This window comes from Coloeus monedula, assembly GCF_965178545.1.
Source record: "Coloeus monedula genome assembly, chromosome: 2".
Taxonomy (NCBI): Eukaryota; Metazoa; Chordata; class Aves; order Passeriformes; family Corvidae; genus Coloeus; species Coloeus monedula.
In genome coordinates this window covers 25089730-25231914 of record NC_138782.1, presented here as the reverse complement: position 1 = coordinate 25231914, position 142185 = coordinate 25089730, and the positions used below count along the sequence as shown (strand labels likewise).

The 142185-nt window shown below is 44.8% G+C and overlaps 6 protein-coding genes across 15 annotated transcripts; 3 read left to right on the top strand and 3 right to left on the bottom strand.

Moving 5' to 3' along the window:
- Positions 1-25130: 25130 nt before the first annotated feature.
- BATF3 (basic leucine zipper ATF-like transcription factor 3) lies at positions 25131-28554 on the bottom strand (the record flags this gene model as incomplete). The annotated part of the gene is made up of 3 exons (XM_082302333.1): positions 25131-25316; positions 27741-27845; positions 28477-28554. The coding sequence occupies 3 exons, from the start codon at positions 28552-28554 to the stop codon at positions 25131-25133; spliced, it is 369 nt and encodes a 122-aa protein (XP_082158459.1).
- Positions 28555-32683: 4129 nt separating this feature from the next.
- NSL1 (NSL1 component of MIS12 kinetochore complex) lies at positions 32684-42384 on the bottom strand (the record flags this gene model as incomplete). Its single annotated transcript, XM_082302373.1, has 6 exons — positions 32684-34159; positions 34748-34815; positions 37458-37512; positions 39922-40052; positions 41790-41874; positions 42073-42384. 6 exons carry the CDS (start codon positions 42382-42384, stop codon positions 33881-33883), a joined length of 930 nt encoding a protein of 309 aa, XP_082158499.1. The 3' UTR covers positions 32684-33880.
- On the top strand, positions 42383-47837 carry TATDN3 (TatD DNase domain containing 3; the record flags this gene model as incomplete). Its single annotated transcript, XM_082302374.1, has 10 exons — positions 42383-42436; positions 42516-42548; positions 42638-42711; positions 42912-42996; positions 44508-44570; positions 45606-45715; positions 46117-46172; positions 46383-46495; positions 47261-47341; positions 47612-47837. The coding sequence occupies 10 exons, from the start codon at positions 42383-42385 to the stop codon at positions 47753-47755; spliced, it is 813 nt and encodes a 270-aa protein (XP_082158500.1). The 3' UTR covers positions 47756-47837.
- A 16492-nt stretch (positions 47838-64329) lies between these two features.
- On the top strand, positions 64330-81567 carry FLVCR1 (FLVCR choline and heme transporter 1). 5 transcript variants are annotated; one of them, XR_014227360.1, is made up of 12 exons: positions 64330-65044; positions 68093-68237; positions 68801-68941; positions 69246-69313; positions 69557-69660; positions 70822-70932; positions 71999-72104; positions 72323-72434; positions 72949-73016; positions 74409-80191; positions 80938-81007; positions 81397-81567. XR_014227360.1 is itself a non-coding variant. In XM_082303084.1 (10 exons), the coding sequence occupies exons 1-10, from the start codon at positions 64385-64387 to the stop codon at positions 74466-74468; spliced, it is 1575 nt and encodes a 524-aa protein (XP_082159210.1). In that variant the 5' UTR covers positions 64330-64384; the 3' UTR covers positions 74469-81567. The 5 variants fall into 5 exon arrangements, 1 of the variants encoding a protein (XP_082159210.1); XR_014227361.1 differs by having other exon boundaries at positions 81394-81567; XR_014227362.1 differs by having other exon boundaries at positions 80938-81567.
- An 8475-nt stretch (positions 81568-90042) lies between these two features.
- VASH2 (vasohibin 2) lies at positions 90043-122046 on the top strand (the record flags this gene model as incomplete). Of its 2 annotated transcripts, XM_082303057.1 has the most annotated exons (7): positions 90043-90345; positions 95491-95579; positions 97931-97987; positions 106487-106561; positions 114912-115293; positions 117169-117284; positions 121907-122046. In XM_082303057.1, the coding sequence occupies 7 exons, from the start codon at positions 90043-90045 to the stop codon at positions 121974-121976; spliced, it is 1092 nt and encodes a 363-aa protein (XP_082159183.1). In that variant the 3' UTR covers positions 121977-122046. The 2 variants fall into 2 exon arrangements, with proteins under 2 accessions (XP_082159183.1, XP_082159184.1); XM_082303058.1 differs by lacking the exons at positions 97931-97987; positions 106487-106561 and having other exon boundaries at positions 90250-90345.
- Positions 122047-124482: 2436 nt separating this feature from the next.
- On the bottom strand, positions 124483-141954 carry ANGEL2 (angel homolog 2). Of its 5 annotated transcripts, XM_082302520.1 has the most exons (10): positions 141043-141177; positions 138971-139407; positions 136823-137076; positions 135524-135593; positions 133345-133766; positions 132252-132378; positions 131520-131580; positions 129498-129661; positions 126257-126434; positions 124483-124773 (listed from the first exon to the last, which is right to left on the bottom strand). In XM_082302520.1, exons 2-9 carry the CDS (start codon positions 139398-139400, stop codon positions 126280-126282), a joined length of 1683 nt encoding a protein of 560 aa, XP_082158646.1. In that variant the 5' UTR covers positions 139401-139407; positions 141043-141177; the 3' UTR covers positions 124483-124773; positions 126257-126279. The 5 variants fall into 5 exon arrangements, with proteins under 5 accessions (XP_082158646.1, XP_082158645.1, XP_082158644.1 ...); XM_082302519.1 differs by lacking the exon at positions 141043-141177 and adding an exon at positions 141930-141954 and having other exon boundaries at positions 124483-126434; XM_082302518.1 differs by lacking the exon at positions 141043-141177 and adding an exon at positions 141178-141282 and having other exon boundaries at positions 124483-126434.
- Between the last annotated feature and the right edge of the window lie 231 nt (positions 141955-142185).

Here is a 142185-nt window from a genome sequence, read left to right as displayed (position 1 = left end):
TCTCTATTTATTCAGTTTCTTCAAATAATTATTTGTTGAAGGAATTTACTGAAATCTCTTTAGAGGTGTCATAAAATACACTTACTGAATCTCCCTGATCCACACATCTGTCAGCCCCTTCCAAGAACTCCAGATGTGTCTGTTAGCTGGAATTTAATTTTTAAAAATGCATTCTGACTCTCTTCAAGAAGACTGTGTTTATCTAGGTACTTACTGATTGATAGTTCCTTTATCTTAATTTCCATTAACTTGCCTGTTCAGATTACAGGCCTGTAGCTCCTTGGATTCTCCTGGAACCTTTCATAAAGTTTGGTGACACATATGCCACACTCCAGTGCTCAGATTCCAAGAAAGATTAAGCCAGAGTGACAGTGAGAGAGTTACGCATCATTTTTAGTATTTCAGCAGTTTTCTTTTTCCATTTTGTTTGAGCCTTTTACTGGAAACTCGCTTGCTTAGTGCTGATTCTTCTCTAAAACTCGACCCATAGTCACTTCAGTTTCAGAGAGATCCTCTGCTCGTTTGCTTCGCTTTGCCCTGTCCTGGAAAGGGTTCTGGCTGGGGAATGAGCTCTGTTTCTTCAGCTTCTCAGCCCTCTGAGTGTTCCCTTTGTACCCTGATCATCAATGATACCTTTTCCTGCTCTTAAAATCAAGAGTCAAACACGGTTAGAAGGGAAAAAGGGATTTTACCTTGGTATTTGTTTTAGGGATCCTTAGGTGCACACGTCCAGGTGGAATGCACCACAGTGCGCACACACAATAGATCTGGCATAACATTATAGGTTTTACTAATTACCATATCTATCAAAAATTTCCCAATGAGAGGCTCGAGTGAGCCCCCCCTCCCCATGGAGCCTTCTCCTGGATGGTTCTATCTTGGTTTACAGAATGTGTTCTGGAGAGGACCTTGGGGTCTGGGGCACACTGATCTCTAGCTACGAAGCTTCTAAAATGTTTCGTCTCCTAGCTGAACAAACAAGTCCAAGAGTGTAGGCAAAATGCACTAAGAATATAGAAGTTGCAAAAAGGTATAACAGGGGTATAAAAGAAAAGGCAAAAAATCTTCATGGCATCAGCAGTTCTCACTAGACATTCTAACAGGTTAGTTATTAATACACCTGAAGGGTGATTTAGTATTCTTTTCAGTTCCTTTAGCTACTTTATTCCCCCAGCTTCCCTCTGACAGGCTCCTGCCCTAAGTGCCATCTCCTGAATGTCCCCTGCAATAGGGTCTTCATCATCCTCAACCACATTTGAGGCTTTTAGAGTCTGTCAGCTACTCCAAGATTTTCTGTGGCATTAAAGAGTCATTACACATCTAATTATCAGATTTTAATTCCTGCCATGCGGTGTGACTTAAATACACAAACTACCCAATGCCTCAATTCCTCCATCTGAAAGACAATGATTATAACCAGTACCATCCTTTCTGCCCTTCTTTCATCCCAAGAAATATAAAATCCCTTACTTTTGAAGACTGGGTCTTTTGAACAAGACTTATGAAGATTCACAAATTGTGTTAAGTCATTAGAAAGCTCCTGAACAGAAGAGTGAATTTTATTGCCATGTGATTACCACTTGCAGCCAAGTGAAATCATCCAAAACACCAGTAATTAATGGTACTCCACTCAAGCCCAAGAAAACCTACAGTGTTTTGGGGTCTTTTTGGTTAGATTTGGTTGTTATTGTTATTGTTATTATTAGTTTAAGTTTGGAGCTTTGGGTGCAGGTGCTTTTTTGTGTTTTACACTTTTTATCTCTAGCAGTGATATTGACACTACAAGTGTAAATAATCTATGAATCAAATACGGATTAAAAGATAAAAGAATCCTCTGTATAAAACAAATAGAACATCAGTTACCCAGGTTACAGTACAGTTACAGGCAATTTTGTAACCTAATTGGAATATGTGCATTTGGCCAATTTTCCTGCCTCCAAAGGATTTATTTTACCTGCAGAATTGCCCACGTGTAGAACTAAAAGAGTTCAGTCAGAGTTCTCCTGAACACCCAGAAGACAGTTTTCTGTGAGGGAAGAGCACTGTGCCTTGGATGCTGTTATCCAAACCACTGCCACAGTCCAAACTCTCAATCCATTGACAATTGCTTGGTTGAGATGAGGTGTGAGAACAGGATAAATTGGTTGGGAAAAAGTAACTATACAATAATCCCTCTGCTGAATGAAGCACAACTACCTTTCACTGGCTAAAACCAGGGATCCTTTCTCACCTGGCTTGGAGAAGCACAGCCCTCTGATGCTGGTATGGTGAGAACTTCCCCTCTTATTTTGCTACAACCACTGAAACTGGATCACACAGGGCTTGTAACTCCCACATTTGTAGCTAACCCTCATGGGTTTATCACACATTCTCCAAGCCCCAGATCTGATGATGTGGGATCCTCATTCCTCATGACTGTCAAAAAAGACTTAGAAAAATTACTTGTGTATACTAATTTCGGAAACCAATAGAAAATAGAATAAATTTCGTGTATTAGACTGTTCGCATTTCATGTTTAGAAACAAATGTTCTGCTTTTTTTGTGTGGGTGTGTGTGGGGTGTCTTTGTTTGAATGTCTGGGTTTGGCCATACCACATTTCCCTGTTGGCAGTAAAACTGTCTATGGACAGAGGAAAGGGTGGTTAGAGAAACCAGTTATCTATGCTAATTCTGAAGAGTTTACCAATACTGGGTTCAAAGAAAAAAATCCTTAAAATTAGAAACAAAAGAAAGGAGAGATTAATTTTTAAAAATTTACCCACCTTTCAATTAATACCATGCTTCTCTACATCTAGCCAAAAACACCAAGAAGCACTCTATTTCACATTTATCTGCTGTTACTTTTATCCAAGTTACTTCAAAGCATTCTTGACCCTCCTCAGATGAACAGAATGTTATAGAACTGGTTTATAGCACACAGCAAAATAGTTCCCTTAAAGAGAAGGGTAACTATTCTATAGGAAGCTAAAGCAAATATTGCACAAACACTTATTCAAAAGGAGGAAATGCCACCAAAACCTGGCCACACAAACCTAGTACACTGTCCATGGACAGCAATAAGCGCATCAGAGAAGGACATAGAATATAGACAGAGGACCATTTTCTATCTCTTCCCAAAAATCTAGTGCCATTTAAAGGCATTCAGAAATCAGTGGGGTTTTTTTCAAGCACTTTAAGATGCATTTAATTGTCTCATTATCCAAATTGCTTGCATGGTGCCCCACCAGCATTCACAATTGTTGGGGAAGTTGTTTAACAATTTCCTAAAGTACAGGAAAGATCATTCTGGGCACTAATAGCTCAGAAACAGTAACGCAAATATTATATCCTGGGAAATGGATTCCCTCTGGAAGCCGACCTGTCACAAGCAAAAGTGGACAAAATTAAATTATTGCACAACTGACCCCTTCACTCAGAATATTCACAGCCACTGAATGCCCTGTAGGGTCCTATTCTCTTTGCCAAGCCTCTAGTTCTGCTGCTCACAGACATTTAATCAGTGTCGTAGCTGCTGAGAGGCTATCCAGTTATGTCTGGCATTCCAGACTGCTCCTTAAGTAGTAAAGCATTAGTGTACTACTCCTGTGCACGCAAATGAAAGAAGGATATGAATGCAAGGGCTGGACAAGACATCCTACCAAAAAAAAACCTGCCAGAGTTGATAAAGAACCTTGAGTTTTAAAGAGAGATTCAGCATGCACAGCCCCCACACTACCACCATCTTACGTAGTCATTGTGGAAAAACTATTGGAGTGGGAATTTTTTAAGCAAGCCTTCTAAATAAACACAGAGCTCCCATGGCATCGCTCCATGCCCCTCCCTGGAAGCATTCAAGGCCAGGCTGGCTGAGTCCTTCAGCAACCTGAAGTGGAACGTATCCCTGTCCATGACAGGGGGACTGAAACTAGGTGGTCTTTAAGGCCCCTTCCAATCCAAACCATTCTATGGTTCTGTGAAATATGTGTGTGGTCAAAATAAAAGGCAAGTTAGATCCTGGTGGTCAGACAGGAAGGCAGATTCCCACTCACAGCACATGACTAGAGCTATGGGTGTGTGCAACCACACAGAATGAAAATGCAAGAGATGAATCCTGATGTTTGTGCATGGGCAGAAACAGAACAGAAATTTGGGGTTAGGCAGCAGGGAGTTGGAATTATGGCTTAAGTCCTTCTGGGGATTTAAGTGCCACCAAGGTGCTTTAGTGCTTAGACTAAAATTCAAGAACTAAAGAGTATTTCTAAGTATGGATAAGCATATGCATTAGTAAGGGAACAGAAGTTAATGCCCAGTTTCCTTTAAAATGAATTCTGTGTAAAACACTTGGTTAATGTTTTTACATCACCCTAGTAACGTGATCAACATTACCATAGAAGCATCTTATATGGAAAGACAGATCACTCTAACCTCATGAAAAGGTAATTCTACTTCTATGACTCATGGCCATAAATCCACACTTGTGGAGTGAAATGGAGAGACACCAACCATCCTGAGCTCCCAATGATGTCAGGTTAGCTGGCTATTCAGTATATGTAAATTTAGAAAAAAAACCCAAAAACAAACCCACAGTACACGTCATACATAAATTTATAACCCTCCAAAGTTCAGCCTGTTCTGAGCAATTAACACAAAATTACTGCCAGAGCTGTGATATATTAGAATAAATAAGTCTTTAAAGAGGTACAGATGTTAAATGTGTATGTGCCTTGGAGAGTCATGTTAAACAACTAAAAATAACCTCAGTGATTATTGGTATGTTTAGATTTTATAAGATCTACGACTGGCAGAGGACTCTGTATTTCTTGTTCCGTACCACACCACATGTGTGATCTGGATTAAATTTCAGAGGGAGGTCTCTTTTTGTCCCTTCCAGGCTTTTACTTAGTAAGAGTGCGGTGAGCTAAATTCAGAAGCAGGGTGGGCATATGCATCTCCAAAAACTGTGTGGGTCAAATTTAACAGTGACTAAATATTGGTACAAACTACAAGGCTGGTGTCCAAGAGACGTAAATCATCAACTTCAGTGGTTACTCTTCAGAGTATATAAGATGGGAATCAACATAAGGTAACAAACTGTTCACAGATAGGTGCTGAGCAGAGTGACCTGCATGAATTTAGCATGTACAGGCTTATAAAATGAATACAGTATTATCTGCCTGATGGCAAAGAGCAACAATATCCATGGCAATAGCAGCCTCCATAACAAGCATTGTGACAGTGGGCTGCAAGTTTTTTCTTTCACACTCTTTATTGTATATCTCTACCTTCCTCAGCAGGTAAACTACAGTTCTAAGCTGAAAAACAAATTCTCTCTCATCCCAACAGTGTCACAAAAACTGTTCTGGCAGAGAAAGATGAAGGCCAAGAGGGAAATAAAACATTTCTTTTGCATTCTGTCTTCCTGGATAAGCAGAACGTGGAAGTATTAGAGTAAAGGGTGAGAGAAATTAGAAAACGACTCTTTTACAGCTAGGGCTCTTTTTCAGCCCTAGCTTTACTCCCCTCCTACTCTGGGCCCCTATCCCCCTACTCAAAACACAAACCACCTGCACATCTATCAACCAGCTCTTTCCTGCAGCTCCCAAGACTCTCAGCTCAGCATAGTGTGTAACCAGTTCCTCCAAACCCAGGCACATTTCCCAGTGGTGCTGCCCTCAGCACGTGCTCCATAGGTTCTGCAGGAAGGCTGAGTGCATGGTTACCAGCAATTATTCCAAAAGCACCTAACATCTGGCATGTGGTGACGTGGATAACTAACAGAAGAGTTTAAGATGTAACAGTTCTCCCCAAAAAGATAGGTTATCTTCCCTCACTTCTTCCTCTTAAGCATCTCCAATACACTTGTTTGCATGCTTCCTGAGGGCTGAATTAGCTGCAGTTATTGCATTTTATCACATGTTTCTCTTTTAGGAATAATTTACACACAATGAGAAACTTACACCATGATATAAGTCATTGTTAAGCTTGTCTCAGTCTTCATTGTAATAAGCACTGCTTGGAAACCACACATAAATTTGTGGCTTTCTTATGCCACCAAACAGCAGACAAATACAAAGTAATGGGCCATTCTTTGAAGTGCTAAAATCCTGTCAAGAAAAAAACAGACATGGTACAAAGAGTTGCTTCAATTCCCAATCTATGAGTGAGGACCAAGGAGTTCAATCACAAGGTAGTTTTCCCATCTTAAATGGACAGGAAGCCCAGCCCATGAAGCTTGTTGGGAGATCTATAGTATTCCACACAGTCTCATTCAGTGGAACATTTCATAACTAAGAGTGAAAACTGTTTTGTTTTTAAATAGAAAAAAAAAAACCTTTAAAAAAAGTAATTAGTAAGAGAGTCTGTTTCAAACTTCTGGCACTAAAAACCTATTGCTATTGTTTCACAACACCAGTTTTAGTTTTCAGTAAACTGCAACTGCCACATAACTGTTCCCACTGGACATGGGTGAACAAATCCCTGTGATGTAAGGCTTCACCAGGAGCAAGCAGCCCATTGAGCTCGAGCTCAGTTTCTTAAACCTTGGAAAAGACAGAAAGCTTCCTATTACCTCATCTTTCATCAATCTGTTAAGAAACAAACCAAAGCAAAGTTGTGCCATTCAGCCTTTCAAATTCTGACCAATCCCGGCTTTAATTGGAGCATTTGTGGTTTAGTTCATCTCCCAGAAGAAGGTGTCATTCTCTTGCTAATGTGTATCAGAACCTTTCTCTTGGCTCTAAGTTTTTAGATGGTTACACGCAGCTAGAGAGCCCAAATTACAGCTTTTGATCACTAAACAGTTGCTTCATAGAACCATTGAATGGCTTGGGTTGGAAGGGACCTTAAAGACCATCTCATTCTAAACCCCCTGCCATGGGCAGAGACACTTCCCACTAGACCAGGCTGCTCAGAGCCCCATCCAGCCTGGCCTCGAACACTTCCAGGGATGGGGGGGGCATCCACAGCTTCTCTGGGCAATCTATTCCAGTGCATCACCACCCCCACAGCAAAGAGCTTCCTTCTAATGTCTCATCTAATGCTATCTTCCTTCATGGAATCATAAACTCGTCAAGGGTGAAAGAGACTTTCAAGGTCATCCAGTCCACCCCGCACCACCACTGTAACCAGTAAACCACAGTGCCAGATCCAGACACCTCCTGAACACTTCCAGGCATGGTGACTCCTGCACCTCCCTGGGAAACCTATTCCAGTGCCTGACCACCCTAACAGTGAAATTTTTTTCTAATATTTAATATGAATCTCCCATTTTTTAAGTTTAAGGCCACTCCCTCTTGTCCTCTCAGTGTAGGTACAGCAGAAGAGGCCAATCCCCACCTCAGCATACCCTCCTTTACTGAACACCGTACTCGAGTTTAAAGCCATTGCCCCATGTCCTTTCACTACCAGCCCCAGTACAACATCCCTTTCCAGCTGTCTTGTAGCACCTCTTTAGGTACTGGAATGTAAGAGGCAGGGCCTTCTCTTCTCCAGGCTGAACAGCCCCACCTCTCTCAGCCTGTCTGCATAGCAGAGGATCCCAGATTTGCCAGGCACTATTTGCCCTTAGTGAAGCCATGCTGGCTGTTGCAAATCACCTTATTTTCCATGTGCTCTAGCACAGCTTCCAGGAGGATCTGCTCCATCTTATTGTCAGGCACAGAGGTCAGACAGACCAGCCTGTAGTCCCCTGGATATTCCCTTTTATAAATCAGGGTTATGTTTCCCCTTTTCCAGCCAGTGGGAACTTGACTGGACTGCCATGATTTCTCAAGTATGATGGATAGTGCTTAAGCACTTCCTTCAGGATGTGCAGATGCATCTCATCAGCTCCCCTGGACTTGTGCACCTTCAGGTTCCTGAGATGGTCTTGAACCAGAACTTCTCCAAGAGCAGGCAGTTCCTCATTCTCCCAGTACCTGAAAACCTGGATTAGTTTTCCATAAAAAGTTCAGAGGTAGACATTTCTTCATAAAGAAAGGCAAGAGGATTCTCTCTGACTCTATTCTTGTGAATCTCCATTCACCTAATACAGCAAACCAAAGAACATTCTTTTACCAGAATAAAAACCAAGACAAATGATGGCAAACACCCCCTGCAGAGACATGCCAGAAATACTTACTAGATTGAATGATTCAAGAAACTGAAGTTTGGCTCTGGGGTTTATATCCTACAGTCCTAAGATGGTGAAGATGGGAAATTGTGCCAAAAAGCTATAAGACTATTTAAGGCAGAAGAAAATACATTCATCTGTTTTTTAAATAGGAACAGACATAAATGGCCATGTAATCAGCCAGCAGAAATATGAGAGAAAAGTATTAAAAGAGAAAAATTATTACAGGCCCCCCTCAGAAATTAACATTCCCAGAAGATGATTCTGTAATACTTCCATGAAATACCCTCATTTCTGATAAATCACAGATCAGAATATACAGTCTGTAGAAGAAGACAGTTTCTTGCATCTCCTTTGACTTTTTTAAGGAAAACAGTCACCATCCACAGGAATGAAGATAGTGAAAATATGTATTAGGGACTGTGGGCAATTAAAGGGAAAGAAGATAATGTGGAATCACTTCTTTTCATAGGCAACGAGTGATGAAGACAGATTTCATAAATGACACTGATGCCTGATTTCAAGAGATACAACAAAAGGCAAAATTCAGTTCTTGCAATCTAGTCTTCTACTAATCCTCTAACAGGTGGCTTGGTTCTGGTACATGATTTGGTCACCCAAACCCAGAAATGCCTGGTTCATGTGAAGGCCTTTTAACTCACATGTACACATAGCACTTCCACCGCTTCAACACAAGCTGCGAGCATGCAGTGAGCAGCACAACACTGAGTCATGAAGACGTGGGCTATTTCATTTCTAGTAAGGAGAGTGAGACCCAAACGTAAGGTTTCTCTCACAGTCTCCTTCTATGAAATGTGGTATTTCCAGCATGTGTTTCTCAATCAAACCATTGGCGGATCAGCTCGCGTGAACAGCTCAAGGACAGTAATCAGATACTAGCTGGTTGCATAGTAGGCAACACCAAGCAGAAGCGAAACAAGCTTTCAAATGCACTTTACTCACAGCAGCCCCATTCCTTCTCCCCCACTGACTAAAGATAGGACAGCACATTAGCACTTAATATCCCAGTGTAAGTAGCCTTTCTGTTTCCTCTCCCATCCTCCAAACAAGCACAATTCTTTGAAACGTTACGTGTTTTGCTTCTTAGATGAACTCAGCCCCGTGTCAGCAAATGACAAGTACAAGTGCTGGCGCCAAAAAGATGCAGTTATTATGTACGGCTTGTGCAGGACCTTTACATGTTTCTGGCACTAAAATATAAGTCTGTTTTGCGTCAGCTGGATGTGATTCTAGTATTTTAGCTAATTTGAAACAGCATTGCATGCAGTACGCTGCACAGAGTTTGGCTCTTTAATGGTAAGCCAACATTAAGCAGATACTCAGTCTACCCACACCAAGGCTGCTGGAATTTCTATTGGAATGAGGATTATTCTCTTGTAACAGTGCTGGTTTTGGCTGCTTGCAGCAGGCTGGGCAGAATCATTAGAAGCAGATCATTAAAGCTCAACACATTCCCAAAAGTCAGACTGAATTGGCTGAGCTGGAAGGCAGTTTACACATTTTCTATTTTTATCCAATAATAAAAACTTGGTTATTTTGGCCCGAATCCCACAGCAGGTTTCCTTACAGCAGCTGAGGGATGTGCCAACCTCTCCCATTGCCAGGGACACCCTCTGCCGGTAAGCTGGGGTGGGCCAGGGCTTGGCCCAAGCTTTCCCTTGGTGCTTCACCAGGAAGAGGCACTTGGATCATAGAATCATGGAATGGTTTGGGCTGGAAGGGACCTTAAAGATCATCTCATTCCAACCCTCTGCCATGGACAGGGACACCTTCCACCAGACAGGTTGCTCAAAGCCCCATCCAACCTGGCCTTGGACACTTCCAGGGATGGGGCATCCACAACTGCTCTGGGCAACCTGTTCCAGTGCCTCAGCACTCTCGCAGCAAAGAACTTCCTCCTGATATCTAATCTAAACCTACTGCCTTTTAGTTTGAATCCATTCCCCCTTGTTTTAGTTCAAAACCACTGCCCCTTGTCCTGTCACTGCATGCTCTTGTAAAAAGTCCTTCTCCATCTTTCTTGTAGTTTCCCTTCAGGTACCAGAAGGCTGCAATTAGGTTACCCCGCAGCCGCTTTTTTCCTAGGCTGAACAATCCCAATGCTCTCAGCCTTTCCTCATAAAAGAGGTGCTCCATCCCTCTAATCCGCTTGCTGGCCTCCACTGGACTCGCTCCCACAGGTCCGTGTTCTCCCTGTGCTGGGGACTCCAGAGCTGGATGCAGCACTGCAGGAGGGGTCCAGGTGGAGCAGACAGAGGGGCAGAATCTCCTCTCTCGCCCCGCTGCCCTCACGGCTTTGGATGCAGCCCGGCATCGGTGTCGAGTGCCTCACCGTGGTCCCGAAACTCCCTCCGTGCACCGAAAGCCTTTCGCTTTCCGCTGCCGCGGGGCCGGGCGGGCGCGCCGCCGCCAGGGGACACTGCGGGCACGGCTTGGGGACACTGCGGGCACGGCCAGGGGACACTGCGGGCACGGCTTGGGGACACTGCGGGCACGGCCAGGGGACACTGAGGGCACGGCCTGGGGACACTGAGGGCACGGCTTGGGGACACTGAGGGCACGGCCTGGGGACACTGAGGGCACGGCCTGGGGACACTGAGGGCACGGCCAGGGGACACTGCGGGCACGGCTTGGGGACACTGAGGGCACGGCTTGGGGACACTGCGGGCACGGCCTGGGGACACTGCGGGACCGCGGCCGAACGCGGGGCCGAGTGCCCGGGCCGGCCCCACACAGCCCCGGCAGCCCGGGGAAAGGGGCTGCAGCCCCTCCATCGGCCCGAGGGGAGAGCGGGCGCGGGAGCCGCTGCTGCCGGCCCCGCTCGCCTCCTGCCCCGGGACACCCTGTCCGGTCACCCGGCAGCGCTCGGCTGTGCCTCCCCGGGGACTCTGGCCGGGGGTCCGGAGGCTGGTGTGCAGATCCTGCCCGGGGAACACCCGTGCGAGCGGGGCGGGAGCGCACGGGCTGCACGTCCCAGCGTGTGACTTCCAGGCATGTCAAACCTGCGCCGCTCTATGGCACGCACGGGGACTTCCCCTCATCTCACCGAGCCCGGATCCAGTAAATGAAAATTCTGACCGTGCTAGTTATCTGGATGGAGAGTCCCTGACGGCAATTTATAGACTGTGTTTTGTGACTAACGATCACCGGGTCACTGGGATTTTCTGAAAGCTTTCAGGTATTGCCCAGCAAGCTGCCTTAACTAGAGTGGAGCATGAAGATGACAGCGGTGACAGGCAGCAAAACCCTCTATGTGCATGGAGCCCATTCCACTGCACGGATAAGATACCAAAACGACTCGTGAGATACCAAGCATCTCCAGTGATAGCTGCACAGCCACTGCTGTGTGCCCACACTGAACAGAAGCTGTGGATCAGAATTACAGACTAACTGCTAATCCTGAGCCAACAGCTTTAACAGGTGTCCTCAGAGCACACACAGAAGCAGTAGCTCAAATCCCCCGAGTGGGATGGCCATCAGAGCAAACACGGACTTTTGTAGCACAAGAATTGCTACACATCGATCTTGCCAAAGTCACAAAACTGAAAACACTTCACAGTTGTGCAGTTTCCCCACCAGCACTGTTCCAGTGGAGTCCTGAATAATAAAAAAACCTTTATTATTGGCTCTGCTGCTCAGCAAGGCTAACTATCCCATCCTGTCAATTCATCTGCATTGCTTCCCACGCAGAGGTTTTTCATTTATTGCACACTGAGCTGTGCCACACACACTTGATCTTGGGTTTATAGGTGCACTCGGAGAGCAAGCATGCACAGTGATTCTGTAAGCAACTCAGAAGACAGTATGTGTAACAAATCAGATCATCTCTTGGTAGCCACTTTTAGTACAAGGATTGGGAGGCAGCTCAAGGAATAGTTTGATCATTATTAAACAATAATCTGGTCTGCTGATTCTGCTATAGAACTGGAAACTTCTGGCGAGAAGGGAGCAACAAATTTCTCTAAGGTCATCTTGACAGGAGTGGCCCCCTACAACTTAAGCCACATTGTTTTTGAAATGATGACCAAAGGAATATGTAACTGCTCCTTAAAAGCAAGCATGTAAACTCAGTAACAAAATGGTTAAATGGAAAAACATTACCCGCAGTCATTCTCTCTCATTTGGGAGCAGAATGTATTTCCTATCAAGTGCAATTTCTCTTTTTAACAGCTTTATCTTAATGCTTTTATAGAATTTTACTTGTACAGCTACTTGTACAATCTGCAGCCAACATTTCATTCACTCCTTTCAGTCAACACTTGGAGCTCCCTTAGAGAGACACATAAATCCAGGAGTGCACTGATCATGCCTACTCAGCAAGAATAACACACACTCAGGGGCTAAAACACTGTCCCCCAAGGCAGCAAGCTTGGTGTAAACTCTGGAAGGATTCCCTAGGCATTGCTTTTCAAATGATTGTTTCAGACCCTTACACAATATTATAGAGGACAAGTCATAAAGGAATTTATACTGCCAATTGGTTTATTTTGTATATGAATATCCCTGAAAAAAATCAGAAAGAACTGAAATATGGGATATTTAGGGGAAAGTACACATGATTCTGTAAAAACACTAAGTATTCTGAGTGCCTTTTTGGGAGCTAAACATCACATGAGAAATCTGTTAATGTTTTGCAGCTCCTAAGGGAATAGTGTGGAACATATTCCTGCACGTCATAGACTCATGTCTCACCTGGGAGCCCTGACTCATTGCTTGGGTACACTGTTCTGTACATCAGATGCTGTGTAAGACATGATTTTTCCACTGTACATTATGCAACTTCTTCTGCAATAAAAACTGCATGAGGAAACTACAAGAAGCTCTCATTTCCAAATGAGCTTATTCCATTTTATTGGTGCTGGCAAACCTTTCTGCAGAGTGGCATATGGATGGACTGCCTATCCTGCTTGATTCATGGGATTCAGATGCAGTGTGTAAATTGTGATCACACTACTGCAAAGGCTACTGTAGGGTTTTGAAATGCTGAGAACAATTATGAAGGGTAATCTCTTACTGAGTATTATGATAGTACTGCTTTAGCAAGCATTAAGATAGAGGTGAAAAGTGTTTATCACTTAATGCCTTCTCTTGAAGGCACAAATTTCTTTGAAAATAAAGCCATGTGTGACATCCAGAGGTCCACAACATACCCAAGAAGATGTGACCATAAAAAATATCTCCATGTATGAAATAAAGCAGTCACCATTCTAATCAGAGGGAAACTTTCAAATCACTCATTAATTCTTCCAAGGATTTCTCCACCTGGCTTATTCCCAAAGGAAAGTGGAGAAGGAAAGGAATTTTTTCAGGTTATTACATCTGAATCACAAAAACTCCAGAGGAACATGGACCATTAAGGACATCGCTCTGAGTAACCAGCTAGTTCAGCCTGGAGGAGAGGAGACTGAGGGGAGAGCCCATCGTGGTCTTCAACATCCTCATGAGGGGAAGTGGAGGGGCAGGCATCGATCCCTTCACTCTCGTGACCAGTGACAGGACTCAAGAAAACATATCTGGGGCGGTTTAGTTTGGGTATCAGGACAAGGTTTTTCACCCGAAGGTGGTCAGGTGCTGGAACAGGCTCCCCAGGGAGGTGGTCACAACACCAAGCCTGGCAGAGCTCAGGGAGTGTTTGGACAATGCTCTCAGACACATGGTGTGACTCCTGGGGATGTCCTGTGCAGGGCCAGGGATTGGACTTGCTGATCCTGATGGGTCCCTTCCAGCTCAGGATATTCTGTTATTCTGTGATCTGTGTCAAAGTGGTCAGTTCAGGAGATCAGTGACAGCACCACCACCACCCACAAGCATCCAAGAGTCCAGCTATTACCAAAGCACGTTAACAAGCCAGCTGAGATATTTATGCAGCTATCAAATGACAGATGATCTGTCCAGTTTATGCATACAAATGTTGGATGCCAAATGAGGGTGAAGGGGTTCATAACACAATGTGCTCAGTAGCAAGCATGACCTCCTAATTCAAGGCATTCCCCAGCCTTTACTTCTGTCTCTCTGACATAGCTACCTCCCCTCCTTCAGCTGTGCCATTTCTGCTGTTTGCCAAGTCATTCCAAACAGTATCAGGCAACTGTTGCTCAAAAACAACCTCTTTTTTCACACAAAATTTCTTTTCAGCCATCTACAGTTCAATGGCTGAGTTTCTTACACAGCCTATAAACATTGTGCTGCCAACAGAGGGAGAGCAGCAATACGGGAGAAGGGTGGGAGCAAGAGGTTAAAACCTGCTTTAGCTGGTGTTGCCACCTAGAAAACTGTGTGTGCACCTCCTCTCTCATGAAAAGGATTGAAATTCTAGCCTAGGTAGTTTTCAGAGACAACCAAAGGTCATTTTTTCCTCTGGATGGCTGAAGTCTCTGCCCTTTCCCTTTCTCTCTCCCCATTGAGTAGGAGCAGAGCACCTTGGTTGAAACCCTGGCAGAAAGGCATTCCCTGATGACAAATACCACTGGCCTGAAGGGTGGAGAGGAGCAGGTTTCACGCTGGCTCTTCTCACAAGATTAAAACCAAAACTTCTCGCTCTTTGACTCCACCAGAAATAAACCACAAGTAAGCATACTTGATGTCTTACCTTAAAGCCTCAGTGGCCTTTCAAAGAACCAAGACATCTGAGTGAGAACTGAAGTGGGTTAAGCAGAGGTATGTCCCTTTCTGTCAGTTCTGGTAAGCAATGGGCAGAGGAGCAGAGTGACATCCATGCAGTCAAAACTGTGGCTGCTACATTTACCAGAAGCTATTTATCTGTGCTCTTACTCAGCTGGAATGTACCCACATAAACACCCCTACTGAGATCAATTTGTAAACTAGCTGTCATCCACACCCATTTTAAAACTCCTTTGTACTGCCAAGATGGCGTAAAGGTGGGGTATAGGGAAAGAAGCAGGTTTGATGTTTTCTTTTATTAGTTAGGTTGGTAGGACCACAATTTTGAGAAAAGCAAGGTGAATCATCCAAGCACTTAACAACATACACAGCTGTTTGCAATTTTCCCTAAGATTTTGAGAAAATCTAGACTGCAATGTGCAGCTTCACAGCCTGGATATGGATCTGTGCATGCAAAACTCTTTTGCCCTCACAGGGAGTATCAGCACACAATTAAATTAAAATATTTAAATTTGCTAACTGCAGTGCTGTAATGCAGATCTTTTTTTGCAATCTAAGGAAGTCCACTTTCAGGCCAAATACATATGAATTAAACTTGCCTCATACAATTCCCTGTGTGGACTGATGGTTGACAAGAAGTCTGCTCCACTAAACTCGAGAGAATAACCCCAGAGAATTAACTCTGGGTCGCTAATTGCATGACATCAGAAAGCAGACATCAGCTGTGTCCTGCCAATTTCCTAGATGCTGGAGAGCTTTGTCAAGAGTTGCATTAAATGATCTGTCATCAACTGAATATTAATCTCTCAGTATTTTATTACTCAGACCTAAACAGGGCCTTCTGGAGGGCATGAATTATTGGCAATGGGAGGCAGTAATTACACAGTGAGGTATAGTGTAGAAAACATGACGAGCGAGTTTAAACGGTGTCTGGGGACCGTTTAATATCGTGCTGGCAAACATTGCATGCAATAAAACCATTTTAGAGAGAACAGATATAATGCAGGAATCCAGCCTCTAAACAACAAAAAAGGAGCCCCAAAGCAGAAAATTACATTTTTTTGTTTCTCACATTAAGGCATAGTCCTCCAGGCTCTGCTCCTACAACAGAGCAGTAGGTTCTGCCAATATCTTATGGATGCGCCGAGTTTCTTGAATGTGCTGCAGGAATGGACACATTTTTTAACACACAGTAATATCTATAAATGAGATGCCATATTCCATGGCCTGCCTTTTGGGTGCCATGTGGCTGATGAGAGTCTTGCTGAATGCAGTGGTGAAGGGGATCCAAGCAAGGGCAGAGGTTATTTGAGGAAGTTTGCACTATTTGAGCATAACATGGATGTGATTCTGTTGTAGCTAAGAAAATATCTCAGTGCAGTGAAAATGAAATCCCAATGAATTATTATGGTTGATATATCACAATCTGAGCCAAGCACAAACAGACACTACGTATTCTTAAGGGATGGTAAGGAAAAACAAATCAAAGCACACTCATATAAGGGATCAGCTGTCATAGGCAGGGCATATGGCTGATAAAAAGACAGGAAGCTTTGGAAAGCATCACTGAACTATTAGGAAGCCTCAGTCCATGAAACACAGAACCAAACATTCCAGGTTACATGACACAGCCTGATGTTCCCACAGCCATCGTTATTGCATGAGAAAGCATAAGTAAGAGCAGAGGAGTTTTGTTCAGGTGTATCAGGGCATGGAAAGACCAGGAAAGTACTGGAACATTTCCCTGAATTGCTACTCAGTGCAACAAATCTCCTGCCTTGAAGAACTTGTATTAGTAGGTAAAATACACACAAAAAAATATAGGCAGATGGTGCTGGGAAGATATATATTTAACCTGATAAATGACAAACAGAAATGTACCTTGCAAAGCACGATGGAGCTAAATGAAGAACATTTGCTCATTAAACAGGAGTTGAAAATGCATAGCATAGAAGAAAAAAAAAGTCAGTAATGTTAGGGAAATTGGAATGTTCCTAAGCACAAAAAGTAGAGGCTCTGCATATTGACTTGGGATAGATTTTTGCTTTCTCACTCACTGGTATTTTCAATTTACATTCAGTAACTGAATCATTGCTCTTGAAATGTTAATCACATAAAACACTGTTTCGGTATAAAACAAGCAGCAGACATGTAATTAGATTTGTATTAAGAAATATTATGTATTAATAATTAACAAATCCTAATTTATTAATGCAACAGTTTAATATCCTTGTGTTATCATTTGTAATAGTATATTCCTCAAGTTTTTGAGAGCAACCCAGGAAAATGACAGCCAAGAGTCTCTGCATATGCATCTGATGTCAGATATTGAGATAAAAGTGAAATTGAAAACTCATCATCTGGCTTTTCTTTTGAATGTATACAGCTGGTACTTGAAAAGTAAAATAATTTAATTTTCCCTATTTTAATTTTCCTGAACATTTTAAAATGTATAACTTAGTATCAAAGTAATTCTCTACAAATACGTGTTTCGTGAATTTGGACATGTACAGAAAAAAGAAAAGATGGAAAACCAATTAATTAAAACTGTGGGAATTGTTTTTCATGTGAATTAAATACAGTATTTTGAGCTTTGCAAAATATCAATCAAAATTATGTAAAAAGCTGATAATCTAATAATTTATGGAGAAAATGTTTTGATTACACAGCCTCTTAACACGATGGTAAAAATACAGGTGAGTTCACATGTAAGTCTCATTTAGCATTTCTCATGAAAAGCCTGACTGGTTATGTAACTTTATATTACAGCCCTCAGTCACCCACATTCCCATTTCTGCTCCTCTATTGAATTGTGTCCACAGGAAGATCCTGTCCTTGCTGCAAGCTGCTCTGCGTGGGCCGACTTCACTGCCTCTTTGATCTGAAACTCCAGACGGAAGAAGCGTGGAAGTACCAGCAGGACAAAGGTTCAAACACAGGAAGGCTCCCTCAACATTTTATTCACCTGGAAAACAGGACTTCTGTTCTTATACAAACAATACCTAAGTTGTGGTCAGTAATTTCCTCACCTGTATGATCAAAAAGATTCTTTCATATTTGATTGCTCTTGGCTATTAATCAAGTCCTTAAAGAGAGCTGATGAACCACCTACCCCTAGAAAGGCATGATCGAGGGTGCATAACCTCTGAGTGCACTGACAGAAGAGGTCCTGAGTCCACACTGGGACTTAGCAAACAAATGGGATGACCAGAATTTACAAGGGAAATTTCTAGCTTGTGTACTATTGTCATTTACAGTAAGAAAGAAAGAAAAAATATTCATCTCTAGAGATTATTTACCTCACAACCCAATAGTGCACTTGGAAATTACTGTACCCTAAAACAGCTCTGATAAGCAAAGATGAAACTCAAATAGCTAAAAGGGAACTAAAAGAGCTCTTGCTTAGTATCAAATCCTGTTTTAAAACTTTCTGCTCTTAAAGACATCCTGTTTATATATTTAATCAATGAACTGATGTAAGACAAACAAAAATGGCCTGCAATCTTCTGTGAAATGCATATTTGCAAAGTTGGAGTAACTCAGCTTTTAAAGTAAACAGCTAAACAGCTTGGAAAATTCCCCAAATTCCTGTTAGATTTTGTTTCTGTTTCTCTGTGAACAGTGTTCTGATTTTTTTTCTGGGAACATACCATGGTTAAATGCTAGGCATTTAGAAAAGAAAACTCCCTTTCTTTTCTGCTCATTCCTTACACGGATCAAATCAAATGATTCAATTTGATAAGAGACTCCTGCCTCAGACAAAATCTGACATCTGATCTCCTATCAAAACAAGTTTCCGGATAATGAAATCTCAGGGGATTGCTTTGTTTGTTTTAAGATCTGCTTTCTTTCAATTGCAAGCCTTCTCCAAAGAGAATAAGGACATTGGGACAGGAGGAAATATTTTGGATCACCAATGTATTCAATTTGTCCCACGTGAAATACACGACCTTCATCCCAAAACTAAGTGGGTTGCACGCACACATGCCAACCTACAAAATTGCTCATATGCATAATTTCTGCTGGAAGCCTTTCTGATGTCTTTCTTCTGACAGATAGAAACTTCTTCACATTTATAGCTTAAAAACAAGTACAAATGATACCTATTTATTATTCTTCTACTAACACTACTACTTCTCTATGACAGCTCTTTCCCTAACATGATCTTTACTCTGATGTTGTTACATAGACAATGATCCCACCACTTTTCAGACTTTGTCTCTGAAGTCTCAAAAAAAACCCCCAACCAAACAAAAAAAAAAACGAAAAAAGATTCTTATTCTCCCTAACCTTCCCAGTAGCCCTTCTATGTACCTGTACTAGTTTTGGTTCACCTTTCCTTATCATGGTTGAGGAGAAATGTATGCAGCATTTCAGATGAGGTTTGGCCAGGCTCTTGCATAATTACATTGATATTTCTCTCTTTAAGAACACAAATAAAGAAATAAGCCCATCGCTATGCATCTGAGTGCCTGTTTGTCTTCCTTTTTGCCCCTCTGCATTGGCACCTCAGCATCAGTTGCTAACATGCTTTTCCTCATTCATTCCATTGGCATTTCTGACTCAGGAATCTCCACCTTATGACAGAAATTCTTGTGAATTGTTCTTCAAGTTTGTGACTGTACACTTTGCATCGTGGCAGGACGCTAGATAATCTCATCTGGGTTCCCTTGTTCCCAACATGCTGGAGCAGATGATCTTTCAGGGTTCCTTCCAACATGGGCTGTCCCATGACTCCACGATTCTATGAACAATGGCATTTGTATTCTCATCTGCAAGGCCAGGCAGTCTCTTTTGCAGGATATTTCAGTCTTCTTCTGTAGTAATGGTCCCTTTGTATCCAAAGTCTTTACCAAAGATACTGAACAAGAGAGGTCTGTGATCAGTCCTCGAGAACCTCCACTTATAAACAATTTATTAGCCTGATAACTCCCTTTTCAAAAATAACTTGCCATTTTCCTTCAGCTAATTCTACAGCTTCAATAGCCAGTTCTATTTTCCAGTTCTTGCACATCTCCAGCTGAAGCAATTGTATCTTGTATGGCATTGTATCAAATATTTAAGCAGAGTCTTGTTGCTTATTCCTTATTGTCAATTATTTACCTAAGATAGATAATAAATTATTACTCTCAAGATTTAGTTTAGACAAATTTTAATAATCTGCTTATCTCAGGAGAGACTACTTACAACCCTTGCTTAGAATTTCAAGAGCTTCAATATTTTAATAATTTAGAATAATGAAAACATGACAACAAGCTCATTATGAGACAGTTGAAGGAGAAAGTTCTCCACCTGACTGGAGACATCTATCCACACTGTGCTCTGAGGGGAATGGTCTGGGGCAGGTTTAATTAGACTGCACCCAGATGGGTGTAGCAAGCTCTACTGGCACTCTGTAGAACCTACTGAACACATACAATAAAAGCTCTCCTACTGCAGACTTAAAGCAAACACATCTTTTACAGATGTCATTTTCTCTTTGGCTACATGAGGAAGCTGCTTCACATGAGATAAGCTGTAACACTGAAGCATGGTAGCCATTCAGTACTAACTCCACGAATAAATGTTTTCATTCTGCACCAAGACCTTTGTGGTTTAGCTTTTCCTCTTCTAAGGAGAACAGTAATGATTCCCTTACAGCAGACCAAACACAAAATTAGCAGGAAACAGGTTTTTGCAAAAGCTACGCCAGCTATTTTCACAATAAATTTGATGTCATGATTTCAAAATTCTGCAGTGAAAAAAAATTCCTACTCTATCATTACGGTTTTTTTCCATAGGAGCTGTGTAGGAAAAAAATACCTGAATGAATGCCAGAAACGGAGCATGCAATCCCAGGGATGATTGTTACTATGGTTTCTTTAGTAAGAATTACCCACTTCCAGTGAGCTTGTGGCTGTTCTTGAGTTAAATATTACCCAAGTGAGTAAGTAAAGTACTGCGTGTCCTCTGAGGCAGCTGTAGGACTGTTTCAACTTCCAGTGAATCAATGTAAGTCCCACGTTTCCGCAAAGAAAGAATCCAAATTCTTTCACTCCCTTATGGATGTGTGCCCACGCCACATGCTGTATGTACATGTAAGATGTTTCTCCAGTGACCACTTGACAGTAACCCAGCATTTACAAACAGAAAATTCCTACCCTCCTATAAGGAGAATAACATTTAGTCTTTGTGACAGTAAATAAGCCCACCACTTCTCCTGCTTATCAGACATGCTTCCTTCCTGTAACAGGAATTATATCACTGATGGGAAGAAGAGAAAAGGGATTTTTTTTAATGGTTGTTTTATCTATCACTTTCACTGAGACAGAAATTCTAGACTGATTCACAGATGGAAACCTCAAATGCCATGCAGCAAAGCATTCATCTATGGACAGGAAACAGTATGGGTTTGATAGGCTACAGTAAAGGTTATGCCACTTTTCAGTACATTTAAAAAGATTGCACAGATACCTTCCCTAATACTCGAGTGACAAAACAAGGCACACATCCAAGCCTTTAATCATATACAGAGTATACCAGTGAAGTGCAATTCCTAGATGGCCCTGCAGATTAGCCTTGATCCTCCAATACTGACTCCATTAAGTGATGTCAGCAAGCTGTGTAGAAACAGAAGGAAACAGGAAGAAGAAAAAAGAAGTGGCATTTGAAATAATGAGAATACAAAGGCTGGTGCAAGTACCAAATGCAGATGAGCTCAAGAGGCACTACAGAAGGAGCACTAAATTACAGTAACTGGTACCAGGGCAAAGAACAGAAAGTGTATAGAATAGGCTGGTTTAAATTTGTTTTTTAAAAGATGTACTTTTAGCAAGAGTCTGCATGAGTACATGAAGACACTTAAAAAATGTTCACAGGCATGAATGTAAAATATCAGCAGGAAAGACCAAGACTTTCTAATAAGCTCTCTGGAGGTATAACAATTGATCTCTGTTCTGGGAAGCTTGACTTTGCCTCTCTGTTGATTTTTTTAGCTTTGGAGGCTAAAATTAACTTTTAAAAATATAATCATTTTAAATCTGACCTAACAAAACCCAAAATAAATTAATAGATAAATAGCTGAATTGGACCCAGTCTATTCCTGGAATGAATACTTTTGTGTGTGGGTAAGTATGCAGTAAGCACTTTGCTTCTTCATTAGACTCACAGAAAATGCAAAAAAAGGAATCCACGCTAACTTGGATCCAGACAAACCATAACCTTCATTGTGAACCTAAGAGGCAAAATCCAGTTTTGTTAGCAGCCCTCATCTACATGACACATCCACAAATAAGACTGCAATTTACAGTGTGCCTCACATGAACCATAATCTGAATATAGAAAAGATCTTCCCTATATACCTGCATCTGAAAATCATGTGGATGTAATACAGACCACATTTTTGTGGGGAACGAGTCAAACCAACTGGAAGCTTTTTGAAGCTACAGTACATCAAGTGGGATTTTAGCCACATATAGATGTGAAACCTTTTTTGTGATGGTGTAACACTGCTGCAAAAGAGGTTTGGATCTGAAAAAGGATTTTCTGCTGCTTCCTTAACAAATGGGCTTTTTCCTTTCTGTTCTCCTTTCTGGTTCCCTATTCATGTGAAAATTATCCCAGGCTCCAGAACATACTTTCTGTTTTGAAGGTTCCTGTAAATCAATACCCTTACGAACAGCTCCTGCAAGAAGCGTAATCGCTGCGTGTGTAGAGATACATAAGCCTGGGCTTTAACAGTTCACTGTCCTCGTCGACCCCTGATTCAGCCATGACATTAATTCTATAAACATATCAGAATGTTGGACTTACTTGGCTTGGGATATTGATTTTGCTCACTCCTTTTACTTGAGGCTCCCAGCTGCCTTTGAATATTAGTCACACAATATACTGATTGGTGAGGTGCCTTAGTTTACCTATCAAGTAGAAGAATGATGAAAGAGGCCCTTGGGAAATATTCCTGGGAAAAAAAGTGGTGCAAGAGATGGAGGAAGACGCAGCCTGTGCCCTACTGTTACTAAGGGACATGATGCACAGGCTGGAGCTACACCCTGAGGTGCTGGGATAAAGGTGGGGACAGTGAGGGCTCCCACAGGGTTCCCAGCCCTTCCAAGGAACAGCTACATATCCTTGGGCTTAGATTGTTGTCTCCATCACACAACATTGCTGAGAATTCAGCTGTCTTCCCCTGTACACTCTGCAGAGACATTATACAATTAATAAAGCAATAAACTCCAATGCAGAAACCACGGAATAAATCTTTTACTGCAGAACAAGAACATCGTTTGCTGATGGGGAGTGTGCCACAGAACTTGGATATTACACCAAGTGATAAGCTGAAGTCAGTTTCTAGACAGATGTTTAGAAGAATAAATGTGTAAGGAGGAGAATTTTACCCAGGGAACTGTATCTCTATTTCTAGAAGAGAGCATCTGTGGAACAAAATTCTTTAGAAGGATTCTGCTGGGATGGACTGTCTTGGACTAGATGGTTGATCTTACCTCCCATTTTTGAAGGTCCACAGGGCTCCATATGTGAGACCAGCTTTTGTAACACTCCTGACCTCAGTTAGATACTTTCCAGTCAGCTGCACATACCTAGTTATGAGATATGAAACATTCCCTCTCTCCCTTCATCCTAAACCATGACAGATTCTCCCAGAGGGAATGTTGTTCATTTTCCACCATGCTACCCCTTCTCCATTACATCTCTACTCTGCCCAAACTATACAGTGGCATTCAGTGCCTGAGGGAATGTGGGTGTGTGGATGGATATACAGGGTGCCACACAGAATAGTACCAAGGACATTATCCAAAATGTGCATCTTGAACTGTACTGAGACTTTTGTTTCCCTAGGCAGCGACTGAAGCAGATTCTCTTTGTAGAGTGACTCAGTTCTTAAGGGACCATGAGGAACTTTGAAGACAGCATTTAGGCTGCAGATGCAAATTCTGGAAATTCTCTTGGTAACAGCCTAACAAATAATTTAAGGGAGCCAACAGCTCATCTGGAGTTTCTAGCCTAAGACATCGGTACAAGAGGGCCCTTTAGAAGGCAGAGTTGACTACATGGTTTCCCCAGTTCTGTCTTGGCAGTGATCAGCAGTGCACCATTCTACTAAAGATGCTAAAAAAAAGTTTAAAAAAAATTAAAATTCAGACATTTCACATCATATTCTGATGATAAATACTGAGATCCTGGTGAGGGGAGAAAGTAAACCCATGAGTTTAACTGAAAAAAATCCAAATGCTGAATTGAGAGAGTTGGCAAAGAGGTGGAGATTTTTATTACCCAAAGGTGCTCTTTGACTGGGAAATACTGTGAGAAAAAGACTCTTTGCTGGATCCCGAGCTACAGCATCCACATTTCTAAAGGTTGACACTACTAGGAATCTTCAGAGAAAGTAAACACATTTTTCTGTGTATTTCTTAGTAGCACTGCAATCATACTTCCTTCTTGTAACTAAAAAGTTAAAGAAAACAGAATGTTTTTCTTTCGAGCAATTATCAAACACCTTTGGTGTGGACATAGAACAGAATGCTTAGCAAAACTCAATCCACAGACACAATCTTCTAAGAGGCAATAAGCAAGATGAGGAAAGGATGAAGACATTTGTTCATTTCCAGTGGGTGCGTTAAGAGTAAATTTCAAAATCTGCTTTTTAAAACAATGCGTAAAACCATCTGTTTGCTTTTCTTCCACACAGAGCAATCATCATTAGAAACTGGCGAAGCCGTATTTTAGGATATAAAACACTCCAAGGACTAATGCCAGCTGGGCTGATGATTTGGAATACTGAAGACTAAGAAAACTCTTTTGTTACACACACCTCAAAAGAGGAACCAATGAAGAGGTGATAAGTAAATAATAGAACAGCTGATGGGAAGATTAGCATTAGACTTTGGCACTGACCAGCAAATAAAAAGCAGAGATGCTATAAAGACATTGGTTATTGAAGAAGGTGGAGAACATCATAAAGATGAGACATTGCTTTTATTAACCAAACCTGTTTAGAGAGATAAAACCCAGCAGCCAGATCATGACATACATGGGTGACAAGTGACAAAGCGTTACTGGCAGTGGACGTGTGGGAGGAAGGCATCCCAGTCCGAGGTCGGTACTTTTCCCTGTCTACATTCCATCGCTCCACAGTGGGCTGCATGGCACTTTGACATTTCCAAAGGCAAAACCATGGCTTGACGAGTCTACCAAGTAAGAAGCTGCTGTTCAAATTGTCTTTTTTTTCCATACTGGTGTTTTCCTGAGATTCAGAAGACTATAACACTTTAACGTGGAGAAGAGCTGAGCGGTCAAGCCCAGCCCTCTTCGATGGAAGATCTGCACCCTAAGTAGGCCATTCTTCAACCTCCTGTTAATGGCACTTTTGCACATCACAGTTAGAGGTGACTGAGGAGAGCACTCATCTTGGTAGGCAGCTGGCAAGTGCATCAGGCCTTGGTATGGTCACAAAGTTCATGGCGCAGTGCAAGAGTGGACAGATCTTTTCATGATCCTTCAACACCTCACTCAAGTGTTTCATTTCATCTGTTAGCTTTCCGATTTCTCTTTTCAGGGAGGTATTTTCTTGCTCAAGAGACTCATATTCCTGGAAGGAGGGGAGAGAAAAAAAAAAAACCAACTTACAGTCAAAACATTCCTTTCAGTGCTTCCACCTTGAGTACATTCACATAACTGTAGAAAAACAGTGTGGTTTCTTACTACAACTTACAAAGTGCTGAGGAAAGACAGACACAGCCTGGGTGCTGGAACAGGGCAAGTGCTTTATGACCTGTGCCCCGACCACACTGTGACTCCTTTCACAGCCCTGAAGACCAGGAGGTGCCAATGGCCCTCAGGAGTCCCCCAGGAGCCCAGAGCTGCAGGCATGGATGGCTGTGTTCCCATGGTGGCCTCTTGCACCCTGGGCTGCCTCTGCTGGGAAGGGCCAAAATGGACTCTGCACTGTGAGATCAGAGAAAATGAAAGCACTGACTACCGAGAGGTGCTGGGAAAACCCGGTGCCTGGCACTGCTGGTGAGAGAAGGGCAGCCCCTGCTCCAGGGCAGCGCAGGGAAAAGCCATTTATCCAGGCTAGCACAGCGTGGCCACTGTTCTCCTCCAGGCCTGCCAGAGCTTGTAGCCATCTGCTCAGAAGCCCAAGAACTCAGTAGGAGGGAAGCACCATGCCAGCTTGATGCCAGACTCATTTTGTCATCAGAAGGCCAATCACTGCCTTGGTTATCCCTGACCTGGCTGCTTTTGAGCTAAGGCTTCTCTGGCAACAAATAAGCTGCTGTTAACTGCAGGGGAGTTATGAGTTGCTCTGCAGCATACACATGATGGATGCAAGACTCCTGTGTCACATTTTTTGATTTTTTGTGTCTCAAGTGTCCCTGCTTCTAAGCCTTTTCATCCCAAAGAGAAGAGAGCTCAGAGCCAGCCCACTGAAAACCTGCAGATGTCTCGCTGCTGGCCCAAGGCTCAACATCCACCTACTCAATCTCACCTCCCTGGGAAAACTTCAGAACAAACTTCAAAGCCTACATGTGCCTTAAAAGGCAGCAGGGAGAACCTCTCATGCAATGTTCTTCTGGGCAGCCTGGCACTGCCTCTGCCCCCCTTTGCTGCAGAACTTTGGGTTCCTTGCCCTCCCTCCCACCCTTGTGCCACCTCTCACAGAGTAAAACAGGCACAGTCCTCCTAACACAGTTTTGGAGCCAAACTCCAGCCAAGTTGTCCGACCCTGATTGTCGTTCTGCTCGTCTCTCGTTGCCCCAAACCCCATGGTCCTGGGTTTTGGAAGAAGTGTTTCTGTCCCATTTCTCCGTCCCATTTTCAGGGGTGAGACTGTCACATTGTTCTTGCTAAGAACAACATCTATTCAACCAGATCTGCCTATACCTGGAAAAACCTGTGTGCCTCAGAATGAAGATTCCCAGCACAAGGAAGATCCTCAAGTTCAGGAGGAACATCAGAGGCTGCAGGATGGCACAGGGCCCAAAAATGATTCCAAAAAGTCATGGGTTACCCCTTTTCAGAAGTACCCTGCACCTGGCTTTCTCAGGCGCTGACTCAGAGGAGATCTGGGAAAAACCAAGCCCAAAACTCCCCACATTGTCCCTCTTAGTCTCTGCTAACTGTTGGCAGATGCTTCCACAGTGAGAAAGAAAAAAGCCTGTGATGAACCTTCAGAGCTGAACAACTGACTCAGCCACAACGGCAGCAGCAAACCTGACACTTACCCAAAAGCTGACTCCTGGCTACAAGGGCACTGCTGTGTGAGGTAACATCTAAAACCAGAGAAAAGGGATCCCTGTCTTCCAGTGTTTGCACGGGGGACAAAAGAAAACTGCACCACATCGTGATATTAAGAGCTTCTGGAAGAATCAGTTACTTTCATTTCACTTGTTTCTAACAAGCACTGTTACTTATCAAAGCATACAAGTGTAACAGCTAGCCAAGCCAAGCTCTCACGCTTGCAGGTTCTCAAGTTCCTAAGAAGCCTTTTCAACTGGGTATGTCTGGGGACCCCATTGCTGAGTGGCAGTGCTGACACCACAGTTTTAGAACTGATTTAAGCCAGCATTGCCACTGCACGGTCCCCTCCTCTTCCATCACCTTCTACCTTGTAAGACAGCAAGGATTCATCCTCTGCCATAGCAAATGTGACAAGATTAACACTAATACAGAAGAAAATGGTTTTGGTTTAGCCCAAAGGAGCCCTGTGATCCCATTCTTTGGGTGGTCACAGGAAGAGCAAAAGAGGGAGGATGAGGCAAGGGCTGGACCATGTCTCTCTCTTCCTAGCAGTGTCACCAAAGGCAGAGATGCACTGTCCAACAGCAGCATCAGTGTCTGGGAGTTCCCGACCAGGCATCCTACAGCATGCCTTCCTCTGCCTCACACCCCCAGCTCTCTGAGAGGGATTAGTGGGAAGACAGGCCCACACCTGCTTAAGAATTTCTGTTTATTGTAAAGTCCCGCACTTGGTACCCAAGCTGTGCCTGCAAAACACCAAGTACCCATTCACCTCATGAAGTTTATCTGCCTTCTGAGTTTGCTTCTTCCGGCTCCTCTGGGCAGCAACTCGATTTTTTTCTCTCCTCCTTACTTTCCTGTCATCTTCTTCATGACTCTGGAAGACATCAGCCAGAAACACTTCTTTAGTTCGCAAGGTGCACACAGAGATGCCCGAAGTCGGGTGTGCAACTTTCTGAGAAAGAACACTTCCAATTTCACAGCGCTGATCCCCAGCCTGCCAGAGACCGCATGGTCCCTGCAAAGGGCAGAGCATCCTTCTGCCCCACCGCACGGGAGGACGCGAGGCGGAGGGGCGGATGCCGGCACGCTGCCCGAGGGATGCCGCCGAGCCCCGCGGGCAGTGGTACTGCCGCTGATGGGGAAAGCTGGGGAACGGAGGAGGGGACCGGCGCTCCCGCTCTGCCCACGGGCAGCACTTTACACCTGCCCGGCCCCAGCGCGGCCGACCGGGCGGAGGTGCGAGCAGCGGGGAGAAAAGCCCTGCTCCCTTCCCGGCTGCCTGCGGCTGGGGAAAAGCCGCTGACCGCGCCGTGCCGCGGCAGCTTTCCGCGCACCGCCGGCGGCTCGCCCGCCCTCCCACCTGGAAGAGCCGGCACGGCGGCGGCCTTTCCTTCCCGGGAAAAGAAGGGCCGATGCCCAGGAGCAGCGGGCGCCCCCGACGCGGCGCTGCCCGGCGTGACTCAGCCCCATGTGCCCGCCCGCAGCGCCGACCCCCCGGTCCCTACCTGCTGGCCGCCCTCGGCCGCCGCGCCCCGGGGCAGCGCGCTGGCCTCCGCCGGGGCCGGCGGGACGGCGCACGACATCGCAGCGCCGCCGAGCCGCCCGCAGGGCTCCCCCGGCCCGCGGGGGCTGCGAGTGCAAGGGAGCGGAGGGAAGGGAGGGCAAGGGCAGGGCGGGCCGGGGCGGGCCGGGGCAGGGGACGCACCGCCCCGGGCCGGGGGTGCCGCTGCCAGGTGCCGGGGCGGCCCGGGGCGGAGCCGCCGCCCACATGGCCGTCACATGGCGCCCGCCGCCGCCGCGCCCGGCATCGGGAGCCCGGGACCACCGGGCCGCCCCGTCCCGCACCGCTTCCCCGCGGTGCCCGCCCTCCGGGAGCGCCGGCTCTAGTCAGCCGCCGGGAGCCGGGGGAAAGCCCGGGTCACGGCGCTGCCGGGCAGGAGCTGCCTGAAAATTCCCCCGGAGAGCCCCAGCCCCGGGGGCCGGCTGGGCTCGACGCCCCTCCGGGAGGCCCGACTCGCTCTTTCGCCTGCAGAAATAAACTGCCTGAGGTTTCTCTCCTCCCCAGGCTGCCCCCGGGAGCCGGCCGTGTCCCCTTCGGTCTCCCGCCCCTCACCTCCGGGCGCTCCTGCTCGCCGCGCTCCTGCGACATGGGCTCTCTGAAGCGGCGGCAGCTCCACATAGGGGACAGCCAGCTCAGCCCGGGGCCATGGGTGTGAGGACACGGCATCCGTGCTGGAATAAAGCGATTTTCACTTTCGCTACTCACCCTGTTCCTTTAAATAATAAGGAAATGCGACAGACTTCTTGTAAAGCCAAAGCCAGACAAGGACTGCTGGAAACAGTTGCTGCAGACAAAAATTTCGCTGTTCCACTATTCTGTCGAGAGTATTTTAACAGACTGAACACTGTTTCTTTTACCTCCTGGAACACCTTCCTTGCATTTTAACTGCACAGTTACCTTGGCCTTATGCTCTGAAAGGGAGTCTTTGCACCGACAGCTACTTCAACATCGTTGCTCTACTGCAGAAGGATTTGTATCACCGAGGCAAATACATGACCATGAGAGGAGGGTACATGCCCCCAAACTGCAGGGCAGCCAGTCATAAAGCCCCAGCTATCTCAATAAATCAGATACTTCCCTATTTTTCTGGTTTCCTCAGCAGCTTGAGTCATCCAATTAAGATGAAGTTAAAGAGTCGGCAAACTGAGTAAATATAGACTGTCCTTCCAGGAAGATCGGGTTAACAGTCCATGCTAAAGGTGAGAGAACCATGCTCCCTGGGAGTCCAAGAGTCAAACCAAAGTCTGTGCTCTGCCACAGGCTTCCTGATAGGGAACCATGACTGAAAGACTTGAGCATGACTTCCTTGGTTTGAAGTGCTTCTTCCCAGCTGTTCCACCTCAAAGCAGCTTGTGTCTCCACCCTCCAGGCTATCCATGCATTTATTTGCTTTTGCACTTTTCAGAGAGCTTCTCCAACCCTGGAGGACCGAGTCCCTGTGAGTCTTCCCACCCTAACAGCCATGGGGACCACAACTGGGATGCACATCCTTGCCAATATACCCTGACCTAACCTGCATCCCCAGACTGTGCTGGGTCTCCCAAGCATCTTACAGGGCATTCCCTGGTTTCTTTAAAGCAGTCTTGCTTCTTTCTCCCTGTCATCTAATGTGCCAAGAGCAGGATGTTCAGCAAGAGCTGCTCATTGAGGCAGCAGAAGGTGTGGGTTCAGTGCCACTCTCCAGCTGAGGGGATCCAAACCAGCATCTCCTGGAAAGCAGCCCTGGCCACCAGGCAGAGAGGTGTTAGAGGGTGAATTGCTCTCAACTGCTCCTTTGAAACAGCCTAATCTTGCATTGACTACACCTCATGCAGTTAAAGGAAAGCAGTAGTCGTGTGGGCAAAAGCAGGGACTTAGTTGGGACAGGTGCTTAAAAAGAGAGCACTGGGCTCTTGCTGCCTTTGCAGCTTAAGCCCAGTTGAAATAAACAGGACTAGAAGCCAGTATTTTCACAAGCTCGGTGAACAGGTATGTTCCCTTGCAATAAACCCTATGAACCATGTGGACGAAACACCTCAACAGCCCTCCAGAGTGATCTGTGGGAAAGAAAGTCCCTTTCCACAGAGGGACTTTGAACTCCACGCTCCAGGAGCAATGCTGCCGCAAATGGCACCTGCACAAGATACCTGACAGCATCAAATCATGAGCAGCTCACCAAGAATTTATTAGTCCTGAATAAATATCTACTTCACTGAGTAATTCCCAGCAGCTGCAGAATAAGGTTTCCAGGATAACATAAGCATGGGACAAGCCAGGAGACAGTCCCTGTGAGCCTGAATAGTCTGTTCTTGTTCAGAACAAATGACAAAGGAAATGACAAGCCAAAATTTGCTTGTGGGAACAAGTTTCTACTTAGTATTAAAGCTATCTCTGGTACATCTGTAGAAATGCCTACACAGTAATTCCAGGTAGTGCAGCAGTAAAGGCAGAGCGTTTCTGTGCAGGAGAGAAAACCAGCCCAGAAAGCAGCCTAGTCAGCTGAGCTTACATTTTATAATGGCAGTTTATCAGTGATTTTGGTCTGCACTGAAGCAGCCTACACACATGCAGACTGGAGTCTCTGATCACAGCACGGCTCTTCTGGGGAATGGCACGTCAGAACCGGGTCTCAGAGTGCCCAGCCTTCCAAACAGATGTCAGGGTCCATGTGAAGATTTCTGGAAGAGAAGCTTCCCCTTTACAGTTTGTAATCCCCTTTGTTCAGAAAGTACACACAGCAAAAGCATGTGTGGATGCTGCTGCAATCTGCAAGTTTTTCTTGGCTGGGGACAGCCCAGCCTCACGAGCAATAAGCACATTGCACAGTGCACACTAACAAACAGCAAGATGTTCCGTCTCGCCCCTGAAAGCCAAGAAATTCAAACTCAGTTTGCAAATGAACCCAAGCATCCATCACTGTTGAGCTGTCTTACAAAATTCAAAGACTATATAAAGAAAAACTACCAGACATTTCTTGATGCAATACCAATTCGCCCCAAGTTAAAAATAAGAAGTTTGGCTGTTGTAACATTTCAGTAGAAGCCTGATTAGACATGTCTTGCACAACACTGCCAATTCCTATGAAAAGTTAACTGAAGGACAAAAGGCTACAGGAATGGGGGAAAATGAAGTGTTTATATATTCCTGCCAATGGGAAGAACAGCTAGTTGCAGGTATCAGAGGCTGTAGACTTTTTAAATAACCATTTGAAAAACTGCTGAACATTCCAGTGTTGAGTTTAGCTCATCACAGAACTTGCATTTAAAGGGAGGTTGTCTGATACCTTCCAGTGCTGCTCGGCCAAAAGTAGCCATCAGAGATTTTTAAATTCCTAGTTTGTATGCTGCACTTGGAATCCTGATTGCTTTATCTTTTTCTTTACACAATCCATTTGGCCAGCATCTCCAGGCACATTTTTCTTTTTCCACCCAGTTGCAGTTGAAACAAGGGCCATGAAACAAAGACCAACTTGCTCTAACTCAGGGCATCCATTCCCACTCGCTTTAAATCCTGTGCAGGCCAACTATCCCTCAGTCTCTACATAGAAACATGCACTGTAGTGGGAATGTATTAATTTATTTATTAAGTCTTAAATCACAGTGCTTGCCCTTCTTATTTACTTATGGCATTTGTCCTACCCCAGACATTTTTGACAGGACTTCTTCAAAGAGACCCAACTATTCCTAGCTGTTTTCTGTACTTGCCTATCATTTGCAGAGAAGAGCAGAGAATCTTCCTATTAACAGAGGAAATGGCCAAATACTGTAATAGTTGCCATGCCAAATCTTGCAGGGCTCACCTTAGCCTAGCAACACCCAGGATCTCTGTGAAGAAACCTGTAGCGGGGATTTTTAACTCGCACCAAGCATGGGCACTCAAAATAGCAAGTGGCTGTGTGAGAAGCTGTCTCAGCCACACGTTCCACAGCTCTGCAGCTCCAGTCCCTCTCACATCCTGTCCTCTCTTACACGAGAAGCTTTGTAGCCCTGAGATTAATAACAGTTGTGAGTTCAAAGGCAGTAAATGGAACTACTTCAGTTACTCAAACCAGAATTTAACACAGATGTCTTCTGAAGTACGCTTACTGCTCAGCCACCATCTATTCCAGGATTAGGACTGACACTATTATCCGAAGCTTTGATCTTCCTTAATTGATTTAATTTACTTCATATAAAAACACACATTTATATATACAAGGACAGGAAAAATATTTACATATGATTACATATACAAAGTCTCAGTACAGATGCTCACTTTTACAAAATAAATGATGCTAAAATCTGTTTTCTTGAGAATTTTCAGTCTCTTAGACATTAGGTTGGACCTGTCTTCTTAGCACCAAACATGTCATTAATAAGGCTTCTAAAACCTCCCTCCATTTACTGTGTAAGAACTACGTTACAGACTAGACATGAGTATTTACTGCAGGCACATGCAAGCATAAGCTACCAAAAATTATCAATGGTTAAGGCACAATGCTCAGTATAATACTATTGTGCAATCCTCTAGGTACTAGTGAGTAAAGAAAACAAACGTAAGCTAGCTCAAGTGAATACCATTTACCGGTAGCCTGTATTGATCTTTAAAGTTTAGTCAACACAAATGCAAACACAACCCAAGTCAAGATCCTGTCATGTGTAGAAATATTGTCCAGGAAAACCCCAGGCTGCATAATTGGATTACATGAAACGAAATATCGGACTCTAAGGTGTTGACGGTTCAATTCCTATTCAGAAGAGCACACTGCAAGTAAATACATACAATTACTAAAAATCCAAGTTTCAACAAACATGGCTATAAATAAGCCTAGATGACCTACATTCAGGAAAGGTAGAACAGCAGGGACCAATGTCACATCTGCACATGGACTTCCTTAAAACTCCAACATTGCATCAAATCTGGTGATTTCAATATGCTGCAGTGTCACTAATTCATTAAAATAAAAGCCACCTGCCTCAGTAATTAAGGAAGGTGAGAGGCATTAGGAGAACTAGACATCCTCCAGCCTCTTTAGAGACATGCTGAATGTAAATGAGCAGTTAGTGGTTTCCCAAAAGACTGCCCACATACGTAAAGCATGCACACCAACTCTGAGAAGCACAAGGACTCAAGCTAAAAACTGCAATTTAAGAGCAGGAAATGAGTTAAATGGCAAATACACTTGCTGGATATTGGATGCTACTGGTATGTGTAGGCTTTCATATACCATCAGTGTGACAGTAAAAACAGAAATATTTTAAAGGATCAAAGAATAATTAAGGAAGCTCCCATGCGTAGCAGTGAGGGGAGATGAGTTTTAAGAAAAAAGATGGAACACATGGGACAAAAGTACAACTGAGATTCCAATGTGAAAACACAAAAGGAGAAATTCATGTGCTGAGAGTGATCTTCCTCCGCCGCAGTGGGTAGCGCCTTCTCTCTGGGGAATCTGCAGCTCTTCTTCTTTTTAGCAAAACATAAGGATTTTTACTGGAAACAGTTTCTGTTGGTGTGACTTCTCCTGGTGGTACTAAATTTTGGACATTGTTTTCCTCCTTCGCCTTGCAATCAGAAAAGACTTCTTGCCGCAGCTTGCAGAGTTCCAAGGTTGGTTGCCAAGTTAATGCAAGGGAAAAACCTTCTGCTTTTTCTATGAGTGCTGGAATAGACTGCAAAAACAAACCCAAGTATCTCAAGTTACATGAGAAAAGCAATGGTTACAAGGCATGCAATATGCTAATTAGATTCTGACAGGCACAAAAGCTTCCGTGTCTGCAGAGATGATGCTCAGGATGGTGGGTGAGGGTTGGGAATGCAGAGCTGCCACCCCAATAGTGAGGTGTCTGCACTCAGAAGCCATGCAAAGAGTATGCCAAGTTGAAGTGTTCCCTCATGACATCTCTAAGCTGAGGAAGTATCACAGGAACACCACAGCTGAAGCCTAAGCAGATACTGAAGTAATAAATGTCATACTCCAGATGAAGTCATATAGGTCTTCAAAAGATGTTCTATTTTTCAGATGCTGCAGGTTCCAAAATCTCAGTAAAAGTACTTCCTACAGCCACAGGGTAATCTTCCTTACTACCATGTGAGGGGGAATGCTTTACAAACACAATGCTTTACCTGCTTCAAAAGTATACACGGAGGCTTTTTTTCTACCAAACTATAAGGAAGATGAGTTAGAACTCTTGTTTTGTGACATATTACCAGATCAAGAAGATAAAAACATATTCTCTTGGAGCACATAGAGGTCTCACCTGTATTGCTTTGCTGATCTGTTTGGATGCCACTTCTGTTGCCTGCTTCAGATCTGTGATGTAAGCATCTACAGACAAACACAGAGCCCAAATCAACTTCTGAAACATAACTCCCCCACTTCTCACTATCAGAAATCAGAGAGAAAACCAGTGAAGTCCCTGTATAAAACCCAAACCTGCAGCACACATCCCTTTCACTGCAACACTGATGATGACAGCTGGCATGGTTTATCTTACTAGCATTATTCTTTATCACTCAAATTGCAGTAGAGGGTAGCAGTCTCAACTATAGAAAGCCCCAAAGTTCTTACCTAGAAAATACAAAGCCAGTACTTGACATAAAAGAACAGTTGTAAAGAAATGATTACACAAAAATATTTGTTTTCAAAACTTTTAAGCTCATATTACATTTGATAAAAACCACAGAGAACACACACCACTGTAGAGAACATGAGATGAAGAAAACCCATTTTAAGGAGGGCAAATAAATCATCCTATGTCTCCAACAAGTTGGCTTTTACAGTAAAGGCTACTATTTTTTTCTTCTGGCTTAACTCACCGAGCATTAACACCAAAAAGAGCCAAGCATAAGTAACATGAACTGCATTAATTCTGCTGTGCTAGTAAGGAAAGAAAAAACCCCAGCTTTCAGGAACATTGAAGCAGGCAGCAGGTGCAGAACACCAGGGGGAATACAGCATACATTCAACAGTAGCAGCAATACGGCAAGATCATCAATACTTTAATTCTGTATTCTGTATTCAAGAGTTAAACTCTAGGCTATTATGAAACTGGTTTGCATGTTCTCCATCCACAAAACTTAAAATGAGCAGACTAGCATGGTTCTGGGAAGTAAGGAGCGTCACCTCCACTAATATTAGTTTTCTGTAGGGTTTTACCAGAGCCTGCAGTGCACACATCCCTAAATCCTGTCAGGGTTAAATACAGCATTCTGTTTTAAGCCAATCTTATTAGTGCTGCTGTAGGTAACCAAAGTCAGTCACTGCATTCTAGCACAGGGCTACAGTGATTCCCTGCTGAAATGTAGTAGCCACCAAAAGATGGCGTTTGTTAAATTGTCCATGTGTCCAGTGCACTGGTCAGACCTGGTTTAGGAACACATGATCCCTATGTGAACATGGACCCTAAAATGCACCATCATTCAGTTTGAAGAATAAACAGTCCAGCAGCAGCCTCTTTAAACACATCACAGAGCCCTACGGACGGGCATTCTCTAAAAGAAGGGTATGCCCATAATGAAGCATTTCTACAGTAGAGTATTGGGATGAGAAGATTGGTGACCTTAGGAAACAGCAAGGAAGAAGTTAAGTAGAAATAATTATTTAGATTATTATACAGAAAGACTGACACACAGTTAAATGAAATTTGCCTGCAGGAGTTCAGCTTCACATAGATGGCATTATATTCTTCAGTGTTCAAGGCTTTCCAAAACATAGGGAAATGAAACAAGGAAATGAAAGGTATTGAGTAATCTAAACATTTTTGGTTTCTAGCCACTGTACTTGCTAAACTGGGATACATAAACTTCCCAAAGACTACATAATACTAAAATTCTGCACAAACTCCATGGTATTTTTGCTACAGCTTTGCTGTTACCAAACCCAAAAGCACCATACTATAGTGCAAGCTGCTACTAACTTGCGAGCAGCTGACTGACATCAGAAAAGCCTGGATTTGGACACTAGAAACCAAAAGGAACCCAGCTATGAAGCGTCACTCTGTACTGCTCCTACTAGCTGCCTTGCTGCACACAGGCTGGCACTGCTGGAAGCAATGCCTCCCATTTACAAAGAGGAAATGATGCTTAGAATGAAGTCAGATCTGCAGGGTGAGAACTGGAAGATTCAGCTCAGCTCCTCAAACTCTGAGCACCACTGCTTGTTACACCAGCTTTACATCCTGTGCAGTAATTCATAGTGAGGGTTCTCACTTTTCAAATTAGAACTGCATGCTAAAGTCTGTCATTTTTCAATACTTTCAATACTGTTGTTACAGGCAACACAAAACTTCCCATTTCTTAAGGCCAGCCTCAATCACCTACAGCAAAATCCACCACCTTGTTCCAAGGAGTCTTTCCAAAGGCATCTTTCGAAAGCATGCAGCAAACCTACAATGTTGTTTACAGCTCTGTTCCTTCATCAACCCTTACAAGTGGCATGGGCAGGACAAAACCTGTGTCCTACTTGGCAGGCTAGGAGAGTCAACACTGCCATCACTGAGTCCTACTCAACAGCTTTCAATTCCCTGAAGGAACTGACTGCTAAGGAAGGGAGGTTGAAGCATTTCTAGTACTCATGTAAAAGGAACACAAGAACAAACAAAGTAGAATGTCAGTGATCCATCCAGTTCCCCATCTGGCCTCCACCAGTGATGAAGGAAAGAAGAAAGGAAGCCTCCTGGGGGTAGCTGTATGACAGTTTCTCTCCAATACACACACAGAATGGCCAGCTTCTGCCTTTAAGTACAGTGCCTAACTGCAGGCAGCACTCAGAACAAGAGAAATGGACACAGCAAAACTCAGGCAGCAACACATTCACTTATGACAAACTTCTAGCTTTCTAGTTTATTATTTAAAGAGCCAGTAATTTTAAACAAGCTTAAAGAAAGAAAGTTTCTTAAACATTTTCAGCCAGCCAGCCAGCGAGGCAGTGTTTCCTCAGTACAGCTGCCCTCCCCACAAAATCTTTACCTTGACAAGGCTGAGGTCTTATCTCTGCTGGTTTTACCACAGGCTGGTAGAGCTTCTGCATATTCAAAAGAAAAAAAAAAAAGAAAGAAAGAAAAATTATGGAATACCCTCTTGGTTTAATAGATATCTAATATACATATAGCAGCCAGAACAATGGAGATGGTGGTGAAATTATTTAGATCAAGAATGTATTAGAGATACAGTTTATAGATACTTAGTTACTGAAAACAGTATTCTGGTTAACACAGTTACATTCTCTGCAAACACATCTCCAGAATCTGCTTTAGTTTGCAGAAATCTAATTATTAAAGCATGAGAACTGACATCCAGGCATTTTGGAAGAAGCATTGCCACCTGCTGCACGACTGAGGAAAAAGAGCTGCTCTAGCTCCTCAGGAGCCATTCACAGAACCAGCATGCTTTCACAGAGCCACGAACTCCAACAAAGGGAGTTTAAGACAAAAAAACTAAGCAAAAGAAAAGTACTTAAACAACTACACTCTAGCCCTGCAATTACTTATGCAGAAGTAAGAACACTGCTTCACAAACTGTGAATCTTGTGACCTCACATCAGTTAACTGAGACATGAAGTAAACTAATAGTAAATGGACACAACCCATACTCAGCTATATTGAAGATAGAATTAGAAGCAACTAACAGGGAAGAAGGAAACAAGGCAAGGCCATGGGAACACAAGTTATATCAACTGCAGGTTAGTGTTCTCCACTTCAGGAGCTGTCCCCCAACCTTCCTCAAGCAAAAGCTAATCATTCCTCGCTGTAGTTCTGTCAGAGAATTTTTTCACAGTTCACAGAACTTCTTAGCAAGTTTGCAGTAACAGCTCCAAGCAGAAGAACAAACATTGCTTGCATTAGCCTCAAGCTCTACAGAACACATCGACTGAAAACCCACAGGATGATCTATCTCTTGCTTTGGCAATTACAGCGAGATCACCACAATAAATAAGTGGTGCTCTCCAGATATATCACATCTTCATGGCTGCTCTTTATGCCTCAGAATGCATTACCAGGATTAGCTATGGCTGTGAAAGAACACAAGAAATCTTCAACCAAAAGCAGAGAAACCACTGGTACCTTTGCAGAAGTAGCTGAGAGACGAAAAAAAGAGACCATTTACAGAGATAAAATAAGCTTTCTATATTTCTTTCATATATTTCTACATATTCTTACAGGGATAAACTTTTGCAGACAATTTTAATTAAAATAATCATCTAGTTGTGGTGGTGTAAACTTTGAAGAATCAGCAAGAGAAAAAAGGTAGCATGAGAGGTATTCTAAATAACTAATCCAAGTGGGACTTGGGTAGCAGAAAGATTAAAAGATCTTGTTAAACCTTGGTGTTATGCAATAGTGTATTTTATTTTAGTTGATTCTGTTTGTTTGTTTGATGTACTTGATACACTGACAAAACAGAGAGGCAAAAAGGCAATATATGTTAGAGAATACCTCAGATGTAAGACAAATGTGTACCCAAGTACTTTTCCTTACTGCAAATCATCCCTGCCTGGCTAACCTAGAGAGTTAACATTTGTCAATTTTAGTCCTCAGAAATGCAATGCAGGCTTTTACACAACTGTCTAAAAAACCCTGTCTTCTTCAGTATAGAACAGCTGAAGTTGGAAAGGACCTTTGAACACCCTCCTGAAAGTTGGGCCAGCTAGGGCAGGTTGCTCAGAGCTTCATCCAGTAAACTTCTGAGTATTTCCATGAATCTCTCCAAGGATGAAGACTCCACAGTTTCACTGGGCAAGTTATCCCAGTGTTTGACTCTGCCTCAGCCTCTTGTTTTTTGCCAAGGGAATCCTAATTAATCAGGAGATAAGCAAAAGGGAGGCCTAACATAACTTCAGGGAAGATCTCTGGCAACCAAGGACATGACTGGGTTGTTTAATGCCAGTAATTACTTTATACTGTGTGTCAAAAATCCCACAGAATTTACTGCACTGATTCACTAATCCACACTGCCTTTTTTTTCATGCTTTACTGAAAGACATTACTTGACACAATTACTAGCTCCAAAAAATTGCATAGGAAGCCACTGACATTTCTTTTAAGTCATACACTACACGATACTATCTATCTGTATGTAGTGTAGCATTTAGTACCTCAACCAGCCCTTGGGCAAGGACTTCAGGAACTCAGATGTGACAAGATAAATAGGTGCCTACTGGTTTGTAAATCATGAGTCACCAGGTTGAAGCAATCTGCTCAAGTTTCTTTGTGCCACAGACCCAATTCAGGCATAGGCACAATGCTTTGTAGCAACCCTTAGCTTACTGCACAACCAGTTAACAAAAAAAAAGCTATTTAATTTTACTATAAAGAATCAAAAGCAACCATGGGAAGGAGCTTAAAGGTCAGCACTGTATGATTAATTTCTTCAAGTTATACGTGGTCAGCAGCTGCAACGTGCAAAGGTTTTCTGAAAGTCTTAGGTTACTCACCAACATCTCTTGCTCTGCTTTCATGGTTTGGATAGCATGCACTAGGATCTTTTTAGGCCACTGTTTACGCCTAGTTGCTGTCTCTACTATTAATTCATCAAATTGATCCTCCAGAATTTTAATGTTGGAACCTGAAAGTGACAAACACAAAGTTACTGTGGAATTCTCAGACCTTTTTTTTTTTTTGAGACAAACTTATCAGGAAAAAGCAGCTTTAGATTTCAAATAAAAATGTCATGCATGATTATCAACATAAAGATAAATGTATGTCTTGAATCTCCTTGCTAAGGCTGTATAGAAACCAGAGCATAACTTGATGTTGGCCAGTTATTTTGAAGTAAATGATCTGGTGGGGATGGAGGCAGAGAACCACCCTCCGGGGCAAAAAAAATACGTATTTCCCTATGAACTCTGAATCTGTGAAGAAAGTCTTACGAAGCAATGGCTGTCTTTTGAGGTAATGTATTTTTCAACAGAAGCAAAGCAATGCAAGATGTAGCAAGAAAAATGGTTTATCTGTGTGATTTACAAGCATTAAACAAACTCCAACTGTACAAACAGTAATTGGAAGCCTAACTGATTTTACCTCACACAGAGCACAAATAAGCAGTTTAACACTTAAATTCACTGTTCCCACTAGTGTGTTGAGTACAACTTGCAAGCCATGCAATGTTTCCAATCTAGCAATAAAGAATGGATTTTGAGCACCCTCTCTGGGTCACTCCATGCAGAATCAAGTGATTGCAAAACTCAGAAAGGCACAACCAAGGTTTTAAAAGTTTGTGGGTTTGGTTTGGCTGTTTGTTTTAAGATCACCATGACATCATTTAAGTATAGACAGGAAAGACTTAAGCCACTGGTCAACATAAACATGGAAGGCACAAAGTGCCAGATCTCTTGGTGACTCAAACTGGATCAGAGATAGGCACAAGTAAATCTGTATCAAATTAAAAAGAACAATACAGTCCTTATACCTGCTTTATGCCAGCTGTGGGCAGATGACAGTGTCTCAGTTTTGCATTTTGCATCATGAGCAGTGCATTTTTGACCTTGTAGTCAAAGTAGCTGTAGAACTACAACTTCTAGAACTACAAGTGCAGAAACTTCACAGAATCAGAGAATAGTCTGGGTTGAAAGGGGCCTTTAAAGGTGATCTCATCCAAGCCCCCTGCAATGAGCAGGTACATCTTTAACTAGATCATACTGCTCAGAGCCCACATTTGCTCAGAGCTTCCTGACCAAAAAGCAGTTCAGTGTTTTCAGTTCAACAGCTCCACAGTTAGCTCAATATACCTGTACTTTCAGCTTTGTGTAACTGTAAAAAGCATCAAGCTGCAGGCAAAGAGCACCTAATGCCAATGCACGTGAGCGAATGAACTGCACTGAAACTTTATTTGGACACCAGATGACCAAGAATCTCCACTACTATTATTCCAAAGGCAGTAATTATAAATACATTGCTTCTATTACATATATTTATACAGCAATAATTTTCAACGCTTTGTATATTAAATAGCAGAAACACACAGTCTCCTAGGATCTTTCGATAGAAGAGATCTTGGTCACTGCCCCCAACACTCACGCTGGAAGGGCTCTCCAGAGCCTCCTACTCCCAGCAGGGTCAACGCCCATTTCAAAACAGGTTGCTCAGAACACTTCGTCCAGTTTGTCTTCGGAAGCCTCCAGTGCTGGAGACAAGCTCTCTGGGCACTCTTTTCCAACGCTCTCTTATCCTAGCAATAAGTTTTCACTTCCTTACATCCAGTCAGAACCTCCCCTTTCAATCGGCCCCGTTTTACCGCTGGGCAAAACCAAACCGAACCAAAACAAACCCACCCAGCAGGAAACGAATGGAAACCGCCGCCTACCGCTCTGCAGCCGGGAGTCATCGGCGGCCTCCTCCCAGGGCTGCCCGTTAATGGTAACGTTCTCCCGCACCGCTGTCTCGAAGTTCTGCAGGACACGGGACAGGCTGACAATCCATTCATCCAAGGATCCACCCATCCCTCCCGCGGGAAGGGCCCCTCCCGCCTCACCGCCCTGCCCGGGGGCCACCCCGGGGCCAGCCGCCCCCTGACCCGGGTGCCAGGCGCTGCCAGCGGGGCCCACCGGGCCCTGTGCCAGCCCAGGACGTTCCCGCTCCCCGCTCACCCAGAGCGCGTCTGCCTCGGCGGCGGCCCCGCCGGGCTGTCCGTGCGCCAGGGCCCGCACGAAGGGCGCGCACAGCTCCAGCACCGCGCCCAGCCCGCGCCGCGAGCAGCAGCGCACCCGCGGGTCCCGCCGCGCCGCGCCCTCCTGCTCCGGCTCCGGCTCCGGCTCCGGCTCCGGCTCCGGCTCCGGCCCCGGCCCCGGCCCCGGCCCCGGCGGTGGCGCCGCCGCCATTTCCCGCCTGGGACGCGGGGAAAATGCCGGCCCGGAAGCGGAACCCGCGGCCGCCCAGTGCCTTCCCGCCCGGCGCGGCATGGCGGGGCCGGTGGACTGTCACTGCCACCTGGCCGCGCCCTGCTTCCAGCCGGTGAGGCGCGGCGGGCGGGAGGGAGGGAGGGAGGTCCTGGTGGCGGCCCCGGTGCTGAGGCGGTGCGTGTCTCTTGCAGGACGTGGCGGCCGTGGTGCGGGCGGCGGAGCAGGTGAGGCGGGGCTGGCCTGAGGGGAGTCTCTCGCTGCGCCCCCGCGGCCCCGCCGGTCTCAGCGGGCCGGGGCTCTCTGTGTGCCGCAGGCGGCCGTGTCGGCGCTGGTGGTGGTGTCGGAGCAGGCGGGCGAGTTCCGGAGCGTCGTGGAGCTGGCGGAGAGGTGCGAGGCCGGCGGGGATCCCGTGTCCCGGCGCGGGGTCCGCGCCTTGGTGGCGCCTTGGGGATTGGCGAGGGATGCGCTGCCTTCCTCAGTCAGGCCGGCCCTTCTTGTCTTTAAACCTGGGCTCTCTGTGGGCTCTTGGTGTTAAACTTGGCTTCTCTTGTGGTCTTTCACACTCTCACTATCTATTCTGTGCCTAGATTCCCAGGGTTTGTCTTGCCATGCCTGGGAGTTCACCCCGTTCAAGAGGTTTCTCCAGAGGAGCAGCGCAGTGTTACTTTGAAGGTAAAGCACGGCCTCTAAAATACTGCTGGGACTTTTCAGGACAGACAACAGGATGCTCCTGATTCCCGAAAGATAGGCTGGAAATAAATCCCCATAGACCGATGGCTATAGAGCAGGTATTTGTTTATTGCAGCGCTGGTGGTGAGGGGGATTTTTCCTCCTAACTCACCCACCCTTGTCAAGTGCTGTGGTATACTTATACAGTAAATTTTGCTTAATGTTGCTATGTCATTACAGCATCATCACGTATGCAGTGGAACTAATTTACATAGCATGATCTCATGGTTATTAGATAATTCTTTGCACTGCATATGCACTTCCCCCGTTTGGGGGTCTTTGATGAAGGCTTCTAAAGTCTTCTTTGCACTTGAACTTTGCAACTTTGTCTTTGGGGCATGCGCGGTTACGATGCTCTTCAGTCCATCTGGTCTTAACCGGCCTAAATTCTTTGTTTGGTGGCTAATTGGCTTTGGCTTGCCAATTTCTCATTAGTACTACATTTATCTATTTCTGAAACTGTACACCTGGTAAGTTTTGGTTTTTTTCTTCTTTCTCTTTTTCTCTATTCTGCATATAAGCAACTAGTTAACTATATACTAGCCATTACATTGTATAAAAAGTATTCATATCAGATTATGTGGGTATCAAAATTTGTGATTCAGGTTATAGAAGCATCAGGTTATAGGTACAGAAGTTATGATTCAGGGTACATAAGTAAAAGCTATGATTCAGGCTATATAAGTATAGATGGCTATGCTACAGGTTGTATTGGTAAAAGGTCATGATTTGGGTTATATTGATATTAAGTTTACATAGGTATCTTATAAGCCAAGCTATATAAGCACTTTGTTACTTTGACCTAAGTTATACAGACATCACTCCTGTCTGCCTGATTTACCTTCAGGTCTGCCCAGTGGCTTCTCTGTGCTCTGTAATGCAGGAGACCCAGTGGACCAAATCCCAGGCTCTCTCAGCACATCCATTTGTCCATGTTAATCCTTAAAGCAGAATTGTTCACTGGAGTCATCTGGCTGTATTACTGCAGTGAATTGGTTTTAAAAATCCCAAGTGTGCTTTGCTTACAGCAAAGAGCATATGCAGATGTCCCTTTGTTAACATGGGAACTGGAAGGCAACTGTTTGTGGCCTTATCCTGAAAATCTCAGGGAGCCGTCTGCAGCTATTTAATGTTACCAAGCTATTTATGGGCCTTGTTTTCTGCTGCTACTGTGAAAAGTTAGCTTATAAGTAGCAGTATTTAGAATAGGGGATATATATACATATAAATGTAATGAGATAGCTATAGATATATGTATATAATGAAAGAGTTATTAAATAAAGAAGGTAACTCCTTCAGGTTTCTAAAATCTGACTGCACAGTTCACAGTAATGGCAAGTTCTAAAGCACAGAATTTCAGAACAGTGAAGGAAACTCCAATTTAATCATAATGCTGGGTTCATAACCCTTTCCTCTTGTAAGGGCAGTAAGAGTTGCATCTTTCATTCTTGCAGGATCTGGATGCTGCACTGCCTCTTATAGAACTTTACAAAGACAAATTGGTGGGGATCGGAGAAGTGAGTAGGACTCCATACCTTGTTTAAATCTCTGCAGCAGCAGCAGCTGTCACTGGAATTAAAAAACTGAGTCAATGCTTGTTTTTCTGTATGTGATAAGAATTGCTATCAGCCTGAATAAGCACTGAGTCTGATTGGTAGTTCTCTTAATGTGCTTTCCCTTACAGATTTGCCTGATTCCCTCTTTTCCTTTGTTATCATTATTAGAAAATAGATGGAGTTTATGCTGGTAGAGTCATAGGAAGATTACATACTTATGCTATCTCGTGTTATACCCAAAGGCAGGTCCTTCTTGCCTTCTTCTCTGACAAAGTTAGGCTAGGCTGTGATTTCAGTACACCACACTGACTTGTACAGTTTTTTTTTTTAATCCTTCGTCTATCTGTATCCATCTGTTGTCTCCTGTCTTACATTTGCTTATAAATGAATTGAGGCTTTAGGATGGAGTCTGCCTCTATTTGTGTGTTGGTACCACAGGGACTTATGTCTGACTCTGCACTGGCTGCAGTAAAAGCAGGTTTTGGCAGAGCTTTGTAGCTAAATTTGTCATGTTGTACTGTATATGAAGGACTTCTCTTTGTGTAACTGTGAATGAGATTGCTTTGACAAACTTTAAAATTTGCCTGAACATGTTTAGATCAAAAAAGTATAGAATTAATGGGAGATTTTTGCTAGAGATTGGACTAAAGCTATGGGTTCAGGTCAGAAATTTTACTTACACTGAAGATCCATATTTGAGACTTAATCTGACATAGTATTCAATAGAATATAACCCCACAGAAAACCAGTTACAGACTAAAATGTTAAATACCCTTGCTAGTAGCTGTCTGCCCACAAATGCTTTCACAGTTTAAAAGCTTATGGTTGAGAATGGATTTTTTTTTGAGTTAAGGTGCAGCTGAGCTCATTTTAATTGGTATATATATTTTGAAATGCTTTGCAGTTTTGAAGGAACTTATGCCTTTATATGTCTAATTATGGTTTTGTTAAGTGTTAGGTCTGTAAAACTTTTTCCCTTCTCTTCTTGCACTGTAGGTTGGACTAGATTTCACTCCCAGATTTGCCAGCACCGATGAACAGAAGGAAGGACAAAGAGAGGTTTTGATCAAGCAGATTGAGCTGGCAAGAAGACTGGATTTGCCTTTGTAGGTTTTGTTTATACTAGAAGGAGAATTTGCCAGATCTCAGTAACATGTGGAAATACTTCCCAGGATTTATGGTTACTAAGTGCCCACAGAACTTTTCTTAGGTGGATTAAACTGGCATTAGTGTCCTGTCAGTCTCCAGTTTGTGATTTAATTATAGAATTTGCCTTATGTTTGCAGTTCTGTACAGTCATTGTATGTGCCCTGTTCTTGCTGTGTTATTCCTATATCTTCACTGTAGCTGAAATTTTTCATATATATATCTCAGGGGGTTTTTTCTTGATAAAAGGTGTAATACAGATTAATTATTTTCATCCCAAGATACTGTTAGTTAGTTTGTGTTTGCAAAAAAAAGTATTTGGCTAAATTTCCTAATGCTGGGGCCTCTCCTTGCTGTGCAGAAATGTTCATTCCCGCTCAGCTGGAAGACCAACCATTAATCTCTTGAAGGAACAAGGTATGCTTTTAATGCATTTCCTCTGCCATGGCTTTTGCCAACAGGATTTCTCCAGTTGTGTCATGTCCTCTCATCAGTTTGTGTGTGTTAAATTCGGGAGCAATAGTGCAGAGATTCTGTGCTCATTCTGTGCGGGACCAAGGTCTCATTGGAAGCTGACACAGCCCTACTGTTCCTTGCTAATGATTTACTTTGCTTCGTTTCTCCAAGGTGCTACCAAGGTGTTGCTCCATGCCTTTGATGGGAAGCCGTCTGTAGCCATGGAAGGGGTGAAAGCTGGGTACTACTTCTCCATTCCTCCTTCCATTATAAGGAGTGAGCAGGTAACATTTTGTCCTGGTTTTGGCTGGGCTCTGCTCCTTCTCCGTGCATTGCACATTTTTACTTCGGCTGAATTTCTGCCTGGGGCTTTTGCCTCAGCTGGACTTCGGAGGGGGAATTCTGGCTAAACCAGTTCAGCTATTCCTGAGAAACAAGGGGGGGTTTTTCTCATTTGATTGTGGTTTCTGGTGAACTCTTCTTTGGAAGCTTCTGTCACTGTATTGTTTTACAGTAGGGACATGATAGAAGGGAGTAGTTTCTCTGATAGGTCTGGTTTCTGTGATAAGCTCAGGAAATGTAAGAGAGAAAAAGGCTCGATTCAAGTGGAGGATGTATGAGGGATGGATATAAATGGGGATGAGATTAGGAATTCGGAAAGCACACTGGGGTTGAGAAGTAAAAGCAGAGATAAGGAAAAGATACACAAATATTATATGCACAAAACCCAGCAAATTAGAATTGCGTTGGCAACTAAACATGGGGTGTTTTGTGCAATATAACTGTAGGATTTAATAAATAACAATGAATTCAGTGTTGAGATAATAGTACTTCAGATATTTAGAAAACAGGAGAACCCTAATTTGAAGGGGCTTCTTGAACAGCTCCTGGTGGTTTTGCTTCCATTCGGAAATTGTTGATACATTGTAGACAGTGGCACCAAAGTGTTTTGACGTTGCCTTTAAATGCAGGGGATATCCTCCCTTCGTGTTTTTTTCCCACAGGGTTAAGTGCATAAAGCATTTAATGGCTGTCTTATTTTCTTCAAGAAGCAGAAGCTCGTGAAACAGCTGCCTCTGGAAAACATGTGCTTGGAAACTGACTCTCCTGCTCTGGGGCCTGAAAAACAGGTAAATGATGGGAGGGAGGGACTTCTGTGCATTTGTATCCAAACCCACACCTTGTGGAGGTCAGCTGCTGGCACAGGAGAGTGAAGTAGTGTAAGCATGGATACAAGAGAGGAAAGAGGCTACAGAGGAAACATAATCCAAGAGGAATGGATACGTGTCATTTTTCTGCCACACATGCCACAATGTGACTGAAGTTGTGTCAGGAAGTACCGAATCTGAAACACTTATGATCTCTACGATCTGTAACTGGCTGGTTTGTTTGTTTTTCAGGTGAGAAATGAACCCAAAAATATTTACATTGCTGCTGAATACATTGCCAAAATTAAAGGAATTCCAGTTGGAGAAGTTATAGAAGTGACTACACAGAATGCACTAAAAGTATTCCCCAAACTTCAGCACTTTCTTCGGATATAGATTCAGAAACTGAAATATATGATGTTGCGAAAAGTATTACTTGTGGTGTAATTAATAAAAGCAGCGTGCATCTTGTGTTAAAGTGGAGTTTTGCTTTTGGAAGCAAGCAGTGTTATATAGCTGGATAGGATGAAAATAGGGAATTTCTCAAAGGCCTTTGGTGTGCACCATCTCTTGAATGTGATAAAGACACATTGTTCATTTGCATCATGTCTCTGAACAAAAACTTTGTAAAGAAGAGCACCATAAAATTGTCAGTTTAATTTCTCAGACTGCTTGCCAGCTGCTCCTAGTCTGGGAGATGGCTACTGTGCATTGCTTGATGTCCACTTCGTTCCTTATTTCTGCTGACTGAAAGCCACAAGCTGTGGACCCAGTCATGACAAGAAAGCTCCTGTTACAGCTTGCAGAGTGCGCATCCCTTTCTGAGCCATTGGAAGAACCCAGCTGGATGGACATTCTGTGTTGTGCTGACTGGACTCCGAGTGGTGTAGATACAGTGGGAAATACAAATACAGTACAGTTGGAAGGAAAGAATTAACAGCCCTTCTACTCCTCTCCTTTTCCCTTTTATAAAGTGACAGTTGCTAAGACCTTGGCTATTTTGAGAAGGATTTTCATGAATTTTTAAAATATTTTATTTTTTGAATTGCGTTCAAAGGAAAAAACCTGGGTTTGGTCTTAGTTCAAGGACTCGCTCTTCTGACTGCTCAGTATGAGGAGATACAGGATGTGAAAGGGAGACAAGCTCAGTTTTGTCCTATCTTGGAGGTTGTCTCTGGATTCTGCTATGTTAGTCACTGTCCTGAAAACTGAACCTTGTGCTCCCTTACAGCACCTGTGTGGATGTGGGCTTGTGAAATGCTGATCAAAACTTGATTATAAACCAGTAATTGAATGAGGAGGGTTTTACATGACACCCACCTGTTCTGAGGGCCATTAAGGAAGTGGGGATTTTCTCTATTTATGGGCAGTTTTACAAAGTCAGTGAGGAAAATACACAGGTGTTAACTTAGTCCATGACCACCTCAGGGAGGGCAAGGGGCAAAAGCTTGCAATGTAAGTGATGCCCCATCTTAAAGTTTTGGTTTTTTCCACGTCGTCTTCCTCAGTTTCTTAAAGCCACGTTGTCAGGAGGTTTTTTTGTTGTCTTGTCAGAGCTCTGTTCTGCCTTTTGACTAGAGATAGCTTACTCAGTTTAAACATGTGTTCCTAAACAGTTTTTGGCATGGAGCAAACAACCAAACTTGCCTGGTTTGTCTCTATTACAACGTGTATTTAGAGCAGCAAACACCTGATGTTTGCTGAGAGTGATCCAGAGGAGTTAGAGCCCTTCCTTATCCTGGATCTACAGGCACCGTTTCCACTAAATTGGGCAAAGGACAGGATTTGCCTCCAGATGGTGCTAGCGAACAGGTGTGTAGTAGTCGTCAGACTATTGGTGTGATTCACTTAATGATTATTAATCATATCACTGGAGATGCTGAACACGTGATATGAGGCAGCCTTGCATGTGCTTCCTGCTGCCTGTGTGTTGGGAAGGCTCCCGGTATTGCTCGGGAATGCCATTATGTACGGATACGCTCCAGGTAAGAGTCAGGCAGCATCCAAGTGTTTGCAGAGTTTTGACCTAATTATTTTTCCCTGTGGAATTCTTACCATTGGATGAAAACACCGGATTTGCAAAAAGGGAGGATATTAAGCAGTCTCCTCAAAATCCCTGTCTCTGCAGGGGGGTGGCATTGCTGTGGTTCAGCTTTAGCCTCGTGGTAGGATGGTTCCTGAGCGTTTGAATCCCTTTTGCTGCTGCAGAAGCCTGTAGACACACATCCTGCAACTCCCCTGTGGGCAGACACTGTTGAGGGTGGGCAGCCCCTCGTGGCCGTGGGGGCTCTAGGACAGCCCGTGTCCCAGTTCCCTGCAGCAGCAGGCCTGGAGCTGCTTGTGGTGCTGCAGCAGTGTGGTTGGGGCTGGGAAAGAAGCACGGAGTTGCTTCCCCCTGGGCCAGGGAGAGCTGACATTGCAGCAGCCATGGGCAGGGCGAGTCTGGCAGGGGGCCCATGGCAAAACAAACCAGCTTTGTCCTCTCCTTAGACCTGCGGCGCCGGAGCTAAGTCATGGAGTAGGTGACCTGGAGTGCCAGAAAAGGAAAATGCAGTGTCATTCCCACCCTGCCTTGGCATCCCTGACACATTACAAAGGTCAGAAGCAGCACCCTTTTCCCAGAGCTGCTGGTTTGGCTGTGCGAGCTGTGGCCCAGTCCCTGCAGTCAGTGCTGGGGGCGGGCAGCAGGCACTGGAAATAAAGTCGTTGCTCTGCACAAGAAACCCAGCTTTTTAAGGTGCTCACTTAGGACTGGTGATAGTGTGCAGCAAGGAGGAAGTCTGGTTTCTGAACAGGAAAACTACACTGATCCTCAGCAGTCATTCTGTAACTTTACCTCAAAAGGGGAATTCAACAGAGAGCTTGGATTTCTGCCTGCATTGCCAGGCTAACACCTGGCCTGGAGGGGCTGGGGAAGGCAGGATGGCTTTGGGGGGGGCCTGTGTGGCTGCACACTGTGAAGCTCTCCATCCCCACAAAGGCTGGCCTTAGCAACATCAGTGTGTGTGCTGAACCCTCTTGCAGCCTCTCAGGTGTCTGGATAAACCATGCCTTCCCCGAGGCAGCACAGGACACTGAAGTGGCCAAGGATGTACTGGAGGAAGGACACAGTGCAAATTTAGCTTTTGGGAAAGTTAGTGGCATCCCAAGTTTTCTTTTCAGCCACGCCATCAATTTTGGGGGGTCACATAGAGCCCAGGTGACCTCCGTCTCAGAGAGAGGAATGGCACAGATTGTCTGCAGCAGTGTGGAAAGAGGTAGGTCCCAAGCTCCATCTGATACCTTCAGCCACCAGCTTTCCTTGGGATGCTACAAACAGCAGATCTGGTTGCACTTTGCAGGACTCCCCATGTCGCTTTACCTTGCAGGATGTACATGAAGGGACAAAAAAGCCAAGAAAGGGCTCAATCTGTGCTCACTTAAACAGTCTTTGGGGGGCTGCAGCTGGATCACCCTCTCAGGGTCTTTCTTCTGAAATTTGTTTTTAGCCATAGATTAACAGGGCCTGAATCTCCTGAACTCTGGGACAAAGTGCTCTGAGTTTTTTCAGACTCTGACATGGGAGTAAGTGAGGAGATGGTGATGAGGTCAAGGGGGTGAAATGCTGTTTATTCCTGATGTTTATCATGATAAGAGTTTAGGCAAATTGACTGAAGGCTTTTACTGGAGGTGCTTCCAACAGACTCCTATGCAATGCATAGATAGGCTCTTTAGAGGCCAAAGCAAATAAATAATTGCCTGGAAATGCAACTTTCATCACTTATGAAGTTCTGCTTTTGTTTGTTTTTTCATTAAGGCGGACTGGGGTTCAATCTTCTGTTCCCATTATGGAGCAGGAAAGTGGATTTGAGAAAGTCACTGGCTTAGCATAAAGCTTTATTGTTCTCCTCCTTGCTTTCTATATGCAGTACAAAGATACCACTGAGATCAAAGAAAGGATATGAATTGCCATAGCACCCAGTTGTCTCAACATTTTCCTCTTCAGCAGGTGGTTATCCATCTGTTCATTTTCCCTACTGGGGCTGGCTTTTTTATCAGTGTGAATCTCTTGGGGCATGGATGTAACCCTCAGTGCACTGCCTGATGGCCCCACCATGCAGTGAGGGCCAAGTGCCTTCTCCACCGGCTGCCGAGTTTTTATGGCCCTTTGAGCTACTGTGAATGACAAAACAATGAGAAACCCTAGCGAGGATCATGGTCCTGATGAACCCTGGGGCAGGAGCTGATACCCGTGTCCCCAAATGCTTGGTGCTGTGCTCGGAGAGATGCTGCTTGGCTGAAGCACAGGACATCAGAGCCACTACCCTGCTCAGGTCTGCTGATGAGAACGGGGGTGTGGTTGCCCTGAGGAAGCAGAAAGGATGAGGCACTGGAGCACCTCTGAGGCATGGCACTGAGGACAAAGAGTCTGGAGAAGCGTATCTGATGTCCTACCAAAGTGGCAGGATCAAAAGATATGGATTTTGTCTGCAGCGTCTGGGTGAGATAATACGGCTTGTAGCCTGCCTGCGAGGGCAGGCACGGCGGCTGTGACTGCGTCCAGGTGAGCCCAGCCTGCCACGGGCTGTGCTGTGGCTGGGCAAACCTTCAGCTGCCCACTACAAGGGCGAGTACCGCTGCCTGAATGAGCACGAAGCAGCACCGACACGTGGGGAAGCAGGGCCACATCCCCCTGTTTTGGAAGTGCAGGGGGTGAGACATGGAAAAGTGACGGTGTCGGCAGTGTGACCGAGCCCCTGATAGCCCAGATACCACCGGGCAGGCGGGCTGGGCGAGCACACAGGCTGTGCCTGGCTGCCTGTTAAAGCCTGCCTGCAGTGCAGGGAGAGCTGTATGTGCTCCCCACCCTGCTCAGTCCTTCTCGACCGAGCCCGTCGTGCTGAGGAGCAGCAGAGCCCTCCCCGTGGCCGCTGTCCTCTCCATCTGCTGCGAGGTCCACTTCTGCACCTGGGCCACCCTGGCTGCCAGAGAATAGCAGCTGACGTGTTCCCGCCTCCTCAGCCCCCCAAAGGTATCCTGGCTCCATCCCTGTGTGTGGTGGGGTTCATCCCATTTGGAGCAGAGCAGATGGGCAGTGCAGCGCCACAGTCCAGATGAGGTGCCCACATGTATTTTGTATTTCTGTGACAGAGTGTGGACACTGGGTTTAACTTGTGTAGTGCTCCCACATGGACTTTGCATTCACTCTTTTGGCTGTGCCAGGGCTCTGTGCTTTGTCACCAAAGAGTGCAAATGGATGCTGGTTCCTTGATGGTGCCCAATCACACCATAGAGTACATGATCCCACATTAATAAAAGTTGTTCCACAAGCAGCACAACCAATAATGCTTTTTTGCCCCAAGGATTTAAGATCTCACCACATCAATCCCAATCTCCTACCCATGTCCTGTGATGCTCCCAGTACAGCCCAGCACTCCTAGTGCTGCGTTTCCAGCTCCTTGTGTGTCTCCCTGATCTCTGTCATGGTACCACCAGCTCCTCCATGTACCTTCGCCTCTGCCCATCACAGTACCTTGGCTTTCTTCTGTGTCCCTGTGACCTCCCTGTAATTCCCCATCTCTCTTCCACTGTGCCTGCCCGAGCCTGTTGGATCGTCATTTAGGCAAGATTAGTCTGGGTAGATCATGTTTGGATAGCTGCTGGCACCAGACTCAGCAGCTGGGTGTGTGACTACTCCTGGGGGCCTCGGGAGGGAATGGAGACAGTCGGTGTCATCTACATGTCCACAAACTCCCACAGACTCCCACAAACCTCTTAGGGACTTTGTATCTCCTGGAGGTCTGTCCCTCTGCCAAATTTTGTTGACCATTTTCAAAACCTCTGAGTTGTGGATGTGGACTAAGGGTTGGCACGACCATGTTAAGTGAATTCCATGGAAATGTGTGTATGTTGGATACTGCATCTCCTGGGTGGAGTTGGACCTGTTGCTTGGAGCCTCCCAGGTCTGCTCAGCCTATGACCACTGGTGAACCTGTGAAATGGGCCTGGGGTTATCTAGCAGGAAGGTCTGTCTTTGTGAAGTGCACTGCCTGGAGAGGGCAGCTTTGAAGTGCTGATTGGCACTGGCTTTACTGTTATAAACATATAGAGAGCATTTTTGTGCTCAGATCATTTCTGGACATACAACAAAGGGTGAGGAAACAAACAAATGGAGTGCTTTGGGAACAAGTTAAATGGAGCACCACATGGGGAGTTTCAATCACAACATCACCAGATAACTTCCCATTTCTCTAGGGGTCATTATTCCTGCCTGGAAAAGTGAGGGTGGAAACTCAGCTCTGTACTACACAGGACCTCTGTGCTGAGTTGAAGCAATGGTGAGTGCACATGCAGCGGGCTAATGTGGTGTGTAATGTGCACAAGCAGATGTCAGCACTGTCCAAAATAATCCCTCCTGTGCTCCTGGTGAGTGCAGCACATCCATTGACAGTCCACACGTGTGATGCTTATTCACAGATGGTGTTTCTTGACCAGCACGTGGAGGCTGCTGTCGCTGTTCCAAAGTAGGCTCTTTCTTTCCTTTCACCCAGTGTGCAAGAGGCCAATCCACACACAGAGTCATGGTATTTGATTTATTTACAGTTCTGTGCAGAAAGCAAATCCCAAACACGGCCCTGTACCAGCCACTTTGAAGAAAGTTAACTCTACCCCAGCCAAAACCAGCACAGTAGCCCAAAGTGATGAAGGGCTTGGCTGAAAAGGCAGTGATTTGTGGGACTGGTCTGGAAGGTTGGTTCAACAAGACCTGTTCCCTGGCACTGACAACTGCTTTTCCTCTGGAAAGGACACCCCTCAGGACCAGGCTCCCAGAGACCTATTGAAAGGTTGCTCAGAGGTTTCCCAGCACTTAACAAGATGAGGCTCAGTTCAGCCAAATGATGAAGAATGGGGCCTTTCTTTCTCTGCTCACTAGCAGAGTTACCTGGACTAACATCCCTCCAACCCTCTTTGAGGCCATCTTTTAATTTTGTTCTCAAAGGGCTGAGTAATTAGGTTATTTAGAAGCTGTCAGCAACACAGGAGGCTGGTAGCCTCTGTCCTGGACTGTCATTTTCACGGTCTGCTTTTCAAGTTGTACAGTAATGCAGTTTTGTATTGTGGCTTTGTTTGCCATGGCTCAGCTGGTTTATTACAGGCCATGGAATCTGTCCTGCTCTTCAAGAAACACAAAGATAAGCTGGTGGCCATTGATGAGGTAGTCTGCTCTGATTTCTGCAGAACCAGAGTGTGCTTGATTTTGCTATGTGGAAACTGTCTGAAGATAACTGTAGTAGTTTAGTTTCACTGTAACCTCTGACTGCTTACATTCCTCTGCGTGGATAGATATGAAATGAGTTGAGATTAAACCCCAAAACTTCATTTTCTTGGCTAAAGATCCATGCAAGTGTAAAATGAAAATTGTGAAATCCCACAATGGAAGCACATTGATAGATGTCTGAAATGCTGGTTTCCTGCAATGAAGACGTTGTAGGGAAGCTAGTGAAGCTACTTTAATCTGTGCCAGGAGTGTTTTTGCAGCTGTTATCACATTTTCTTGATTTTTATTATTCATCTGTTACTATATTTGCAGGTTTGCTGTCTCTTCAAGGGTGCTGTCTTCTGCTCTTTCTTCATTGATAAAAGCTTCTGCCACTCTCCTGAGAAAATTAAGCTAGTGAAGGCATTAGATCCCCAGAGTTTGGAGTTCATCACATTTCATGAAGTCTTAGATGACTTTTTGTGTGGATTGGGCTGGACTTCACTCCATGGATTGTGTCCATAGTCAGTAATGTGAGGAGCAGCAGAGAGCCCTTGTGTAGCAGCTGGCACAGCAAAACAACTAGACTTGCCTGTATGAGTCAGAAACTTTCACACAGTGTCTCCTTCATACATGGAACTTTAACTAGGCTCAACACCTGTTTCCTGCATCACAGCTCCACAGGCATCCCCTAAAGAACACTAGTGATTGTTTTGAAGTTTATCTAAGTGTTCAATGGTGTATGATGAAAAGATAACCATACTTATGAGCACTTACATGCAGGAGCATGGTGTCTTTGTCAAAAGTGAACTAGAAAACTGTTCCTTTCCAGCTGTGCCTCTGATGAGGATGTGGGAGACTTCCTAGCCTTTTCCTCAAGATTCTCCTAAAGGAGACTTCTTTTTATGGTTCTTCATTTCAGAGCCTCGGGGCTGTTAGTTAGTACAGACCCAGTAACATAAGGAATCCCAAAGTACGCCTGAACAAGTGTGGCAGATGGAAAATGAGTGAAACAGAGACCAAGGAAAGCACTGTAACTTTGTGGGAGGAATAGTGAAGGTAGTGGAGCAAAACAGCCACTGCCACAGCATTACCCAGTACAGTGGGATTTTTTTGAATCAGGGAAGGAAGTATGATTTCATGAGGTATTTTTTCTCCTGTGGACTATTTTAAGTAGATATGTATATTCCAAATTTTACTCATCTAATGGGGAAAACACATCATTCCCACTCATTAAAAAACACTCATTAAAAAACACTCATTAAAATAAAACATGACTGAAGACCATAGGACAGAAAAAAGTGCCATGGACCTGGAAGAGACACAGCTGAGCAATTGCAGCAAAGACTTTTCCTTTGCAAGTCCCACTGTGGACCAGGAAGGTGCCAACTGAACGCTGTGCCCCTTACCAGTCCTTTGGAGATTGGTAAGTTAATTTGGTGGTCCTTGCCTACCCACCAGTGGGCTGAGGGAATCTCAGCAGCCATTCCACCCTGTGGAGGGCAGGGCTAACAAATCCAAGCTCTGCATTTTTCAGTGGCTGAGTACTGCTTAAAATCTTGGAGTGTTCTCATCCTCCTGTAAGAAAATTTGATACACAGGGTTTGGTTGCTCAATTCTGCAGCCTGATCCCAGCTCCCCGGCTTTTGTATGCACACTGCAGATGTTCAGGACATACTGCTCCATAACTTTGCTGGGACACAGTCTGTCATCCTGGGAAAGGTACAAGCTGGTTATTATTTTTCTTTTCCTCTGGAGGTTATTTTTTTCCCCCTCTTGCCACTACAAGGCTTGATCAGGCTAGTCCTTGCAGAGTTCCTGGAAGTCATTTCAGCAGGGTTATAACTGGATTGCATGAGCCTCGGCCTTTTGCCCTCTTTTCCAACTATCATTTTCCAGTATCTGAATCAATGTAGAAGGAAAAGTTATACTAGCAGGGATGAGGAATTGGTTGTGGCTGCCATGAAACATATCAATGCCCATGTTTTCCTTTGGAGTGATAATGAGACACTGGGATTTTTTTGATTTTGGGAAAAAACAAAACATGAGGCAGAGAAGTCACATAGCAGTTTGAAGCTAAGCCTCCCATAGGCTGTTGTTTTGAAACTAAACTGCCCATTTTGAAACTTGAGGCACATTTATTTTTCAGTATTCCTGAGATAAAAACAAACATTTCCACTCTTCTGAAGGGAAAGCTCAGTATGACATTCTCAGTGAATGGTTTGGTGTTTGTAAATAAAATTTCCCAAACATGTAAGCGTCTTCAGTTCCTCAAAAAATGCAACCTCTCCCAAGCCAACCCCTTGTTAGGGAGCAGTGGGAGCTCCACCTTCACCACCATCCATCCCAACATCACCCAGCTCTGTTCTTGTCCCACGCTCTGGCTGCTATCACCTCCCTCTGGTCTGAGGAAAGGGAACAAGGCCTTTTGATTCCAGCACTGACATTTATCCTGGCAGTAGCTGAGATGAGAGGAGAGTCACCAAGACTACCAAATCTGCCTAGGTAGAAGGAGACAACACTGAGCTCTCCCTACCCCTTCACTTAGGCTGGGAGGAGAGATGCAGGGATGTTCCTGAGCACGGTGCTCTGAACCTGCCAGCCAGCTCATGGCTGTGATGGTCATTCCCCAGCGTGTGAAACTGCCCCGTGTCTTTCAGCAGCTGTGTGAGTCTGCCTTCTGGCATCCAGCATCACCTTTGTCCTGTGCATAGCCCCTGAGGTTGTTGTGCAGCCAGCAGAGAGGAGAGAGCACTCAAAGCAGAGTTATTCCCAGGACCCAAGTTATTTCCACTTCATTCCCCTCCTAAGGTTTCTAAAAGCTATGAACCGTTGGTACTGTCTGAGGTCTTAAGGGACACAAATACTCTGTTCACCCTGTTCTTGCAGTTCATTGGAAATACAGGATTATCTCCAAAGGCTTAACAGTCTGAATGCCATTTGGCAGAGCTGGGACGTATCTTGCTGTATGGATTGCTGTAGTGAGACTGCTTCTCATGGGCCATTCTCTCATGTTTATTTTCCCAGCTGCACTGGTGCAGATAAGAATAAATGGCCTCAAGTTGCACCAGGGGAGGTTTAGATTGGATATTAGGAAAAATTTCTTCACTGAAAGGGTTTTTGAATGTTGGAACAGGCAGCTTAGAGAAGTGGGGGAGTCACCCTTGCTGGAGGTACTTAAAAGACTTGTAGATGTGGCACCTGGGGACATGGTTTACTAGCAGACTTGGAAGTGCTGCGTTAACAGTTGGACTTGATGATCTTAAAGGTCTTTTCCAAAATAAATTCTGCTGTCCTATATTTAAGAGCCCCAGGGTACCCACAAGATAGAGAAATGATTTTTATGTTGACACTTGAGCTGTTGGGCTGGTATCATATGACTGCTGCTCCAGTGAAACACGCTGATGGATGTGTTTGTGGACACCTCAGGGATGTCAGGCACTGGGTGAGTGCTGGAGGTGCCCAGTGCCCCCCATTCCCTGCGGTGCCATCAGGAGCTGGGTGTGGTGCTGAGCTGGTCAGTGTGCAGGCTGGAGGTGGGAGCAGAAGGCCAGGCTCTCCCCTGCTCTCTAACCACCTGGATGAAGTAGATGTCAGTCACATGCAAAGAGCTCTACATGCTCTGGGGCTGTCCTGGCACAGGAGCTGCCCAGTGTCTGGTGGTTGATAGGGGGACCATGTTTGTCTCTCCTGACAATGATAGGGAGGGAATTTTCTGTGAGAGATTCTGGCTTTGCAGATAATTTGAAATAGTTTATATCTTGTGGCTGTGATGTAAAAGACTACTGTTCAAAAGGATCTTTGGAGAACAGTTGGAGTGCTTTCCCAACACAGGAGCTCCAACAAGGAGAGTCCCTGGTGTCTGTCTGTCTGACTTCCTGTTAAGATGATTAATGTTGCTGGAATGTTAATGCATTTTCCATAATGTACTCTCACAGCCAGGGTCTGGGGCAGGCATCTTTTATTGTTATTCAGTCTAAACAAAAAAAATTCCTGCTGATTTTTAGTTAAGCTGAGGTCAGCCAGCATCTTCCCCATCAAATGCATGGGGACCTTTAAAGGCTCTCTTCCTGCTGATAACTTCTTCAGAGAGAAATTGGGAACTTCAAGCTGTTACTAAATGTTTGGTTTTCCTCAACAGTAAAAGTAGCAATGCTTCTCAAGCTTGGGTGAACAATCTATCTCTAAAACACATTTCCATACCAGGCTCTTAGTGGCTCCAAAATCACATGTCCCTTCCTTTTAATTTTCGAAGGATCTGTGTGCACGGACCAGGCAGGTAAGGTGTAATAAATCAGGCAGTGAAAAAGAGTTACACTGTGGTGGTTTCTCAAGAGCATAGCACTTTTTGCTGTAACTCTGAGTCATCCTAGAAGTGAAGATTTTACTGCTGTTGCTCTGAAAAGTGGTTTCACCAGGCGATTGCTTCACCATTCCTATGTAGATGGGCAGGGAGCAGGAACTTTCAGTGGACATTCTACATCCACAGAAGGCTACCTCTGACTTAGTCACTTGTTGTGCTACAGCCAGCAGAGAAAACTCTCACACTACTGAATTCTTATAAGCTTTGTTGCTAACTGGAGCGTGTTACTGGAATCCTGCAATATCTCCCAGGTGTACTATTTGGGATGGGATGAACTGCAGCCCAGCAGTTCCATGCTCGCTCAGATGCATCTATCTGCATCTGCACAGCTTCTCCAACCCCTCCTGTTCCACAGCCTTCGGATGGTCCAGGTTGGTGTCACTTAATCTTTCTCATGGAAGAGATTTTTGGTTGTCTTTCAGTAGAGAAATGAACCCAAGATATCAGGATTGCCAGACAGCACATTGCTGTGCTGGTGTATCAGTGGAAAGAATCTGTGATGTAACACTGAAAATGCCTCCAGGCCTTTCCCCAAATTTAATAACCTTCCAGTGAATGAGTGCTGATAAAAATAAGAATGAGGAAGGCAACCCTCCCACAGATCATGCATTTTATTAATTTTTTTTGTGGGCATATACACTTTTCTTACTGTGTATAAAGGATTCAGATGGAAGTTACATTTTTTGTAATATATGAAGAGCCTGTTAATCTTGGAGAATAAGAACCCAATACATTTTGCCTACTATATTTGTTGACATGATTATTTTTTTGTGTTCAAAACTTATTTTGTGTCTGTAATTTTTTCCTCTGCTTGCTTTGGTAGGAAATTGAGGGGTAAAATTCCATTAATAGCTAGCTACAAAAAGAAAAGCAGATGGCAGCTGAGCAGAAGTACCAGATGCACATTTCTGCATCTTTTGTATGGATAGAGACACACAGGAACACAAATTTCTATTGTTTACAGTAGAGGAGTTCATTACCGTGATAAAATACTAATATGTTAAATTACTAATAAATTAGTAAAATAAATTATGACTATTTTAAAATTCAGAACTTTTCTCTGATACTTAAGAGTGCACTAATATATTCCTGCCAGTACATCAAAAAGTTGAACCCAGGTCATTAGCAAACATGCCCACTGTGGGCAGTCATATTCCCAAAGTGGGGCGGCCAGGCAAACTCCTGGAGCTACAAACAAATTTCATGCAAATGCCTTGAGTTGCAAATGCTTTTTCTTCAGTTGGGGATTCTGGCTTTATCTTGTGGGGAGACTGGGCAAATATAGCTGGAATGAGGACTGCATAGGAGGAAGAGGATGTTTACATTTTCCCCTGTATTCTCCCTGAGCTTTCCATCAAGATATTTAGGCATGTGACTCCCCAACGACTTTCTTTCAAGTCCAGCTTACTGAGGTTTGTTTAATATCCAGCTAAAATGGTTCATTTCTAGCTCAGTTGGAACTTCAGATCTTTTGTTCTGAAATCCCTTTCTTAAGCTGCTGTGGTTTTCTTTTTTAAACAACTCGTCTGGGAGACAAAGACTTGGTGCACTCCTGTCATGTAGGTTTTCTCTGCATGGAGAGGTCAAATTCTGCATTGAAAATCATAACCAAGAGATAAATGCATTATAAAATAAGTTTGTTTTTTTCTTTTCTTGCAGACTGACATACATGGTTTGAAACATTATAACCAGAAGATCTGGAAGTCTTAACTGTGTGTCTGATGTACATAAAAGTTCAAGGGTTGCTTTAGAATTGCTGGAATTTTGGCAAGCTTCTACAATCTCCATTTCAGACTCCTAAACTTGGCCTCAAGTTTTACAAAGATGGATTGACCTGTGGGGTTTTTATGGGGGGCTTAGAACCCATTTTGAGGTTTGAAAGAAGGACATAACTAGGAATTGATATCACTGAGATAACCCAGCTAGGGGTGTCCAAAAGCTAGGAGCACCCTGAAAGCAACATTCTACACCTGAGTTTCCTGTATTTTGTGAAATTCCCTGTATTGAAACAAAAAGGCTCCTTCTGAGCCATTTTTTTGTGCAAAGATGCAGTACCTGCAAGATGACTTCTTAGTTTCAAAATAGCTGTGAAAATGCACTGTTCTTTCAATGACACACATGCTACAGAAGGATCAACACCACCACTGCAAGTAAGGATTCTGCATTTCTAATTGCTTTTTCACCTTCTCCAGCCCAAAAATTTAAGTGTTGGGTCCCTGCCTGACTTCTGGAATTTGGATACAAGAAAATAATTTTTTGTGGAGTGAATTAGTATCACTTCCCAGTGACTGTCTGATACAAAGAGGCATTTTGGCCTTTTCACAGCATTCAGGAAAATAACTTTGTTAATGCTTGGGTATACATGAGAAATTTCTGGCTCTATCACTAACAGGAGTATTCAGGAGAGCCTAAATTTTCAGTTAGAGAGTAAATTTAATAGGGGATAGCAGCAATTTTAAGCTAAACAGCGCTGTAAGCCTTGATATCAGTGCTCTTTTTTTAGCTTTATAAATTGTCCATGAAATGTAGATATCCAGGGACTCACATTTTAAGTGAACTCCTGCAGTGGATGTTTCTCCTGGGGTAACTTTCTCTTGCTGGGCAACTTTGTCCTTGGCCCTGCTTTTCATACAAATGGCTATAAATCAGAAGCAATGACCGTGAACCCTATGAAATACGGCAGTGTAAAAACACAGGAGATAAATATCAAAGCTTTGCCTTGATGCTGTCAATTTGGTTTGCCTTTTCATTTCTTTTTTAGGAAGGTACCTCTGGAGATTGATGCCCCCAGGATGCAAAAGCATGGGTTGTACCTCATCAAAATCAACCTGGTTTGATTTCACTGAGGCTGGTGCAGTGTAGCAAAGATGGATTTGCCTCTGTGTTGAATTGTTGTAAATAAACTTGCTTCTTTCTGGAAAGTCTCCTTCTGGGAGTTAGCTTGCATCCAGGTCCTCTTTCCACTGCCCTCCTTTTCTCTACAGTTCCCTGGTGTCTAGTTACTGCTTCCGTGCAGGAAGCACATGACACTGTAGTGTGCGGAGCCATTGGGTGGAGAGGGAAGGCAGATGATGCTCCGTGAAACCCAGGGTGTGCCAGCCATTCTTAGCACAGGATGAAGCCGAACCTTTCCCTGAGGGTATTAGCTGGCAGCAGCTCTGCGTGCTGTAAGCAGCCAAGGGTGCAACAGTAGGGAAAGGAAGAATGGGAGAAAAAAGCCTATTTTGCTCTGGTTTTAAGAGTAAATGTTATCTTTGGATGGACTTTGAGGTCATCCAAAATTTGAGGGGAAAAAATGTTAAACCGGGTGTAGATCAGTGTTTGTACCTTCTTCCAAAAGAACAGGAGTCATTTAGGATGCTAACGCTACATCTCTTCCACCCAGCCAAAGTGTCACAACCCTTTCCCTGACGCCAAGGCTAACCCCCAGCCTGTGCCAGGGATCATGAAGGGCCACTGCTGCAAGTACTGGCACAGACACAGTCTCAGGTGTGTTTTCAGCATACAATGTGTGATATGGATATACATTCCTAAAGTGAAAGCCAGCTATTCTGTTGCTTGGATAACGTTTGTTTGAGTTCCCACTACACTTCTTCCTCTTGAAGTCCTGTTAAAAAAAAAGCTCTATTGCTACAATACTTAGAACAAGTCAGGCAGTGGAACTGGGAGAAACTTACCAAGCATCTGAACTTGCAGAGGAAAAGTAAAAATAAATCAGGTGCTTTTTTGGCATGAATGAGAGAGGCAAGAAGGGCCTGAATCTGACATAGGTAACTTTATTTTTAAAGAGCACATTCCTTGCATACACCTCGTCTGCAAATTCAGGACGACTTCCAGTAGTCTCTAAAATTCTATGGTGCCTGCAATCCTCGCTACCATTGCTCAGCTAAGTGCTCAGGGAAAGCAAACACCGCCAAATTAATAGTTTCAAGCACGTGTCCATATTATTATCCATACTGTAAATAAGATCAGGACCTGTGGCTTACATAGGTCAACTGGTCTTGAGTAAAATACCAACTCCTAATTAGTGAGGGTACTTAAGACTGGTGGCTAAGTGTATCCACAGCCCAGACAGATCTGATTAGGCTCTGACATACCCATGAACAATGTACAGTGTGTTATTTGCCGAACACATGCCAAACCATTTCCCACAGAAACCAGTAAAATACTATTAACATTGTGAACAAACTTGAATATTTCTGTATTTTTCTATTATGCTTTGGAGGAAAATCTGTCTCTTTATAAGGGGATGCTGCCTGCAGCAGCCAAATTACAAACGTGACAGGGGCTGCCAGACACTGCTCCTGTGCAGACACAAACCCAGCAGGGTTTGGGGGAAGATTGCTTACTGAAGTGATGTCTACCCGCCTCTGCACATGAGCCAGACGGACAGTTTTCTGGGGTATGTGTCAAATCAAATTTCAGAGGTTGAGTGGAAACAAAGAATGTTTTGCCTGCGGCTCTGGATGCAATGAAGGACTGGGGTGGATGCACATGCCCTGATAGTGCACCATACTGGTCACCCTCTGCTGCAATTTGGGCCTCTGTCTCTGCCCATCCGTCTCTTATCACTGCAGTATATTTCTCTGCATCACCACCGCAAAGAGACAAACCTTATTGTGGCAGGGGAAGGCCTGGGAATTTCCCAGAATGTGCTGGAAGTGGTGTGGCCTATGTGTCCCTGGCACAGAGGGTGCAGCAGCCGAGGTGCCCTGCCCTGTGCCCAGGAAGAGGGGTGAGGGATGGGCCACAAAGCACCGGTCTGTGCCCACCCAGCCTTGCCTGGGCCGGACACAGCAGCCACCAAAACGGTGACAGGAAGGAGGTGACGTTGCTCCTTCCTTGGAGAGGTTGTGGGGCGTATTTACATCAGTACCATCTCCATGTGGTTCTCATGCACCCAGCCAAAGTCACACAGCCTTTGCAAGTTCAGTTTAAAAGAGTCGAAGGAGTGCACGTCACAGGTTCAGTTTAAAAGACTGAAAGAAGTGTGTGCGAGTCTGTGTGTGCACATACATCACCCAGATGTTGGGATTGAAGTGGAGCAGGACAGCAGCAGGAGTGCAGGGATTGTGCAGATAAGGAACCACGAGAAAGATGGACAATGAAAACGGGAGCGGAGGTGTGAACAAAACAACCACCTCTATCTATGTATATCCACATGCCCACACTCCCAACCCTTCCCAGCGGCCCGGGCTGCGCTGCCGGCGCGCTAAGCCGACCGCGGCGATGGCAGCACGGCTCCGCACGGCCAACCCCGCCCGCCTTCGGGGCCGCCTCCCGCTCCGCCCGCCGGGCACGGCTGCCGGGGCCGGCCCCGGGGCGGGGCGGCGGCCGGCGGAGCCACAGCCAGGTGACCTTGCCCGGCGGAGCCGGGTTGCGCCCGCCGCCGTCAGCGAGGAAGCTGGGTGGGGAGACGGCCGAGATGGTGGAGGACGGCGGCGAGGAGGAGGCGGAGGGGGAGAGCGGGGAGATGCCGGCGGCCGCGGCCCCGCTGCAGCGCTGCAATGGCTTCCTGCCCGGCAAGGAGGCGGCGGGCGGCGGGCGGGCGGCCCCGGCGGGCGGCGGGGAGCAGCCGGCCCCGGCGGCCCCGGAGGCCGAGGCGATGCTGGCGGCGGGCGGCGGGCGGCCGGAGGCGCGGCTGGAGACGCGGCTGTCGCGGCGGCGGCTGGCGGTGCTGGCCGTCTTCAGCTGCTACTCGCTGGTGAACGCCTTCCAGTGGATCCAGTACAGCATCCTCAGCAACGTGTTCGCCGGCTTCTACGGCGTCTCCTTCACGCAGATCGACTGGCTGTCCATGGTGTACATGGTGGCCTACGTGCCGCTGATCCTGCCGGCCACCTGGCTGCTGGACGCCCGCGGGCTGCGCCTCACGGCGCTGCTGGGCGCGGGGCTCAACGCGCTGGGCGCCTGGCTCAAGTGCGGCAGCCTGGCCCCCCAGCGCTACCCGCTCACGCTGGCCGCACAGGCCGTCTGCGCCGTCGCCCAGGTCTTCATCCTGGGGCTGCCCTCCCGCATCGCCTCCGTCTGGTTCGGCCCCACCGAGGTCTCCACCGCCTGCGCCGTGGCTGTGCTGGGCAACCAGGTAGGGCCGGAGGGGAGCGAGGGGGGCTTTGGAGAAGTGGGCTTCTTTGGAAGTTAAAGACGTTACTTCGAGTTAAAAATAAGGTGCTTAAGTGGGAAAAGGCATTCTCCAGGATATGGTTTTTGGGAGAGTGGACAGGTGAGGAAGCGGGGCCAAGCTCAAGGTGATGCTGCGTCCCGCCTGCCCGGCCAGCCTGGCTGTGCGGGAGCCTGGCCATGTGGCAGCGTGTGGCAGCTCACACGCTTCCATCAGCTGCCGGCAGTACATCAGCAGAGACCCTTTTCAGCAGTGGTCCTGCTCCACTTCCTCTTCCTCTTGCATTTTGGCATTTGGATTCATTTGACTGAATCCACCCCCGCTTGGAGGGGTGTGAAGTACGTGAACTTTCATGAAGAGCCTCAGCGTCAACATATATTGGTTTCTGCTTGTTAAAATGTGGCCTCTAATTGCCAGGTGCCAGTAGTCAATACCCTGGTGACTCGTGAAGTTTTGTGTAACGCTGTGATAGTTCACATCGCTGTGGGGAGTTGCTAACTGAGTCACGGATTTCCTCAAGCTCCCTGGTCCTGGCCAGTTTCAGAGAGCTGGAACAGGTGTGTTTGAAAGCACAGGTGCAAGTATGATACTTTTTCCTCCTATAGCCTTCTTCTCCCCTCCTGCCACTGTACCAGCTTTTTTTTTTTTTTTTTTTTCCCCTGTGGCAAAAAATTGCTAAGATTCAAATCAGCATCTCTGGTGCAGGCTGAGATCATAGGTAGAGTTTGCTTAAGGTAACAGGGGATTTGATTATTCTCACGTGAGTCTAATGATTTTATGTTTGTGCACTTTGGATAATGACAGTGGTGACATTAATGTTATATATTTACAGTTAGGGTGGTAACCGAGCTGATTCCTCATTAGCTGATAGCTGGCTGTTTGCAGTTTTTCCAAAACAAGTTTTTCTGCATCAAAGTTTTCCAGTGGACATGTCAACTGTCCCTTTTGGACTGAAGATTTCAGAAATTGTTGGTTGTTTCAGCAGTGAGGCAAAAGTTTTGTATCTGCATCCTGATATCAGGTTAAAGGTTTCTTTGACAGCTAAATTTCCACTCTTCCTGATGTGTACCAGTCCTCCCAGTAGCAAGGTGCATTTTCAGTTCTGTGGTAGAGTGTCAAGTATCCAGCTTGGAGTGTGAAACTGATGCTTTGCTTGGATGCTGAGATGTGGGGTTGCAGTGGCTCAAGACAGGAGCAGGAGAGCAGAGATTGTTTGGATAGGAACCCTGAGAAAGATGAGCAAGGGAAATGGGATCAAAATGTGAACAAAATAAGCCGTAGTTATTTCTGGAGTGCATTCCCCTTCAGAAGCTAAGACTGATCTCAGTGTGCCTGCTGAAGTGCTTGCTGGTCCTCTGTCAATAGATCAACAGAATTTCTCTATTCTCAGGTTTTGCTTCCTTAAAAAAAACCCCCAAACTCTCAAAAGCTAGATTGAAAGAGTAGCAAGATGCCAAGTTAGGCACTTGGAAGTTACAAGTAGTGTTGTCTGTGTATCCCACTGCAGTTCCTTCTGCATCCGCATTCCCATTGGGTCTCGCTGTACTGGATGATTGCGCAAGGTGAACTATGTAACAGAACAGGTTGCTATAACCCTCTGAGCTGTCATCCGATTGCTTATCAGATACTGTGTATGATTTCAGAGCTACAGCAAACACAGCTGGGACCGCAGGCAGGGGAGGAAGAGAGCAGTTATCAAAAATTAGATCTCACCTCTTGAGAGACTGATCATTTGCAATTGGAGCACAAATCACTGGGAATGCAGCGATGTACCTGTTAAGTAAGGGCCGTTAGGAGTGCCAGATCTCCACAGGTATTTAAAATCTTTAATGAGGCACCCCAAACTCATTGGAACGCTTCCTCTGGCCTTAACCTCTCTAGATGTAAATGATGGAAAATGGTATCACTCGACTTGGTTGGAATAGTGTGGGTACTGTATGGGCTCCTGTTGGGGGAGGAAAAAGAATACCTTAAGAAAAAGGTAACTGTGTACTCAGCTCATGTTTGTAGGGTTCATGTACTGAAGGGTGAGCACAAAATGAGACAAATTCTTCATTTGACCACTGGATATTGTGTAAATCTGACGGCGTGGAGGGCAAAAAAGGTAGCAAAACCCTCATCAGGGTATACACAAAGGATGCTTCCTAAGCCCAGTAGCACACCTTTAATGTGTGTGCTTTCTGATTGTTGGACTTGCTACTCTAGCAGTTTTTGGTGCTCCTTTTTTCATTTAATTTTATCTAAAGTAAATGTTCCAACACTTTAAAATGCCATTTAGTTTTGGAGGAGCAGAAGAGAGAAATTGGAGAGTAGTCCAGGACTTGTTCCTTCATGTTTTAAAATGCTTTGTATATATATGTATATGCTCAAAATTTCAGTCCCTGTGTTTTGTCTCTTTAACACAAAGTCAGTTGTTATGCTGGAACTTACTCCACATACAAACCATTACTACTTCATTCTGTGATTTTTATTTATTTCCTTAGCAATAATTGTTTGGTTTGGTTTTGTGTTTCTTAATAAGGGTATTCCTTTTCTCTTGCTTTTCTCTGCTCTATCTGTTCTGCAGTAAACCTTACAGTTTACAGGCTTTGTAACTGTAGTGGCAGGAGTGTGACATCAAATGGAGAAGAACATTTCTACAAGAGTAGATGGAGTCTTGTGTCATGTCTAGCCCTTCAGTTGCAGGATACAAATTTATGTTCATGTGTGGTACTTCCCCTTTCCTGTGAAAGATTCTTGTATAAGTCTTAGGTGTAGTGTAAATATATACACTAAGTTTAGTATTGTAGTTTAATTGAGAAATGAAAAGGTTAAAACCTGAGTTATGGAAGATCTGATTGTAAAACAACATTGAGAGCAAGTGGCTCAGAAGTATGATACTAAAGTTTTATTAATGCTTATTATGATAACAATTCTGAATTCTACCTGGTAGAATCTATTCTACCTGGTAGCTTCTATTGATTTTTATGTTCATAGGGAAATTATTTTTGGTTTTCTTTTCTTGCTTTACAGCTTGGTACTGCAATTGGCTTTTTGTTGCCACCTGTTTTGGTTCCAAATACACCGAATGACATTGATCTTATGGCACATAACATCGGCATCATGTTCTACGGAACAGCGATAGTGTCCACTCTTTTGTTCTTCTTAACAGGCGTTGGTAAGTGTTTACATTTCTGGAATTTACATGCTGACTATGGGGAGTGTTTACAGCATCTCACTTAAAGCAGCTGACTGCTCAAAGTAGTTGAGGTTACAATTTTTCCAGTTTGTGTTCACTTACCTGTTGTGCCAGGGTTAAGCAACAACCATTTCACTCTATGTTGTGCTTCACAGGGGGTGATCTCTTTCAGAATATTTAGTTCTCTTAGTTCCTTTGCTACAAGGACTTATGATACAATGTGAATTCACTCTGCAAATCTTGCAGTTCCAATACAAAGGTCTCGACACATTGCAGGTGAAGTGTGTCTTTGACCATATTTTGGTAGCAATCAGATGTGACCAAATAACACATCCTTTGTGGATGTGACCTAATTATTCCATGAAAAAATCTAGAATATTTTTTTCTTGGAGGTGTTAAAACTACAAGTCAATCTTCTGAAATTCATCAAGCTGAAGCACTGCCAAAAAAAAAAAAAAAAAAAAAAAAAAAAAGAAAAGAAAAAAAAGCACATTAGTTTGGTAGAGATGAATCAAAAATTTTTCTTTCTTCTTTTTCCCCAGTGTTTGAAGAAAAGCCCAAATACCCTCCTAGTCACTCTCAAGCAGTCCTGCAAACTAAACCTCCTGAGGATTACTCCTACAAGCAGTCCATTATTAACTTGTTCAAAAATATTCCATTTATACTTTTGCTGATCAGTTATGGTAAGTGGTGCTATCTGCCTGTAGTCTGGCAGAAAGGTTCAAATGTGGGCCAAAAGCACATAGAGTTTTAATTGTGGGGGTTTTTATGGGGGAGGGAGTGTCAAACTTTTATTTACTCAGGTGCCAGTGCTGGCAAATCTGTAAGGATGCAAAATACCACTTATAGGTCCAGTGAAGAGATTTTACTTGGCACATAAAAAGTTTTGTGTTGTGGGTCTTAAACATCAGAAGATGAATTCCTTAGGGTAGTAGTTCTGCATGGCTGCACCTGGAATGACTGAAGCTTTTTTCCTTGGTACTGCAGGCATTATGACTGGGGCATTTTATTCTGTCTCCACATTATTAAACCAGATGATAGTAACTCATTATGCGGTAAGTTTCTTGGATCTTATCTTTATCTTTTCCACTGTACATTTGCAGAGGTGATGCTTATTTTGTAGGTGCTATGTGTGCTCAGACGTTTGGTTTCTTTTATACCTCTGTACAGTTTCTTGTACCATGCAGCTATGGGAGTCATAGGAATGTTTGTTTGCACTTATGACTGCCAAGAGGTCTGAACTTGACTCTGAGTGGAAGCAAGTTATTAATGAGCACCATATAAATATTTGTTGAAAGGGAGAAGAAGTGAACGCTGGGAGAATTGGCTTGACACTGGTGGTGGCAGGAATGGTGGGTTCGATTATTTGTGGTTTGTGGCTGGATTACACTAAAACATACAAGTAAGTGTGGGTAGGCATGTGTGGGGTTAGGGGTAGGAGAGTGGTGCAATTGCCTTAGGAAAATACTCCTATGTGAGGGCTGAAAGGAACTGCTGATGAAATGCAGTTCATCCCTGACTTTTTAGTGGCCTTGATGGAGACAAGTTTCTGAGGCTACAGCGAAAGCTTGAGACTTACTGGTTATTGGCCAAAAGAAATGAGGGAGCAGAATGCAAACATGCAGGGGTTTATCCATCTACTCCTGTCTCTCCAGGAGTGTAAGGCTAGCAAGGAAAGCACTGTAGGTCCTACGTACAGTGGCCAGGTGGCCCAGTGGGCTTCTTCTCCTAGGAAAGTATAAAGTCTCAAAGCCTACCCTGCATTGTTTTGTAAAATGGCCAGTTGATGGATTCTCAATTTTTTTATGTTACCACTGGTCCTATTATTAAGCGTAACGTTTGCTTTAATTCAGGGGATGACCATGGAGCAGAGCTCTGTTCTGGGGTAGGAGCTCCTAGGTCTGTCATCCATGGTGTGGTACTCCCAGGAGCAAGCACTGCCCTGGAGCACTGTTTGTGATGGAGTAGTTCTCCCCTGTGACTCGTAGTACATTATGTGCCTCTGCAAGCCTAATGGATGTTAATGCTGTAGATTGGCCTTGTTTCTGCATGTGTTTTGGCTTATAAATATGTGCTTTAAGAATTTGGAAGACATCTCCTATTCCAGATTCAAAATAAATAGAACACTGTAATGAGATTTGTTTGACTTGCCTCTTGGTGGGCTGACTTATATTGCTAATAGTGTTGGACTCAGCTGCTCCTGTGTTGATGTATTGTGCAATGGGCAGCACTGCAGAATGGCCAAGAGGTACAACATAGTGGAGAACTAAAATAGTCCTAAGGTAGTAGTATGTGCTGTGATTGTCCATTCTTTGAGAGTCTGAGTAAGTGTCCTTAGCCTTGAGTGAAGCAGCCAGATAACCACGACAGTTAAGAGTTCAGGAAGGGATATGTTCTCACTGCATGCTAAGTTTGAGGCAGAATTACATGAAGCAAATTTTACAGCTTTAGAATGCCAGTTCTTAGGAGTATGTGATGCTAATGTTATTCTTCCATGCTTCAGCAATGTGCTATGGCCTTCTGTTAACAATGTTAATTTTTTGTTGTTGTTGTTGGGTTGCAGGCAAACGACTTTGATTGTTTACATTCTCTCTTTCATTGGGTTGCTGGTATTTACCTTCACCCTGGACCTCGGATACCTTATAGTAGTGTTTGTGACTGGAGGAGTACTTGGGTGAGCAATTAAAGAGCACTGCAAGACTTACTGCAGTTCTGTTCTGAAACACATTTAAATGTTTTACCTAGATAATTCTGCTGAGTAGTCTGTCACCATGATCTCAGCCTATGCCTGTAGCTCTCAGCACAGATAGGGTTTACTAGGGTTTCACCTTCTGTTACATCAGAATGAATCTAAAGTAACTCACTTTTCAGTAAATTTTGTTTGACATTTTCATGGACCTAAGCAAGGTCTCTAGGTGGTCAGTTCATTTGGTTCCAGTTCAAAAAGCTGTCTGCAGTGAAGTTGAAGCTTTCTCTTGACCACTGTGTAGGTGATTAGCATTTAACTGAGCAGATCTAGGAAGACTGGCTTCTCTGCATTTTGATTAATCTATACTTTGATAGCCCAAGCAACATGCTGGTTGCTTTGTTTGCTCTGAAGACCATGAGCTCTGCTCATAGATACCTAATCTAAAAGCCTCAAGAGGTGCTGAGGGAAAGGTGCTGTATTCAGACACAGAAGTCAAGATACAACCAGAAATATCTTGAGAGTTTCAGTTTAAAAACCAATCAACCAACCTCAGCTGCATTAAGTCCCTTCTCTTCCATCATTCATCAGTCCCCTCAGCTTCTTCCCTAGCACCTTCCAGCAGGTGTTCCAGTGTACAGCCTCACTCCCTACTCATGGTCTCTTTATGCCCTCCAGCAGGGGTATTTGGGCTGATCAAATGATGATGTTTGTGTATGTCTTTCGTTTGGAAGTAATTGGCTTCAAGTATGGAGTGGCTTGTGGACTCGTTAGAAAAGGTTGTTTCCTATGTATGGTGGTTATGGGAAATAGGACAAACATGTTTTAACAGCTTTGTCCTAAAGAGAAAGGTGTGTGGCTAAAATTCTTAGACCATATTGAGGGAATGAAGCAGTCACTATTATTTGGAATTACTGAATTACGTTAAATCATGAACACATGACAGTTCAAAATACCAGCTAATTCATAATACTCTGTGTGTATCTTAGGTTTTCTTAACTGTAGTAATAGATGAAGGCCACGCCTGTCATTCTCTTACTCTCCTCTTCAACAGGTTCTTCATGACTGGCTATCTTCCACTTGGGTTTGAATTTGCTGTGGAAATTACATATCCAGAGTCTGAAGGCACTTCCTCAGGTCTCCTTAATGCATCAGCACAGGTTACATCATTTTATTTCTTCAAGTGGAGTAATGTTCAGGAAGGCCACTATGCTCGAGTCTAGGAAGGCTTTCTTAGACTTAGCTAAATCTCTGTTGTGTTGCTATAGTCCTGGTTTTTTTTTAATTCGATTTCTATAAGATATGACCTGGAACTTTTAAAGGCAAAATGATGACTCTTTTCTGTGTGATCCTGATGAAGTTACTTGTTTGTTTCTAGATATTTGGAATTGTCTTTACACTTGTTCAAGGAAAGCTCACAACAGACTACAGTCCTCGTGCAGGAAACATCTTTCTTTGTGCTTGGGTTTTTGTGGGCATAATTTTAACAGGTAACTACAAGTGCAAGTAATGGTTTCTCTTTAATGTAAAAGTGTGGATGTTTTTAGTGTGATGTTGCTAATACATGGACAGCCATCTGACCCCCATTTCTTGAGACATGTCTTGAATTTGAGACAGATGTCCATCTCCAAAGTGGGGTGAGAAATGGAAACAAATGCATAAATGGAGGCAGTTTGCAGTTCTCCAAATGCAGGAAACTGCTGATCCACTCTGGAACTGTGCCAGTGACTTACACGTGTTGACTTATGAATGTGCTGAAAGTGCTGAAACTATCAAGCTTTGCTTTAAGTTCTTGTGGTTTAAAAGATCTTATTGTCACTTCTTGCTTTGTGAGGAGCAAGTTCAAATTGTCAGTGAGTTCAAATTGCAAAGAGCGAATACGGGTATTTTGAAAATGTGCTGAAAGCAGCTTCTGTGTGCTTGCACCATGCAAACATTTCCCTTGAAGTGCATGTCACTGTAAAGGTCTGAACCAGCTTTCCTTTTTCCTTTTTTTTTTTTCAGCCTTAATAAAATCAGATTTGCGAAGACACAATGTGAATTCAGGGATTATGAACTTGGACGTTAAAGCTGTAAGTGGTGACTCTTTTACCATGACTATATTACCTACTCAAATGCTTGACTTCTACTGGCATAACAGTATTAGCTGCAAAAGAGGGATTGACAAAATCTTATGACTGTTTCCATGCTGTTTTTGAACAACAGAGCCATATGGGATGCTGCCCTCAGATAGCTATTTTTCTCCTTAACTCCCATTAGAAAAATGGAAAAAACCTTCTGCTCTCACATTTTTGTTTGAATTTTTGAATTTTTTGAATATTTGAATTTTAAGTGGCTAATAATATGATTTTATTGCTTGAATCTTGCTTTTTCATATGAGCAGGTAGCACTGTAAATTGTGGAGCCTTTTTGTTTCTTGGGTTATGAGGCCATCCTATAGGCTAGGTATTTTATTTGAAATACCTGCAGTCCCTTCAGATGGAGTCAGTGTCTGATAAACAGAAGCTATGCTGGAGTTTCTATACAGTGCTGCATAAAGGGCTGGGTTTGTTCTTCTGCTGAGCACACTCTCAATTTAAATGAAGAGTGAGCATAGCACTTTCTGATGATTGTAAGGTTCTACATTTCAGCAGCTTTTCCAAACCAGTACAGTTACTAGTAGAAATAAAGCTGTCAGTGGAAAAATTTTTCAGTGCTGTGGTTTTTTGATAATTTGGATCAAGATATGAGACAGCTTTTTGGAGTCAGACATTGCAAGATTCTCTGCCATGCTTCTTTTTGTGTAGGTGTCTTGCATGTACAGCACCTTTTGATCATCTGTGACCAACTGCACACTGTTAGTGTCTGTATCAGGTTCAGGAACTTCCGAGCTGGTGCTCTCTGAACTAACTTGAGCCTGAAACCTGTGCAGCTCTGTGTGCTCAGTGTGGCATCCTGTGGGTTTCCCAGCAGGGCTTGGGGCTCTCTCGGGGATGTACATGACTCATCTGCTTTCCATTATCACCTCATTAATTAGCCTAGCTCGACACACAGCTTCATTCATATTAGCCAGGGTGTAAGAAAAGCTGCAGTCCTTGCCCTGATACTGCCATACATGTTTGAGACCTGCCTGTGTTAATAATGTTCAATATCACTTTGATACTGAACCTTGATCAAGATGCTACTGTGGTTAAATGTAACGGAGGAAAAAATGGGAAGTTAATCTTCATGTGTCAAATATTTATATGCAGTAAATATATACTTTAGAGTTATACTAAGAAACTAAATTCTATTTGATCTCTCTTTTTTTATTACAAAAAGAAGAGAAAATCGAGTTTTCTATAATTGCTTAATTTGGCTAATTAACGACATATACTATTGGAGTCTAATCTAACAATTACCCAAGAACACTGAGTTTGAGAATAGTTCTGTTGAATAACAGCTTAATTCCTGTTGTGTTTTTATTTTTTTATCTCCCTTTTCAGGTACCAGTTGACAGTCCTGTAGAACCTGAAAGCACATTAAAGATTCAGTCAGCTTTATAAAGCTGAAGGAAGGTGACTTAGAAATGCACAAGTTTGGTTAGATATGGAACAGTAGGAATTAGTGTAACCACTGGATTTGTGTGTATGAGTAGTAAAATGTGTGTGTTGATATTGGTGGTAGTTGTGTGTTGGAAGCTATGAAGATGCTCAGATCATTTTGTCCAAGATGCAAACAATTCACCTTTGTATGGAATATTTATTTTAACAGTATTCAAGTTTTGCAGTTTCATTAGTAAAGAACTGTGTGAACTCTCTCCACAGTAGAGAGACATGTACATTCAGGATACATACTTGAAAAAAAATCAGGAATCCTGAAGTACAGTTGTCATGATCAGAAGTATCTAATCTTTTTTTCTTGTTCAGTCTTGCTGGTGCATTTGAAAAATCAAGGAGTAGAGAGCTGTACAGCAGGAGGATGTTCACGAGTTCCTTTTCTTATTTTAAATGTGTCTGTATTTTAATATAAGCCAATGAAACCTTCTGGGAAAGTGATAGCACAATACTGAAAACAAGAGATGACGTGTGTGTTTCATACTGGCATCTGACATTTCTTCTGCCTTGAAACTTCTTTATAGATATCAGAAGGCAGATAAGAGAAAACACTGTTCTATAGCTTCATTGTAGCATTAATGGGGAGATTTGAAAAGTTTCTCACTAGATAAATTGGAGAAAAAATACTTCTTACTAAATACAGTAAAAAGGAGGACAAAGGCCTTTGATATCTCTATTGTGAAGTAGTTATAAGCAACAGAACACTACCACACAACTTTCCTCCATGGAATATTTTGAGTGCTTTCTCAGTTAAAGAGAGAGGAGTACGTGTTTACAAAGAGCCGGTGCCTTTACTTTGTAAAGAAGATCCCTGCCTCATCTTGAGTTTGATCAGTGCTGCTGAAGAAATTCCATTTTGTGTGTTAAACCTTCTCTGAATATTTGTGGAGTATCAGAAAATGTGTTCTGTCCTTTTTATGAACTGTATCACTTGTCTCATGTGACATTCCTGTGCTTGTGTAACTTAAATCATGTCTTTTGCAGTTTGTTAAAAGCTGTAAGGATGACTGAAAGGAAAATAGTGATATTTTCAGTTCTCTGATCAAATATTTTCTTTTGTGCCATCTCAGCTGCAAAATGGGCAGACTTCATTAACAGTAACTTTTTGTTACTTAATTTATCTGTATTTGGGATGGGGGTTTCTCACTGTAGTGCTTTTGAAAATATTCTCCTTTACCTTGTGCTCTATCTATACACCCACAGAACTGATAGTACTACAATAATAGTATTGCTGGGAAAGTCAGACCTGGGTTAGTGGGCTTTTTGCAAACATTTAATTGTTATCTCAGTAAGCTGAGCCTGCAAGTTCAGTGCCATCAGTGATGCTATGTCTTTGAGTTCCCACAGATGCAGTGCCATCCAGAAGGTGGAATCCTGCCAAAGTATTCCGCAGATGGTTACAGTTGGGTATGGGGAATTATTTAACTCTGTGCTGGTTTCAGCTGTGCTGCAGCTAATTTTCTTCACAGTGGCTGATATGGGGCTGTGGTTTGGATTTGTCCTGAACACAGGGTTGATAATACAGAGATGTTTTTGTTGCTGCTGAGCTGGGCTTACATAGAGCCAAGGCCCTTTCTGCTTTTCATACATCCGAAAAGGCGAGGAAGTTGGGAGTGCAGTGGAGGTTGGAAGAGACACAGCCAGGCCAGGTGACCCCAACTGACCAAAGGGATATTCCAGACCCTATGATATCATGTTCAGTATATACAGTGGGGGGCAGAAGGAGGAAGGGAGGGATGTTTGGGGTGATGGTGTTTTCTTCCCAAGTAGTCATTGCGCTTGATGGCCCCCTGCTCTCCTGGGGATGGCTGAGCGCCTGCCTGCCCGTGGGAAGCTCTGAATTAATTCCTTGTTTTTCTTTCTTGTATATGTGGCTTCTGCTTTCCCTATTAAGCTGTCTTTATCTCAACCCATGAGTTTTCCAGCTTTTACCCTTCTGATTCCCTCCCCAATCCCACTGGTGGGGAAAGGAGCGAGCAAACAGCTGCTGGGGCTTGGTGGGTGGCTGGGATTAAACAACAACAAACTCCAAGATAGTCTCTAAGTACAATGAATATCATTAAATGCTTTTCTTTTTCTTATTTCACTGTAGACTCAGAGAATCCTTTTGTATAAAAAGGGCCCTGAAAACTTACCTTTCTAAGCTTAGCCTCTAAATGTCATGATCTTGATCTAAACATTCTGTATGATAAATGCTTTAGACAAGGGAAGAGCTATCAGAATAAACCAAGCATGCTTGGAACACTTGTCTTGCCAAAAAGGGTTCACATGTCTTTGCCAGGTCCTGTGCTAGAGAGAAAATGGCCAGGCCTTGCTGCTCCTGGAGAGCTGAGCTCTAGAAAAATCCAGTGCTGAAGTAGCTGAGTATAGTAAAATTAACTCTTGGATGTTCAACTGGCAGGCAAGGGTAGAGGAGTGGAAGTGGAGATGCTTTCATTATGTCAGTTCTTTACGTTTAATGACTTGCTGTGATAGAAGCTGCCCCATCAAGGGATGTACATGTTTTCAAAGTTTCTGCCTTGTAACGTGTGTAGGTGGCTTTTCCCTTTGGAAAAATCATAATAATGTGTGCCAAAATATATATATGTTTTTCAGCAAGATACAGCTTCAGAAAATATTTACGTTCATGGCCCGTGGTTGCTTTGACTTTTGGTGTTGCAAAATCTTAACAAGATAATATTTTTGCAGTTTTGGGGAATTGAAATGTCCAATACAAAGTCTTTGGCAGTATCCAGAATGTTTCCTGACCTGTTCAGTATACAACGTTCAAATTCAAAGATTGAGTCTTTTTATTTCTTTCTTAAAATTTATTTTTCATTTCCTTTCTTCACTATTAGCTTCCAGTTTCTTTAGTTATGTTCAGCTGATTATTGAAAAAATATTCTAGTTTTGTCTCCTTGTGTTTTTTATCTTCTGCCAAATTACTTGGCTACTTTTTGAAAAGGTCCAAACAAGATTTTGGCATGCTGAAAACCCTGCGGGGTCCCTGAAAAGAAAATACTCCTAATAGTGAAGGCTTAATTACATCTTGGATTTAATATTCCCCTTCTAAAAGGAGCTTAAAAGTGGGAAACCTGGGAGCTATTTTCAGTCAATGAAAAAGTATTTAAATGAAAGGCTCAGCAGCAGAATAAAGAGCAAATCAGTATTTTTAAATGTGATAATCTTATTATCTGTCTGTCAAGAAATTGAGTTTCTAGCGCATGGCAGAAATAAATTTGGAGTAGTTGAGGCTTTGTGGTTTTGCTTTTCATTTTGGGGTTTTTCAACATCCATTCAATCAAACATAGAATCATAGAATGTTAAGAGGTTTGAAGGGACCTTAGAGATCTTCTAGTCCCAACCCACCTGCCATGGGCAGGGACATCTCCCGCTAGACCAGGTTGGTCAAGGCTCTATCCAACCTGGCCTTGAACAGCTCCAGGGTTGGGGTGTCCACAACCTGCCTGGGCAACCTGTCTTATCATCCTCACAGTAAAAGATTTCTTCCTGATATCTAAATTAAATTTCCCCTGTTTCAGCTTGTACCCACTCCCTCTTGTCCTATCACTACTGTTCCTGACAAGGAGTCCATCTCCTGCTTCCCTGTAGTCCCTCTTCAGATACTGGGAGGTTGCTATGAGTTCTCCATGCAGCCTTCTCAGCCTGGAAATTCCACATGCATCTGGAATTGGAAGTAGGGTTTCTGACTCAGCCTTGAGATCCTGGCTCAGCCCTCCAGCAAGAGTAGAGTTGGGGGCTAAAACTCCTGACTGTCTAAAGAGATAATTGTATCATGAATGGAATTGCACATCAACTAGGAGAGGATGGTGTAAGAAACCGAGTGAGGAGAGGCATCCCAACCCCATGCATCAGCTTTTGCTTTTCAACTTACTTTTTTTTTTTTAAGTGTTTCAAGGGAGCTCTAGAGGACGCAAGAGAACCCACACAATGGGGAGCATGATCAAGGGGGCAGCCCCCAAGTTCTCAGGAGCCCAGCAGGCTGTGCAATTGATAACTTTCAGTTACAAAATTCAGAGATCAGCCTTAAAATTAACTCTTATCTTTGTATTTCTTCCCAGCCATGTTAAACTTTTGGTAATTTCAGTGGAAGAAACTTGGAGAACATTGACCCATTTTTATTTAGGATTCCTACCATGGCCTTAAACCCCTCATTTCTGTTGGGTGGGTGTGAAAATATCAGACCTGTAAGGCATAGTCTGGAGTTGCTGGTAGATAAGTCCCTCAGAACAAGTAATTGTAGATGGGTGCTTGTCTTTAGTAACACATTTCTGTTGCTAAATGCCCAAGTTTTATGAGGAAGAAAGAACAAGGGAAGAAGTAGGAAGAATACATATGAATCATTTCAGATTAATAGGGCTTTCCTCACTTCAGCCTCTTGGTCATTTCTGTTGTTCAAGGCAGTCTGTTGTTTCAGAGACAATCAGTGGAGTGTGTAATTAGAGCTGCCAGCCCGTGTTGCCTGATGCAAAATGGTTTTTTGAGAAATATTTGGATTACCTTGTATATCTACAACCAAGTGAAATTGGGTTAAGCTGTAAACATGTATTGTTTTCCTTTTCCATTTTGTGAACTCACTAGTTTTCCTGTGTGAATGGGAATGTGTGACCTTTACAGTTACTGTTTTTCAGTACATGTATGTACCTCCTTCCCAAGTGTTACAGGCTACTAATGTTTCATGGAGCACAAGCTGCCGTTGTACACAATAATATGTGATTGCCCCCAGCCCCACCATTCGGTCTGAAGTATGTGAAGAGGGAGAAGTGATGCTAATGCAGGAACTAGAATGAATTAAGCAAAAAATTTTCCTGAGAGAAATGTATTTTTGTGTAAGACCCATTTTATTTACTGCTCGTGTCTTTGTTCTACTCATGAAGATAACAAATATGTTTTGCTGTAATATTTTGGTTTTGTTAGTGTCCAATTCTTTATTTCAAGAGAAAATTAAAAGTTCTTAACAAATATTCTCTGATTGCAATACTGTATGTATGTATAGATGTGGATGGCATCATTCCTTATCATTATATGTTACTAATAAAGTGTATAATGCCTAAATTGATTGGAGCCAAGATTAGCATTTTTGATAGCTGCTGATAGAGCTGCTAATCTAAAAGTGATTTTTTTTTTTTTACTTAGAACCCACCTTTTAATGTAGGAAAATGTGCAAGTGTATGACTTACTGTGTCATTAATAAATATACAGGTACATGCAGAGTGCATGTATGCAGGGTATAGAAATTTATTCTACACAAGACTATTGGCATCCTGAGAAATTTTCTTGGGGCGTGGAATTAAAGTACTAGCATTGGTAGTTGAGTTGTACTGCTCTAGTACAGAGATTTCTCCTTTGCTTTGGAAAAGGTCTGTGAGGAAAAGTGCAAGTTAACCCCTAAAGCAGAGCGATCCAAAGACAGTTTCTTGAGGGTAGTGCAGATATTATTTTAATAAAGCACTTGGTTGCAGAGAGATTATCTGAGGGGAGAGGGTAGGATAACTTCTTAGGATGAAAGTGAGACATTGCATTCATTTATGGCTAAAATTGGAGTTTCAGTGGAAGCACAGCAGAACCCTTGTGAACACTCTGCAAGGGTTCTGTCACCTACCCTCAGGCATTTAACCCAGCTGTGAGCCAGGCAAATTTGAGGAACCTGCTTCAAAGAAAGTAGAGTCATGGTAAGAAAATATTTTAGTTTTTTTTATCTCACTTCTCCACAAAGCTGGGATTCTCTCTCAGCTATTTTGGTATAGGAGATACTTCACAGGGGGTAGTTGCAAGTGCTGCAGAGGACAGCAAATACAAGCCTTGTGTCATAAAGCAACACTAACATGCAGTTCAGCACTGGGTTGAACTTTCAGGTGGGTTCTTCATTTTACAACCAGGACAAGAGGGTCATGCTCCTCTTATGGTACCTCTATGAAAGCTGCAGGCAATATCCCCATTTAGCACTGTAATTTAAACATTCCCACAGCTAGGAAGGAACAACTCCAAAAAATTATTACTCCCTGAAGTTTCTTTGGTGTTGGTGTTTTGGGTGGGTTCTTTTGGGGGTTTTTGGGGGTTTTTTTTTGGTTTGGGTTGGTTGGTTGTTTTGTTTTGTTTTTTTGTCAGATTCTCAGTCCTTGAAAGAAAACACTAGAAACCTCATCAGGTAAATGGGAGCTGTGAAGCCATCCCGGCTATGATTAGTGAGATAATAATTTCTATAGGTGGGAGGAGGAGGCCCTGTAATCCAAAGCTAACAAGTATTACCCCTTCCAGACAGTGATGTGGTTTGTGTATGGATAAAATAGGCAGATGCTTAACAGTCCAGCTGCTTCCTGGGATGGAAAGGTTTCTTAGAAGTCTGCTGTATTTCCTTCTGTCTGTGCTTCACAATGAACTAATCCTATCTGACCATGTTCTAAATCAATATTTACAGCTTTATTAAACAACAACTTTCAGAAAATGAAACAATAATAGCCGGAACTTTGTGGAAAGGACTTCAGCAGGTATGTCACAAAGGCTGAGTATTGGCAATGGTTAGGCATAATTATGGGGAAACACAAAAGGTGGAAAAGCTTTAGGTGTGCGAAAAAAGCAGGATTCAGGAATAAAGCAGAAGAGTTTAGAGATCAGCTTTGGCTGCAAAAACTTGAAGAAGATACAATTAATAGCAAGCAAGGACATTAAAACAATGGTTAGAGTTTCTAGGTTTGGCAGAGATAGGTTTGGAAGTTGCAAAAAGGTTTTGAAGTTGCTTAGCAAGATAGATAAGTTTGAGCTTAATAATGGAATATTGTGTATTATTATATAAGGTATAACAAGTGAGCATTGTGTACAACAGATGTACGTGCGCTGTTTGTGCTTGGTTAAAACAGTTGTCTGTAACTTTTAGAAGCACGCTAATTGGCTAAGAAGCTTTTAAGAATGCTCTGTAACTGGGAAGTCTTTGGATGTCTGGGACAGCGTGAGCTTTGTACCATCTCTGCCCCAACTCGGTATGTGAGACTGATAATGGAATAAAATAATAAAAGGCTCCTGGAACGCTTGTCCAAGCTCCCTGTCCCATTTGTCAACGAAAACGCCGGCAAATTTCTATAGGTGGGAGGAGGAGGCCCTGTAATCCAAAGCTAACAAGTATTACCCCTTCCAGACAGTGATGTGGCTTGTGTATGGATAAAATAGGCAGATGCTTAACAGTCCAGCTGCTTCCTGGGGTGGAAAGGTTTCTTAGAAGTCTGCTGTATTTCCTTCTGTCTGTGCTTCACAATGAACTAACCCTATCTGACCATGTTCTAAATCAATATTTACAGCTTTATTAAACAACAACTTTCAGAAAATGAAACAATAATAGCCGGAACTTTGTGGAAAGGACTTCAGCAGGTATGTCACAAAGGCTGAGTATTGGCAATGGTTAGGCATAATTACTGATTTGTGAGTAATTATATATTTGTGATTAACGAGCTAATATCTGCTTGATATCAGGGATCGAAATTCAGCCTCTATGATGCTAATTTCTGGTGTTTCCTCAGTAAACTGCTTCTGCTTGTAACAGTGTTTAGACCATGAAAATGGCGGTGAACAGTATCTAAAGGGCATTGCCAGTATTTTGGCCTTGTGTTACACGTTTCCAGAAATAGACACAAGATTCTACAAAAACTATAAACTCCATGCAGATGGAAAAATCCCTGGGAAGTATTGAAGGCATGAGAAGTTTTTCTAGCCTGCATTAATTAGGCTGAACCAGAGAGTTCCCACCTTCTTTTTTCAGAATGGGGCAGTCCTAAGGTTTTTCAGATGTTGATCACCAGTTTGAATAAGGTAAGAGGGACTGCAGATACTGCAGAGTTAGTTATTCTTCTAGAAATCAAATTGTCCTGCTTGCTGCCAAGAGAAAAAGAAGTTAAATATAACAGGGCAGTTTCCAAGGCTGCACATGGTGTTTTCTCCATTAAATATTGGAAGGTAACTTGATTTTCTCAGAATAATTCATCAGCTGGTTCTGAACAAACCTGCAGGCATTAGACAGAATGTATATCCTGTGTGGAATGAAGAGGCACTGTCCCACTGAGGTGAGAATGACTCACCCAAGGATCATTAACTGGCTCCAGGGACTTGAATTTATGTTATCTTCTGCTCCCAATGAACAACTGAATTTACTTCCGGGCCTAATGCTAAAAGCTTGAAATTCACTTAGAAGCTACTGCCCAAAGCCTAGTAATACCATGATTTTTTCATCTTGTCACTGCCCCACTGAAGCTTCAAAAGGATAGAGAAGCCCTCAAAGGCTCAGAAGCTTGACGAAGTTGTCCAAACCAGACTTTTGCCACAGGAGACACAGAGGTCCCGCAGCTTTTGGGGAACAGAATTCCCCATGATCAGTGTGATTTTTCTCTGACCTACTTCATCTGCTCAAAATGTGAGAATCTTTTGAGGGTTGAAATGTCTCTGTGCACCAAGGGCATTAGGGAGTCTCCTTGAAATCTGCAGCTTGTGTGATTACACAGCATTCCTGGGTTTGATTCCGAAGTCAGAAGGTGCTCTGTAGGCGTGAGTTTGCTAGTTACCTCTGAAAATTACTATCATTCATGTCATGGCAAATAATGAAGATGACTGAAAAAAAGTAATTTTGCTCCAGATTACTGTATTTCCTTTAAGAGCTTTATTTTTTAAATGACCACAGAATTTGAATTTTACTGTCACCTTCAGGCACTTCTGCAGTGTTTTGATTACTCTTCAATCATTCTCTGGAAAGGGGGACTCTTAATCTGCAGAGCACTGTCTCCCAGGGATGCTTGAAGTGATGCTTCAGATCAAAAATTGTTTGATGAAATCATCAGTGTCATGATGACGCCTTGTTGCACCATGGCATTGAGAACAGTAAATCCCACATTTCTCTTTGCAGGTTCCACACAGCATCTCAGCTCAAAGGCTTTTGCTGCTTGGGCTTTGTGACATGTTCTATTGCTAGACTTAATAACTTTTCCAGTCTACTTTTCTTTCTTCCTGGAAAGAAAATGCACATGAGGAACTTTAATACATAAGGATGACCTTTGGTCAGTGTTTCCCAACCAGCATCGTACTATTGCTAGAGGGCACAGATCATCCCACAGCAGAACTAGATTGTTTAATTTATTTCTGAACAGCAACAGCAATTGTGCTTCTAATCTTAGGCAGGCAGGGTTTATTGCAGTACATTCCTCTCTCCACACAAGCAGGGATGACTCAGGTGCTCACTTGGCAGTGGAGGCAAGTCCAGACTCTCACCTTTGGTGGTGCCACCACTGGCAGCTCCCTTGTGACAAGGCCTGTGGGTGCTGACGATTGCTGAAAAGAAATCTCATTTCTAAGTAGCAGATTTTTTTCAGCCACTGCCTTTCTTTATTATCTGCATTTTTATTATGCAGTTCCCCTGGAAAAAAAAAAAGGTGATTGTGCTGGGTAGTTTACCCTCTGACTAAAGGTTAAAGAAGTAACTAATAAAAAAAAATTGCCAATATTTATGGAAGGTTATATTAGTGTTTTCTTGTTTTTGTAAGCAGAACTTGCTGCAGAGACCAAATCATGTGATATGTTGACAAGTAAGACCTTCACAGCAAACTATTGATGTAATTATTTTCCCAAACTACTGCAATTTTTGAGACTGAAACTTTGGAACAAGACAGAGGGAGTAAAGCAGGCTAATTGGGATGCTGATGTTGTACCACTTAGAAACAACACTTTCACCTGCATCTGATGCCATCAGTTGTAGACCAGAGTGAAGTGACTGTAGGAAGTATGGAAAAGGCTATTTCACTGGTAGCAAAGGCTCAGTCAGGTTACTAGGACTTGCTGACCTGCACTTGGGAATGGAAAGTGAAAATTTGCAAACCAGTTTTGGTCTGATTTATAGGCTCTTCATGACTTTTTTTTAAGGTTTTAAAAATCTTTTTTAATGCCACAAAATCTTGCCTGTTGGACTAGTCTGAAAACAATGGAGTCCAGCTAGTCCCATCTAAAATAAACACTGTAATGATTTGTTGCAGTAGAATTATTGCAGAAGATCCTGGACTTGCTCAGGCAGAAATCAAAACATGCTGCTGAAGTTCTTCATTGGTGCAGCCAAAGCAGCTGATGGCTGTTTTTTCTGCTAGACCATTGCAAAATAAATACTGTGTTAAGAGTTCTCAGAAAGGGCTACCTTGGGGAAAGCTCCAAGGAAGCACACCCTCAAGCATGTCTTTTATAGCTTGCTGTTTTTTTTAAGTCTGCTTTACATATTTATTTTCCCAGTAATCACATGGAAATTTTATGAATACAGAAAGTTGTTCTTACTGGTTATGCAAATCGCTCCTGCAAACCTGTATCAACAGCCATTCCCATATTTCCGTGGTTACATTCTTATCACGGTTTGACCTTTCGTTTCTTTACTAAAAAAATCCCACTCCAGCATAATGTTCAATTTAGGAAAAAAGCCCCAAACAAACAATTTTTATTTTCCTTTCAAAGGATCAAATGAGGTCACTATGGTCTTCTCAGGAAATGAGCCAATATTTGCATTGCAGTAATGCAATTTACTTACAGCAGGCAACCTTTCTTGACCCGTGCTTTTCTGCTACCCTCTGCAAAGCTGAAGCACCTTTGTAGGATTAATCGTTTTGGACTGAAGCTGCTCTGCCGGCTCCTAAATGCAGAAAAGGCCATTAAGATCACTTGGCCTGACTTTAGCAGAACAGTGTGCCCAAGCTGGTGTCAGGAAAATCCACAAACGCCAGACGTTTATGATCAGAAAGAAGACAGAGGAGTTCTGCAACTTTATTCGAATAAAGGGAGAGAGCCCACTGGGGCACCCGCCCGCGGGGTTTTCTCTCTCTCGGTTTTAGAGGGCGCAGCCTCCTTTTATCCTAAGCTCCCGGCCGCATGTTGCCCTCTTCCCTTCCCCATTGGCTGAGGTACAGGGAAGGTACAGCCTTTCCGAACCGCCTACCACATATTCCCTCTTGAACCTGCTATTTTACCCCAAAGTTCAGTAGTTCAGGCTTGTGCAGACCCTTGTCTCAGGAGCCAAGCTGAGTGGGCTCTGCAACAAACCTGCTGCCCAAAGTTAGCAGAGACATTAAGACCCCTTTCAAAGACGTCAACACCCATACCTTCACCCATCAAATTGCTTGTAAAGACATTAGCTGTCATCTCACTGGGGACCCTTTGTGAGATACCTAGGCTTCAGGCTTTCGCACTGAATGCTGCCAGCTGGAGGTACTGGGCACATTTCCTGCTCCACCAGTAACTGATACTGGCACAGGGACCTTCAGTGGGTGCAGAGCACTTGGTGTCCACTTTTACTGACCTGGGACACAACCTAGGTCCAGATCTGTTCTCTTACCATCTGATGGAAGTAAAGAGATAAAGATTAACAAGCTTTTGCTTCCCAGCACTGCCTTGGATGGCAGCAGATTTGAACACCCCCTTCTTGCACAAAAGAAAATTTCATCTGTTCCTAGGAGGGCTGGAACAAAACTTGTCTCCTGCCCCTTGCTGGCTTGGCTGCTGGAGCAGCTCCCCCCTGCCTGCCTGCAGAGGCATCAAAGCAAATGCACCAGGGCCAGCTTTGTGGGATGGCTGTGCCTCTGAGAAGGGCACTATTGTGGACTAGGACCAGGGGAATTGCCACATGGCCTGGCTTGGAGAAGTCCAGAGTACAGGTTGCAGAGCCAGGGCTGGCCAGGCGGGGCAGAGGCAAGGGTAATCTGCTGACCAGCCCATCTTTTGCTGCAGTGCTGCTGCTGGTCTTGTTCCACTTCTGGGTTTGTTGCTCCTCTTGTGGCCCTGGTAGCACAGGGGCATTCCTGTTCACAGTGAGAAGTATTTTCACATAGCAAGGTTAGTTGATAGCAGAGTCTGGACAAGGCCTTACAAAGGTCTTACAAAAGGCTGGAGCTGTGCTGGCAAAAGATCTGCAGAGCAGAAAACCACCGAATTTCAAAGCAGCAAAGCAGGAGCCTGGGCAGTGCATGAGATCTCAGAGGCCATGAGACAGCAAATGACACCAATGGTCCATTCCCCAGCTTGGCTGCAGCTCACTCTTCAGGCCAGGTCAAGCTGGAGCTGCTGTCCAGGAAAGCCTTCTCCTGCTGGCTCCTTGCACAAGAAGGGCTGTTCGGAAACAATGGCTAATAGAGGAAGTGTTTTCCCAGATAAGCCCAAATAAATACATGAATGAACTTCCTCTGCTCCTTATCACAGGGCAGTGAGGGTTTGCTGCGGGGCCGGGCTGAATTCATTGCTTTTTGCAAGAGGATGCTTTCTGAGGAAGGGGATAGTGGGACTTCTTGTGGGATGTCAGGGTGGCACTTTGGAGAAGGAGTCTGCTTGGAAAAATTGCCGCTGCTGATATCACCTTGCTCCCATGGTGCAAATTAAGAGCTATTAATTTTCCTGCACTTGGTTGTGTAATTGCACTGCAGGGCCTTTTGAATGCTGCATTTAAATGAGTCTGCAATTGGAAATAATGAAGGTTAAAACCCTCTTACATGATGATTTTATGATCAAATTAGTTCCTTTGACCCAGAAAGCAACTGTGGTAGTAATGAGCTCTGCATTAGGAGTAAGACTGTAGATTTGAGGTGTTGTTCAGAGCTATCTTTAGAAAGGTGCATCCATACAAAGTGACTGAATTTCAAAGTCAAAAAGGTCTGACACACTGGGACAGAGGCTGGGCAGGAACCTGGTGTGACAGGAAGAGCTGCAAACAGAGCAGGAAGCAAGGCAGCTCTGCTGAGAGTCATGGTATCAAAATTAGGCGACTCCACGAGGTGAAAGCCATTGGATACTGGAGGCATGATGCATATCCCATCCTGCTTTTACTCATCTTGAATGTCTGTTCATAACTAATACCAGGGAGGGCCTTGGCTAATCCAAACCAGCATTATTCTATTTTTACTCTTAATTTGTAGCTGGCAAGAGGGTTATTAAGACTTTCCCTTAGTTTTAGGGACTTAGGGACTCTAGTTTTATCTTCTTAGGCTGCTGTTTCAAAGTTGCCTTTAGTTTTGGGACCTCAGCTAACTTCTGCCCTGCCTGTCCAGCCCACAGCTAGCCTTGGACACACTGGCTGACCTCTGGGAGTTCAATTTATCACTCTTCAGCCTGAGCATTAGGGAGGAGCTGGTAAGAATTTCCTTTCTTTCAGTCCTGATTGGAAGTGGTCTGGATGCTGCAGACTGCTGTTAAAAGAGCTGTGGTGTCCCAACTTTGCCATGCCTCTTACCTGTCTGGCCATGGAGAGTCCTTCCCTCTGGCATGGAGCACGCCCTGACATGGTGGATGCAGGAGGCTTTGAACTGCAAAGCACATAGCATCACTCTAGTCTTCACCCTTCCAGGGTGGCTGAGAAGTGGGTGGGTGTAGGAAAACGCAATCTGAAGCTTCCTGGGTGCTCTGGGCAGTGAAGCAGCACTGAGCAAGGCTGTGACAGCCTCAACGTGGTTGCCTGTTCGAACAGGGAGCAAGGCTCTGGGACATAAGTGACTGCCAGCTTGTGTATCAGCATCCTTGAGGATGACATTCCACTGTGTAATCCCAGCACTCCAGGCTCTGTCACGAGCAGTGTGCCCCTCAGCTGCTCACACATGGATGCCACCACCTGCACAGTCCCATTTGTTCTAAGATCCAGGTCTGAATGATTTTCAAGCTTTCCCCTGGCTCTGCTCCAGTGAACTTGCAGACTTTCTCGGCCTTCCTTTCTTTGCACAGTCTTGCCTGAGCTTCCCTTGGCTCCTTGAGAGCCCTCTCAGCTGTGTCAGCAGCCATCTGCAGCCTCTCTGGGTCTCTGAGCTTCATCATCTCCCATCTGGAACTCATCTTGGGGCTCTCACATCTTGCTGATATTCAGCATCATCTGCGCTCCAGAAGGAGAGACTGTGCTCCCTCTGGGATCCTGCTTCCAAACCCAGCAGGGTGTGTGGGTGTGTGTGTGTGTGTGTGTGTGTGTGTGTGTCTATCGTCTCTGCCCAGCATGGGCAGACATTTTCCCTCCAGTTGCAGTGTTTACTTCATGATTAGGGAAATGCAGGACATAGGAAGAGGGTGAAGACTCCACAGCAGCTCTAAACCCACTCTGACCTTTCCTCTTTTCTCCCGGATTTTGTTGCCATTTACACACAGAGCCCCCACATTCAGCTCGGGGGGTTTCCTAGACCAAAGTCTCCTGGGCTGAAAGCTGACACTGGGCAAGCCATGTAAGCTGAAGCCCTTGATTTGCCTTAGCTGATGGAAGAGCTTTTCTCTGTCCTCCCTTCTATTAAACCTCCTGATGAGATTCTGGCATACCATGTGGCCAGGGGACAGCAGGGAGGATTACTGGTAGGACTCACAGAGACACCGGCTCCTGTGGAGAGTGATTAGCAACTCAACATACACTCCTGGCTCCTGAGAGCCTTCGGGAAGCTGATTAGGGCACCGCAGAAATTTATTCATACCTGGGAGCCAGGGAGATCAGAGTGGCAGTAGTATCTGAGCGCATGGGCAGGGGATGGGAGCAACATTTTTCAGACTATTTGTATCTGATGGGGGGGCCACTCCTAGCTCTAGGAGTTGTATTACACTGACACTGTTGTGCTTGAAGTGAAGAGCTGAAAATTCCCGTCCGAGCGTGGCCACAGCCATCAGGGCACAGTGGGCGCCGGAGAGGCAGTACCGCCGGGGAGTTCTCTGCCCGGGCCTGGGGCGCTCCTCCGCCCACCCCTCACAAGCGCCTGGTGCCTCTCTCGGCAGCGCTTTGCCTTCAGGCTGAGATCTCACCGCCACCACCGAAACGCTGAGTGCTTAACAAGGGATTTTCCAGCTCTGTTGGGAAGAACTGAACAGCAGCTCTCTCCGATTAGGAGTTTCCTCCTCAGGCGTCCGTCACGCAGTGGGGACCGGGACGCACGGCTGGACTCGGGCTAGGCTAGGCTGGGCTGGGCTGGGCTGGGCTGGGCTGGGCTGGGCTCGGCTTGAGGGGATCGCCTCGACTCGGAGGGGTCGGGCTCGGATCGGCTGGATTCGGCTGGGCTGGGCTGGGTTCGGCTCGGCTCGACTCCGCCTGGCTCGGCTACGTTCGGCCAGTGTCGGCTCGGTAGGGCTCGCCTCGGTTCGGCTGCGGGCGAAAGCGCTCGGACTGCGCCGCCTCGTTGTGGTGGCTCGGGCTGCCCGGCAGGGGGCGCCTCCGGGCGGCGTCTCCGCCAGTGGCGGCCCGCCCCGCCCCGCGGGCCCCGCCCCTCTTTGTTGCGGCGGCCAATGGGGGCGCGCCGCGGGCGGGCGGGCGGCCGGTCGCGCGGTAACGCGCGGCATGGCGCGCGGCGCGGGGCGCGCCCCCAGCGCGGCCGCGGCCGGTACCGGGGTCGGGACCGGGCGCCCGGAGCGAGCGGGCCGGCGACGCTAGCGAGGGACCGTCCCTGGCTAGCCTCCTCCGCACGCCCATCACAGGCACACATACATAGATACCCATAAAGAGCGGGCGGGCGGCGGCGAGGCCGCGGGGCACATCCCGGCAGCGGTCCCGGGCCTCGGGCATGGCCGCAGGGCCATGACGGGCGCGGCGGGCGGTGGCGGCGGCCGCGGGAGCAGCCGGCGTGCGGCGGCCGGCAAGGAGGGGGGCCGGTCGCGGAGCGCCCAGCCGCGGGCGGCGGGCGGCGGCGGGAGCGGCGGGGGCTCGGAGGAGGAGGAGCAGGAGCAGCAGCGGGACGGCGGCTCGCTCTTCCTGGTGAACAAGAGCGGCTTCCCCATGGACGGGCAGACCTGGGAGCGGATGTGGGGGCACGTGGAGCGGGTGCACCCCGACGGCGGTGCCGTGGCGGCGGCCATCCGGAGCGCCGCCCGCCTGGCTCGGGTAAGGCGAGGCCCCCGTGTGTCCCCTGGTGCAGAAGGGGCGGGTGACACAGAGCCCGAGGTCTGCGGTCCGGCGGCTGCCGCGTTCTGTGCGCGTCGAGCGGCCGGGGAGGCTCCAGGGCTGGGTGGCAGGGTGTGACACCGCAGCCCCGAGGATGCTCTCGGGGCAGTGGGGAGAAGGATGGGGCATCTGCTGGTCGAAAGTGCCCAGAACGGGCTACGGGGGCTGCGGGGTGCTTAGGGGCTGGAGTTGGTGTGCTGAGGAACAAGTAGGAAGAAAATGACTCCTTTTAGCTTGGAGAGAATAAAGCAGAAAACAAGAGTTAAAAGAAATCTTCAGGGACTCAGTGAAGTACTTCGTGCAATTTAAAGCAGGTTTTTGTTTTCCTTTTGGAACACAGGCATTTCCTAAAACACAGCGTTGGTCCTCAAATGTAACAAGGGATTTAAAACTCAGACATTTCATTTCCAGTATGTGGAAAGATTCCAAATGCTTTTGTCTTGTACGTTCCTCAGTACAAGCCCCGAACAGCTCTGCCTGACTCAAGTCTTTTTCCTCCAGCCAGCAAATAAAATGTTGATGTCTGCTGTTGTTCCAAGGCTTCTCGACACTGTGCTGCATTCCTGATGGCAGTGTCTTTAACACTCTTTGCTTTGGCAGACTTTGAGCTTGATTCACTCCCCACATCTAGCAGCATTAATCAGAGCTGACCACTGAAGTCTGGCTTGATTCATATCCCTCTGCATGCTGGGGTGAGATGGTTGGGCTGCTGTTGTCATGGTCCAGGCTGTCAGTGATACTGACATGAACCGTATGCCTGTTCTTTACGTGGAGTAGAAAGGAAATTCTGTGCACAGGGAAGTTGAAAGCTTATTACATAGGGCTGTATTGAGAAGGTGCTTGTCAAATAAGATTCAGGCTGAAAAGGCCTTTCATCGCTCTTCTGCAATGTTTAGTCCAGTGCAGGTGCAAAAGGGACGATCTCTCTCCACTCGGCTCTCCTTGTGCTGGAGCCAGCTTTTGTTTGGATGGGGGAGCATATCCAGCTAAAGAAAAATTGGGTTATGCTGAGTTTGTGGTTCCTTGGTGTGGTTCATCTTGTACTTACACAAGCACTTGAGGTGGAAATGAGAGGGCAGAACTTCTAGTTTCAGCAGCCTGACCAGCTTATGCCAGTCTAGATGGCCTACAAACTTGTTTGGTGTTAAAAGATGGCAAAGCACTCACTAGGCTTGACTTTCATCCTTTACTTCCCAGCTCCAGAGCATGTAACTTTTACTGGTGACACCCTTGGTGACTGACAAAGCATCTGGTGAGACATGCCAGTGACTCCAGTGTGCTGACTTGCACACTGTACTCCTGTGGGAATGTCCCGGAGAGCATTGCCCATGGCTTCTTCCTCAATGCTACAGCACTGGGCTGACTCTCTGTAGCATGTGCTGAAGCTGGGCAGAAGAAAAAATGTTTTGAAATCTGCCTGGCCAAATCATTTGATGCTGATGATCAGTGCAGAGTGCTGTAGGAGTTGTACTCCTCCAGCACTGCCTGGAAGTAAAATTCCTGTTACAGTGATTAATTTCTTCAAGGGCAGGAGAGCATGGTGCCCTCTGTGACTAAGTAGCTCTTGCTGGCTAAGTGTGAGACCTCTGGGGTTAGAGGGTAATTTGAGGACTACCTGGCCCTCATTAGGACCAGCACAGCTCAGGTGAGCAAATGAAGGTTAGGAGCAGGTTTTTTTGCCACAAAGTGGTGGTGGATTACTAAAGTTTTGATGGTAGTAGGAATGTGAGGGGAGACTTGTTCCTTAAGTGGTGGTACAAATTTTCTTAATTGGCTTGTGCTGCTGGGTATGTGTCACCCTGCAAAAGACCAGGTACTGCTGTTTGGGAGTGATGAGGGAAACTTGTGCCTGTGAGAAGATGATTTGTAATGTGCTTGCATTAATAGTTGGTTCAGGCTGAGTGAGTGGCATGTGCAACTGCTCCATTTCTGCATCTGATCTGTTCTTAATCCCTAGTGATGGGAGAGAGTTTTCATCCCCTCTCCAAGAAGCTCCACTTGATTGCTTTAATCATCTTGGTATTAGTCTCAGCGATCATACACGCAGGGTGGTAAGTAGCTTCTTACTGTGTCGGTGAGGTTGTCCTTACTGGAACAAATGCAAGCTGCAGAGGTGCATGGCTGCATCTCTCTCGGGCGGCACAGTCCTCACGAAAAGCTGCCTTGTCTGCAAGAAGGGCAGTTTTCGAACCTGTGGGGTCCCCACCTCTGACTGTTGGCTTGAGCTCTGGGAATAGTGCAGGCTCACAGTTTGGAAGGGCTGTGCAGTCCTTTACCTGTTCTGTGATCTTGGAGATACTTGGAAGTTTTAACAAATTAAACCTCTCAGCAGCTTCAAGGACTCTTGCCTGTCAGCTCCATCCATGCTGAATAACAGTGTGCTTGTAGGGGGAGCTAGTAGAAAATTACTTTCTGGCCATTAAGTGAGACAGTGGAATCAGGCAAAATGAGTTTCACGCAGGATGTCTGTGGTGAACTGGGTCTACGGCATTTCCAGCCGTGGGATGAGTCTCCAGCTCTGCCACGTGGTCTTGCACTGCAGCGGCTCCACTGTCTCTGGAGCTGCTGTTCCTTGGAAAGACTGATATAAGGTCAAGGCTTTTCATCTGACTTGTCTCTGAATTTCACTCACTTTACAAATTCATGGTCTGTAGTGCTGTGTCTGCATTTCCTCTTGCCATCCATGACCTCCTGCTACAAACCCTTGCTTGCTCCTTGCTGCTGTGGATGCATACCAGGAACTGCCTCCAGATGCTGCGTCCTCAGTCACAACAATGCTGTGCTTTCCTTCACTTGTGGTATTGTGCAGCCCTGGCTTCTGCTCCCTGCTGGGTGGGTGCCCAGGATTGCTCCTGCTGCAGCTGGGGCAGGAATCAGGGAGGGAAAAATGTTTGGAAGGCATGTGGTTCCCCAGTGCCTGGCCTGGCTGGCAGCATGGTGTGTGTACTGCCTGCCCTGCGCTGGAGAGAGGAGAGCAGTGCTGGCTTGTGTGGGCTCAGGCTGATGGACACTTTGCCCTCCTTGCCTGAGATCTGGAGGAGCTTGGGCCTCCTGGCTCAGCAGGCCTGCTGAGGTAACTGGAATATGTGCCAGCCAGTGGGAAAACCCTGGTTCTCTTTACCAGACTATGCTCTGGTGTCTGACATGATCATCCTCTTTGCACGATGATGTGATCACCTACCTTGGAGGTGGGGAGCATCTCACTTGGTGGTCCGAGCCTGTGTCCTCTGGTGAGGGTGGCCACTGTGGGTTACAGGAAGGACTGTGTCTGTTCACACAGGTGCTATCCCTATGGGGTGCTGTCCTGGGTCCCACAGCTGGGTGAGGGCTGGGAAAAGGATGAAATCCCCACCTCGCCAGGTCCCAGCCAGGCCCCTCGCTAGCTGGGACTCTCATTGTCTTGGTGTGTTGTGTAAGTGCAATGCATGCACCTTGAGCTTCTGTATCTTTGAAGCAAAGGATTGAGTATATTGGAGCAGAAACAGCCACCCCGGGGAAGGTGTGACAGCCCTGCCATAATTCCCTTTGTCAGCTCCTTGCTGCTTCTGAAACTTGAGCCTTATCTGGTGTGTTGAGTCCAGGTCTGCCTTTGTGCAGAAGGGACAGGCGAATAATTCATTCAAAGGGGCTGGGTGAGAAAGGAACCTGTGGAACCAAAAACATGCTTCTAATGAAGAGCTTAGGCATGAAAATCGTGATTAAGAAGTGCTAATGAGTCTTGCTCCTAACTCCCACTGGTGAGAGGAGAAAGCCCACGTGTGCAGGCATGCCGGCACCCGTGTAGCACTGGGATGGCGGGGGTAAGCTGGAAGCCTCGCCATCTGCTTGCCACTGACAGTATTTTTCTGTGTGCCAGTAGTGTAAGGTTTGGTCCTTTTTTCCCCCTTCTCCGAGGGGTATTTACTATTTGACTGTAGTAACTTGCTGTGTGTGGTAAATGCTGGGTTTTGGTCGCCTTGGGATTACCGGTGCTCACTCTCTGAAGGCAAACACACAATCTTAATGGAGGTGAGAACTGGAGAGGAATATCTCTGTGGTAGACATGGCCCCATACCACCTTGAACTTGCTGTTCTTACCTGTAATTGCTGACTTGAAGTGTATTAAGGACAGCGATATGTCACTGTATGAGCTTTAAACTATGCTTACAGCTATGTGGGCCCACCGATGCTTTTCTTTGCACCTTTGTCACAGCTGCCCATATTGCTGGTTCCTGAATTTGAATCTGCATTAATATTCAAATAAACTGCTTCCTTCACAGTGTTTGTGAGAATTGTGCTAACTTCTTTTCAGCCATGCTGCCCACTTTAATATCTTCTGACCCCATGTTTTGCAGTCTCACCCCTAAAATAAGTGGACTTGGGACAAGGCTTTACCCTTTCCCTGCATGGCTGTAGGCTCAGGAGCCAAATAGCTGTGGGGATTAAACATGGATTGAGGGCCTGCCTTCTTAAAATGCTTAGGCACAAGCAGATGCCTTATAAGATTTTGGAAGAATCCCATTATGTTGCCAGTCTATATCTTTAAGTGTCTTAATGTCATTAAATATTTGGGTCCCAGGTGGTCTTCTAGGTACCATGCTCTTCCTCCCTAGTAAGTGTGCTGCAGACACATGGCAGATGGGAAATTATGCAGCCCAGGATCCTTGTCTCCTTTTATCTTTCTCTTGTGGTAAAGGAGGCAAAAAATTAGACTTGAAATGGCTTCCTGGGGGAGGGAGAACAGCAGAGTCAGTACTGGGACTCTGCTCATCCAAACCGCCCTGTGCTGGCGGGGGAGATGGGAAGCACAGGCTTTCTGTGCTGGATTGTCTGCCTGCATAGGGCGGTGTTTGAGGGATGCCGGCGGCTCTGAGGGTCAGTCTGCCACGGCCTCTCTGTGCAGGGACAGGACTGGCTCTGCTGCTGGGGCAGTCCCTGTGGTCAGCAGGATGACTTTGCCTGCTGCTTGAGTTCACGTGGGGTTTAAGCCATCTGTGCTGCCACACTGTATTGCACTAAGCACATGCCGCTGCTCGAGTAAATCACTTATCTGCTCTGCGGGGAGCAGTGGCTGTCTAACCTCTTTATCTTTTTTCTTGTGTCCAGCCCTCGGTGCCGCCAGTGCCAAACTACAAGCTCTCCATGTCAATCCCAGAATGGCTTCAGGCAATACAGACCTACATGAAGATGCTGCAGTATCCTTCTCGAGCATGTGGTCTCCGGAAAGAAGGCTGACTTGTGCCTGGCGTGAATTAACAGAACTTTACTGAAGCTTTAGCTGGTTGCAAGGGCTTGGGATCATTTGGGGGTAAAAGGATGCCTCCAGGGATTTGTGATAGCACCAGCAGCACTGAGCTTGTCATAGCAATCCTCTGGGAGATGTAATTAACTTTAAATTATACTGAAAATTTTAACTGAAGTGACGTTGGTGAGAATAGAAGTGCTTATTTTGAAGTTGATTTATGAGGATATTATGATCGGATTGTGATGCCTGGAGAAATAATATGGCACCTTGTCATAAAGCGACTAAGAGAGAGCCAGTGTTGTGGCAAACCCTTTCTCCCTCTGCCTTGGCAGCCCCTGTGGGCTCCCTGAGGATTGCCTGTGTGCTCAGCTTGCAGGAAGTGCTTATCATTGGGGCGAGGGGCACAAGCAACTGTCCGGACCCCAGGGTGGGCAGGCTTGCCTATGACACAGGAACTGACCAAAGGAATCCCCCTTCCAGATGTTCCACCTTGCTTGGGGGATTCATCAGGGATCTACACATCTGGCTGGCCTCTCTGTCACTGCCCCATGCCCAGTTCCTGACTGTTTCCATTGCTGACAGATAATTTCAGAGAAGGTTGCTGGCCCATATGCTGCTCTTCTGTTTCCCTTTCTCTCTAAACTCTGCCTTTTTGTGTACGTGTGTGTGGGGAAGCTGTGGGGATGAAGAATGAGTGTAAAGTCCTGGCAAGGATTAAGAAAGGATATGGGTGGCAGCTGGAAGAACATCTAAAAATAGCAGGCGCGGTTGGCTTGGTGGGGAGTCGTGGTTGGGATCAAGGCGTCAGCCGGGCCTGGAGCTGCAGCAGCTGCTGTGGGGAGGGAGGCTGGGGCCTGCCTGCTCTGCAGGGGGACGGTGCATTTCTCTTCCTTATGTCAGCCACTTGGCCAGGACAAGAGGCTTATTGCTCGCTGGGATTGTGCCAGAGAGGATACCATGTCATACAGAGCTCCAAAAATTACATTATCCCCCACCTCACCCTGTAGTGGTTTTGAAATGCTGCATTCTGATATGTAGCAGGAGCAGGCCTTAGGCACAGGGTTTGGATCTGTGTTCAGAAAAGCTTCAAAGTGGGCTGGGGAGCAGTGTCTGGGCTTCCTTTGAGGGCTGAAAGAGGATGTATGCTTTGTGCAGAGCACCCTGAAAGGGCCTCATGAATTAGGTTTTGAAGGCAGGAGGGAAGTAAAGCCTTGTTTGTGGAGAATTCTGAACTCTAATTGAAGTCAGTTCAGAGCATCCTGTTGAGAGCTGGAGTTTTTATTTAGGCTATGGTTATACGCCCAGCAGCTGTGCTATTTATGCCTTGCAAGCAGCTTTTTGCTTCCATGGGGTCACCTGTCTCTGCCCTGGTATCTGCCTTGGTATTGCCAGCTTTACTGGCATGAGCATTCTAATGGGAATAGAATTTGGGAACTAGGTTAGAAAAGAGGTTCAACTGGAAAAGTAACCTAGCAAAAGTAAGGGCAGTGTGATAATTTTTTTACAAAGCTTTGTTGGGTTTTTTTGTTTTGTTTTTGTTTTTACGAATGGATTGGTTTCCTGGTCTGATTTATTGCATTACTGCTTGAACAGCAATGCTCAAGGAGCAGAGAAGAGACTGCTTTTGGTGGCTGCTGCATGGCAGCCTGTGCTTCTAGGCAAGTGGTGCCAAGATTAGGCATCATCTGGCATCATTTGTGATGAACTTTTCTGCTATACTCGTAGTGTTAACTAATGACCTTGATTTGCATGTAGCTGGTTGTTTTCATTTCAAGAACACTGTATTTTATAGAGAATGATTTATATTTCCTAACTGTAAATGGATGCACCTGCAATGGTTTTGGTTTACAGGTCATAGGTGAGCTACGTGGCTGATGGAGTTAAAAGACTTCTAAAGGAAATAAGTTTTTTCAGACCATGGATTATGCTGATTGGTTTGGGTAGGCTATGAAAGCTTTCTCTTGTCCAAGTGCGAGACTTTTTTTCAAACTTGCAACATAGTAATGAGTGGGACTTAGTGGAAAAGAGAATTTATAACCTTCAAATGCTGAATTTGAGTGTCATTTAGATGGACAACCTTAATACCTGACTCTGCACCTAGTGCTGTTAATAGATTATATTAAAAGACAAGTGAAAAGTTTTGCTTTATTTCATGTGCCAGTGTTTCATATCTGGGAGTCAATGGCTTTTACTGCCTGTTTTGTGTTTCAGCAGGAACTCAGAACTGGAATTCACCTTTTGAGCAGTGTTATTTTATTGTTTGACTGCTCAGGTTACTTTCCTTTGACAGACGAAATACAGATACAATCACACGGGAACACAGTTCTTCGAGATCAGAAAAACCAGACCTCTAAGTGGGTAAGTGTCACTGGAGCTGCTCTAGTGCCCTTGTCCCTGATCACCTGGCGTTTAAGCACTGCAGCACCATGGCATGGGAGGGCTGTCTCCTCTGTGCCACAGCTTCTGTGGGAGGGCCAAAGCTGCCTGTGTTGCTGCCTTTGTGAGGAGTGTCCCAGCTTGCTGCTGGGTGGCAAATGGACCATCGAGAGCCAACAAGTGGAAGGGCTGTTCTTGCTCAGCAGCTGTGTGGGAACTGCTTGGCTGCAGGCCAGAGCTGCATGCACAGGGGTGGGAAAACTCTCTGTTTATTGGTGCTGGGCTGTTTTTCTGAAAACTGATTAAGTCCTGATATTCTGGTTGTGCTGTAATACCCTTTGTGGGTGGTAGGAAGAGATTAGCTGTGCAAAATGCAGCAGGAATTTTGACATCCTGGGCACAGTCATTTTCCGTGAAGGATCACAATGGACTGTTTAAGTTGTGTCCGTGCTTCTCCCTTGCTGCTCATCTTGCTGCTCCTTCCATGTGGCGGACTTCTGCTGGTTGGTGATGAGTTGTGCAGTGCAAGTATGAACATGTGCCCAGGGAGCCTGGCAGCAGAGAACTGGGGTCTCTTGCACATTAGAACTGCAGCATACTTAGGACATCTCTTTGACAGAACCCAATAAATTAGCAGGTTAGGGCAGGAAGGGTGTTGACAACATTATGCTTTTATTTTAGGGTGAAATTTAGATAAGCAGAATGTAATTACTCCCATAGACTGGTCTGTCTCTAGCTCTTCCCAGCTCTCTGTCATTAATCTAATGGTCCCTCACTCTAAAATTCCAGTTCCCATCTCAGCTTTGTGCTTCAGGTTTTCGTCTTGCTGACAGCAATCTTTCTCACCTCCTTTATCTAATGTTCACTGCTCTGGTGGAACTAGTTTAAAACAAATCTTGTGCCTTGAATGATAGATGGGTTTACAGAAGCTTAAACCGATTTTCAAGCTGCTCAGTCATTTTTAAATTTGTCCCATTACTTTTTTCAAAGGAAGTGAAGGATGAAAATGAATTATGCTCAGCACTTACCACTTAAAAGGTCGTCATTTTCCTGCACTGGATAAAAGCCTGCCTTTCGAGGATGGTGCTCTTTCCTAGAAGTGAACAGATACAGTGCTTGCAGCTGGAGATGTGCCTGTGGCTTTGAATCCTCTCCCAAGTGGAGCCATTTCCTCTGCTTATCTGCCTTAGAGTTTGCCTGGGGACGAGTGTCTGACTCCTCTCCTTGTCTTGTTGCTGCTAGGAACTTCTTAGAATGGGGTGGCAGAAGGACTTCTGTGGAGTTAAGGATGGAGACCGTGGAAATGCTCCAACCCCTCAGGGGCTGCCAGCTTTCCAGGCACAGTTGCCTGAACATGATGTGTGCTGGACTGGAGCAGTGTGAATTCCTGAGACCTGTGCTTTGCTCCAGGATTGGGCAGATGGGAGTGCTGGGAGGAGTGGAGCTGTCAGGAGCACGTGTTGCTGCCCAGATCCTGTTGTACTGCTGTAGGGCTCCAACACTTGCCTGTCTTGGTTTCTCCAATTTTGAGAAGGAGAACGCATGCAAGACTGTCTGAAGTTCCAGTCATTTTTATGAAACCAAAATTCCAGTTGTTTTTACGAAACTTACAGTTTCTGGTTTAGATTTCAGATCTTTTAAAATTCACCTGGCCAAGTCAGGAGGATGGGACCAGACTATTTTCAGTGGTGCCCAGTGACAGGACAAGAGGCAATGGACAGAAACTGAACCTGGAAGTTCCATCTGACTGTGAGGAAAAAAATTTTTACCTTTAGGGTGACAGGCTGCCCAGAGAGGCTATGGAGTCTGCTCTGGAGATACTCAAAACCTACCTGTGCAACCTGCTCTAAATGAACCTGCTTTAGCAGGAGGGTTGGATAGATAATCTCCAGAGGTCCCTTCCAGCCCCAGCTTCTGTGATTCTGTGTGAATACTGCGTTGATTGCTCTGTAATTTTGAGGTGTGCATGAAAACTTTCCTTTTCTTCATCTGGTGTGCAGGTCAGTTTTCATCAAAGCTGAAAAATCACCTACACCCCATTTTTCTTTTTTTTTTTCTGAGAGGTGTGTTCCCCTTTGCAAGAAATCTGCTCCCAGTATGGCAATGACAGGCATCTTGTGCTGAGGTGACAGGAGCTGCTCTGAGCCATTTCTGTGGTGTGAAAGGCCTCACTTGCTGCAACACAAAGTTTCCATTTGCAAGTTGATGGGGCAAGATGCTGAAAGCCTCCAATTGCCACTGGCTCTTGAAAAATGAGGCTGTTCCCAGAGCTTTATTGATGCTAAACATATTGCTGATTTCATAATGTGAGGGCTCAAAGCTAATGAAAGTATTACGAGATCTTTGGCAGCCTCTCTTCAAGACAGCAGTGGCTGGACACAAAGAAGCTGAGTACTAGATGGAAATTGAATATTCATAAATTCATGTGAAAGTGTCCTAAAGCAGCTGGGGCATATTAATGAGTTTTTCTATTATGGAGAGAGGACTAGATATTGTAGAGATTTACTGCCAGCATCAGTGTGATGTATGAGAAAATAAAAATGCGTGGCTGAGCGTAGGAGGAATAGCATAAATTATCTATAGGAACTCATTAAGGGATATAGTCTTGCTATAACTCAGTATTTACAATCTCTTTAAGAAAAAGTCACTCTTATTATCAGCTTAACTTTTAGAGTGTCAGACACCATGTGGATTTGTCTAGACTGCAGATAGCACTTTTGGAAACGTTAGATTTCTGTTGGCGTAGCTGTGTGAGTCAGGGTGGCAGAGCTGTGAACCTGTAAACTTTGTGTGCTGTTCTTGTTGTGCAGGCAAACTGTGTCTGAAAATGTGTCTGGGTCTCACCTCTCCTGAGCTGGCTGTATTTGCACAAAATCCAAATTTACAGGTGTAGCTACATCCACTGTAGGAGTGCTTTGCTAATACAGGTATCCTAACCAGGGGCAGTGCCCTTCACTGGCTTCATGATGTACCTTTTTGTGCTAAGTAGGTAAAGGACACCCTGTGAAGTTCAGCTCTGCTGATCCATGTGTGCATGCATGTGGTATGACTGTTTCAGACACCAGTAGGACTGGTTTTCCTTTTCCCATGCAGGATTATGCTGGCTAAACCTATATTACGACTTTTGTTGGTACTACCAGTCTGATAAAAAATGGTACTTTTGACTGACATAGCCATTCTTTTTAAAACTTCCAAGCTTAGATCATGTAAGAGCTTTAGGAAAAAAGTGCCTGGATATCTAGTAATATCTGTAACTGTGAATTCAATGTCAACAAGCTGTTACTCCTGGGTTTACAAGGAGAGATAAGCCCTCTGGCAGCTTCTGTTCTAGGATGCAGGCGTGAGGCACAGTGAGAAACAAATCTCTTTGTCCTCCACAGAGTATCTGGTGAGGTGCGGTATTGTACTGTCCCCTCCAGTTAAGTGCCAGCTGAACAGGGGACCTACAACTGAAGCAGAAATGGATGTTTGGGTGGATTCTGTGGTCTTTGAGAAATCAGAGCCCAGAAGCTGCTCTGTGAGGAGTGAGAGACGTTCAGTGGCTGCAGATGTAAAAATGTGTAATCGATTGCAATAAAGGAGCGCGATAGGAGCTGTCACGTGGCAACGATGCAAGCAAATAACAGGGAAGGGGAGACAGGAAATCATACTGTTTCCACACACCATGTTATTAGGGAACACTGATGGGGCTGTAAAGAAAAATGGGCTCATACCATTTCCAGACAATAGACTGCAGAAGGCATTTGAACATCTGCTTCTCTCTCACACAAAGGGGGAACGTTACAGATACGGTGTGCTGTTCAGCATGTGGTGGAAATGCTTTTGCTCTTGAAACACTGTTTTTGAGAAGATTCACAAGATTTATGCTGCTGTTTTATCTCCTTTTGCTCTTGTTGGTGCCTTTGTCTTCTCTCTTGGCTTCATTATCATGAATGAAACTGTCAGGAGCCTTAGAAAAACTTGGGAGAGGGAGATTTTATGGACCTCATACAAAGTACATGTGCCCGTGCAAGGAGAATTTTGTAGAAAAATGTGCTGAAGGGTCTCACTAATAAAAACATTTATTCAGTCTTGTAGGAGTCTTTTTGGTGAAGGTAATGGGGAGCCTTTCCTAAGCATGGTCATCTCTGAAGGGACTCCAGTATGATCAGTGCCAGCTGGTGAGATCCTCCAGTTCTAGGCATGCTGAAAGGTTTTAAGATTTTTCTAGCCTGTATATGAAATTGGGTGCCCAAGTGAAAAATCTGGGAGCAAAAGGAATCCATGGTTCCCATGAGCTGTCTTTAGAGACTGCCATTTTAAACAGAAAGCATCCTAAAGAGGCAAAGTCAGCTCCTTTCAGGGCCTCTCTTACTGCAGAAAGCAAGGGAGATAGTCCTGGTGGGCTCCTGAAAACACTGAAATAAATTTGAATCAGTTAACAAGGAAATATCACTGTCTGCCAGGGACTAGATCTTGAGGGAGGAACAAGCATCCTGTTCCTGTTGGCTACGTTTGTTAGAGGCAGAAGTGTTCACTGTGGTCTGGAATAGAGATCTGCCTGGCAGACGTCAGATAGTGGTGTAAATGCCACAAAGGGAAGCTGAAAGGTGCTTGTCTTTGACTGTAGCAGTCTCCCCTAAGTTCCTGGAAGAGATGGGCTGCCCCCCATGCTCACTGGAGTGTGGAGAGAGGGTGACTCTTGGCTAATTCCCAGCTGTCTGATATAAGACTGTAAGGAATAGCTATACATGTGAAATCTTTTCAGGTAACTGTCAAGATTTAAGGAAAATCCCAGAAGCAAACTCTGCTAAGGGAGGGGATTGAAATGCTTGATGCTATTTTAAAATTCTTTTCTGCTTTCCTTAAATCTCCTTTCACAAGTTTAACTGTGCAGACTTTTTGGTCATTATTAACGTCTGAGACAGTGTGATAGGAATTTAGGAGTTAGAGAAAAGGGGGAAAGGACAAATCAAAGAGTACCTGTAAGGAGTTGTTTTCAAATGAGCTGAATGGTCTGTAATTTGCCATAGGTCATTTTCCATAGATCCCTTAGAGAGCTGACAAGCAGCCTCCAACCATTAATATTTGTGATAGGGAGCATGGGGAGGGTGGGTGCTGGGGAAGGCAAAGATAGCAGCTTTTAAAAAGATAAGTCTAGGAACTTTGAGTTTATCTGCAGTTCAAGGGAAGGGAAAGGCAACATTAATATTGTTGGGCATGGTTTGTTTCTGAGAATTTTCTTCTATGAGGGTGAAAGAGCTTTTGTCAACCAGGGAGAAGACGTGGGTATAGTAACTTCTTGTTTTAGTGTGGCTTTTGATAAGGCCACTTTGAGTCTAAATAAAACTATTTAATGTAAGGACCCAACTTGGTGAAAGGCAGCACGTAGAAAGTGTCACTTTATCAATCTTTCCTAGCAGAGATTGTGAGTTGAAGTGTGCAGTGTCTGTCCCAGCTCAGTTTTTTCTTAGTGGTATGGGTAAGACTAATTGTTTGCTGATGGATGGTTTGCAGTCCAGGCTGGACAAAGTGACAAGGCTTTGAAAAGTGAAATTGGGATATTCAGAGTGATCTCTTGGGCTGGAACAAACAGGAGATAATTTAGTGAGGGCAAATGCAGAGGAGGGTTTGGGAATAGCCAGCTGTGGAGAACAAAAGGCTAGTTTTGCAAAGAAGAAGATGAGCTTAAAAAAATTAAAGAAACCAAACAAAATTCACCAAAAAAGCCCAAGCAAAAAAATCCCCACCCCTAACAAAAAAAACCTCCCAACCAACCCACAAAATAAACCCACCAAAAAAACCACCAGAACCCAATTCAGTGTGGGCCAACAGGGAAAAGCCAACAGCACACTGACTTGGTTGCAAATACACACCGAAAGATGGATTCAGAAGGAAATTGGTCTGTTTGTACTGTTGTGGCCTTAGCCAAAGGACTGTGAGAAGTTGAAGGGATTCCAAAATTGAAAGAAACATTGTCCTGAAATCATAACCTAAAGGAGAAGCTTTCTGGGAGAGTGAGGGAAGAATTAAATAAAAATTGGTGTCTGCTTTCTCATGTTCACAGAGGAGAGGGTAGATTACAGTCTTTTGCATATACAAATGTCTGTAGCAAGAGGAGAGATAATAAGTGGTCTCCATACCCACTGTGGAGAGCAGAAATAGCTCCTGATATAATTTGCAAAAAGGGAAGGATTTAGTTTAAACATTAGGGGACCTTCTTAGATGCAAGGTTAAGTATAGGATAGATTAGCTAGTGGGTTCCCAGGCTTTTGAGAAGCCAGTTGAAAGTAGACTGAAAAATAATCTGTGAGGAGTGATTTAGATTTGGCTTGTGCTACCTTGGGCAGAGCAGTGGCTTGGGGATTCTCCAGAGGCTCTGCTTCCAATACAAACACAGGGTTTAAGCCCATGCTTCAACTCAAACTTGTTAAAAGTGGAAGAACTCTCAGTGGCTCTTGAACTGGGTCATGCACATAAACCCTGCGGTGTGTGCTGTAAATGCAGAGAGGAAGCAAACTGTTTGCAGAGTATTCCCCAGGATTCCAGGATGGATGTGTGTTGAGGGCACAGCCTGCCCCAGGGCTGCAGGTGGGTGCTGGTTTGCTGAGCACTGGTGGTGCCTCCTGAGCGGTGCTCCCCTTGCGCAGACCCTCATCACTGTCCTGCTCCAGAGGTGTCTCTGAGCTGCCAGGTCCTGCTGCAGCTCCTGGATCCAGGTGTAGGTTGCTGCGTGTGCCTGAGGAGGAGATGCTGGCCCTGCCCCTACCCCTCAGACTGTGTTAACCAGGCACAGGTCACACTAAAGAGCTTGAAGATAAATAACTTTACAAGCTGACATTTTTCCTCATGATGCACGTTCATAATCAGCTGTCTTTTTCTGTTGGTTTTTTTTTTTTTGTAACTCCCATGTAGTTAGAAGATAGGAAATTCAATGGATTATCTTGTTTATGGTTACCTCCCACGCCTCATCTGCATGTAACACTTCTGAGACAGAGATGGGGCTTTGCAGTGGCCACTGTGATGACCAGCACTGGGGAGCCTCTGCGGGGGATGAAGGAGCCCCATTGTGTGCCCTGGCCGGGGCTGCTCTGTGCTTCCAGCAGTTCTGTGGGGTTCTGTGACTGATTGTGAGTGTGGAGGAGGCAGGCAAAGTCTAATTAGTCTTCTGTACTGCAGGCAGAGTGTAAGGGGTGGTTGTTTACAAATGAAAAGATAGTTTCTAACTTAGATAAATGGGACATGGAATGGCTGTGACAGGCTGTAATAGCAGTGGAAGCTCTGTTGTCACTTGCACTCAGTACAAGGTTTAAAATGCATGAGGTGGGTGAATCAGAAAGTGGGGGAAACAGACTCTGATGGTTTTGGATGCATATTTTCATAATCTTCTCTAATACAAATATTTTTGTCATTTAATGCTGTGTTTCCTTACAGTAGGGATCTGTTTACAAAAGCTCTTCCCAGGGAAAGGATATGGATAGAGAAGACTATCTAAGAAGAAGTTATCCTTTGGCTTAGTTTTCAGCTGTGACTATTCTAGGGGGCAGTTTTTTGGTGTGTCATTGGATGAGCCTCTTCTGGCCTTTTTTAGGCTCCTTCCAGTATTTTTTTTTTTCCAAACTGTCCAGGATTTCAGGATCTGTTTGTGGAAGGGGATAGGTTACCTACTAGGTTAATAGTGCAGTGTCAGTCTGGCACAACGGCTTTCTCAGCTGACGTGAGGTTGCTTGTTGCTTGTCATGGTGTTGTGTCCCTGTCAAATAATTGTACTCCAAAGATACAGTCTAGAATGTAACTAAACTCTGTGAATGTGCAAAAGCCTGGGCATGAATAGTTTCCTGCACTCCTGCAGGAAATTGTGTGGCATTTGCCACTTTCCCTGTCCACAGGAGATGTGGAGCAGCAGCAAGACAATAACTCAGCTTGTAGTGGTGTGAAGTGTCTGTGTTGGTGGAGCTTTCTGCAGAGCAGGCTTTATAAAAAGGCAATAAATTCTGGTCTGCAGCCATAGCTATGGGATTATGGAGGCATTTGTAGCTTTCAGGGGGCTATGTAACCATCCTCTCCTGGTTCGTTTTTGGTTTGGTTTTTTTTGTCGCCAGAGGAGAGCCAGGGTTGTTTTGAAAATAAGCTAAACTCAGTCCTGCCCTGGGATTTCCCTGACTGCCAGCTTGTGCAGTTCAGCGGGGCTTTGTGTTACAGTCTGAGGTGATGCTCATGGAGTTGCTGCAAGAGGCAGAGAGGACTGCATTCCTCCCATCCACCTTCAGAGGTGGAAGGCACTGGGATGCCAAATAATCTTTTTTTTTTTATCTTCCTTTTTTTTTCTGCTCCAGTCATCCTCCAGAAGTCAAGAGGACTCTGGCAAGTCACTGAAGGGGAGAATCAAGTTCACCAGCTCTTGCTGAGATAGGAACTGGAGGTGCCTGGCTCTCGCTCTATGAGAGGACTCTTTGATTACTCTAGCTGGAAGGACTGAAAAATGTTTTGTTTCTGTTCTAGGTTAATGGAGACAGCAAAAGAAATGACCAGGGAGTCCTTACCTATCAAATGCCTTGAAGCAGTTATCCTGGGGATGTATCCTTTCACATGCCTGTGACTTTTTGCACTGCATCTCTGTTTAATACATTGCCCCTCCTGGATGGTGTTTGAGAGGGTTGCAGCCAAAGGTGAGTGACAGCAGCTTGGGGGGCTGCCCTGGTATCGATCACTAAAGTTGCTGAAATGCCTGGGTTTGTAGGTAGGAGTTGGCATGCCGTGTGCCCAGGTCACAAGTGTTGTGATTTGGCCATGCAGACTTTGCCTCCTGCCCTGGTGATCTGCATCATGTCAGGATGTGACCCAAAGTGCCCAGATAAGTACCTGTCTACACAATCCTCTTTTTCTTTGTTAGCATTTCTCTGTTGGTTGTTGGAGCTTGGTAACACCCGAGGAGCGTGGGTTCTGTTCTGTGTTTGTCTGATGTTTTACATGGCCAAGTCGTGTTAGCTTTTGTCTCCCACAGCTTTGTGCAGAAATATGTGTATTATAGTTAAATATTTGAGCTTCCCCTTAACATAATGCTTGCTTCCTACTCAGTCTTCAGTCATTTAGACATTGACTTGCTTCTCCGCCCTCTTGTGCTGTCACTGATAAATCAACCTGCACCATCCTAAAACACTGGAGGAGGGCAAGGCAGGGCTGCAGGAACACATCTCGTCAGAAATGATCAAGTTTCATTTAAAACATACGCCGACCCAAAATAAGCCCCGAAGCAAACCATCTCCTGGGATGTCTCTGTGGCGTTTTGCTGGCTGCTGCTGCCCCCTCCCGTGGGAGAAGGAGCCAGCAGAGCCTGGCAGGTAGTGTCTGTGAGAAGGGATGGCTGCTGGGGGGTGGGAAGGGGATGTGGGCTGAGCAACGTGTGCCAGGGATAGGCCTTGGATTTAAGTCTGAGAGGTGGCTCTGGCTGACAGGGCTTCCCTTGGGAATGCTGACAGGCTCTGCTTGCAGCTGGATGTATTGGGGTCCTGGGGGCTTGATGTCAACAAGAGACTCAAACCCCCTTCAAAGCCCTTCCAGAAGGAGAAATCACAGAATCGTAGAATATCCTGAGTTGGAAGGAACCCACAAGAACCATCGAAGTTCAGCCCCTGTGTTGTCCAAATGCTTCTTGAACTCTGTCAGGCTTGGTGCTGTGACCACTTCCCTGGGGAGCCTGTTCCAGTGCCCAGCCACCCTCTGGATGAAGAACCCTTTCCTAATATCCAGCCTAAATGTCCCCTGACACAGCTTCAGGCCATTCCCTGAGGTCCTGTCACTGGGCACCCCAGGGCAGAAATCAGTGCCTGCCCCTTTTTCCCCTCACGAGGAAGTTGTAACTGCAATGAGGTCTCCCCTCAATCTCCTTCAGGCTGAACAAGCCAAGTGACCTCAGCCACTCCTTGTGAGGCTTCCCCTCAAGGACCATCTTCACTGCCCTCTTTTGGATACTCTTTAATAGGTTTATATCCTTTTTATATTGTGGCACCCCAAACTGCCCCCAGCACGCGAGGTGAGGCCACCCCAGTGCAGAGCAGAGCAGGACAATCCCCTCCCTTGCCCAGCTGGTGATGCTGTGCCTGATGCCCCCCAGGACAGGGTTGGCCAGGGAGCTGCTGACTTACATTCCCTCTCTGTGTTGCTGCTCTCCAGCCTCTCATTCCCCATTCTGTCCACACAACCAGGCGTGCCCTGTCCCAGGTGCAGAATCTGGCACTTGCCTTTGTTAAACTTCATAGGTTGGTGATTGCCCAACTTTCTGATTTGTCGAGGTCTGTCTGCAGGGCCTCTCTGCCCTTAAGGGAGTCAGCAGCTCCTCCCAGTTCTGTGTCATCAACAAACTTACTAAGCATCCCTTTGAGTCTTGCACCCAGGTAATTTGTGGAGATGTTGAACTGGCCTTGAAATGGAGCTCTGCGGAACCCCACTGCCGAGTGGTTGCCAGCCTGATGTAACCCCATTTGCTGTAACCTTTTGTGTCTGACCTTTGAGCCTGTTGCTCACCCATTGTGTTGTGTATTTCTCTAGCTGTATGCTGGGTATTTTGTCCAAGAGAATACTATGAGTAACAGTATTGAAAGCTTTCCTGAAGTCCAGAAGTTTACATTAACTAGTTTCCCTTGAAATGATGGTAGTGGATCTGTTATGCTTGTCCTTGTGTCAGGGTTGTGTCCCAAACTGTTTGGGGATGAAAGGGATGCAGGGAATAATCCCCAGGTGGAGTTGATGATGCTCTGCAGTGTCAGTGTGGCTTGCAGTGCTGTATTTCTAGCAAAGAACCGAATATTCCATATATCAGGGGAGCAAAGGGTGATTAGGGGCCTACAGATAACCATGATAACCTAGAAGTGTTGTTGCTGGTTTTTCTGCTTGCCTCATACCTGACTTGTGGGTTCAGTTTGGTGGTTTTGGGGTCTTTTTTGAGAAGGAAGCAAAATATTTGAAAGCTGTATGTTATACTATTTGTTGTCATTTAAAGTTTCTTCAGAGTTAAGAGAGATATGAATTTTTCTGTCTCTAGATGCTAATTAAAAAAACCCAAACTTATGGCAAGCTTTTTTTTTTTTTTTTTCAAAAATTGAGAAGGTTTAGCCAGGGGGGAGTTTGGGACAGAGTTATCTTTCTAGGACTTTTGCTTCCTGTGTTGAAAGTCTCTGTGTGAGAGCAGGGACTGTCTGCTGGCTGGTGGTCCAGTAAGAGATGCATTAAAGTTTAGAAGATTCCTGCAGTACAAACCCCAGGTATTTTGCTTGAGGTATGGGTACACAAAGAGTGTTGCCACCTGAATTTGTGTGTCTGAGAAGTGGCTGGTAGGGAGCCTGTGCCCATATGGAACCTCATAGTGCCGTGATGCATGTGCAGCATGAGGGGTTTTGGGAGGCATCTTTGTCATGGCACGTGGGGAAGTTGGCTGATTTTTGTCAGCCATGAAGTTTTGATCTTCAGCATTGCCCTGTGGATGCAGACAGTGAGGCCAGCAGCATTCCTAGGTCAGCTGTTGTCCAGAGAAGATGTGCTTACCCTCTCCCGAGTGTCCAGCTAGTGCCTTCACACAGGCCTGAGCTGAGCAGCCCTCCTGTGTGTGTGTTAACTTCTTGTACCATGCCATGTCTCTGGAAATAAGGTACTGCTTGTAATTTGTGTGCTGGCAGGCCTTGAGTGTTGCTTGGATACTGAAAAAGCACAACCCACTCCAGCGGACCCTCGGCGTGAGCCTTCCTTCAAAGGCTGGCTCGCGCAGAGCAGCTTAGCAAGATGTTGCTTTAATTGAGCTGCTTGCTGGCTCGTGCAATTTACTGTGTGACTTCTTATAAAATGCTTCTGTAATCCCTCTTGGTGCAGAATTAAGTTTTGCATAATTGCCAATGTACTTGATCTTGGAGCGTTTTTACAGGGCAGTGAGGTAAAGTACTGAGCTGCCCTGTCTGCATGCAGCAAGGAAGCAGCTGCTCTGAGATGACTGAAAGCTCAAACAGATCTTCCAGTATTATTTTGCAGCAGTCTGCACAGCTCTTTTTCTCTGTGTAGCTGTCTGAACTGGCTTCATATCTTTCTGCTTACATGATCTACTTGTCAGTGCCTAACCAGAAGCATTCCTCCTGCTTCGTTCCCCAGGGCATTTCTCAGTTCAGTTGTAAATCAGCTGAGTAATGGTGCGTTCAGCCCACTCTTTCTGAGCAAAGATCCAATTGATTTGAGCTCATGAAAGGGAATAGTAAACCAGAAAGTGCCAAGGGAATTTTCTCTGTGCTGCATTCACTTTATTAAAACTTGGAGAGCAAAATATCAGCGGGGGAGAGGGAAGCTGCACACTGCATCCCTCCTCGGGGAGTCTAGCGGAGCGCATCCGTGTTGGCTGAGCATCACTCACTCCCGTTGCCTTCAGCATCCTTCTCCCAGTTCATGTGAGGTAATGCTTGGACCCGCACAGGGTATTAGACCCCCTGGCCAATAATATCATCAAACAAGGAAGAGAAGAGAGTGTCTCAGGAGTGAGAAATTATTCAACAGCTTCTGCACTATTCCTTCTGTGGATGCAATCACTTTATCACCACTGGAGACCTGGGTCCATCCATCTTCTCCAGCCCAGCAGGTACATCCCTGGGCTGGGAGCAAGTGTTTTCGGTAAGGGGAAGAGTTTCTTGCAGTCATTGCAGGATATTGATGTCTGTGTAGTGCTCCTCTTTGCCTCCTGCATGCTTGTCTACAACTTGACCCACTTGCTAACTGAAATATGGGAAAGGAGGATCCTGCTGAATATCTACAGCCCCTCTGGTAGCTATGAAGAGCTGGGAGAGAGCTTTTAATTGCTTACATTGTCATGGTCTAATTTTTAGATAGTCACCTCTGACTGCAGCCAGGCACTGGAGAGTAGGTTTCCCAATCCAGGGGATGTCAGCCTGGCAGTCCCGCTTTGGGAAGCTGAACCAGATGCTTGAGCCTTTCCTACATGGACACTGGAGCTGCCAGGGGGAACTCTGGGCCCTCTGTGTAGACAATATCCAGATGGAGGCTCAGTAGCCCTCTGCCTCACAGTAAGCAATCCCGAGCCCATGGGAAATGCTGCCTAACTCCTATTGGAAACCTCTCTGAGTGTTTACTGCTGGTGGTTGGAGGCCCTCTGAGCAATTGCTTGGAAAAACAGCTCTTCTGGTTTTACTGAAGCCTTATCAGATGGTTTTGAAGTGCGAGGTTGATTTTCCTCCTGCTCCGCGTCTTGTTCTGTGCTAGCAGCTTCAGCATTGCAGATGTAACTAAAGCCGCTTCCTTGCTCCCAGCCTGCTGCCATCCCTCCAGCTCACTGCTGCCCAGTGGTACTTGCTCATGGCCCCAGCCCCTGGGAGTGGCAGGAGGGGGGAGGACCAGACACTCTGTAGTTTTCTGTGCTCATCTTGACCAGACTTCAGCAAAAAACGCCCTTGCTGGGCTCTTAAGACATGAAGCACTGTCCCTTTCCAGGTATAGATTCCAGCACTTGCCCTTGTTAAACTTTGTGTGGTTGGTGGTTGCCCATCTCTCCAATTTGTTGAGATCTCTCTGCAGGCTCTCTCTGCCCTTGAAGGAGTCAACAGCTCTTCCCAGTTTGGTGCTGTCCCCAAACTTACTTATTCCCTTGAGTTCTGTGTCCAAGTTGTTAATGAAGATGTTGAGGAGATCTGGGCTGAGGATGGAGCCCTGCAGAGCCCCTCTAGTGACTGGACTCGGGGCTGATGTTACCCATTCACTGGGACTCTTTTGTGCCTGATCTGTGAGCTTCTTGTGCTTCAGTTTCTGCCTGTTGCCTCTTGTGCTGTTGGTTGGCACCACAGAGAAGAGCCTGGCTCCATCATCTTGATTGACATGAAGACCCAGGATCAGGAGGCCACTGAGCTTTGCTGCAGCTGCTTTTGCCCTCTCCTGCTCTGCACTGCTTCTCTATTGTGACATGTAATTTACTCCCCGACTCTCCATCCTGCAGTTACAGTCCCAGCTCAAAAGTGTGATTACAGCTGCAGCATTGCTGTATGGTTGCCTTTTGTTTGCCACAATACAGCTCTCCTTGGGCAGAGCAGAAAGGAAAAGCTATTAATAATGATGCATGGACAGAGGGGAAGATCTGACGTGCCTTTCCAGCCCATTTGCTGCGTATTTCATCTCGGGTGGGGACTCTCATTAACCAGTCCCTCAGCAGAAGCAACCTGTACCTAAAGGTTAATTTCCACAGTGGTTGTTGCTGGGTTATTTGATGGTGGGTAATTTCTGCCCTCAAAAGATTCTTTTACTTCTACTAACTGTATAATGAGATTAAATTGCAACTTCTCTGAGACCTCGTGGCAGAAGTGTGTATGTGTGGCAGGTGGCCACCAAAGCTTTGTATGGAATTAATAGAAAGGCACTGGGGGAGCAGAGAGAAAACCCTTTCATAATGATGGGGAAAAATAGTGGCGATGTTTGAAAGCTTCATAGGTGTTAATAAAAGATAGTGCTTTTTCAGTTACACAGAATGATAAATACAATGGGCTTTTGCAAGAATCAGTCCGTAGGACACAAAATATTGTAACGTGACTTTGATGTACACAGGATGCACCTTTTAAGGCCCGAAGCAAGGTGACCTTTTAAATGAGGTGAGTGTGTGCTGAGTTTTCCAGTTGACATAATGGCACTAGGGCCCATTCTGCCCTTGCAGTTTATTTATAATCTTTAGTTATAAATCGTCTACTGATGGTGGAGGGGCAGGTATTTTTCTTGGAGAAGCTAGTCCTGAGGCAGCAGTAATCCAGTGAGACCACCTAAGGCATGTAGAGCTGTTTCTGTTCTGTGTTGGTGTAGGTGGTATTGGGGTGGGCTTTGGCAGTCGCTGCAGGGTGATGGCAGTGGGGTAGCAGGTGGGTGCACATGGCATTGGCTGGGTGACAGATGTATGGGGTAGGGAGGGCTGTGCTCTGCTGTGCACAGTCTTCCAGACTTGTGGTCATACAGACAGTGAAGTGCATGCACCGTGAGCTGAGCCCACAGTGTTGTCTGTTCCTTTACCCTCTAATATGTTTTCTCCAGGCTGGTAAAGCTGATGACATCTAGCACTGAATGCAGCTAAACATGTTTGACATGGACCCAAAAACCTTCCCTGTGGCTGTTCTGAAAGTTTTGCGCCAATGTGTTTTTCTTGGCCTGTTTTTTTTGTTTGTTTGTTTGTGAAACTCCTTGCTCTTGACCTCAGATTCTGGGCAGTTCATGAACCTCTTATTAGTTGGTTTCTGCATTTACCCGGAAGCCAAAAGTTTAAATATGTGAAATTCTACAAACACTGGGTGAAATATCCCCATGAGAAAATGGTTTAGAGAGAGATGAGAGCCACTGGATGCTTTGCATGCATCCCTGTAGAACGAAGAGGTGAAATGTGGGGTGCAGGCAGGGGTCAACAGCCCAGGGAGTCACACTGGTGGTGAGGTGGTGGCATGTCAAACTGGGCAGAACCAGAACTGAGCCCAAACTGTGTTTTACAGTCTTGATACAAAGGTTTTTTGTGCTCTCAGTTTCCCAGCAGCTGTCAGGCAGCCGTGCTATGCAGGCAGGGGAGGAAGGCTGGTCACAATAACATCCCAGGATATCTCAGCTGTGCAGTGACTCTTGTTTCAGTGCTGTTGAATACCTCCTTTTTGGGCATGAGGCAGGGAGAGGAGGGGATGCTGGCAATCCCCAGAGCAGAATCCTGGTCTGAGGAGGTTCCTACAGCTTCAGTGGGAGCTGAGGCCACTCGTCCATCTGTCAGGATGCCCTGACACTATCCTGGCAGTGCCTGCCTTTTGGGCTGCTGTATTTTGTAGTGGCAGCACCATGACCAGCTGATTCAGGGGATGGCTCCAAGGTTGCAGCAGGTGCCTCTGGCTGGAGTAACCCCAGGCTAGAGCGTTTTGCTCCAGCCTTTTCTGGTCATCCCTCCTCCATCCCCCAGGCGTGGGTGGGGGCCTCAGCTGCAGAGGGGAAGGGCACCTGCTGTCCCAGGGGCCAGGTGCCAGCACGTGGAGCCAGGGTGAGTTTCAGCTGTCCCGGGATTAGCAGCGGGGAGCTGTGTGCAACGTAGGTGCTGACGCAAAGCTGCTTGCGTGAGGGATTCTCAGCCTGTCCTTTCCCTGGCACGGGCCAGCAGCCTCCCGAGGAGGTGACCTGCACGTAGCTCCCCTCTGAGATCACACGCTGCACTAGCATGGAGCTTGGTCCTGGCCCTTGCATGTGGTGCCTTTGAAATGGCCAGTCAGTGATTCCAGGGACAGGGTTTGCTTTTTAAGAATGTTGTTTCTGACCATGTCTCTGTGCTTATCTAATTAGTTATCCATCTCAGAGCTTTCCTTTGGTTCCTCTCAGCAATGTGTTACGAGGGTGACATGCTAAAACACTCAGTATGAGGAGTGGCAATACTGAGGGCCAGTTTACAGAAGGAAAGGCAGACTGTCACCTTGGAGAGGAATAAATCCAAATCTCTTGGTACTATTTGAAGACATGAGAAAATTAGGCTCAGTAAACTAAGTTGTATCAAACCCTCAAGAAAGGGAGGTAAACACTTTTGCCTTTGGAAGCGTGGGAGTTTGATGTTGGTATCAAATGGGGAGCTTCCACAGATCTAGGGAGGGTGGTCTCTCTTCGGGTGTGCTGACCTGAACAGTGTTGGGGTTTTTATCTTTCCCCTAAGTGTGATTAAGAGTCATTCTTATTCTTCCCTGTCTGAACCATTGCATCTTATTTTCCAAGCAGTGAGATGGGCTTTGGCAGCACTGGCTGTTTCTGGGCTCAGTGAGAACAAGTTTGTGTTTGCAAGAAAGCCCTTTGCCCTGGCAGTTAAAAACCCCAAACCTGCTGAAGATGTTTTCCAGGTGCAGTTGTACCTGCTGCTTTCCCAGCACCGTTGTTGCCTTGATGCAGTGCACCCCAGCTACTTAACAAATGGGCAGCCCTCCGTGGAACGATTCCCCATCAGCTTTAAAACCCACTTCTCAGGGAACTATTTTCATCACGTGGTGCTTGGGATTTACTGCAACGGCCGCTACGGCTCGCTGGGCATGAGCAGGCGATCGGATCTGATGGACAAACCTCTCACTTTCCGAACTCTGAGCGACCTCATCTTCGAATTCGAAGACTCCTATAAAAAGTACTTGCATTCAGTCAAAAAAGTCAAAATCGGATTGTACGTCCCGCACGAGCCGCACAGCTTTCAGCCCATCGAGTGGAAACAGCTGGTCCTCAACGTGTCCAAAATGATGCGCACAGAAGTCAGGAAGGAGCTGGAGAAGTTTGCCAGGGATATGAGGATGAAGGTAGGTCTGTGCATGTGGGTGTTGGGCTCAGGAGGCAGCTGTGCCTTGTCCCATCCTGCAGAGATGGGTCTTGCTCTGTGTCAGCAGGCCGATCCCAGTCATGCAGATATCAGGTGTGCTGGCAGTGAGCTTGCATCTGTCTCAGTGCTGCTTCCCCAGGATTTGGTGTGTTTTCAAGCCCTTATGGCTGTTTACTTGAAGGATCTCCCCTTCAGCTGGGGGAACACTTGAACCCATACTTGTCCCTGGCCATCAAGGAGCTGTTGCCCACTTGGCTTTCCTCAATGACTCCAGAAGAAGGTGGTTGGGAAGAATGAGCATGGCTGGGGCTGGAACTGCTGGGAAGAGTGGCCTGGTCGCAGGTAGGGGTCTCTGCTTTTTGCACCTGAGCTGCAAGAGGTGCCATGGGACATCTGTGTCAGTGGTTGCCTCTCCTTGCAGGACATGCCAGGGGGCTGATGTCCACCACCCTCAGCTAAATCACAGAACAGGTTACATGGGAAAGGCAAGTAAATTGACTCCCTGACAGACTGGTGCTTCCCTGCTGGCTGGTTGGACTGAAGAGCTCATTGGGAAACAATGGGGAGACAGGGCAGGCTGCCAGGGGGCTGCAGGGTTTGGCTGCCCTTGGGGATGAGGGGTGTCCCTGACCGTGCCTCTGAGCCTGGCATGGGCGAGGAGCTGTTTGTGGTCGTGGTGGAAGCAGATTTGGTGCCTGTCCAGCTGGCTGCCAGCAGCGAGAGCAGAGCAGGTGTGTTGCTAAGTATGGGTCTGGCTCTTGAGGAGAGGTATGTATGTAGCATTGTGTCCAAGTTATTCTGGGATCTCATCCCCTTCTGTGCTAAAGAATGGCTCCTACGTAGCAGCCGCGTGCCGTTTTGGCTGAGGCACCTGCCCCCTTGCCCTGACCTTAGGTGAGCCTTGCCAGTGGCATCGTAGCCCCTATGTTCTGCTGCCATCTCTCCTGCCCTGCCAAGGAGTTTTGAGGGACACCTTGTACCATGCTATCACCTTAAACATACGGGCTTGATTACTGATGTAGTTAAGTTTGGGTTTTTTTCCTTCTTCTCTATTCATACGCTTTTAATACTATCCAGAGAGCAAACAACTGAATCAGGCTCGAGTTGAAGAAGTCCATATGGGTAGATGACTTACTGAATTTTGTACTTGCTTTTGATAGAGGGACCAGCTCTCTGTGTGTGCTGAGCTGGGACACTGGGTCTAGTCCTTGTGAGTGCCTGAGGGCCTGGACCACAGCCCTGAACCCTTGAAGGCCGAAGGCCCTGCATCTGGTCTTTCTCTTGAGTTACTACAGAATTCGAGCTGCTTGGTTCAGAGGGCTTCCATTGTGAGTGGGCTGAATTTGGAGGATCAGGTCTTTCAAACAGTCCAGAGTGTGGGTGTAATGCTTATGGCCCTCTGATGTTGGGAGGACCTGGAGGATGGGGCAAGTTGGAGACCTACTGAAAAGCCTCACTGTCAGAGTTCAGCCTGAGAGAGGGTCACCTCTGTTGAGAGAAAAGCTGGAGAGGGTGATTTGTCTGCCTGAGTTTCTTTCAGCTGAGGCTCAAAGCCATTTTTCTTATCTCTTGCTGTTGCCAGCTCTGAAGAAAGCTGTGGATGAGACAGTATTCAGTTGGGAACTGAACTGGCGATACCAACTAATTTTTGCAGGGGGCCCCTGAACAGCTATCACATGATAACAGCTTTGAGTTCCTCTTAACCTGGGCAGGGTTTGAATAAGCCCCAAGGGACTGAAGGCTCTTTGTGTGCCATCCCTGCTACTGTAAGAGGCTCTTTATTTTAATTTTTTTATTTGCAGTGAATCATTGCCTTTATTGAAGGCCACTTCCTTCCCTCCCCTGTCTCTCACAGATTCTGAAACCCTCAAGTGCCCATTCTCCGATGAAGGAGAGACCCCGGGGTAAGTCGCTGTCCCCTCGCCGGAGGCAGGGCAGCCCTCAGAGGCGGGCCTGCAGGAGAGATAAATCGTGAGTATTCCTGCCACCATTCCTGCTGGGCCAGAAGGGAGGCTGGGGGTGTTTGCTGTACAAAACTTTGTGCTCTCTGGCACATACAGGAAAACTGCGCCAGGTACCTCAGCTACCAGAGAGGCTCCAGAAGCTGCTGGCACTGCTGATGTCCGGGCATTGCTGTGCTTCCTGCTGCCCGATGGCCCCTCTGTGCAGGGTCCTTGGACTGTCCAGCTTACAGGGGTGGTGGGGAAGTAAACCTGTTCTCTTTCCAGAGTGAAAACATCACTTGGATTGTATTCTTTGATTTTAATGGGCTTAAAAATACCCCAGACCACTTTCCATGTGTGTTGTAGCTAGGAGTTGTTCTTTAGCTGTGTGGGAAGGAAGGACTCACTGCATGCAATACCTCTAAATGGATAAAACTGAGCTTCCAGATCCACAGGCCTTTTACAGCCACTGGCAATTCAGACTCCCTTACCTTAGATGTGGAAGAGCTGAGTTTTAGCTGTACTGCTCTGTGCCAGGAAGCTGACAACTGTGAAAGCCTATACGTAACCCAGATTAGTCACATATTTATGATCATTGCTTTTTAAATAGGCTCCCAGACTACTGTCTCAGCACTTATTTATTTATTTTAAAGCGGCTAACAAAGACATTAGACTAACCTTCTAAAGATAACTTCAAGATACATTAGCAGCAGATGATTTCACAGCAAGCTTTTATTTTTACATGTTCATTCACACTCAGTCCATGATGCTGTACTTTGGGTTTCATCACGGAGAGCTCCTTGTTTAGTGCAGAGATAATTATAGTTGCAATGGGCTCGGCTGCTTCAGGCTTCTTCACCTCCTAGATTCTCTTTGAGGAACAGTTTCATTTTTGAGTTTCTGATAGTGCTTCTGCAGTTGCTGGAGTGGATCATGTATTTCTAGAGGGGAGTGAGTGTCACTGGCCTTGGAGACTCTCCAGCAGAGCTGGTTTCCTGAAAGAGCTGCTGGGCATGTGGCTGCTCTGCAGTGACTGATCCCTCCTTGGCAGCTTTGCTTTTCCAGGACAGAAAGACAGGTAGTGTACAGGTGGCCCTGCAGTGGCTTCAGCACCTGTTACCTGCTCAGTGGTTCTGCTCTGTTGCTCTGTATCAAAAGCAAGTAAGTTACTCCAAAATAAACCCTGGGTCACCATGATAGAAGATGCAGGACCCAGATACAGCATGATGAGCTCTGAGCCCTGAAGGGGGAACAGCATCCTCTGGTCAGGAATGAGCTGAATGACACATCCCAGCATGTGCAGTGGTTGACATAAGGCAAGACATACAAGAGGAGAAATTGGGTATTCTCTTCTCCATATTGATGGATCTCTGAGAACCTGATGGAGTGAGAGGCCTTTGTGTTACACACAGAATGGGAATGACTCAGGTTTGCTAGGCTTCAGGCTGGAATGCTAGCTGAAGAATGGCTGTGCTTATCAACACTGTGTTTTGTTTCTTTGTGGATCTCTTACTCATGTGCTGTAATTACAGCTTTTTTGAGCTTGCTGGGGAGAGGGAGAGAAGTATTTTGCTCCAGTGTGAGCTTGCAGGGCCTGAATAAGACATTCAATTGAAAGGCTTCACCTGCTGATGACAAGCTGTTATTACAGCCTGGGTTTCGTCAACAGTAAAATTACATGGGCCTGCTGGGAGAAATCTCCCACTGAAGGATATGTGAACTGGAGTGGTGAACTAGAGCATCTTTGCTGCATTGTTTCTGAAGGACAAAGGCTGAAATTGTGCTTAAGGATGGATGAGGATTTTACAGCCTCAAACCTTTAACTTCTTATCCTTGTTCCTTCAAGTTTATTAGGTAAATGTTAGTGGTGGCTGCCAGCAAGCCCACGATAGCCTTTCAGCCTGGAAATGCAGCTGCAAGGCAGGTGGGGCACGTTACAGGACAGGTGGCAATGCAATACCCAGTACGTGCCTGCCTAGGAGGGTGGTACATAGTCAAATTGCAGCTCATTAACTGAGCTATGCAGCAGTCCATGCATAGCTCAGTTACGCTCTTAGCCCACAGCTGGTGTGATCCTGCATCAATACAGAGGATATAGATAGGGTGGTGTGAATCTCTGGTAAGTCTGAAGCTTTACTGTGTCCACTTGCCCATCCCCTGAAGTCCCAAAGCAGGAGGGTGCAGTAAATTGCAGGCCTGTGTTGGAGCAGGCAATGCAGTGTTTCATCCTCATTAGGAGTGCTTTGGAGCTGGAGGGGTTTGGGTGAGTTGCTGTGAGTTTGGAAGGGAGGGTCATGCAGCAGCCTGGAGAATCTCTGCTCCTAAATGCCAGTTCACCAGATCTATTTCCTTTCAATTTCATGTTGAGGCTTAACATATGCATGCTCTATGAGCGTCATGGCAACACTGGCCTCGTGTGCTTCCAGCCCAGTGTAGCTGCTGAAGGGGAAATTCTGTTAGTCTGTTTTATCGGGATGTGCAAGGGAGCAGGATTATATTAGGATGTGTAAAATCAGGCAGCTCCAGTGCAGACAGCTCATGGATACTGTGTGCCCAGCAGCTGGGCACAGCTTGCTCAGCTGCTCATGGTCAGGGCACTTTAGATGGGAGGTGTGATCTGATGGGCCGGTACAGCAGAGGCCCCTCACTTCAGAGGGCACGTTTGGCATAAGGTCATTTGCCAGCCAAGGAGAGTTGGATCTGTGGTGCTTCTGGTCCAACCAAGTCTTGTCTTTTCTGAAACTCAGGAGGACAGTCTGTTTGTAGCTAAAAGCTACAGACAAGTTGTGGTGGATGGGTAGAAATGGGCACGTCACCATGGCTGTACAGTGACTCGCCATCTCCCTTGGATAATCAGAGAAGGTACTACATCCAGGCATGCTTTAATTAAAACCATATTCTGACCTTAATTAAAGGGAGGGAGAAAAAGGTGTGAAGAGGATCCCTAAATTGGAGGGAGGGAGGAAGGACGGACACTGGAAATATCATACAGTGCATCTCTTGCTGGTCTCTGACTCCTCTGCAAGCAGAGGGACGCAGCTTGTAGCTTGTTTACTGGTTAGTCAAATCCCATCTGCTCTGAAGGAATAATAGGGAAACATCCAAACTATCTTACAGTGATTTCTTTAAGTGTGATCCCTTCCTGCAAGTGAGAGAGACCAGTGAAGACTCCTTCACTTCTGTGAAGTACTTAAACTGAGACAAACATGAGGCAGGGCGCAGGGCAGTGCTGCAGTGAGGATGGTGGGGTTATTATGAGAGGTGCTTAGGTAAGTGGCAAAGCAACAGGTTTCATTCAGTGTGCCACTAGGCAGATCAGTAGCTGTCCATAGCAATGTCCCCAGCTCTCAAATGCTGTGCAGATTCTCAGCAGGGACCTGGTGTTAGCAGTTCTGCTCTTAAAAATAAAGAATTCCTTATTGAACCAAAGAATTAAAAAATATTTCAGAGGCTCTGTTGCACATGTGTATGTGTGAGCTATACACCCCCAGCTCTTGGAGCTGCACCAGTACAGCTCTTCCACTGGTGTGTGCCCCAGGTGGGGCCAGGCTTTCCCTGGTTTCCAGCCTGCCCATGGCACTGCTGCCTCTCCTGGGGCCCTGCTGCCTGCCCTGAGCTGCTCCAGCGGGAATGGGCTGGCAGCCTGCAGCAGGGAGATAAGCGCCAGCCTGGCTGTGCAAACTCAGGGGTCACATCTGCTGCAGAATGAGCAAAGAGTAAGCACAGAGAGCTGGAAACCAGGGCTGAGGAGCTGAAAGCACTGGAGCCACGATCAGCCTCCCATTGTACTCCTGGGGCTTTAGCTGTGTTTCTGCAGGGAAGCAGACATGCTGTAGAGTACTAGAGAAATGTGTGCTCTGAACAATGTCTGTCTTTAGAAAAGCAAACAGACTGCTTACTGTGAAAACAGCCAAGAGCCTGCAATAAGCTCTCAGATTAGACACTTCCATAGACTACAAATCAGCTGGATAGTTTTGGTTTGACAACTTTGTTTCAGGAGCTTTTCCATTGCTTGCTAAAAAGAGAGAGACTGATAGCTCAAGGTTTCCTTTGGTTCAGGCTGTTGGTATACTTAAATGTTCTAACAGCATCCATGTGTGTGTGATTACTCATGTGAATGGTATCAGAATGTTGGATGCCAGGAGACTGAAGGGAGTCCACCCTGTGTTTTCTGTTTGGTGGGCTCTAGCCCTTCACACAGATGCAGCCAGGAGGAAGGGGCAGCTGGGAGAGCCAACACGCAGTGGCCCTGTGAGAGGCCCTGCCTGTTTGCTCTCAGCTGTTTCAGCTTTATTCTAAACGCTGGGGTCCTGCTCCGGGGGAGATGACAGGTGGGGGTGTGTCTAGTCTTAGCTACTCATTTAGGCCCTCTCTCAAGTCAGGAGGAGAGGGTGCTTTAGGCTCACATCCTGGACCCCAGCATGGCACAGCTTGTCCTTCACTGGTGCGTGGCTTCAGAAGCACCACACAGACAGCTCAGTCACAGCAGTTCTGCGGCAGATTCGGCAGGATTGTGTCTAAGATGACATCAGGTCTAGCCAGCCCTCCTGTGAGGCGAGCTTTTCCCTGGGTGGCTGCTGTGCTCTCCACACCTGCACGGCGGTGCGGGATCGCGGGTCAGCAGCGCCCTCTTCCCTCCCCTGTGCGCAGGCCGGCGGTGCTGGACAAGAAAGGAGACCTGGCTACACTCAACGAGGTGGGCTACCAGCTCCGCATCTGACACAGCCATACCACGGACTTCAGAGGGCTTCCCGCTGCTGCTGCTGCACTTTACCTGCACTCCCTTGGAAGGAAAAAGGAATGGGACTATTTATTAACTTATGTACTCTTACAATAAAAGTTTGACCTAGAAAATAGGGGGTAATTTTTTTGGTGGCAGTATTTATTTAAGTTTATAGAAAAGGCATCAGTGGAGAGAACCTAAAATTAGATTTGCCAGGATATGAGATTTTTTTTCTCTCCCATCATGTAGCAGGTGATCCAGTGGTGTGAGTTTCTCAAATACAATTTCCCTGTACAAGTGTTAATTGAACTTGGTCTTGTGCTGGGTGGTAGCATTGGAATAACTAATGAATCATATTCTTAGTGTTAAGATGTGCTGGGGTGCAGTGCAATTAAAAAAAAAAAATTCACTATTAATCTTTAAATCAGCAATAAAAGCAAGCAGTGCAGAAGTGGCATAAGTTTTTAAAGTATCAATATTACCTCACTAGACTTAATAGATATGCAAAACTGTCAGTATTATTGTTTTCTAACTAATTTGTACTGTTTCCCAGCATTACTGGGAGTATTAAAACAGCACTGGATGTTTTACTGCCACCTGTAGTATTATTTTCTGCATGTTGCCGAAAGATGTTAAGTAATAGTAATATGCAAGTGTATTCTTAACACTGACATCTTGTTAGGCAAGATACGAGGTTTGAGATTTTTTAAATGATGATAATTGATGAATAATGGATTTTTAGACTTTCATACTTTTTTTTATACTTTTGTCACAAGCTTTTAGTCTTTCTGAACTACACCGCTGAAGCACAAAACATAGAGATTACTGTTTTGTAGAGACCAGTCAGCTTTTTTCTCATATATGTAGTACCTGGAATAATGGAAAAACTGTCAGAATTGCTAACCCGAGTCTATGTGCTTTTCTCTCCACATTTATGTGCAAATTTGAACCCTGTCTTGGAAAGGCCGAGCAGTCTCCGATGGTGATGCCTTGCCACCTTGTATTAAATCAGACATGGCAGGCTGAAGTTAACCTTCTGCCATGCTGTGCAGGGAGTTTCCTTACATATGTTGCAGTAACAACTGCTTAGTCAGACTTGGGTAAGGAAGTATGTCTGAAATACATGGAAATCAAGCTTGTCTGCTTCCTCCCTGCTCAGTTGTTTTGTTTTAAGACTTGGCTAAGGACCTGTGATGGACAGCAGTGTTCTCAAGTGACGTGGTAAGACTCCCTGGGGTCCACCATTTAACTTAGTGAAGTTCTCTGGAAGCATTTGAGTGCTGCATTCCTGGAAATGTTTCATAAGGTGCCTAAATATAAACTGGATTATTGTACAAGCCCAGCCTCTACCCTTTGTGCTGTGCTCATAGACGATGCTGCCATGGGCCTGGTGTACCTCCCCTCCTGGGCACTTACTTTTTTGGGATGTCGATGAAGATGGATGCTGTTACAGACTGACAGTAATGCTTACTCAAGCAGAATGATTTAAGCTCCTAGAACACCTCTGTCAGCCAGAAAATGAATGAATACAGAAGGAGATAATTGCTTGTACACAAAGAAGTGAATTGCACCTGCCTATGACAGGAAGAAAAGGCCAAGGCCCAGCAACCTTCTACAGCCAGTGAAAGGCTTTCTACTAATTAAGACTTCAGAAGCTCTAAAAGGAAAACTTTTCAGATGTGTGACACTTCTTTATCTAAGTTTACCATATCAATAACAGAAAGGCTTTTCCCATCCCTCATTCTCTAAACTTTTCCACTCCTGTGTTCACAGTAAGGAGTTTTTTGGTTAAGGAGTGAAGCTGAAGAGAGGGAAAATGCTCTTTTGGTAGAAATTCTTGTGTAATTTGACATCAGCTGCAGAGTTGCAGTTTCAAACTTTGTCTTGCCCAGTGTCTTGTGACCTAAACAATTTTTTTATGACTTCTCATGGATAAAATGATGTGGAAAAACTTGATCAGCTGTATCCTATAGCACAATGTTATCTGATCTGTTGCAAGTTTTTTCTATGAAACCATGGTTTACTTCAGCTCAAATAATAGTTGTAAATAGTTTCTACCCTTGTCCAGCACAATTTATTTTCTCTTAACTGATACTGAGGCTTTTTAATACTGTAGAGGTGTGTGACAAATTACTTTTGGTTCTTGTTTTAAAGTTCTGCTGAAATGTTCTCTTGAAACTTGCTTATGATGGCATTTGTCTTAAGTGTGGTTCAAGTGACAGCAAAGTGGTCAAATAGTGTAGAAAAACATGCATGACTTTTTGGGCTTTTTCTCATCACTTGTATATGCACAGTATGAAACTTCAATAAAAGTATCATGGTAGTCTTTTTTTTTTATGACTTACGTGGTTTTTTTGTTCTTGCTCTTAACAAGGGTTGCTACAACTGAACAATGTTTTTAGCTGTAACCTGGATGGACCCAGAAATTTGTGGCATCTAGCTAAGTATGCTGGCATCTGTTGATGCCTTATGAGGCCTCCTAGACACAGAGACTGGACAGGAGTAAAAGAATAAAATAGGTATTTATTTGAAAAGCCTTCAAAGGTACACCCTGGGAGCCAGAGGCTATTGCCAAAATGGACCCCAAGATGGATGACAGGTCACAAGTTCTTCACACTTTTATACATTTGGTTCATTTGTATAGCAGGGTTAATTCTCCAATTAAAGCTTCAGTTCAATGATGTAATTTCCCCTCTGCTGGACCCCCGTAGAAGCTCTTTGGATTATATTTTTTGGGCCTAGGATGGTCTGGGGACCTTGGAGAGCAGGCCTGGAGAGGCTTTGTCATGTCTACCTGGCACAAGTGAGCAGAAATTATGAAGCTGCAAGAAACCTCTGAGTTACACTCTAAGCAGTACAGAACCAGAAAACCATAAAAGTTAAAACTAGGCATCACTGTGAGATTACTCAGATGCTTGAACCCAGACAGGATCCGGTATCAAACAGGTTCTCATCCTCAGCATCAACAGGTAGAAGAAAGATCTTAAGTTACAACTACCTATGACAAAAGTAGCCCCCTCCAAATTCTCAGCAATGTAAGCTGAATGTTTTGGCAGGAGGTTTATTTTCTAATGGAACACCGAGGAACTTCTTTAATTCAACTGGTTTTATGTTTACTTCCACTGTACTTCCTACATTATTGTCCAAGCACAAAGTAATTGCAGTTGTCTGCAGTCAGGGAAAGGGAACACAGATGAGAATTCCACAAGTGCTTCTGGGAGACGAATGTGTCTGAATGTGATTTCAGGACCATGGGTGTAGGTTTTCCAGCACTACACTGAAAGACAATTCTGTTACTTCAAAGTTGATTCTGCATATCCATGTGGAGTTTGATGAAGTTAAAAGATTTGTTTCCAGCTCCTCTACGTTTCATATTCAGGCAGTCTCGTCCTTCTTTCATTACTTTGTAAATTATATTTTACACAGAATGTTTGTAAGTGCACAGTAAGAGTAAATATAAAATCTCGATCATTTAATACCTCAGGATTTGTCATTCCAAGATACAACATGGCACTTTTAATAACTAAAAGGAAAAACCCCACCCTGGCAGCAGTCGTTCAATATGTATGAGGTCTCAAGATGTCAAGGGCTAATTTTTTTTTCCTATAATAGATCAATTAAGTTTCCTGTGATGTGGCGTGCTCATTAAGCTTAGCTTTATTTCAGATATTTTAAAAAGGATTTCAGTGAATGCTACCTATATTTAAGCCCTTATAATTTTAAGCAACAAATTCTTAAAGCATAAATATTTGCCTATATGCCTTTCTACCTTTGAAAGTTCAATCTTGCAGCCTCTGCACTGACAACACTGAGTAAACTCCTTTGCAGAAGTATTAAGATGGAAGTGTCCACAGAGCACATTTGTAGTAAAACATTATTTTCAACCCATTATAAAATGCTGCAGGCACAGAAACACATTCCCCTTCGCTTGAAGAAACAGACAGTTCTCAGAATAGTCCTTTTTACTGTGATTTACAATAAAAATCATTTACAACATATCCATGAAAAATAATGCCATTTTGACTCTGGCACAGATGTTTTCCTTTATCAAAGAGGAAGCTAATGTAAAATCTTTCCTTTTTCTCCCTAAAGGACTTCATAAAGTAAATGAAACATTTTTTTGTTTAAAAAGAAAGTCCCTTTAGAAAGTCTATTTTACACAACACTAACAAATCAGCATGCAGGCAAACTTATTTAACTGGACCAGCAGTGCTTGGATTAACCTTTTAAAAAAATAATAATCATCCCATGAAGAGAGAAGGTAAAGGGAACTTTACCTACACCAAAAGTCCTTTGGATATTACCGTTCAATAAGCCTGAACTCTGCTAGCAGTGGCAGGTGGTCAGAAGAGTTATTTTCATTGGGAAGACCATTAACAGTCCAAAGATCTTTCTCTGTTAGAAGTGCCAGCCTGCCAAGAAGTTTCAGACCCCCACAAAAAGAATCCTCTGCTCCTGTTAAAAAAAAACAAAAAGGAAATGCTCATCAGTGTGGGCTAAACATCACACATTAATACATATGTAGAAGGAAGAAAACAGTATGGCAGCAATAATCCAAAGTTGTTACTGTTCCACCATTAAAATCACCAATAAGACAGCTCACAAGTTCTTTTATGACTCTCAGAGTAGGGTTTAATCAGTAGAGCTCAAAGTATTCAGAAGGACACTATTTTGCAGAGGGATAAATGGAGGTAAAAAGGAAAACGGATTTATTTGCTCAGTGTAACTCCCCTGAAAAAGCCTCATATAATCCAGTCCTGTACTTTAGACAATAGCATTGCTAAACAGAGGTGACACTTGCAAAATAAGGTCTCTTTTTAGAGTTACTGGTTCACATAACATTTTATTTCTGTATCCTCAAGCACAGAGGCAGGTCATACATTCTTGCTCATAAGGATGAAAGTACTCTAGCAGTTCCCTCTCTTAACTGTTCATCAGAAGAAAGGGATCTTCGTCCATTATCTCCTGCTACCTATTCCTGTAACTGCCTAAGAAACCCACCCCCACCTCCTTCCCGAGATGAAGCACCACATTGCTCATGCAACAGGGGAAGACAACTCAAGCCTTGCAATTACTACACAATTATATAGAACAGTTTGGGTTGGAAGGGATCTTAGGGCCCATCTAGTTCCAACCCCTGCCACGGGTAAGGGACACTTTCCACTAGACCAGGTTGCTCAGAGCTCCATCCAACCTGGCCTTAACACTTCCAGGGATGGAGCAGTGCTGGTCTCAATACTGATCATCTCCACCTGGATATTGAGCCATTGATGGCAACTGTTTGTTTCCAGCCAATTCAGTGTGTGGTGCAGCCACCAAATCCACCTCTCCAGCTGTTGGGCAGGACATGTCAAATGCCTTGCACAAGTCCAAGTAGATGGCACCAGTGGCTCTTCCCTTATCCAAACTGCTGTAAACCTATTACTAAAGGCCACTAAATGTGTCAGGCAAGATTTCCCAGCATCAAAGAGCAAACAGCTTCTTCAGCTCAGGTAGAGATCCTTCCATCATGTGTCAAACTTTTAGACTTCCTGAGCTATGTACTTATGTGAGACAACAACTCAGCAACCCTACCTATTGCTTTCAGAGTGCAGAGATGATACTGAGCACACTGAGTGCTTTCAGGACCAGCACAAACTGCAGCTGTAACTTTTGACAGAAATACTTTCTGTGTCACAGTGCTCGGCCAATTCAGAACTTCCTGGCTGAACCTGGTACTGGCTTACCATAGGAGATACTTTAAAGGACTATCCAGCAACTGCTGAACTCCTCAGAGTTCAACAGCTTCATCCTTTGCCATCTGCCAGCTTTCCAGCCCTTTAACAACCCAGCAACTGTTTGCTGCTCTAAAGAAAAGCTTTTTTTACTGCAAAGATCTCTTGGCAGCTCTAGAGCACACGTCCACCAGGTCTTGAGACACATTTATCATTTGGGACAGCACCTGCATATCTACAAAGGAGCTGTTTATTGCCACAGAGAGCTTGGTCTGCATGCAGTGATTAATATCACTCAGAACACTCAGCAAAATTGTGCCCTGCAGGACTTAGGTAGGTACTGAACCCTGATTACATGAAATCCTGAATACCGAACCAAATATCTGGCTAAACATGACAGAATAAACATGAAGATTTTAAAATAAAACCCTTTAAATGGAAAAACCCAATCAGTCAGCCTAGACCACATTTAACATTCACTTGTTCTGACTTCGGTAACTTTAAATACAGAGGCCCAGGTCATAAGAAAACTGAAAATCTAAACCATCACTTAATTTCTAAGAGCTCATGAATAAAAATGATACCAGTTTAAAGTAGTTGGAAAATGCAGGTTTGATTCCATTCTGTGCTCTGATGTGGGAAGAATCTATTTGAAAAACAAGTGCAAAAAAAAAAAATGTACTGTATCTCTGCTGGGGCAATGATAATGCAAAAAATATATATAAACAGGTGAATTGGGATTCAGTTTTGTGCAGGGACGCACTCTGGAATCACACAGCACTCTATTAAATCACATGGCATTCAGAAGTCATTTAAATACTTCCCATGTACTGGTTTTTCAGTCAAAGCTTTTGTACTTGTCATTTTACATTAAGGTAGCATTTACTGTGCATGTTATGACAAATGAGACTTCTGTGAATTGACTCAATGAATTTTAACAATCTAGTCTCAAGTTACAAGAGATGAAGGTGGTGTTTTCATTCCACATACTGAAAGCAGTATTAGTTTATAAAAATCAGTTGCCCTCTACAGTGGGAGCAGGAATGGAATCCAGATTTCTTTGCTACAAGTTTGCAGAGCCATTTATCTTCTAGCACTGCACTGTGGAATAACATGTTTATGTTGATGGCATAAAATACAGAACTCAGGAGGACATGGAAAGTAAACTGCTCAGAAGCAGCCACGGAACGAGTCCCAGTGCAATAAAGGACAGCTAAGCACCTAGTTACCCATCACGAAACTCCCTCAGAAGTACAGCGACTTTCTTGCACCATCTGGTGACTTTTAGCTGCAACTGCAAACTGGAGAAGGACAGCTGGGCCTGTGCCAGTGACTGTGCTCAAAGGCCACAGAGTCTGTTACTTGGCAGAAATTACTCCAAGACAAGCTGAGAAGTAAATTGCAGTTCGTTTATCAGTTTTAATGCACATCATAAATTGCTGTTCACCATTGTGTTGATCAGATAATTGGAAATACTGCCTTGCTGTAGGTCTGGCCTGTGTTACTGACAGCAATATTTCTCAGGTGCTACTTTCACTGCTGCTTTCCTATACCTCCAGCTTGTCTCCATGATGAGACAGAACTACAGAAATGTTCAGTCAGATGATAAGGTTTGCCCTGTGTGGCACTACAAGTCCTGCTGTGGTGAGCTGACAAGGCCAGCCACATTTCTCAGGTAACAGCTGACATTCAAAGCACTACCACGAACCTCTGAGGTACTTCACATGGACAGAATTATCACTACATTTAAACAAATATTTTTGCTTAGCATTTATAAAAAATAATTAAAAGTTGGTTTCTTTACCTGGCTGGGCAGCAGTATCATCATTTGCTGCAGAATAGAAAATATAATCCACGGTGACAGCACTTCGGGAATGACAAGTTGTCACTTCTGGTATCCCAGTTTCAGGGAAGTAATGAGAATAGACTGAAGACAATTTAAAATGGTGCCGCAATTTTGAAGACAACCTAAAGAGACATCAAAGGAAATAATTTTATTTTCTTGCATTACCAAGAAGGAATAAGCAATGAAGACATACCAAATAGTTCCTGGTTACAAACAAAACGAATTATCTGGATATGCAAACTAGTGTTTCTCTCCTACAAGCCATCCCATAGCCTTTTGTGTGAGAGGCCTGAAACTCTGAAGGCAAAATGCAGGCAGCATTTTCAAGTAAAAGAGCTGATCAGAACTGGCTTAGCTGACACTTCAATTATAGATAGCTTTCACCTCCACATACATTTTGTAAGCAATCACATGTCCTCACTCAGCAGTCTCTCCCTGACACACAGGCAGAATGTCCACAAATGCAGCTCACAGGAAAGCAACAAAGCACAAACTCGTCTATAACCAGGCCCTTCAGCATATAGAGAAATTCAGATTTTTAGGTTTTTTCCTCCCCCAAGTTAGAGCTATCAAGTGCTTCCAAGTTAGACAATTAGGCATAGCCTTTCTTCCACTCAGGCTCCCATTTTCTATCTCCCCATCATTTGTCTGTTCCTCTTCAGTTCAGCCCATCTTGTCTCACTCGTCTTTTCAATCTTGAAAAACTGCAAACAGCAAAACTACAGCTTTCAGCAAAAGAACTCCTGTCTCCCAGACATTTGCTTCCATCATCTCTGCAAATCATCCATCCCTCAGCTGTACCTGCCTCATCTTGCATCTTAAACCTGGGCTGCAATGTGTTCTGGTTGAAATCCAAGCAATTAAAAACAAAATCAGCATGTTACCTGCCTGATTCAGAGCAAACATGCCAGCTGGTACAACACAGGACAAGTAGTAATTTCTGCTTTTGTTACATGACATCCCTTTTAAGATGAGGGGAAAAAGCCCTGCAAGAAGCATTCACCATGCTACGGTTTTAAACAGTAGCACAGGGCTTCCTGTTTGTTACCTACTTCTTCTCTCACAAATGCCATGACTTACCTTTTTCATCACCAAGAATCACCAAGGGTTCTAATATAACTATCTGCAGTGATACCACAATCTCATTTCTGGTAAGAAATGGCTGACTTGGAGCCTGACATCCCATACACACATTTATGCCAATTTCCTTCTTCTATGCCTTACTTTGTATGCCTTTACCAGTTTGGTAAATGCAAGTATTTTTCCTTTCAAGAAGCAGTTACATTTTCCTTCTCAACATTCTAGCCATGGCTTCCTCCTTCAGTTCAACAAGCAGATATTTGATCTGAGTGAAAGTTGTATTACCAAATCCGTAATACTCCACATTTCTCAGACTCAAATTCTCCCACAGAACTCATGACAAGGAAGATTTTATGACCTTTCCAGTTCCTTTCCCTCCTTCACCCAAATTTCGTGCTGTATTATAGGATTTCACTACATCCATAAACTAGAACTGCTAACACTTAAGCAGCTGGACAACACTGGTTTCTTTTTGTCCTCTCCCTCTTTTAAAAACATGGCTTCTGCAACTGGACTGAAATTCACATGTTTCTTGCAATGTCCCTACAGAGGATGATGTCCTGTTTATGTCAAGAAGTGACAAAAAATGCCAGAAGCATTATTTTAATAAGCAGACTGAAAGTATCCTCTAAAAAGCACTGACACCTCACCCCTGCATTATGAAAAAGTATCTCCAAGTTCCTGAAAGAACACGCATTCCATTATTGCCAGTTCTAGTCTTTTGCTGTCTGATCAGCCTTTTCACGTTTAAATGGGCAATTCTGATTTTGCCAAAAGGGCAGAATGGGTTGGGTGATCAACAGGTATCCACAACTGGAATCAGATATAAATTTGGTCTAAAACCAAAACCAACCCCCAAGTAACCGGCCAAGGGCTTCCATATTTTCCCCCAACACATACTTTTCAGATGCTATTACAATCTCCTGAGGGTTGTCTGGTTTTGCCGCTTCCAATTTTTCTCCTGCAAAATAAAAATAAATTCAATTTACATTTAAAAATAGGATAGAAGTGAGACCAATACTGAAGAGTTACAGAAAACCTACAGGAAAAAAGTGTCTTTAAGTACACTTATTTTTTGCAGCAGGCAAGATACAAGTCACAAAGCTGGATTAAGTTCTTCTGTTCCTTTAGTAGCATTCCTTCTAAAGATCTTTTACATTATGTCCCATTCATTTAAAATTGCTTTTTTCTGTCAAAGAAAAAAATAGTGGATGAAAGATGTAGCCATACTCAGCAAGGAATCACTTGCTTTTCCCAACTGTTCCACAAAGTGCCAACACTATAATTCATAAGCTCTGAGGCAGAATGCAGGTTCACACTACGTCCATGTGCTGCATTCCTTCCCCTCCCTCTTCCCAGTCACAGCACAGCTGCCTTTCAGGATGCAACCCCAGCAGTTTAAACATTACACACCAACTCCCGAATGGAAATTTGTAACTATTATCTTCTAAACATTCAACTTTGCAAAGTTTAGGTGAATACATTGCTTTACACTCTAATGAGCCCAACAAGGGAGTTTTGCAAGCTCAAGACTCATTCTTTTTCCCCCACTAGAACAGAACATCTTGTTTTCAGTACTGCCTGAATGATACTTTCAAAGGTTCACAAAAACTCATTAATCCAAAAACTGACCTGCATTTTCTTCTTTTTGTTGCTGTTTTATTTCATATACACAGTTTTGTGAAATACCTAATTTTTTTGGCCAAATTGGTATAGATAAGATTCTTTGTCCCCTTGGAAACTGTTCTTGTCCAGAGACCTGAAAAAGACAACACAAGCTTTTTTCAGACAGAAATCTGATTTAAAAAAACCACCAAACAAACCTGAAATAAATGAACATTTTTCGTAAAGTTTAAAGAAAAAGGCCCAGTCCCTTAGAATAACTCTTATAAGAGTAAAATCCCTGTAAAAATAACACCCTTTATGTGCATCCCCTTTGTTTATTCTTAGCAAGTTCTTTGCAGCTACCCAATTTTTCCAGGTAGTTCTTGGACACTGTGAGACTTCCAAGGACACTTTTAGCATGTGACAGGACCAGATCAGCATACAGAGCTACACAGCAGACACTTCAGCTTCAGGATGCTGATCCTTCTGGGAGCAAGGCAAGTCAAATGGGGGCTTGAATCAACTACCCACTAGCAAAGAACACCCAGCAGGGCTATTTTTTTGTCATGTTCTCTCATTTTATGTAGTTCAGTCACTCCTATTAAATAGCATGTGACACATCCAACAGCTGCATACAAGAGCTCACAACAAGACATCATTTAACATGAAACAGTTGAGGTTCAGCACCTAATTGCAGCTTTGTTTCATAATTACTGCGGCCACCAAGTTTATCTACAGTAAGAGTCATCTTCCCACAGAGCACACAGTAGGTTTTTGATTAAGTAGTTATTTTATCCTACTTAAAGACTGGGCCACCTAAACACAGTGATAAAATCATCCAAACACAGTGATACAATCACCCTGTGGATTCACTACATTTCAAGAATGATTGTTGGTGAGTTTTTCCTTTCAGAATGCTGGGAAAGGATGCAACATTCCCTAAGGCACAGCTAATACAACCAAGCTCATTGAAGTAACTCTGCAGTAACTTTTGCTTTGCAGGCTGCAGAGATGGCACTAAGACAGGCACTGCAATGGAAGCAATCACAGCACCACTCAGATACTTCTCTTTAATCAGCACTAACCATTTTCTTGGTGAGAATTGAGAAGCATAGCCTACCTTCCCTATAGCAAGTCCTTCATAATTTAACTTTCCTTCCTTTATAAATCTGTACAATGGAGAGCCAGGAACAGAATTGAAGTCCCCACAGATGATAACTGGGCAAAAGGAACCATGCTTCTGAGGGGCAACACTGGCTATCTCTGCCAGGAGCATTGCAAGCTGGGTCAGTTTGATGTCCCCTCTCCTTGGGTTGTACAGCAGGTGTGTATTGGCAATACAGATGGCAGCGCTGGCTTTACAATGAAATCTGGGCTGCAGCAGCAACACCAGTCCAACGTTGTCCCTGTCCAAGAGTGGGATATCGCGGCGAAAAAATTCCACGGGGTTTGAGGAAATCAGGCTAAATTTGGAAGTTTTGAAGCAAATGGCACAGCCATCAGGTTTTCTCCCTGTCCTCATTTTATATTCACAGTGATACCCTGTAAAAAAGGCAATTAAAAACATAAAATACTATTGTATCAATAGAGACTCTGAAACAAAAAAAATTAGAAAAATCTCACACTACTTCTCTCACATGACAGTCAACCCTCAGTCTGAAGTACCAAAGTCTGCATGAAGTTCACATAGACTCGTATTCACTTTTCTTTCTGCCCCAATCTGACCTGAAGCGAGGCAGGACAGGAAGCCTGGTCCAATACCTTTGGCAATGTGTAAGCATCTACATACTCTAAGATACCAACCATGTTCTTATCTCCTCATGTGGAAAAAAAAACCAAACCAACCCAACAAAGAAAGCCCCCAAGTCATATAAAAGTGGCCTTGTGCATTGAAGCTTTTTCTGGATGTTACAAGCATGGTTTAGGAGTGATACCAGTGAAGCATTACCAATCAAAAGCCTTAATCACACTAAGTCATTAGTCAATGTCTAAAATGATTCATAGAACAAAGGCCTCAAACATAATTATGCAATTATCCAGTGAGCAGCAAGTGGCAAGCTTTCACCAAGGGAACAGAGACACTTATCAAATGACAGCACTGGACTTCAAACAAGTCCACCTAAAAATAGTGATTTGCCAATTTATTCATTTTATGTAGAGGTGATTTAAACAAGATTTAAACAAGACCTTATCAATCTAGGGAAAAAAAATTAGATCTTGAAACAGTATCTAGTTTTTGCCATTTTCAAATATTCTCTGCCCTGCCCAGACCATGACTTCATGAATTCATGAAGCAGAGCCTTAGTGAAGTAGGGTGAGTTGACCTGAGCTCACACCAGTGCTGGAACAAGGGATTCCCATTCCCCTCTCCCAGATTCAGGCCATGTTGCTCCTGCCACTTGTTGCAGCACTTATTGCTAACTCAGTAAGGCAACAGAAAATTAACCCAGAAAAACAAAATTAGTCTGGATAGTATTCTGCTAGACTGGTGGATTTCACTAGTGAGTGCCACAACTAGCCCAGGATAAGGGGCAGGACACACATCTGGGAGCTAGGGATGGGGAAAGGAAGGGCTAAAGCAAGCTCCAGATCCTCCTGTACAGTAGCTAGAAGCTCACTTGCCCCCACAAGCCTGGCCTCGCAGTGTTGTTTCACATTTCAAGTGGATTTCAATCAGTACTGCCATTACTCTATCTTCTTTGCAAACACTCAATTCTGGGAGCTAGACTACCTCAACTAACCAAGAAAGAAAAAAATTACCAGTCCAGTGCTGCTCCTTTACCATGCCCTCCTGGCATCAGACGAGAACCAGTGCCAGGATGGAAGCAGGGCCCTGGGACTGGAAGGTGGTCCAGGGCACAGAAGATTTAGATCAGTTTAAACCACCATGGAATCAAACCCTTCCATAAAATCACATGAGGGAGAGTGACAAGACAGTCTATTCAGACTGACTGACAGCACTTGTATAAAAACTAATATATATACACTGACCATGGATAACATTTAGCGCTGGTATTTGGAAGGTTTCAAGGCAGAAAAACATGCCCTTGAAGAGCTACCCAACAGGAATACTGCTAAAAAACATTAAGGTAGTTTCCAGAGAGCACTTGATGAATTTCTGAAAGAGGATACACAACATTGTTGCATGTGATGGCAAAAGACTTGCTTCTATAATCTATGAAAGGTTTTTTTTGAGGAAACTAGTGCTGAGTTCCCAAAGGACTACAAGTTCCCAAAGGGTAACAAGTTACCCCTGCAGGGGAGAAGACAATGTATTGGTCCTAGGAGTTTCATCATACCCAGGGATTCCAAACTCGACTTGATCTCTGTTCTATAGTGGTCTTCTTGGACTTCTTGTAAGCAGAGCACCTAAGGCAAAGGTTTACAATTACAATATATTAGTAAGTACATCAAAATATCACCACAGCATATCTCTGTACAGGTATTAAAAAAAAATATCAAACTCAGAAGCTTTTTGACTCCATAATCCCACAACAGAATTCACTCTTCTATAGAAAATGCTGCCTAAGATTATGAAGAAGGCCCCAATTCCTCCCACCCTTTTTCAGACAGACATTTTCAGAGGTGAGAATAAATATAATCAAAGTAGTAACTTGCTACTACATTCTCAGCAGTTCAGGGGAAGGCTCAGTGCCAGAAAGGAGGGATGAAGAGTCCAATGGCATACTACAGGGTGGAAAACAAGCTTCCATATTATGAGAACCTAAACCAAAGATCAAACTCAGAATATTCAGTTAAGAGAGTTCACAGAATCACAGAATATTTTGAGTTGGGATGGACCCACAAGGATCATCGAGTCCAGCTCCAGTTGTGAGCATCTTTAGCCTTTCCCCAGCACGCTGCAGTAACACACAGTTTTACAACCACCACTGGGATAAAGGACTGAGTTGCCAAAGGGGAACAAGTTACCCCTGCTTGCTGAACTGCAGCAACACATTCCACTTGCCCAGCTGACAATCACTCATTCAAGGTCTCAAGGGAGACTCAAATCTCAAGCAACATTCTGAAGTCTCTGCTTCACTTAAGATTACAGTTCCAACCAATGAAATAGTTAAAGATCTATGTCCTTTAGCATGAAATTTCTCTGTGGAAAGGGCACCTGCACCTACCAGGGTCTGACAGCAGCTGTTCTCTCAGAAAGCTACCTAAGGTACCTCATTGTAAAAATATATGCATGGAGGATGTATAAATTTATTAGGAAGAAAGAAAGAGCTTGAGGGGGACTTTAATTTCCAGATTCCTGGCTATGTAGTAACATAACTGCACTTTTCAAATGGTACAAGGCTGTTTTTCTGTGGCTTCTCTAATACAACCACTTTTTTTCAGTACTGTTTTCTGACACAAACAGGATGGATTCTATCACTGAACTTTTGTTGGTCTAAACAATGACTGAAGCAAAATTTTACTGACTTGACTTCCTGATTAAGACTTACAATAATTTATGTGTCCTCAAAAATAAACAATAAACTCTACAAAACCACAGCAGTGTTTTTTCAGACCCCCACAGAGAGTAGCAGAATTTGCTACTTCTGTTTATCAGTGCTTAAGAAATATCCACGTGCTCATTTTCTACTCACATCTGCATCCAGCTCTTTGATTTCTTGTAGGATGTTGGGAAATCTGTATGTCCAGAATAGCAATCGCTGCCTGCAGTGTTTGTACAGGTGAGAGTTGTCTTCCAACAAATTCTGTGAGAGAATATTGTAGGACATGACTGTAAAATCAAATGTTGCCTCGCTTCCTGTATTGCTTTGGTCAGATCCTTTATTTTTAGCGATTTTCATTGTTTTACTCTGCTGACAGAAATATTCCCAGTGTCTTTTGATGGTTCCTGTTAAAAGCATATGAAGCAGAAAAAAAGTTATGTTATAGACCATATGACTTCTTACTGCTCTTGGAAATCATTCTACTGACAATTATTTGTCTTTCAAATCACTTAAATAATTCTAAAAGCTTATTCAATTAGCAGTGATTCAGACCTTCTGTTTGAGATGAATTTTATATAAGCATCAGTTAAAAAAAAAAAAAAAATCAAACAAACAAACATCACAAAACCATTATATGCCCTGGATTTCAACTGCTTTGAAATTGGGGAACTGGCATGTTCTAAGGAGATGGTTGCTATCAGACTATACCCCCTGCTCCTGCAGAAGGGCTGTCAAACTGGTGAGTCAAATCCACTCTGTTAACAGAGAGTCTTATGCTGCCTTCTCAGCAGAGATGGTGTACTTCAGTCTGGGATACACTCCTTAGAGCAGCATGTGGGCATCTTGTTTATCTCTCTATCCATGACTAACAAAGGGTTAGGAATCAATCAATCACCTCTAGCCTGTGTACAGTCTGTAAAACCCATCCATAAGCTGCAACAGGGTCTCCTACAGGAGTCCCAAAACAAATAATGAACCTGATTTTCCTCAGTGAGTTGAGAAATCAAGAAATTATTAAGTCTCAGAATTACCAAGAACTTCTGAAAAGGCTTCCTTTGCCTTTCTGCCATTTCTAATTTCATACTTACTATTAGTATGAAAATTTGTAATAACCTATCTGCCCACCATTAAGCATCCAGTTACTGTTTAAGAAATGTATTTCTCCACTTAAAAACTCATAGAGGTGCTTTTCACCCTTTATATCTGACCTCATCTGAGAGCAAGCTGAGATCTGGTTACCGATGCTAACAACCAGTGGCAGACTGCAGCTATAGCTGTTACTATCTGTCCTATTTGGTTAGTAAATTTCATTGCTATGCTCCTGAAGATAGATATGATGTTTCTAAGCCTTATGGGTATTTGTGTCCAAAAATCCCTTTGGGATGCTGATAGCATCTACTGCCCTTTTTAGTCATAATACAATTTCCAGTTTATTTTTCTAAGGAAGTCACTTATGCAAGAGGGCCATGGTTTTGACTGTGTCCCTCTATTTGTTTCACACTAGACAAAACTGTAAATATACACAAAACTCAGTAAAATACTTGGATGCTATGTAGAAGATTGTAGCTGTAATAAGCTAACACAGACACTTTGAAGTTTCATGGAAGTTTGTCAGTGAGCACAGTAGACAAATCTGCACTTCTTCCTGTATTTCTCTGGATAAGCACAAGTGCTGCTTGCTCTGTCAGACGTGATCTGACACAGAACTTGCTAACATGCCACTAGCAGAATGCAGTTGCAAAAACAAAATCACACAGTCACACTGGAAGCAAGCACCATTAAATCTCTGTCCATTAATTCTCAGTTTTCTAGGTCGCAGATAACTCAGCTGGTCTGGAAAGAACGCAGTTCAAGTCCAGCAGGGTTTATGAGCTCAGGTAGAATACCAGGAATGAAGCCATACAACTGCCAGCCCAGCTCAGCCCTACAGCAAGTCAGCCAAATCTTTTTGCTTTTTAGAGTTTCCAAGTTAACAGACATGACCTGGTGAGACATGAGAGAATGTTGTCTGAACCAAGCTCAGGACTCCCCAAGTTGGGCAATCCCTCACACAACTGACTGTGTTCTACTGCCAAGTGCAGTGAACCTAGTTCTGGTGCACTGTTTGACAGCACAAAATACAAGTTTACAGACTAAACAGTATTACAAAACTGGACCATTTTTAAGACATGTTTTCCTGAGAGGGATGCCAAGAAAAACAGTAACTCAAAAGGAGCAGGCAGTACTGCTCATAACTCTAATGCATTTGGTGTATTTAGCATTACAAATGAACATGGAAAATGAGCAAAAAGCATTTACCTTTCTTGCTGCTGTGTTTTTCTTCATTCTGTGCTACAGAAAGACAAGATACTCCCTTCTGATTAGACAAGTTTGTTTCTTGTTCAGGAGTCGAAGTATCATCCTGGCCACTGAGTCTTCTCTTCTTTGTCAATGGCTCTTCTCCCTCAGATTTCATACTGGGGTTGGGTAGGTGAAAGCAACAACTTTGTGTGTAGTTATCAAGATGCCAGTTATAGTTCTGAAACTGTCTCCAAGGTCCAAAGACTGGAGGGAATCTCCAGTTTGCTGAGAAATCAGATGAAATAGGGAGTGGAAATGAGGCCCAGGGAGGAGAGTGTCCGGCCCATCTCATACAGCTGGAAACTGGGCTGTTCAAGGTGAGTAGCTGGGAGCCATTCCAGTGGGTGATCCAGTCTCTGCCCAGCCTCTGCACATGGCGGGGCAGCATGGAGTGTCTACCAAAAAAGCACAAGTTTCATTACTTGCACACCACTACACCTGCCTGTAGAAAGCTGTAGAGGCAAATCATCCTGGTCAGGACTTACACAAGATACTCTTTCTCTACAAGTTAACGCATACAAGATACTCAAACGCTTATAGATATATACAAAATATTTAAACATTTATCTAAATGATATGCAAAATGGGACTTTACAAAGAGATCTTGCATCCTTTTCCTCCCCTCAGATTTACAAGTGCCATTTAGTGTCCAAACCCTATCCATCTGAGTAACTATTTACAATTTATTTTCTGCCTCGTTGAATTCCAGTGTCAGATCTTTCAAGCACTCAGAGGAATGACCTCTACAAAAGGTCATTTTTGCATGCTGCATTAACTTTATCATAAGGCTATTTGTAAGGAATGAGAAGACCACTTTCCTGCAAGCAGTCAGAACTTTGTTTGGAAAGCCATTGATATAGCTCAAATCCCAATGCCAACACAACAGGGAAATAAAGGTGCTAAGTCTCAAGGCATCACTAGCACCAGCTCAAGACTAAATCTGTATTCTTATTTCTTTTCCAGGAAGGCAAACCACAGCTCAGCAACTAAAACCATGAAAAAAAGGTGGGGTTTTTCCTTTTTTTTTTTTTTTCAGAAGAAAAAAGAAACCTGTCTCTCAACAAAATCAGTGGAATGAAGGCTGAGTGACAATAATCTGTCTCAGCTTCCTCACTGTTTAAATAAGAAGGTGTATTTTGAGCTTATAAGCAAAAGATAACAAAGCCTGGTATGCGTGAAGTTGAACTGAAGTGAGAACCTCCCAGCTGCCGTTCAGCCGAGCAAATACGCTGAAATACAGAATCACAGAACATGCTGAGTTGGGAGGGACCCACAAGGATCATCGAGTCCAACTCCTGTACCTGCACAGGACATCCCCAGGAGTCACACCATGTGCCTGAGAGCGTTGTCCAATCGCTCCCTGAGCTCTGCCAGGCTGCCTGGTGCTGTGACCACTTCCCTGGGGAGCCTGTTCCAGAGCCCGACCACCTTCTGGGTGAAAAACCTTTCTTTAACATCCAGCCTAAACCCGCCCTGACACAGCTTCAGACCACTGCCTTGGGTCCTGTCACTGGGCACCACAGGGAAGAGATCACTGCCTGCCCCTCCTCTTCCCCTCATGAGGAGTTGTAGACTGCCATGAGGTCTCCCTCAGTCTCCTCCAGGCTGAAAATGACCTCGGGCGCTCCTCACATGGATTCCCCTCAAGGCCCTTCACCAGCTTCATTGCCCTCCTTTGGACACCCTTTAATAGCTAATACAACTTTCAGCAAAACCCGCTTGTCCCGAAACAACCCTTTCCCGCCACAGCGCACCAGATGTAGTCGGGCAGACACACAAACAAAACATTCCCCCACCCCCTCCCCCCCCGCACACCACAGCATTACTATGGAGCAAAAAGAGGCACCACTCCTTTACAAAAACCTCCTGAAACACCTCCTTTACCGAAAAGCGCTGAGAAACTGCGCCCTCCTAAAGCCCCAGCCCCGCACCCCCGGCAGCAGACAGCCCCACGCCGCGCTGTGCTGTTTACCGCGGCCCTGCTCGGCCTAATGGCGGGCATTCAACACCAGCGCCCCCAGCCCCGTTACCTCCCGGCGGGCCCGGGCGCGGGCCCGGCCCAGGGGAGCCGCGCTACCGGCCCCGCGCAGCCGCGGCGCCCCCCGAGGGGGTCAGCCCAGGGCAGCGCCAGCTCCGCCCGCCGCGCTCCGGCCACCGCCTCATACCCCGCACGGGCTGCGGCCGCGCCGCGCCCTCCCGCTCGCTCCTGGGACTTGTAGTCCAAGGGCCGGGCCTGCGGCCATGTTTAGTCCTGGAAACCGACGCCGAGGCCCGGCCGCCATCTCGGCCCCGGGCGGGTGACGCCCCCGAAACCGCGCTCCCTTCCCGGGGCGCTCCGGGGCAGCGCCCGCTCCAGAGCGCAGCACGACCGGCATGTAGGCAGCCTGATTGCGGGCTTTTGAAGCGTTTAGATGGAGGTAACACTGTGTTCATGCATTAGTTTCTTCACCCAGAGTGTGTCTGGGCGCTGGAACAGGCTCCCCGGGGAAGTGGTCACAGCACCAAGTCTGGCAGAGCTCAAGAAGCATTTGGACAACGCTCTCAGGCACATGGTGTGACCCTCGGTGATGTCCTGTGCAGGGCCAGGGGCTGGACTTTGATGATCCTTGTGGGTCCCTTCCAACTCAGCATGTTCTGTGACAGTTTCCATAGGTGGTCTTCTCCCTGGGAATCACCATGTGTTCCTGCAGGGTCAAAGGGACTGAGAAAGAGCTGCGATGTATTTCAAGGTGCTGACTATTTCAAGGGCAGCAGCATCATGCTTAGTGTTTGCAGAAGAAAACCGAACCCCACTCACCCAATAAAGTATTTCAACCTTGTCAGGTTTTAAAATGCAGCTGAAGGTGCTCTCTGCTGAGGGATGGGTGGGAGACCTGCCCGCCCTGCAGACCCTGCTGACAGACCCACTGCTGCTTACCAGCTGCAGAAACAATCCTCTGGCTCTGCCGATGTTGCTTGAATAAGCACTTAGAACGCTTTCTTGAGGTCTTCTGAGGACAGAGTAAATGCTGGCCCTGTTTACTGTAAGGAAACACAGCACAATGCATAAGAAAAATTATAGTGCTGAATAGTGCAGATGCTGTGCAGGAACTGTAATCAAGTAAAATACTGTTTCTCTGCATTCCTTTTATATCTGTTATAAAAGTGACTTTAAATAACATTTGAAGTTTTCC

Coding starts and splice junctions, on each gene's coding strand:
- ANGEL2 (XM_082302519.1), bottom strand. CDS start 139,400: ATGCTGCCCCGCCATGTGCAGAGGCTGGGCAGAGACTGGATCACCCAC. Junction 137,077..138,970: donor AAAACACAGCAGCAAGAAAG/GTAAATGCTTTT, acceptor TGCTTTTAACAG/GAACCATCAAAAGACACTGG. Junction 126,435..129,497: donor TGATACTGCTGCCCAGCCAG/GTAAAGAAACCA, acceptor TTTTTTTAACAG/GAGCAGAGGATTCTTTTTGT.
- FLVCR1 (XM_082303084.1), top strand. CDS start 64,385: ATGGTGGAGGACGGCGGCGAGGAGGAGGCGGAGGGGGAGAGCGGGGAG. Junction 65,045..68,092: donor TGGCTGTGCTGGGCAACCAG/GTAGGGCCGGAG, acceptor CTTGCTTTACAG/CTTGGTACTGCAATTGGCTT. Junction 68,238..68,800: donor GTTCTTCTTAACAGGCGTTG/GTAAGTGTTTAC, acceptor CTTTTTCCCCAG/TGTTTGAAGAAAAGCCCAAA.